This window comes from Lithobates pipiens, unplaced genomic scaffold, assembly GCF_037356315.1.
Source record: "Lithobates pipiens isolate NorthernLeopardFrog02 unplaced genomic scaffold, aLitPip1_a1.2 Scaffold_13, whole genome shotgun sequence".
Classification (NCBI taxonomy): Eukaryota; Metazoa; Chordata; class Amphibia; order Anura; family Ranidae; genus Lithobates; species Lithobates pipiens.
Window position 1 is genome coordinate 477,716,452 of NW_027507718.1, and position 144,179 is coordinate 477,860,630.

At 42.1% G+C, this 144,179-nt stretch overlaps 1 protein-coding gene across 4 annotated transcripts; it reads left to right on the forward strand.

The window, feature by feature from the left end:
* Nucleotides 1-16,401: 16,401 nt before the first annotated feature.
* On the forward strand, nucleotides 16,402-112,478 carry FAM53A (family with sequence similarity 53 member A). Of its 4 annotated transcripts, none has more exons than XM_077477937.1 (5): nucleotides 16,402-16,559; nucleotides 56,672-56,899; nucleotides 68,170-68,224; nucleotides 70,727-71,535; nucleotides 110,970-112,478. In XM_077477937.1, the coding sequence occupies exons 2-5, from the start codon at nucleotides 56,783-56,785 to the stop codon at nucleotides 111,252-111,254; spliced, it is 1,266 nt and encodes a 421-aa protein (XP_077334063.1). In that variant the 5' UTR covers nucleotides 16,402-16,559; nucleotides 56,672-56,782; the 3' UTR covers nucleotides 111,255-112,478. The 4 variants fall into 4 exon arrangements, with proteins under 4 accessions (XP_077334063.1, XP_077334064.1, XP_077334065.1 ...); XM_077477938.1 differs by lacking the exon at nucleotides 16,402-16,559 and adding an exon at nucleotides 23,231-23,328; XM_077477939.1 differs by lacking the exon at nucleotides 16,402-16,559 and adding an exon at nucleotides 23,455-23,641.
* Nucleotides 112,479-144,179: the final 31,701 nt, after the last annotated feature.

Below are 144,179 nucleotides of genomic sequence, written 5' to 3' on the forward strand. Positions count from 1 at the left end.
CACATTGCCATGAATGCAGCCCACACATTGCCATGAATGCAGCCCACACATTGCCATGAGTGCAGACCCCACATTGCCATGAGTGCAGCCCCCACATTTCCATGAATGCAGACTCACCATTGCCATCAGTGCAGCCTGATTCACGTTCTGCAGCCTTGGAGGAGACAGGGAGGGGGGCGGGATGAGCGCAGGCAGACATACAGGAGAAACTCCTGTTTTTTATCGACGGCCTCTTTAATTGAAAGTCCCGCCTCCTGTGATGGACATAACGGTTGTTCAATGGCAGTGCAGGACGGGACTTCCTTTTACACAGGACGCTGTCCTGTATCCACGGCACTCATCCCGCCCCCTCCATGGCAGTCAGCATATCTATCCGGGATTCATTGGGGGCCACAAAAGATATATGTGTGAACATGACCAGACGGGCTGTTCGAAACCGGAACGCGGGCCGCGATTGGCCCGCGGGCCGGACTGTGGACATGCCTGCCCTAGGTCATTGAATTTAATGAGGTTAGTTTGATAGGTCAATTAGGGTCACATGGTAGGGAAGGTAGGGAAGGTTCTGGAAATTCTGGGGGGGTCATTAGGTCAATTAAGGTCACATGACTCCCCAGATTTTTCTAGAACCACAAAGGGTCCCTATAAAAAGAGGCTGCCAGAAAGGGTCTTAGCCAGCCAGAGAGTGACCATCACGAGGAACTCCCTTCCCAAACCCCTCCCCTCGTCCTGTGCATTTTATGTCATGGGTCCCTTTGTTTGATATATCAATGGAGACATGTAAGAAGATGAGTCATTTTAAATGTTTGGTAGGCTTGAGTCCTATGCTGCGTACACGCGATTGTATTTTCTGACAACAAATGTTGGATGTGAGCTTGTGGGTGGAAAGTCTGACCGTGTGTATTCTCCATCGAACAAATTTTTGCTGTCAGACTTTCCGATCGTGTGTACCCAAGTCTGTCGCACAAAATTCCCATGCTCGGAATGAAGTACGGGTCGGAAGCGCTCGGTCTTGTAAAACTAGCGTTTGTAATGGAGATATCACATGACTATTGAACTTCCTTTTTATCGGCTCGCTGTACGTCTTGTACATCACTACATTCATAATTGTTGGCCAACATTTGTGTGACCGTATGTATGCAAGACAAGTTGGAGCCAACAACCTTCGAACTAAATTCCACGGTTTTGTTGTTGGAAAGTCCGATCGTGTGTACGGAGAATTAGTGGCTGGACTCAGTTGATTAATATAATTTAAGTATTTGGTTAAATAAAATGATAATATTTAATGAAGTTAATCTTAAACCAAATAAACCAGGCCGTTGCCTTTTTTTAATCCAATTTGGTGTGTTGGTGTCTTATTTTTTACATGGTTGCTAGAGTTGAATGCTGCCTACAGTTCCATAACTATTGTTTTATGGTGTAAATACTGCTCTTCCACTTCCCCAACATATTATACTATTGTGCCTCTGCTCCAGAATTATCCTGGCTGGGCTCCTTCCCCGTTTTGTGCATCACAATCTCCATTTATTCTTATGAAATAACATCCATCATTGGGAGTGAGATCCAAATGACAAGGCCTTCCTTTTGGAAAAATAAAGTTTCAGCATGCCACGCAACAAAAGCCTTGAAGGCGATGGGGCAAGTAAGTACAAATTTGGATGGTAGTGTAAGGGAAATGGGGATAACTGTTAGAGCACGAAATCTGCAATCCAGGACCTCTAAAAATGTGTCTCTGCCTTGTCTACATCATGTTGACTGACAGCATGGCTTACACAAAGCAACCAACTCAAAACTTACATTGTACCATGGCAGCTGAAGTCATTTTCCCGATTGAGATGCATTGAAGGTGTATCTTCACACATTGACCCCCTGCTCTAGGGAAGCCATTGAGATGAATGCAGGCTGCAACATCAAAGTGGACTGGCGATCCAACCTACATTCAGGTTAGCACGGGCTGCATTTCATTTACTGCAATGCAAAGAATACTTGTTTGTATTGAACCACTCAGGTCAATAAACATTTCACACTCAAGGTGCCAGGGAGAGCTCATCAGGTATGTAGACCTAGCACTCCCTTTGGCTCTCCATGTAAAGAAAAATCACACCCTTTATACTGTACACTCATTCCCATGGAGTGTTTGGTCTTGAGTATGAGCTTGTATTTCAGAGCTTTCCAAAGGATTGCATGTGAATGTGCAGGGATGGCTGGCAAGTTTGTGACATACAAGGTGTGGGGAAACTACAAAATAATTGTAATGGCACCACTTTAACCCCTAAATAGCAGGACTTGCCTCATCAGGAGCCAAATGTATCTAGTCCCTTGCTGATCAGAACCTGCACTAAGAAAACTACACCTAAAGCAGATTTTTTTTTTTTACCCTACGTCCACACCTATGCATTTTTTTTGGTGCTTTTGCAGTTTGCAGAAACTCACTACAGTCCATTTAACATGGTTTCCAATGGTACACGTTCACACCTTTGCGTTTTTCAGCTGATGCATTTTTTGGAAAGGGTCGGGGACTTTTTTCCCCACAGCAGATTGCATTTTGCGCAATTATGGAAGCCCCCTTTAAGAACATGTAAATGAGTAAGGGGTAAAAAAAAAAAAAAGGAAGTGAATAAAGACAGTACAGGAGTTTTTGTCCCCCGATGTAGATCCATCATTTATCACGTCGCAGGGTGGCCCCGCTCCTTTGCTATTTAATAAATGTGATATGGCGGAGTAGGCAGACCACGGGAGCGTTTGTCGTGAGTGGTCCCTTTTTCCGGGTGGTGCGATTGATGATGGGTCTACAGTACATTGGGGGACATTGTTTTTCTGTCTTTATTCACTTTTACACTTTTTATGGTGAATGGGTTAGGCCATAATCATTCACATAGGGGAAATGGCTGGGATCTGGGGGCCCCTTTTTAAAGTCTCCCCCTGCATTCTGAGCGTAAAACGCACTCCTGAACCCTGCATTCTAAGTGAAAAACGCACTCCTGAACCCTGCATTCTGAGCTTAAAACGCACTCCTGAACCCTGCATTCTGATGTCAAAGGACTCCTTAAACCTGCATTCTGATTGCAAAGCACTCCTTAACCCTGCATTCTGAGCGCAACACACTCCTTAACCCTGCATTCTATGCACAACTCACTCCTTAACCCTGCATTCTATGCGCAACTCACTCCTTAACCCTGCATTCTAAGTGCAACACACTCCTTAGCCCTGCATTTTGAGCGCAAAACTCACTCCTTAACCCTGCATTCTAAGTGCAGCGCACTTCTTAATCTTGCATTCTGAGCACAACTCACTCCTTAACCCTGCATTCTGAGCACAGTGCACTCATGATGACTGCATTCTGAGCGTAAGGCACTCTTGTACTATTTATTTTATTTTAGTTCTGAGTAAAATGATTTTATAAAAAAAAAAAAAAGTCAGGCTCACTGTCTTTTTTTGGGGGGGGGGGGGGGGGGGTGCGGTGATCTTTGACTTCATTAGTGTTGTTCAAGTAGATCTCCATCTCTCGAAGGTTGCCTACCCCTTTTCTAACATACTGGTAGGTTAATTGGCTTCTGTCTAAATTGGCCCTACTATGTGTATGTATGAATGTGAGTTAGGGACCTTAGATTGTAAGCTCCTGAGGGCAGGGACTGATGTGAATGTACAATATATATAAATGTAAAGTGCTGAGTAAATTAGCTATAAATTCTGTTAACTATTCACAAAAGCCATTCTTAGAAGAACTCACTTTCGAAATAGGGTCCCTGGTCTGAATGTATCTTCTGCAGGCAGCTTTAAAGAAGGCAGAAGTGCTTCCACACCATCTGGGTAGCAGGCTTGTGGTGGGTCGGTGCTGCCACCGCAAACTTAGTAGTAACTAGAACATGATGGTGTCCATCTTCTGATGAGTGTTGAGTGTAAGAAAGTCAATGGTTGGTATTTCCAGTGAGGCAGACGTGTCAAGTCAGAGGTGGAATTCAGGCCTCAACCCCCTTTGACACTAAACAGAATACACACAGAGTGTGAATGGCACCCAACACCATGTATAGTATAGTGAATGCATGATGCTCTGCAGTGCTCATGTGATGTGTTTTTGATGCACTGGTAACTCGATTATAATAGGTGAGCAACGGGTCACTAAAGTTTTACTCAGCCCTGAATGTTTGTCTTATCGACCACTGTCACTAAAACAGAAATTTTTGGGAAATACAAAAATGTACAGTTGTGGTCAGAGCAGAAGTAGAGGGGAAATTGTATAAAGGAGACACCTGTTCTGGTGACAACAAACAGGGGAATCCCCTTTACTTTGTAGGGATTTTCTCTCACTTCCAGTTTTGTGTCTGGGGCAGGAGGTGAAGGAAAATCTACCAAATTGGACACAGACAGCAAAAAAAGTAAAAAAAAATGTAAAAAAGTAGTAAAAAAAACTAGCACTTATGGCACAATAATGAAAACATCCGCAAGCATTATGCTATAGGGCTTATTCACACCATGTGTATTAATTTGCAATGACCAACACAGTCCGAAGGTCTGATTTTGCAGATCTGAACGAATGTACATGGACACTCATCCCTTTACATCCAGCTGCCCATAGAGATAACCTGGGTCTGTCCTTACTGCATCATTAAATGGAGGAAAATTGGAAACGGGCGCAGATATGTGACGTTTGCATAGCTCTCAAATGTCCTTCATTTTGAGGGACTGTCCCTGATTTGGAGCAATGTCCTTCTGTCCCTCATTCCTCCTTATTTGTCACTCATTTTGGTCTGATCTATATAGATGTATATAAAATGCAAATTTTCTCTATTAAAAAAGTGTTTTCCAGCGCTAAATCTTTCATCGGATTTCTAAATTGCTGCATTTGTAAATTCTAAAAGCCAATATAAATGAATAGTAGTGGTAAAAAAGCACTTGTGGGTTTAACCAATCTTGTTTTTTTGTACAATTCTCCTTTAAGGGGGCGTGGCAAGGGGTGTGTCCTATGCCTGCACACTTTTGCTGATAGGTGTCCCTCATTCCCATCTCAAAAAGGAGGTATGCATTTGTTTCATTTCTAATCCCATCATACACCAATGGAGACAATGGAGGTGCCCATGTGAACGAGGCCTAAGCCCTTGTACACACGATCAGAAATTCCGACCACAAAATCCGTCAGATTTTTTCCGACAGATTTTGTCCAAAACTGGTGTTGCATACACACGGTCGGACAAAGTTGTCGGGAAATCCGATCATTCAGAACGTGATGATCATTAGGACGGGACTACGTTCAGCCTAGTAGCCAATAGCTTTGCTCTCGTACTTTGATCTGAGCATGCGTGGCACTTTGTCCGATCGGAATTCTCTACAAACGATCGGAAAAAGTCTGATCGGATTTTGTTGTCGGAAAATTTGAGATCCTGCTCTCAAATTTTTTCAGTCGCAATTTCCGACGGAAAAAGTCCGATAGAGCCCACACACGATCGGATTTTCCAACAATATAATAAGATCGGACCGTTTCCGTCGGAATTTCCGACCGTGTGTACAAGGGCAAAGACCTGATTTGTACTGTGACAGTTCACGACACTGCGTTGCATAAGTGTGCCCTGTAAGGCTGGCTAAAATCTTTGGCAATCTTTACCATCCCCTCTAAAAAATTGATCTGCAGAGGATCGCTTTTTAGAGGCTGGTAGAGCAGTGGCTACCAGACATTCAGGAGGTGCCACTGCTGTCTTTTCTTTTTTTTTTCTTTTTTTTTACAGCCAAATGGGGATTTCCTATGTAAATAACACAATACAACAACGAACAGAAAATTCCCTTTCGGGAGTCCAAAAAAAGGAGGCATGGCCCCATTGACTTGGGCTGTACCACTGGCGTACTACCACTTAAAGTAGTACAGGAACCTTTTCTAAAGTCAGAGCAACTTCAGTAATGCTAATTAAAAGGGTTGTAAACCTTGTTTTTTTTCACCTTAATGCATCCTATGCATTAAGGTGAAAAAACACCTGGCCCCCCAGCCCCCCCGTTTTACTTACCTGAGCCCTGGAACTTGACCCGGTGGGAACGGTCATACATTTGGTGGCTATGGAGCGCAAGGTAACCCCCTTGGGAGAGCACTTCTCCTAGAGGGTTATCTGATGTGGGAAGGAGCCGTGAGAGCCACCGGAGGACCCCAGAAAAGGATGATCTGGGCCACTCTTTGCAAAATGAGCTGCACAGTGGAGGTAAGTAAGATATGTTTGTTACTTAAAAAAAAAAAAAAATACAAACCCTTACAATGACTTTAAGTCAGCTCTCATTGACTAAAATGGGATATCACATGTCATGCGACTTGGGGTCTCACAATTCGGAACCCAAGTTACAGCAGTGTGAACCGAGCCTAAGACCCAAACCAGTAGCAGATAGTAAAAACAGGTGAATGCTCCGTGTTCTTATCACACAGTGGAAAGTTTAACGTGGACAACGTTTGTATACATTGTCGTGATCGCTTTGCGGTGAAATTTTTTTTATACAGCATGTTGTGGTTGGTAGGTGGTAAATAGAACCCATAGAGGGGGTGAATCTTCCTAATGGGGGCGCAGACAGCAATAAAATCTGAGTGGTGTTCTAATCCCTCTCCACTATATCCACAACTCCCCAAAAAAATCCAATCCAAAAAAAAAAAAGGGGGGGAAAAAAATGTTGTCTTTAGTAATATGTAATATCTTAGGTTCACCACACATGTTAAAATCTGATTTTACAATCACCTTTAGATATACCAACAACTATGTAGTGCGGGTGTCTGGACTGAATAAAGATTGATTGGATAGATTAGGTAGGTCCTCATATTAAATAGTTTTGATAAATCAAAAAATTATTGTACAAAGATTGTATGGTTAGATCTTAACATGTATAGTGATGGTTAGATAGAGATTCACTGTATTTGTATTTGCTGTTATTACCGAAAGCAAATTCTTGGTTGTCACCAGAACATGAATAGAGAGTGAAATTTGCCAGTGTGGTCATTAGTTCTGGTGACAACTCACTTGCTTTGGAGAGATTTCCTCTTACGTCCTATTGTGGTTACAGATATAGGTTATAACCTTCCCTTGCTTTATCCCCCAAAAAAAAAATGTTTTGCCTTTAGTTCTACTTTAGGATGTGATTCGATCAAACGTAGTTGATCAGTCAGGGCAGAAAATGAACGATTGTCTTTCACTGATTGGGCAGATACTTTGATCATGCATCAAATTGTATTTGAATCAATCAGCTTATGAGCTTGCATGCTGCAATTTTGATCATATCTTCCAGTTGACAATTGAGATCCACTTCTCCATGTGTGACATATCGATTGATCAGGTTGTGGAATATAAAGCAATAATTCCTATCGAGAATGAAATTGATCAGAAAACAAATGGATCCTTTATTGAAGTGTGTAAGAACACCATTAGCCTAGGTCCACACTTGTGTGGGTCAGGAATACGTGCATGACCGTGCACGTCCCCTACCCGCAGGCAAAACGCGCTGCTCTTTAGCAGATACGCAGGAGTGCCATTAATTCTTAATGGCACCCCCACGTGTTGGCAAAATGCCTACGTTTTAGCGCTCATCTAACCATATTGTGTTGCCGCACCACGCAGTTCCGTTCGGGTGCAATTTAAAAAAAGAGTCAGTGACTTTTTCCCTCAGTGGTTCTGCAGCTATTTAAATGAGTGGGCTGCTGCACATGTAGAACACAGCCCATAACGACCCACACAAGTGCAGACATCCCAAGTCTCCAGCATTTCGGCCTTGCGGCTCCCTGACACCCGCAAGTGCCACGTGATATCCTGGCTGCAGGGTCGATCGTTGGGCAGGTGCGTGGGGTACACCTAGGGTGAACACATGTCCCAGAGACCCCTATTACAAGTTCCACCACTGCCGTTGGCTCACTGCCCAAACTGGTTGCTAGTTGCAGACCGCCTGGTGTCTAGTAACCAGTGACGTTGTGACGAGGAGGAGGAGAGTGAGGCCCCAGCATTCACAGCGGATTTAACTTCCTCCTCCTCCATGCCTAGTGGTTAGCTCCACTTACCTCCTCCTTGCATCTTCTCTGGCGGCATGGATGCACTGGGGGGTCTCCTGTGCCCGCTGTTCTCCCCCGGGGTGAGGTGTCCTGAGTGGGCTGTCCTCTGGGTCCCCTTTGTGTGGTGCCACCTGCTGCATGTTTGTGTTGAGCTGATTATCTCTATATTAATTCCTGCAGTCCCGCTGGCCGTAGAGACTTTTTTTGGTGTGAGAGAGGCCTTTCCTGTGTGCAGTTGTCTCTTATCTTCACTCTTTTTATTATTTTATATGCTTTAGGCCTCATTCCCACAAGGCGGATCCGCTTCCACGGGGTCTGCCTCTGTCCACCGGCTCAGCGGGAGATCTCCCTGAGCTGGCAGATGACAGGTCCCTCTCTGCTCACTGAGCGGGGAACAGCTTGTTGAGCGCCACTGGTTTCTATGGAGAGATCGGATGAAAACAGACAGCATGTCCGTTTTCATCCGATCTCCCCCGATCCGATCCGCCTGCGACGGATCTGGACGTAGGGCCATCTGTCTGCTTTTGGCAGATTGGACCAGGTCGGATGCTGACATCCATCGCTCCATAGACCAGCATGGAGCGCCCATTCAGGTTCGCGATCGAAACTGACAGGCGGACCTGAACAAAACGACAGTGTGAAAGGGGCCTACGGTAAGTGTATTACACCTCTCCCACCCCCAGCCTGGGAGTTGTGGAAAAATGGGGATTATTCTGGGTGGATGATGGGAGTTGTATTCTCTGTGGGATCTCGAATCTCCATCATCTGGTCACCTGGGGGGGGGGGGGGGAGCGTAGCGTCCCCACCCTGAAATTAGTTTGCTACCTCCTGTATAGTAAGAACCTACTCTTAGGTGCCATCTGCATTTGCACGGTTACCTGTTTGTTCCTGAAACACGCCAAAAACGCCCATAGTGCTTGCAGTGCCATATAGGCCCGATTCACACTATTGCGATGGCAGACATTGCATGTAATTCGCAGCGCACTGCTGTTCACATTACATGCGATGTCTGTGCGGTGTGATGTCAGCCAGACAGATAGTATGGCTAATATCGCACCGCATTCGGTGCAAACGCGCACAGGACCCTTTTTTTCTGTTCGGACCAGAATCGGATCACATATGTGATCACATCCGATTCATGTCCAATCTGTCAGTTTGCAGTGCGATGTGCGAGCTGAAATGGGGGTGTCGTTAACATATAATGACATTCCCCAGCAGTTCTCATATGGCAGTGTGAACTGCTGTGCATGTCGGATGCGATGCGTGAACACACAGTTGATTCGTGGGATTCTCGCATCTCAATAGTGTGAACCGGGCCTAAAGCCTCATGCAGACTTAAAAGGATAGTTCACCTGTACAAAAAAAACTGCTTATGCAGGTAAGGGATGTTTGTAGATTAAAACAAACTGTGCAGCTCTGACTAAAGATGAATAATACCCTTACTATACAGTGGTGTGAAAAAGTGTTTGCCCCCTTCCTCATTTCCTGTTCCTTTGCATGTTTGTCACACTTAAGTGTTTCGGAACATCAAACCAATTTAAACAATAGTCAAGGACAACACAAGTAAACACAAAATGCAATTTGTAAATGAAGGTGTTTATTATTAAAGGTGAAAAAAAATCCAAACCATCATGGCCCTGTGTGAAAAAGTGATTGCCCCCCTTGTTAAAACATACTATAACTGTGGTTGTCCACACCTGAGTTCAATTTCTCTAGCCACACCCAGGTCTGATTATTGCCACACCTGTTCACAATCAAGGCGTCACTTAAATAGGAGCTGCTTGACACAGTAAGGTCCACCAGAAGATCCTTAAAAGCTACACATCATGCCGAGACCCAAAGAAATTCAGGAACAATTGAGAAAGAAAGTAATTGAGATCTATCAGTCTGGAAAGGGTTATAAAGCCATTTCCAAAGCTTTGGGAATCCAGCGAACCACAGTGAGAGCCATTATCCACAAATGGCGAAGACATGGAACAGTGGTGAACCTTTCCAGGAGTGGCCGGCCGCCCAAAATTACCCCAAGAGTGCAGCGACGACTCATCCAAGAGGTCACAAAAGACCCCACAACAACGTCCAAGGAACTGCAGGCCTCACTTGCCTCAGTTAAGGTCAGCGTTCATGCCTCCACCATCAGGAAAAGACTGGGCAAAAATGGCCTGCATGGCAGAGTTCCAAGGAGAAAACCACTGCTGAGCAAAAAGAACATCAAAGCTCGTCTCAATTTCTCCACAACACATCTTGATGATCCCCAAGACTTTTGGGACAACATTCTGTGGACCGATGAGACAAAAGTGGAACTCTTTGGAAGGTGTGTGTCCAAGTTTATCTGGCGTAGAAGGAACACTGCATTTCATAAAAAGAACATTATACCAACAGTAAAATATGGTGGTGGTATTGTGATGGTCTGGGGCTGTTTTGCTGCTTCAGGACCTGGAAGACTTGCGTGATAAAAGGAACTATGAATTCTGCTGTCTACCAAGAGATCCTGAAGGAGAATGTCCGACCATCTGTTCGTGTACTCAAGCTGAAACGAACTTGGGTTCTGCAGCAGGACAATGATCCTAAACACACCAGCAAGTCCACCACCGAATGGCTGAAGAAAAACAAAATGAAGACTTTGGAGTGGCCTAGCCAAAGTCCTGACCTGAATCCTATTGAGATGTTGTGGTATGACCTTAAAAAGGCCGTTCATGCTCGAAAACCCTCTAATGTAACTGAATTAGGACAATTCTGCAAAGATGAGTGGGCCAAAATTCCTCCAGGACGCTGTAAAAGCCTCATTGCACGTTATCGCAAACGCTTGGTTGCAGTTGTTGCTGCTAAGGGTGGCCCAACCTGTTATTAGGTTTAGGGGGCAATCACTTTTTCACACAGGGCCATGATGGTTTGGATTTTTTTTCACCTTTAATAATAAACACCTTCATTTACAAATTGCATTTTGTGTTTACTTGTGTTGTCCTTGACTATTGTTTAAATTGGTTTGATGTTCCGAAACACTTAAGTGTGACAAACATGCAAAGGAACAGGAAATGAGGAAGGGGGCAAACACTTTTTCACACCACTGTAGGTGTAGGCCATTTACATTCCTTATGAAGCCTGAATGTAAAACTCCCAGGACATTGCTACTTGAGGCCTACTTGTCACCGCTCACCTCCACCATCACAGTAGTGAGCTCTTTCTCTGACTCAAACCCCCTCGCGTACTCTTTCTCTCCCCTGGTGCAGTAGCTCTGAGCTCAGTGTTTGAGAGCTCACTCCTGTGATGGTGGAGGATAGGGATGAGCTCAGGCATGTGTTGTGATTAAAATGGTCCATAGTGCAGAGCTCGCCAGGATTGCCTGATCTCTGTAGCCGTCTCACTGCCTGTGATTAGCGCAGCGCTGCGCCGACTTCCTGGCGGGCTCTGCACGTGGACCATGCAAACACGCCTGAGCTCATCCCTAGTGGTGGATGACTAGGCCTCACTTAACAATGTCCTGGGAGTACCTAACAACTAGGGATGAGCTCCGGCATGTTCACACAGCCTACGTGCAGAGCCCGCCAGGAAGTCGGCATTGCGATGCGCTAGTCACAGGCCGTGAGATATTGTCCTGATGCGTGGTTGCAGGCTCTGCACGTGGGCTGTGTGAACACGCCAGAGCTCATCCCTACTAACAATCTCCTGGGAGTATTCCAGTCAGGTTTCATAAGGTATGTAAAATGGCCTACACCTATAGCAAGAGCTTTATTCAACTTTAGTCAGAGCTGCAGTTTGTTGTTATCTATAGATGCCCCTTATCTGCATTGGCAGTTTTGTGGTAAAGGTGAACTATCCCTTTAGGGCCGGTTCACACAGGGGGCGATGCGAGGCGACACCGACTTGCCTCGCCGCGACCTGCCGCGACCTCAGCGGCGACTTGCAAATGACTTCTGTATAGAAGTCAATGCAAGTTGCCCCGAGGTCGCCCAAAAGTAGTACAGGAACCTTTTTTCTGAGTCGGAGCGACTCGAGTCGCTCCTCTCAGAACGGTTCTATTGTACAGAACGGGGGCGACTTGTCAGGTCGCGGCACGGCAAGTCGTGTCGCCTCGTGTCGCCCCCTGTGTGAACCGGCCCTTAAGCTCAAAAACACTGCTTGCAGGCTAAGTTCACACTGGCAGGCAATGCTCCTCAAACGCCTATGCAAAATGGACAGCACATGGACATGTCAAAAAGCCCGATGTCGAGACTGGAGGAGTTTGAAGCCTTTCAACGCCTTCCATTCAAGTCTATAGTAACGCTCCACAAATGTACTGGCATGTATTTGCAGAGTGGTTGCGATGTGTTAAAATTAGTTACATAAAAAAATCATGCAGGAGGAATACAATGGGGGCTATTTAGATTTACAGTGACTGCACTTCCAAGTGCACTTGCAGTGCAAAGTGGATTTGCCTTTTGTAAATAACCCCCAATGTCCCACAATGCCCTGCAATGATAGAGGAGAGCAGAGTTTCCTGCGGTCACTTCCTTCTATGCACTTCCTGTTTGTGCTGCTTGAAGATGGCTGACATCAACTTTTGAGGTTAGGTGTGTAAATGACGATACAAGGCATGAAAATGTCCTTTAGAATATTTCTGAGAGACAATTGGATGTACCCAATAGTGCCTGCATTGCTCTTCTCCTCTTCCTAATTGCTCATACATCAGCATCATCTATAGGCGGCCAAACATGAGATGAGGCCTAGTGAGTAAGGATGAGCTCTGTCTCACTGCCTGTGATTAGCGCAGAGCAGCACTGCGCCGGCTTCCTGGCGGGCTCTGCACGTAGAGTATGCAAATACGCCTGAGCTCATCCCTAATTCCTGGTTGCGAGTGCAGGCATCGCATAAATTACCACATTCGAATGCTTTTTCGGGACGCACGGGGCTACCATTCATTGTGAATGGCACCCCCATGCATCTCAGCCCACAGCGCGATCGCAGGTGTGTGTGGGCATAGCAGCCCATTTAAATGAACGCGGGACGCACAGCCTGCACTAGTGGGAGCTGAGCCTAAAGGAATCCATGCTGCTGCCGCCTTCTCTACTAATGGAGAATGCATAGCAAACGTTTATCTTGACAAGCCACACCTCACATTGTTTATTTCCTATAATGTCACTTCCCTTTAAAAGAAAAGAAAAAGGCGTTTGTGGAGCGGTTTTAAAGTATGTCAAAACCGCGCATAGGGTGTTTTGGGAGCGTTTCAAGTGTCATCACGCTCAAAAAATACCAGTCTAACGCCCACACTAAAGCACATTAATGCTATAGGAGCGTTTGTTAAAGTGGTTGTAAACCATTACAACACACTGGGGGTTATTTACGAAAGGCAAATCCACTTTGCACTACAAGCGCAAACTACAAGTGCAAAGTGCACTTCAAATTGCACTAAAAGTGCACTTGGAAGTGAAGTCGCTGTAAATCTGAGGGGTAGATCTGAAATGAAGGGAAGCTCTGCTGATTTTATTATCCAATCATGTGCAAGCTAAAATGAGTTTTTTTATTTTCCTTGCATGTCCTCCTCGGATCTACAGCGACTTTACTTCCAAGCGCACTTTCAGTGCAATTTTAAGTGCACCTGTAGTGCAAAGTGGAATTGCCTTTAGTAAATAACCCCAAAGTTTTGCTAAGTAGCTGCAGGGTTTAGGAGATATACCCTGTATTTGCATGTGCCAACATCTTTGGCACTGAAGCAACGGCACGTGCCGTTGCTTCAGTGAGTGTGCCGTTACTGGCGGCACCCGTGCGCATGCAGGAGTGTGATATCATCGCGGCTCCAGCCAATTACAGTGCTGGAGCCTGCGATACCCGGAAATTACTCTGGAAGCGATGTCACTGGCCGGAGCGGTGAACGAGGACCGATGCGGGGACTTTAATCTAAGGTAAGTAATAAATAATGAGCTGGTATGCTATGCATACTAGCTCATTACTCCTTTGTCTTGCAGGTTTTTTTCTTGTTTGTTTTGTTCGTGGGTTTACAACCACTTTAAGAGTTAGCAATTTAGACAAGTGTGAACAGGCCCTTACAAGCGTTTGTGCTTTTCATTTTTCTCTACCTTTAAACTCCCCTCCATGGTAATCTTTGTGTCCACACACACTATGCCCTATGCATGTTGCTCGAGAAACATGCAAAAAACAAAAAATCATGCAAAAAAAATGCGTATTTTAAAAAAATTTGGTGTGTGTATAGAGCCTTAGGCTGGGTTCACATTGCAGCGGTGACGAGAACTGGATGTGATTCGCACCGCACTGCAGTGCAAATCACATCCGATCTCTGTGCGATGCGAGTTCAGCCATACAGATAGTATGGCTGAATTTGCATCGCACCCACTTTTTTTGGTCCGCAGCAGAATCGGATCGCATGGGTGTTCACACCCTGCGATCCGATTCCTGTCTGAGTTTGCAGATCGCACTGCGATATGCGAACTGATCTGGGGGTGCCATTAATGTTTCACTGACACTCCCAGCAGTTTGCATAGGGCAGTGTGAACTGCCGCCGGGAGGTATGCGATGCGGGAACCCGCAGCGGATTCGCGGCGTTCCCCCATCGCTGCAATGTGAACCCAGCCTTAAAGTGATTGTAAATGTTTGCTTGTTTTAAAAATAACAAACATGTTTACTTACCTGCTCTGTGCAAGGGTTTTGCACAGAGTGGCCCTGGTCCTCCTTTTCTGGGGTCCCCCGACGGCACTCTTGGCCCCTCCTCTTCACTGTGCGGGCACGTTCACAAGTCCTGCTGCTGCGTCCATTGGCACAGACAGCGGGACTTGGCCCAGCCCCCCGGCTCATTGGATTTGATTGACAACGGGAGCAAATGGCTCCTCCTGCTGCTATCAATCTATCCAATGAGGAGCCGAGACAGCTGCTGGAGCTGCTGGGCTCATCACTGGAACGATCGGGCTCAGGTAAGTAAAAGGGAGGGGGGCTCTGGGGGGCAACTGCAGCACAGAAGGATTTTCACGCTCGTCTCCACCCCCTTTCCTGACCGGCCGGGCTGCGTGCTTGGATAAGGGTCTGCTATGGACTTTGGGGGGACCCCAACACCGTTTTTTCCGTGTAGGGGTTCCCCTTTAAATCCATACCAGGCAACGGGGCTCACGAGGTGTCATTCTCGCCGATGGAGGTGGAAACATTCACTTCCTAGTCCCGTCTATAGAATATTAAAAAATAACATGCTGAGTAACTAATTACTTTTCCAAGTTACTAACCCAATTACTTTTTGGGTGAAGTAATTTGTAACTTAACTAATTACTTTTTTAAAGTAAGATGACCAACACTGATAGTGATAAATAGAAGAGGATGGAGCTGCTTAGAGTGATGAGTAGGAGAGGATGGAGCTGTGTATAGTGATGAGTAGAAGCAGTGGCGGTGCGCCCATTAAGGGTGTACGGGCGCCACCCCCCTATATGCCTAATGGATAGATTCATGCATTGCATGAATCTATCCATGGCTGCCGCCAACCCCTATTCATGTGTCCGGCCACTTTTCGTCCACCCAGGTGTGTTAGAAAAGCGAATGGATATTTGCTTTTATAAAACTGAACTGTCTCTCCACCATTCAGGTAGCGCGGGTCTGATACCCATCATCCGATTGGTTGAAAGGAAAGGTGCTGTGATTGGACGCCTATCAGGTGGAGGGGAGGAGACGCATGGAGGACACAGCTCACCGCTGCAAGGTCCCACAGCTCGCTGCCCGACCCACCACTGAGATAGGGTGAGTGCCGGGCAGACAGCGAGCAGGCGCTGGGGGGGGGGTCACAGTGGTAACTTTTGATGGGCACAGTGGCGGCATTTGATTGGGCACAGTGGCTGCATTTGATTGGGCACATTGGCTGCATTTGATGGGGCACATTGGCTGCATTTGATGGGGCACATTGGCTGCATTTGATGGGGCACAGTGAGGCTGCAATTATTATTATTTATTTTTCTGAATGTCTCAGTTTGTTTGCACCCCCCATAAAAAGTTGAGCACCAGCTGCGACTGAGTAGGAGAGGAGAGGATGGAGCTGTGCCTAGGCTGCAGGCAGTGCACACACTCAGCACACACTCAGCACACATTGCACCATGCTCTGCCCTCCCCAGACAGCTGCATCTTCCCAGTTCCCACGAGGTTCTTTGTTTATAATCTGCAAGTCAGACCAAACCACTCTCCTCCCGACTTTAGGGGGAGCCATGCACTTTAGTATCCCACAACAGTGCATAACGTCTATCTATGTACACTCTAATGAATGTTGCCCTTTTAGAAAATAAAGAATATTACCTTTTTATTGTCTGATCTCCCAGTTTGCCCATTCGGATCACTTTAATGGACACCAGTTGCTCTCTGGCCCCCCTATAACTTGAGCATGCATGGTATCGGCTGAACCTTTAAAAGTCCCTGAGCTACAGCCCTGCAGCTCATAAGTTCAGAGTTTTAGAGCAAGACAGAAGTTGTCAGGAGAGGAAAGAAGGAAAAGTTTTTTTGTGTGCTTGTTCCTCTTTTACTACTTGTTTTTCCTTTCCTCTGGTTGTGAAGTGTGAGACACAAGGTGAAGGACTTTCCCCTCTCTGGACTGGAAGCATTACAGGTAACTGGGTGAGAAGAGGGGCTCGTGGAAGAGCAGGGTGCACCTTGATGAGTGCAGGCACTGGAAAGTGGAACCCCCCCCCCCAAACTGTACCCTGGCCAAACTTCTGCAAACCTTCTCCTAGTAGATCTGATCACCCACCTTGTCATGCACAGTGATCCCTCTACAAACCAGACCCCCCTCCCCCACCTGTAACCCCCATCCATGCCTGCTCTCCTATGAGGGAGCACCACATCCAAAGTGACCACATTGTCTGCAACTTCTCATTTCACCAAGTCATTGTGCTGTGTGCAAACCCAGAGTCTGCAGATCACTGGTGTCCTGTGATCTGTGTGTAGTTGTGCATAGATGTGTGTGTTGGGGGGGAGGCAGCATTTGTGTATTTATAAAAATAAATGTAATGTTACAATCCTGCTAAAAATATTTAGACATGAGATGGGTGGGCATCAGGATTGCAGATTTCATAACAAATTTTTACATAAACAAGATTTTTGAACACAAAACCAGTGGATCAAATATGTGTGTGTATATGTATAAATATATATATATATACACACACACACACAATCTATATATATGTGTGTGTATATACTATATATATGTGTGTAAAAACTGTGTGTATGTATGTGTGTGTGTGTGTGTGTGTGTGTATATATATATATTCTGAATAGTTAACTTTGATGCTTTCTCACATAGCATTATGGGTCTAGTGATCTTGCCAAAAATATAATTAGCAGATGATCTATATATATATATATATATATATATATATATATATATATATATATATATTCCACACACTTAACTGATGTTTTTCTCTAACATATTTGTGATCCTTGATCTTGCAAAGAGTGTGCATATAACTAGTACATCAAATGATCTAATTATGTATGTGTAGTTAAAAAAAAATATGTATATAATTTTATTATTTATTTATTTATTACACACATACTATTATACTATATATATATATATATATATATATATATATATATATATTAGTATTATTATTTATAATCTAAATATGTATGTGTAGTTAAAAAAAAAAAAAAAAAAAATATATATATATATATATATATATATATATATATATATTTTTTTTTTTATTTATTGCACACATACTATTATATATTATTTACACACTATAAAATATATACATACTGTATACACACACTACTTAATATATATCATATGTACATAATACATGCTCTCCAATGCTAAATATACATACACGCTATATAACCTATATACATAATATACTGTACATGACACATAAGGGATCTGCTCGGTTATCTTTGATGTTGGACCCCCCCCTGGCCTTTCTATATAGTAGTGTCGGTGTCACCTCGTCCCCATTCATATCTCAGCTCTTACTCTAAGCGGTGGTTACAGAGGGCTGAGTAAAGTTGCTTCCTGGGAATTCCACATCCCAGGCTTCTATTTCCCTGCCTGTAACCCAACTCCTCAGCAGCTGCTTTCATAAAGTGTTCTCTGCAACCCACAGGAATCATGTTTGGGTCACCACACCTATGATTAACCAGCACGGTGCTGCCTGGTAGTAGGGCTGCACACAGGGGACACCAAAGGGTGGGGGTAGCCTTTCTATTATTTGTAGGCCTCATGCTTAATCCTAAGTAGGGATTCTGTAGGGAAGGATCATCATTGTGTCAGCTGCCAAGCACCAAACTGGCAGAACAATGATCCCGTGCTGCCCCGGAGATGTCATTTCTGGCTGCGGTCTTCTTTTATTAATCATTTTATGTCTCTGGCCCACGCTGACCACCATGCTGTGCCTGATGACTCTTTAGCCTGAAAATATCATAGATGTCAAGGACAGGAAGTGTGCCTTTTACAAGGGTGATACTTTTTTTTTGTGTGCAGTACCTCATAATAACCAATCAGAAGTCATTTTACAGTGTTACTTTAGATAAACTATATTCTGATTAGTGCTTATGGGCTCTAGCACTTCCCAAGTACTAAGGTCTGCCTATTTGTTTAATTAGTGAGAAAAAGCTATCCCTTTGTCCATAGAGCCCATAAAGCACACTTTTATTAGGATCAGTAATCCATTGCAGCCAATCAGAAATCACCTTTGGTAACGCTAAGTAAAGAGTTGACCAGTTGTTGCTATAGATTACCTTGTAGTGCCCGTTCACACCAGCGTGCTCTGTGAGATCGCATGTGACTCGCACCACAGTGCAAATTGTGCGATGCAGATTGTATGGCCGATATTGCATCGCATTCGGACCAAGCTCGCACAGGACCCTTTTTTTTGGCCCACACCAGAATCGGATTCATGTCCGAACTGTCAGTTCACAGTGCGGTATGCAAGCTGACATGGGGGTGTCATTAACAATGTTTTGACCCCCCCCCCTGCAGTTCCCATATGGCAGTGTGAACTGCTGTGCGAGTCGCAGTGGATTCGCAGGGTTCCCGCATCGCACAAGTGTGAACCGGGCCTCATTTTTTTTTTAATGCATTGCAGAAAAATTCACTGGAACAAAAGTAACTGTCAAAGAAATGAAGGTCATAATATGTCCGTTTACTTCTCTCAAAGCAAGAAATCTGGTTGTATTGGGCAAGTTTGTTCCACACAGTGAAGATTAAATATATATCTTACCCCAAGAGAAAAATGTAATATATTGTACCTTACTAGTCCTAATATAATTGTTTTTTTTTCCCTTCTTAATTGCACCTGGTGACCACACCCACTCACTGTACTTGTATCTTTAGAAGCGTTGTCACCCATAGGTAGTAGGGGAAGTGTGTTAGAACTACAGGAAACCTTCCCTTCTCCCCATGCTCATCACACAGAGTGGGGTGCTAGTGGGAAAAATGCCAACTGATAAAAGTGCAGCAACAAGCAGAGAGGACAGGAAGTTCTCTGGATTTCAAGCAGGATCAACCGACATCTGCAGATATAATATTAAAATGGTATTGTTAAACAAAAAGGGAGCCAATAAGAGAAGTTCATTGTTAGGGGTTTTCACTTATTGCCTGTTGCAGTCTATGTTCTGCTGTTTACAGGTGGGACCATTATGATAAAAAAAAATTAATTTTTTACTTGATATTGTTTTTATAGTGTTTTTTTTTTTTTTTTTTTTTACATAAAACTAGTTTAAAATTTACAATTAAAAATAAGCCAGACATATTTTATGTATGGTTTTATTGTTAAACTAGTTGTTTTTTAAATAGAAAAAATAAAAATAAATAAATATATATATCTATAGCTCTAATAAATATATATATATATATCTCCAGTGGTACATTGTGATTTTAAATGTGTGTTTGTGTGTGTGTGTGTGTGTATATATAGATAGATATATATCTATCTATCTATATATATATATATATATATATCCAGATCCAGTGATACTTTGAATTAAAAAAAATAAAATATATATATTCACAGTGTATATATAATTATTATTATTATTTTTTAACCTATTTGTTCGTTTTGTCCCAAGTATGTTTAAATTTGTTTAAATTCGCTTGCTGTTTTTCCTGATTCACTACCTCTGCTGGAAGTTTGTTCCAGGCATCAACTACTCTTTGGGAAAATAATAATTTCTAAGTTTTGTGCGGACCCCCCCCCCCCCCCCCCCATACTGGTTTGAAGTCCTATTTCCTGCATTATCGCCCTTCATTTTTTATCTTGATACTTGATCTTCGCTTTATTCTGAAAATCCTGTCCTGCTGTTTGGTGTATATAAGAGAATTTTTCCTGCTGTACTTTGGCTGCAGGCTCATCATAAGTCTTTTACCAAGTCGCATGTTCTCCTTCTCACCACCGTGTGGCGCTTTAATACTACATCAGTGATATATTTATAGACAGACGTGCTGTTCTCCCTGCCATCTCTAGGGGATAGCTCAAGGGAAAAAAAAAAAAAGGAGCGTGAGAAAGTTTAGTTAAAGTGCGGTCTGTGCGTGCGGTATAATTTGTGCGGTCGGTCTACGGTAGAAAAAAAATTTTCTTTGGTGTGACTGAAGGCACGGCAAAGTTTTAAACGCTTTTAGTAATCTGGTTTTACAATCACACCGTGTCGTGTTGCAGTCTAGTAGTTGCAGATGTATCTAATGTGCTGGATTATAGAGCCATCATTCTCGTTTCCTGCTTTGATCTTGTACTATAGAAAAAATGCCTGCGGCTTACGTGGAATGATAGGGAGTTTTACATCATGGGTGCCCTGGCGGCTTCATAGGCGTAGAGCAGTTGTAGGCAACCTTTTGGCTCTTGTGGGACTACAGAGCCCAGCAGTGCCTTGCCTGCAGGCATTCTGAGACTTTCACCTTCCAGCATACATGTTGCAATCTTTGTACAATCAACTTTAGAGTTACCAAAACTCTGTGGTTTAAACCGGAGTTCCAACCAAAAGTGGTGCCACATTTGGCACCTTTCGGGGGGGGGAACGGGCACCTGTTTTTGACAGGTACCTGTCTCCACTTCTGAGCGACTGTGCTGCGGTAACGTCCCTCAGAAGTTCGGCACCCCTCCTCCTTCCCCTGCCGCCGAGCCAGTTAGAAAGCACAGCGCGCATGCGCAATAGGGAATGGGCTGTGAAGCTGAAAGGCCTCACTACCGGTTTCTCTTACCACCAATGGCAGTGGCACCACCCGACATCTGATCCGAAAATCGGCTAGGTTTCCAACATTGTGGGCAGGTAAGTGTCCGAATATATTAAGTCAGCAGCTACAGTATTTGTAGCTGCTGACTTTAAATTTTTTTCTTTGGGGAGAGAGCAGAGCTCTACTTTAAGGCCCGACCTGAGCGATCCATTTGATTTTATATTTAATCAGGCAGGCCTGGGAACTATATAGTCGTTTGTTGATCTAAAGGAGATTGTACAATCAGATTGTAACGTGCGTGGTGAGCTTTAGCTGCTGACCTAAATCTGACATGCTCACGCTTTTACGACACAGAAAGGGACGCAAAATCGTTTGCATTCCCATGGTGTGCAAAAACGCACCCCTTCTTTTTTTTTTTTTTTTGCAGGTGCACTGCGGCGACAGAAATTTTTAATGGCACCCCAATGCACCTTGTTAAAGTGCATGAGAATTTGCTCGCCGCGCAATTTAAGGAGAAATGGCCACACTTGGGTTGTGGCACATAGGGCAGCCTATTGAAATAGGTGCACCTCCCTAAACATGCAGCACCTGAACGTGCCAAAATGCGGGCACGCTGTCGCATAGCGAGCAGATCCTTCAGAAAAAAAACACCGGTCACCCTGCAAAGGGAATTGTTGCAGAAAATCACCCTTAGGCCTTCGTTTCCACTTATGCGATGCAGGAACGCATAGAAAATTGCATCATTTTGTGTTTCTGCAGTAGGCTAAAAACGTGCATCCTTATAGTAGGTATGCTTCTGTGGCCAATCATTGTTAATGGAACTTCAAGGGCACCTTCCCCACATGCAGCTTAACTGTGCGCCAAACAAAATACCATGCGCTTTGACGCAAGACTATATCGGAAAAAGGTGTGTGGACTTCTGTGCGATCATTGCGCGTTCATGGGACGCTAGGTGTGAAACCTAGTCTAGCCCTCGTTCACCTTGGAGCGTCTTGTCATGCAATTTGACAGATCGCACCCTATTGTTGGCAATGGCACTGCTCAAATCCGTGCAACGCTGACTTTGCAGGGCCGCATCGATTTAAAAAAGTAGTTCTTGCACTACTTTTTGGCGATTTCGGATGCAACTTGCATAGACATCTGTGCATAAAGCCTCACAGATGTCTTCCAAGTCACACTGATGTGCGGCTTTTAAAGTCATGTGATTTCAGATGAAGTCGCACAATTTTAAAGCCGCATTCAATTAAAATAAGTGCTTAGAGCTTTGTTTTGTAACACAAAATAAGCAGTAATAAAACACCTTAAATAAAAAAGCGCTGTCTCCATTATCGGTGGGGAAATTACAAATCACAGCATACAGCCGGCTAGCCGGGTATGCTGGAACTTGTAGTTCTCCCTATTCAAAGGAATTTCTTCCCTCCTGCAGTCCAATGCCTAGGAGGAGCTTCAACTTGATAGTACAATTTTGTTAGTGTAGATCGCAAAGAAAAAAAAAAATGTAAAGACTGAAAAAACAACTTCAGTTACTAAAAATGTCAATTTGAAAAAGAGAGAAAAAAATCAACTGGTGAAAAATAGAGATTAAGATAAGTTAGAATAATTAAATATAAAACCATAAAAAAAGTGTAAATAATTGAAGATTAAAGATTGAAAAAATAAAATGAAAATTGCAAAAAATAATAAAAAATTTCAGTGATTGAAAATAAAGGCTGAGCAAAAAAAAAAAAAAAATTACAAAAAATGACATCTTGGGGGAAAAAAAAAAATGATCGGGTATTAAAACTTAAAGATTGAAAAGAAATTGTTAATGATTGAAAAAAAAAAAAAAGGCTGAAAGAGCGACCTCTTGGCTTGACATATATATATATATATATATATTTATATATATATATATATATATATATATATATATATATATATATATATATAGTCTTATCTGAACATGTGATGAGTAATCTGCATTTCCTACAGTGCAGCTGTGCTCCAGATTGTGTTTATTGTAAGTGCAATAAAGCTGTAAAAGGGAAAGAAAGGAAGAAAAAAAAAATCAGCAGAAGCAGCTTTGTCCAATGAGAGGAGGCTGTGGGCAGGGTTGGGGCGGAAGGAGAGGCGTGTTTTCGGTGGGGAGTACTTATTTGTGTCGTGTGCTGAGCTCGTGTCATCATATAGATGGAAGCGTACGAGAAGGCAGCGTGCTGCTCAGGTACACATGTGTTTCCAGGGACAGGGCTGCCTTGGATGTCCCCCCCCCCCCCCCCCCCTCCTCCTCCATTGCCCTGCTTATGTTGTCTACCCCCAACCTCTAGACCCTTTCCTTCCTTCCTTCCATCCACCCTACATATCTCCTCTGTCCCCTCGGCTTGTCATGACCTGCAGACGGCTCACAGATGATCTCATAGCTGTCATCCCTTAACATCCATTCTTTCTGCTGCTGCTTAAAGCGGTCCGCTGACCTCCACGCCAAATGAAATTGCAACGCTGTCCCCTTTTGTCCCTTGATGATCGGCGAGCCGTAGGTATGGCCGACGTTCTGATCTCTTAATCCCAGCCGGGTTTCTAGTGGTGCATTGTTGACATCTTGTTTAGACGGAGAGGAATTGTGTTTTTTATCCTGCTTTGTGTGAAGTCGCTGTGATGGTGGTAGCCGAAGGGAAGTGCAGCCTTTTCTGCTGGAATCTGTTAACTCGTTTCCTGCTGTAAAACGCTGAAATGGGCTTACAAGCCAGAACGTTGTTGGCTGGATCCAGCAAATATAGATTTATATAGAGCCTTGTCTTCTGTGCCACCAGCCTGACAGTAGGAGTGCTCATAAATTTACATCAATTTACGCAGAATTTCACGTATATTTTGCACATTCACATATTGTGTTATGGCTGATAATGCTCTATTGTCACAGCCTTGCAGCTTGCTGTGTCCCCAAACATACCCTCGGCTTCTTGAAGGACATTACTGCCAAGCCAAAGATATATACATACATACACAGTATATGTGCAAAGCTATGACGCATACATAAATCAAGTGCTGATATCACTTCATAGCTACTACTACATACGTTATAGCTGTTGCTCTGCTGTACCTCTGCCTTGAACCTTGCCATGTCCCAAGCCACCTTCTATCTCCCAAAGGGGAATATATATGGCGGATGCTCTTCTATCTTGTCTGAAAACTTGGTGTCGTTGCAGCCTTGTACCCTACCATGTCCTGAACAACCCTCTTGAAGGGGACTTCTGTCAAGGCAAACCCGAAAAAAATAAAAAAAATCTATCTTTGGGTTTCTCAACCAGGGTTTCATGGACCTCTAGGGTTCGTCCAGAGGTTTCTAGGGGTTCCTTGAGTGATGACCAATTGCTGCCTCTCAGATAAGTTCCCACTGACACCATTGATCTTCTTAAGCCCCATACACACTATCAGTTTTTCTGCTGAGTTTTTCCTGATTGCACACACATTGAAACTCCTAAGATTTGACCTCGTGTTATATGGTTTTGGTAAATCTGAAGGAAAAACTCAGCAGAATAACTGATAGTGTGTATGGGGCTTAAGCTATCTGTAAGAGGGTTATTCTTCCCAATGACCACAAGTATAAGGAGCATTTTGACCACTGACCATCACACTAATGTATCATGAGATGTACACATAGTCATTATTAGTAGGGGTTTCCTGACACTGGAAAGTTATTTCAAGGGTTCCTTTGTGTTGAAAAGGTTGTAAAAAAAAGGCTGCTATGTATCAATCATCTGTATTGGCTGATAGTCTGTCACATCTTAAGACTAGGTGTAGTTGCACCCCTGTACCTCTACATGTCAAAAAACCCCCTCTGCCTTTTTGACTCAGAGGGGTATTCTACCAAGGGGAAGCCATATATTTCGTTTTTATATATTGTATGTGCAAATTTTTATCTATTTGTATGTTATGGGTCAAAACACCCTCTGGCTTTTGAACTGGGTTTCTGCCAAGGCAAAGCCATACATATGGGGTATGTGCTATGGCTCATGATGATCTATGCTACTGTCATTATAGCTTTGCAGCTTGCCATGTCCCCAATCACCATCTGCCCCTTGGAGAATTCTAAGGCAAGGCCCACCTGCACCGTTTATTTTTTTGGAAACTGACAGCTATCTCCCCTGCTAGCCTGGTGATTTAAACAAAGTCCTTTGCCTCAGTCTTAAAGGGACAAGCTGAGGCCCTGGCAGGCTTTGCTGGGCCGGAGCAGGAACCCCCAGCTGCTGGGGATAGAGAGGGCCCTGTGAATGGACCCGTCCAGGCGTGCCGCTAAGCGTCTCGTTTTCTCTCAGCAGCCTGAGCCCTTGTTCTTCCTTCTGCTTTTTTTACGGGTTAAACAAGTCAGTGATTTTGTGGCTTTCGCCGTGCTGGGAATATATTCTGGACTTTCTTCTGTGTGTCGTTGGCACAGTAATTGTATGCTTTGACTTCAGCGAGGAAGGAAAGCCTTTTTTATTTTTTTCTTGGTTCAGCTGGTTCTTTAAATAGTAGATGAACCTCCTGAAGGCAGGTTTTGAAATCTAACACAAACCAGAACCCTGACAGTTGACATTAGGGCACTGGGAACTGTTTATACTGGGAACTCATTAGACTGTTCTCAGTGAAGTACTATAATGTAATCCGCGCTCGGCTCCCAGACCACGTTTTCTGGGATTGTGTCGGGTTGGAACATGTGGTCACATTTAGGCCTCTTGCACATGATACTCCTGTTTGAGCATTTACTTTTTCAGACTTTTTTTTTGTATGTATTTGCGCGCATTATTTTTCTCGTGTTTTTTGTTGTGCGCAAATTGCACGCATAAGATGTAAATTACTGACCAAAAAAGGCAGTTTTTCCTATTTTTTTTTGTTTTACTGAAGAATGCACGGCGCTTGTTTAGGCACCTGTGTGCATAGGTAGATTACAATTGGCTGTATTTTAGCTCAGTAAAAAAAACTGTACTGAGCTTTTTCAAGCTGCTCTGTGCAAGAGGCCTTACGGGGGATGTGAGCCGATTGCCAGACTAAGACTGATATTCACAGGCTAGGCAGACTGGTCAGGTTTATCACTATTGTCGGCCACAAAATGAATGCATGAGGCAATGAAGGCCTGAGGGCCACCTACTGCCCTTTGGTACTTGCTGTATTCATGACTGTATAAATGTTGGTACATGTATGAAGAGAGATGTGTGGATTGTGGCATATCTAAGCAATTTATCAGAATTTTATTTAAACCATTAAAGAGGAGGTCCAGCACCCCCGCAAAACAATTAAGTCAGCAGCTACAAATATTGTAAAGGCACTAAATGTGGCAGCAAATAAGCGGAGCTTCCACTTTAAGGCACTGCTTCCCAACCTGCGGTTCTTTGTTGCTTTTTATGCGGTTCCCTGGACCCCTGCAGAGACGAACGTGTTTCCCTGTTGCCTTGTAGCAATAATGTCTAGCAGTCTTGTGTAATGTGTCTCCAGTCTGTCTCCTGAAGCATGTCTCCAATAACTCCTATAGTATGTTCTCTGACATCTCTTGTACTATGCCCACAGTCTTTGACCATCTCTTGTATCGTGTCGGCAGTCTTTGACCATCTCTTGTATCGTGTCGGCAGTCTTTGACCATCTCTTGTATCGTGTCGGCAGTCTTTGACCATCTCTTGTATCGTGTCGGCAGTCTTTGGCCATCTCTAGTATCGTGTCGGCATGTCTCTGGCCATCTCTAGTATCGTGTCGGCATGTCTCTGGCCATCTCTAGTATCGTGTCGGCATGTCTCTGGCCATCTCTAGTATCGTGTCGGCATGTCTCTGGCCATCTCTAGTATCGCGTCGGCATGTCTCTGGCCATCTCTAGTATCGCGTCGGCATGTCTCTGGCCATCTCTAGTATCGTGTCGGCATGTCTCTGGCCATCTCTAGTATCGTGTCGGCATGTCTCTGGCCATCTCTAGTATCGTGTCGGCATGTCTCTGGCCATCTCTAGTATCGTGTCGGCATGTCTCTGGCCATCTCTAGTATCGTGTCGGCATGTCTCTGGCCATCTCTAGTATCGTGTCGGCATGTCTCTGGCCATCTCTAGTATCGTGTCGGCATGTCTCTGGCCATCTCTAGTATCGTGTCGGCATGTCTCTGGCCATCTCTAGTATCGTGTCGGCATGTCTCTGGCCATCTCTAGTATCGTGTCGGCATGTCTCTGGCCATCTCTAGTATCGTGTCGGCATGTCTCTGGCCATCTCTAGTATCGTGTCGGCATGTCTCTGGCCATCTCTAGTATCGCGTCGGCATGTCTCTGGCCATCTCTAGTATCGCGTCGGCATGTCTCTGGCCATCTCTAGTATCGCGTCGGCATGTCTCTGGCCATCTCTTGTATCGCGTCGGCATGTCTCTGGCCATCTCTTGTATCGCGTCGGCAAGTCTCTGGCCATCTCTTGTATCGCGTCGGCAAGTCTCTGGCCATCTCTTGTATCGCGTCGGCAAGTCTCTGGCCATCTCTTGTATCGCGTCGGCAAGTCTCTGGCCATCTCTTGTATCGCGTCGGCAAGTCTCTGGCCATCTCTTGTATCGCGTCGGCAAGTCTCTGGCCATCTCTTGTATCGTGTCGGCAAGTCTCTGGCCATCTCTTGTATCGTGTCGGCAAGTCTCTCTGGCCATCTCTTGTATCGTGTCGGCAAGTCTCTGGCCATCTCTTGTATCATTCCCATCATTTGACTATATCCTGTTGTGTGTCTGCTGTCTCTGACACTGAATATTTAATAAATTTGGTGAGGTCAAGGACGGCGCATGTTGCCCCACATATCAAGAAAGTTGACCACCACTGCCTTAAGGATATCTTCTGGTGGTTCCCAATTCTGTCCTGGTGGTTCCCGATAAGAAGCCATGACTAAGAGCAGTCGGCATGCTGGGTGGCCGCCATGATCATATGTATGGTGACTGGGCATTAAAGCCCACCCTAATAGGTTTTCCTTATGTAGCTCACTGCCTGTCCAGTAATTGCAAAATGCTATCTATGATTTTTGTGAGAAGTGAGCATGTGTTATGTTCTGTAGGTACGTTGTAAGTGACGTGTTTTTACAACCCCCTCATGCTCACGGGCTTTTTTATTTAGTTGACATTTCATTCAACTCTGCGCACAAAAATGCAATCTGAATTTTTTGGCACAAATCTAAGTAGCAGGTGAAAATAGGACATAAGGCAGATTGCCTTGTCCATGCATCAAGACTGCAAGACTGGTTTGAACAAGCCTTAAAATGTTCCTCCAGCTGACATGGCAGCTAAGCCACCCAGGAAACCTCTGCTGTGTAAAATGTAGGCAGCCGTTGCTGTCGTCCTCCCTGAAAATGCTGATTGCTGGGCAGCCCCACCCAGATCAGGAGATCTGACTTAAGCTGCTTATACTCTGACATCCTTCCATTTACAAATCGCATGGACATAAAGTTTGTGGCTGAACAGCAGTTGCATCCTATAAGATGCAGCTACATTTTGATCTGACAGCTGCAGCAGGAGATTGGGCTGTATACCATGTGGATGGAGGAATCTGCTACATTTTTTTTCTCTCTTCAGCGTATCTAGTAGGTGTGGTTGTGCCATTTTTAATTTTTTTTTGCCCGACAACCACTCTCCTTTAGCTGCAGCTGGGAGCGCACACGTAATGCTTTGCTTGGCAGTCACAGAAGAAATGATTGATGCCCCTTTTGCCTTCGATGGAAGCTACTGGCAGACGATCACAACCCATGCAAGTAACTGCGATCGCTCTGTGAGTACCCTGCAAACGCAGGTAATGCATGTGGTTGTGGTGCACTAGTGCAGGGTCCAGTGGGATATACAGCAGGCAATGAGGAGGTGATAAACGCCGCCTCACTGCTTGTAAATCACCTCTGAAAAGTGATCTGAGCTAGGTTTGATCTGGCCAGGTTTAATATACTGCAGGTCTGAAATTCAAGTACGAAGGCCAAAGGATCAGTGGGACTGCCAGGCGTCCAGCATTGTTGGGTGCCCGAGTACAAACTTTCCTGAATAGCTCAGCTAGCAAATCCGCATACAAATAAGTCAGATCTCCAGATATAGTGCTGTAATAGGTTGTAGTGCTCTCTACATATCTCCTAATGTAAGATTTCCATACTTGTCAAGACTGTCTTCATGGAGAAACATAAGAAGCTCCCTTTTTATCGCACATTTAACTATTGACCTGCGTGCGTCAGTGCTGACTCCTCGTGCCACGAAGCTGCTCCATGGCGGGATTTGCATGTGTTAGAAAGACCCCGCCATTGACTCTGAGGTTCAGACGTTCTCTTTCGAATGCTGTTTCTGTTCAAACAAGGTTTTATGATTGTGGCAGTTCGCCCTAAGTATCACCTTGTTAAAAGTGCGCTAAATGGTCTGGGTATTCGCCGCTACAAAACCCCCTTTCTACTAAGAGGCTCGCTGTACGGCGTAAATCATTCGCCTAATGCCAGCCACGTCCAGCAAAAAAAAAGTTCTCTTTAACACTACACATAGACTTTTCTCTGCCGCACTTTTAATTTAATGTAAATTTTGTTATCACCCCTTTAACAGAGATGCCGTTGGAGGTGAGTAGCTATAAGGTGTGGGGTCAGTCTGCCTGATTCCATCATTTAAAGTAGAACTAAAGGCAATAAACTTTTTTTTTATTTATTTTGGATTTAGTAAGGGAGGAGTTATAACCCCTGTCAGCTTTTTTTTTGCACTGTGTCCGATTGCAGAGATTTCTGTTCACTTCCTGTTCCGTAGCCAAAACAGAAAGTGACAAGAAATTTCTCCAAAATGAGGGAATCCCTGGAAGTCACTAGAACTAGTGTCCCAGTTGGAAAATTTCCCCTGAACTTCCTGTTCTGGTGACAACTCAAAATTTCAGATTTTCTTTGACTTTCGTGGTTCGTAGTCACCAGTAAGGATGAGCTCCGGTGTGATCGCACACTCCACGTGCAGAGCCCGCCAGGAAGTCGGCGCAGTACTGCGCTAATCACAGGCAGTGAGACATTGTCCAATCTCTGCAGCCGCACATCGGGGCGATGTCTCACTGCCTGTGATTAGCGCAGCGCTGCACCGACTTCCTGGCAGGCTCTGCACGTGTTCCATGCGAACACGCCTGAACTCATCCTTAGTCACCAGGACAAAAAGAGTAGATCTCCCCAACAGGGGCACAGACTGTAAAAAAACACCTGACATGGGTTCTACTCTTCTCAAGACTAGAAAAAAATGTTGTATTTAAAAGCATTACCATTAGGCCATGGGGGAAATCCCCAAAGCCTGCCAGGAAAACTCCCATTGAGGTGATCCACTCCACTATGTGTTTATATGTATAGTGGCCACATCACTTTATTTTTTATTTTTTGTTTTAGTTTTGGATAGAGTGGAGAGGGATTCAAGCAACTGTCAGGTTTTTATTGCTGTCTGTGCCCAGTTGGGGAGATTCACCCTCTTTGAGTGACTTATCAGTAAAAATGGAAGGAAATCCCATATTTTGGCAGGGCACTAAAAGGCAGCACTGGCTGGCACCAGTAATGGGCACTGATTTGTTTGACTCATAGGCACTGATTGGTGGCACTGCTGGGGCTTTACTGTAATCTGATCAGTGCCCTGATTACCTGTCCCGTCCTCCCCTGCGAGGAGATGCCGCTGATTGGCTCTCACACTGTCAGTGTGAGGAGAGACAGTTACTGCCACTTCCGCATTGACATGTGATCGCCTGTGATTGGTCACAGCCAATCACATGGGTAAAGAGCCGTGTCAGTGGCTCTTTACAGAGATCGGGGTCCTAGCAACATGGCGTGATCGCCACGCTACGCGTCCGAGTGGCCGTTGTGGTGAGCCATCATATGACATCCAGAACAAGAGCTGCACCGTTGGGCGGGCGACAAATGGTTAAAGTGTATTTAGAGTCCAAACTTTTTTCTTTTTTTAGTTTTGAAAAGAGTGCAAAGGGATTAGAACCCCTGTCGGGTTTTTATTGCTGTCTGTGCCCCCATTTTGGGGTATTCACCCTCCTCCTGTTTACCGTTATCACTGAAAGTGAAGGTAAAAGAAAATCACAACTTTTGGGTTGTCCCCAGAAAAGTCATGGAGAGTTCTGTCTTTTTCCTGATGACCATTGTCTCCAAGACTAATCCAAATGTTTGTCACTATAACAGGAATAGAGAGGACAATTTCCACTGGGGATGCTTGTTCTGGTGACAACTCTCTGAGGGTATTTCCTGTAGGCTGCATGGTTCATATACCCTTTTTTAGGATTGTCATCTGACTGGGATTCACCCGGACAGTCCGGGCTTTGAATCATGTGTCTGGATTTCTGTCCCCCTGAAACCTGGACACATTATTCAGACAGGAATGTAGCTCAGAACAGCACCTGATAGGAGGGTGAGGGGGCGCTATGCGTGCCACATTCTCTTTGGTGTGCCCAAAGGTGTCCCAGGTCTTTTTGTCCTATATTTGTATATTAAAAAAGAAAAAAAATTTATATGCTGCTAAAGTGTTCAGGTTTGGCTTGGAAAAAAAAAAGGCAACCCTACTTTTTTAATGCTCCTCCTAATTTACCTTAACGTGACGCCAACTAATATGCAGCATAACATGTGATTACCTAAAGCCTTTTTTTTGGAGAAGTGTCCCCTTCCTGCTGTGTCTCCAGAACAGGAAGTGATGGTAATTCTCCCCAATGGGGACAGACGGCTTTACATTTCTCCAGTGTGCAGGGATTTCTGAGAATTTGTAGTTCCTCGGCTGCTTTTTGAACATCCCTGTGTTGGGTGGGTCCCGGCGGTTGTTATTTTTTGGCAGAGTCCACTTAGTAGTACAAATTCCGAGGCCTGTATTATATTATACGTTATATAATCCACCAGCTGTATATGGGGCCCGTGGTTTGTTTTCTAATCTTACAGCTCGGTGGTGTTTGGCTTGGATTTCCATATGTTACATGTGTTATGTAATACTCCATGGATTTTTTGAGTATAAATACTCCCTGTCTTGTTAACATGACTTTCTCTGATTATAGTTTCTGGATTGGAATCTTTCATATGATGAATATACAAATGTTCCGCTACATTTTGCTGATCGGTGGCCGCTGTGTTCTGGGTCGCTGTTCCTTTTTTCACAGCGCTGCAGTCGGCTGTTCTCTGGTCACCAGCAGTTACATTACTGATATGTTCGGGCCTTATAGTGTTCGTTCACCATTAAGCTGAGTTCACATACAAAAATCGAAGGGTTACGCTAATGTGAACCAACGCACCCATTGTGGGGGCATTTAACGCACTTATCGGGCATGTTAAAAACGCTCCCCAGACGCCCTCAAAGTGTTTCCCTAAGGAGGGGGGGTGGGGGAGTGTTTTTTTTCCACCTCACTGAGATTTGATAAATGCTTGAACTACAAGTCCCATCATGTCTCTGCCTGAGGGAGTCATGCTTGTAGCTGTCTGCCTTGCAATGCCTCATGGGAGTTGTAGTTTTGCAACAGCTGGAGGGCCACAAGTTTGAGACCCCTGCTATAGGCACATTTATGGTGCATTACCATGGACTTAAAGGGGATTATTTATGAAAGGCAAATCCACTTTGCACTACAAATGCACTTGGAAGTAAAGTCGCTGTAGATCCGAGGGGGACATGCAATGAAAATAAAAAACATCATTTTAGCTTGCACATGATTGGATGATAAAATCAGCAGAGCTTCCACTCATTTCAGATCTACCCCTTAGATTTACAGTGACTGCATGTCCAAGTGCACTTGTAGTGCAAAGCGCATTTGCCTTTTGTAAATAACCCCCAAAGTGTTACTTAACCCAATGTTTCTCAACTCCAGTCCTCAAGGCGCCCCAACAGGTCGTGTTTTCAGGACTTCCCTCAGATGAAACAGCTGTGGTAATTACATAGGGTCCTTTCACATGGGACGGATCGGTGATGATCCGCCCCGTTAACATCCGCTTGGTCAGCGGGGATAGCTCCGTCGATCCCCACTGAACAGGAAGATGACAGGTCCGTCTCGGCACACTGCGCAGGAACAGACCTGTCAGAGCGCCGCTCTCCCCTATGGGAGATCGGATGAGGATGGACCGTACACTCCGTCACCCGATCCGCAGACAATTGGAAAAGTAGGTTTTTCCTCTGTCACACTTTTTCGGAGCGGGGTCGGATGTCAGCAGACATGTCACCGCTGACATCCGACGCTCATTAGAGGTCTATGGAGCATCCAAACAGGTCCGCCTAAAAAACTGACAGGCGGATCTGAACGGATTGTTCGTGTAAAAGAGGCCTAAGGCAGTGAAACTGATCAAATCACCTGCGCAAAATAATGGTAAGCCTGAAAACATGACCTGTTGGGGCACCTTGAGGACTGAAGTCGAGAAACACTGACTTAACCCACAACAGTAAAATGAGTCTGTATATGCAGTAAAGCATGCTTGTTATACTCTCTGTGGAACCTAAGGGATTCATTTTCCGCATTGTGTATAAAGGCTGTGTGATTTCCTCTCCTCTGATCCTCCTCCTCTTTAACTGACTCCAACCCATCGCTCAATAGAACAGAGCATTAGGAGTCAGGCTGCACATGCTCAGTTTGGGATATATTGCTAGACAGTTGTTTGTTTGTTTTTTTCCCTTGGGAGGGTGCACGTGATCAGCACAGGGCCAATCAGCACTGTCCAGACAGAGGGTCAGGGGAGAATGAAAACTCCTACAGTGACACTTTAACCAAACACTTTTACGAAGTCACAAGACTCCGATATACTGCTGATGAGAAAAGGTATTTAGGAGTTTGTTTACTAAAACAATTGCATTTCCATGTTCTGTGTACTGTGGGAGACCAGATATAGTGAATGCAGGGTCCTGGTTTTAGGACCACTTTAAATGCAAAGAGTTGACCAGCTATCAAGTGGTAAAGGCTCAAGGTTGATTCTAGGCATTAACCCCTTGTTGACTGTATACGGTAAATTTACGGCTGGAAGGCTGTTCTACCTAGTATGTGATCCTGCACTTCTGGGCCTGGGCTGCCGACAGACTGCTACCACTGATTAGACACTAAGGAAGCTGATCGGCAGCTACAGCTGACCTGATGCTTCTGTACACAGGCAGAACGGCGGTCCGCCTATATGTAAACAAGGCAGATCACCGTTCTGTCAGAACAGAAAGTATGGATCTTGTGTCTCTGCTAAGCAGGGGCACCAATCCATGCCTTCCCCTAGTACAAGCACCTCCCCCGGAGTAGTAAAGCACAGATCAGGCACATATTAACCCTTTGACCCTGATGTTTACCCCTTCCCAGCCAGTGTCATTAGTACAGTGATAGTGCATATTAGCACTGATCACTGTAGTAGTGTCACTGATCCCCCAAAAAGCATCAAGTGTCAGTTTCCTGACGGTCCGCCGCAATATCGCAGTCCTGCTATAAGTCGCTGATTGCCGCCATTACTAGTAAAAAAAATAAAATAATGAAATATCCCATATTTTGTAGACACTAACTTTTTCGTAAAGCAGTCAATATATTGGGATTTTGTTTTACCAAAAATGTAGCAGAATACATGTTGGCCTAAATTGATGAAGAAATTAGATTTCTTTTCAATATTTTTTACCTTTTTCTAAAAAAAAAAAAAAAAAAAAAAAAATTTTTTTGTTTTCAAATCTGTCCACCAAAAGAAAGCTCTATGGGATAAATGGACATAAACGTTATTTGGGTACAGTGTCACATGACCGCGCAATTGTCAATTAAAATAACATTGTGCCGTATAACAAAAAATGGCCTGGTCATAAGAGGAGGCAAATCTTCCGGAGGTCAAGCGGTTAAAAGAAGAAACCTTCTGGGTGCAGAGTTCAGCTTTAAAGCACTTTCTTCCCAAGTCTTATTAAAGGAGTAAAGCAGACTCGGGTGAATTCTTTATGTAATAGTTACTGGATGATTTTTTTTTTTTCTCCCAGTGTTCTCCTTTAGGATCTAAATTTGGACTTTTTGCTGTTTGTCTCTCTGGACTTTGCCATAACTCCCAGGGGATGGTGGAATTCCCCTTCTATCTGGAGACCAGTCTGTTTTCTCCCTAAACACATTCCTTTGTGTTAGCCATGCTTGGCCATCTCCTGACATTTCATGTATTACTCATTTGTGTGCCATGGAATTATTCCTTCTCGAGAAGCCACTTGATCTATAATGCATTTTTTAAATGTATTTTTTTATTTTATTTTTTAGAGATCCATTTTTAGCACTTGAAGTATTTCTGCCAGCCTGCCAAAATACTTAGCCTGAATTTCCTGACTTGATGGCTGACCATACACTATACAATCTGATTGTACGCACTCCTTCAAGTCCACCATCAACTTATGGTGGTGCAGGAGCCTGCTTTGATATGAATCGAGTGGATTGTAGAGGTTTTCCCTCATATTCCTTCATTTTGGTAAACAGATTGCATACTATGGACCATTTGGGACCCCTATAACACAGGTGTTCCATTCTCATGATGCCTAAATGATACGTTTTTTTGATGTCACTTTCTGACAATATGATTTTAAGGGATCGTTCACATGTGATATTCCATTAAACACTACAGTGGAACTGTAATCTTAACACCCCCCCCCCCCACCTGCTTACCCCCTTTAGCTGGGGGTGTACATGGGAGCAGAGAATGATGCCCTCTTTTGCTTTTGGCAGTCTGCTCTGCAAGTGTCCCGCAACTGCATGCAATGAATGAGGCTGCAGGGCACTAGTGTGTTGATCAAGGGGTTAAAGCGGGCGATGAAGAGAGGCAGTATGACATCTCACCACCTGTCAATTGCTCTCTGAAAAGCAATCTGAAAGTACATCACTCTTCAGAGAGCACTGCTAGTGTGAACAAGCCCTGAATGTCACAGGTCATAAAAGCATATGAGATTATCTTGCTTTTTTAATGGACTTCGCTATGATTGAAGTGCATTCATACAACATTTATCCGTGCCAAAGTATTAGTATTCACATTCGGCCACTTTTGCGACTTGGGTACCTCTGCCTAGCATCATAGCCAGATACTGTGTAATAAAAAACACACCTTCAGCTTGCTTATTGGTCAGTGAAGGTGGCAAAACACACCCAGGTCATCTCTATGATCACTTTGCTCTCTTCTCCTGTCCGCATGTTCCTAGTCAGCATACATGCATTGTGGGGGAGAGCTTAATGATTTTTTTTTTTTTTTTTTCCCTTTGGGCGACAGATGTCTTCATTGATCTAACATCTAAATAGTAGAAGCTCTTTGTATATTAATCCGGCAACTTGCAGTTGATAATTGATTGGTCACACAAATTTGCTCTGCTCCATTTCGTCTTAGATTCTGATTCTCAGGCCTTATTTTGAACATCTTGTTTGTTTCCCTGAGGTCTCATGCTTTGTGTACAGTGCTCTTACAAAGATTTAATGAAGGCCTCTAGCATACTGGAGTGTTTGTTGCTTAATAAAACGTAGGGTCATATTCCAGTTGTCTATGTTCAACGCGCTTTGCAGAGCTTCTGTGGTTCGTATTTGTACAGGACTAAGCACTGTGTATTATATAAAATAAAATATTCCACTTTGTACGCATGACTGCTTATGAATCCTTGAAATGTGTTCCAACAATGTGGGTAGGAGGTTGAGTCTTCCGGGGATGTTATTGAAGAAAAATTTGTTGTCCGCTCAGGAAATGAAGAAAAAAAACATACTTATCACTGGCAGGATTTGCTTCTTTTCCCCTTTTTATACTTCAAGGAAAACGTTTGACCTTTTGAGACCATAACAAGGATGTGATATATGGATAAGTTACAGTCAGTGATATTCTCCGGTCAGTTTGCCCAGTTCTAAGGATCGAAGGACTTTAAGTGAGCCATTAAAGGGAGCCTTTTTCCTTATTTTATTGGCTGGTGTAATTAAATCTTGGCACCTGTGGGTACTTATGGCCTTCATCCTGAGAGTCCTAATGCCCCCCACACATCTGGCCTCCTCCATTTAGGCGTTTTCTAACTTTGACCAATGGAGACCCTTAACTTTTCAGTTCAATAGGAAATCCATCAGGTGGATGGACCAATACAGGTGTAGGGTCCCACAAAATTGGCCTCCTCATTTAGGCATTTTCCAACTCGAACTGAAAAGTTGACTCTCCATTGGTCTATCAGTAAATCCATCAGGTTGATGGACCAATACAGGTATTGCCACACAATGTTGGCCTGCTCATTTAGACCCCTTTCACACTGAGGCCGCTAGTTTTAGCGGTGCTTTTCGGCCACTAGCAGGGCGCTTTTAACCCCCACTAAAAGCCCAATAAAAAGTTAAAAGCTCCTGCTTTGCTGGCACTTCGGCATCGCTTCCCATTCATTTCAATGGGCAGGGTGTTCTGGGAGCGGTGTATTTACTACTCCCAACCGCACCAAAGATGCTTGCAAAACTTTTCAGAACTTCCCACAAGTGCACTGCCCCAGTGTGAAAGCAATCGAGTGGCGTGGGAGGCATTTTCAGGCGCTATTTTTATCGCTAAAACGCCAGAAAAATGCGTTCACTGTGAAAGGGGTCTACCTCAGTAGGTATTTTTCAGTTTCAATGGAAAAACTGAGAATCTCCATTGGTTTATCAGGCCCCACAAAAGTTGACCTCCACATTTAGACATTTTCCAACCTGAACTGAAGAGTTGAGGGTCTCCCTTGGTCTATCAGAGGACATCCATCAGGTTGATGGACCAATGCAGGTATGGAAGAAGGGGAGGACAAATGAATATGGAATTTGAAAAATTGAAAATGAGTCTGCATCATTAAAAATGAAAACTATAGTTTTTAAAGAAAAGTGGCTACCTTGGCTGGCTCTTGGGATTTGTCCAGCCTTGTGCATGGGAGGTTTAAGTTTTTTCCCATCCATGGTCCTTTACAAAGTTTTTCCTTATCGGGTACTAAACAGACCTTGAAACTGAGGCAGTTGAGTGTTGTCCCTTCAACAAATTAGCTTTCCCTTTGGGTTTCTGGGGCATTGCGGAGGAAGAGGCTGGTTTCTGGGGCAATATTACACGTTTTCCGTCTATTTCCTTTATGGCTGTACGAACCAGTCGTGTTCCACCTGTCCTTGTTTTTTTTTTTTTTTTTTTTTTTGTTTTTTTTTCTGTTTGGAACTAAGAAGCTGGTTTCTATGGGTATTAAGAATACTGTTCTGATGAAACACTTTAATGAGCCTCCTTTTTGTAGTAATGCACGTAGCCCCAAGCCCTCTACGCTTCAGTCATAAAGTATGAAATATCTTTTCGATCACAATACCTGCTTATTAATGTACGATGTCATGCATGATAAATTGAGGGAGAACCTTGCTTGGGGGATGACACCGAACAGAATTTTACATAAAAAAACAACAACACATTCTTAACCTGGTTGAAAATACCTGTGGGGGATTGTTTTCAATGCATAAAATTCTAGACGGCTGCCTCAAATTTCTGTCTTCTGGGCTTAGTGTGTTTTAATAGCTCACAGACTTTAAAATATGCACACAGCCTGCTAAGAGAAAAACATTTTGAGTGTAGAATCCATTTTCTGAGCTATGATCGGCAGTGTTAACATCTTCTGCACTTAGAGAAGAAGTCTTACTACACTTATTTTTTATTTTTTTTGCTCCTGTCCATTGCGCAACACTTTGTAAGGTCTTGCTCACTTTTCTCTTTCTTGAGATAGCATGATTGACAGTGGGCCCCCACAACTTCGCAACCAATTATCTGCCAAAGAGACAAATAAATATGCTTGTCTTACTAACCAGGTGCTTCCCAAGATAAGTGTCATCATTAGGTATGCAGGGATGTGCCCATGTCCTGACAACCAAGGTCCATAGGCAGCAGTGGTAGCCTACTTCATAGCAACCAAGAAGGCTATGGGACAGGTGCTACCTGTGTCACAGCAACAAACAAGACATGGCGGGGGGTGGCGTAGAGAAAGGGGAACCCCTTTAGCCAACGTGCCCACCTCACCCAAACCCACATGGGGATATCGGTGAACAGGGTGATGGCAACTGAGTTCTTCCTATACCTACAAATCGGGCTTCTATCAGGGGACTAGCTAATAGACTGTAAAGCAAAGAAGGTATTTTCATCCAGAATTTTATTGGAGACGTTAATACAGGTATTTAGACATGAATGTGTTTTACCTGCATTTCAAATTGTAATGCTTACCGGGGGTTTTCTTTTAATTAAAAAAATAAAAATAAAACCCAACAGAGGTCCTAACCCATCCACATTCTGTCCAGCATTTGAAAAGAAAGGCTAAACTTTTTTCATCCATTGTGTAAGAATTTTTATGTCCTTCGGAGTCTGCCAGCTTTCAAACGCCTGATGACCTCCAAAGTGCAAACTGTAATCTTCCATCTGTTGGATGTGTTTACCCTGTCAGCCAAACATCTGCACAGGTAACAGCGGCTGTCAGAACGTACCGAAAGTCATCTGCCATAGTGTTATTCTGTAATCTTTACTGCAGGGTGTAATAGTTCAGTGTTGTTGCAGTTCAACTTTGAGGAGGTGTAATATAATGTAAGGCAGAGTCATTTTCAGTTCTGTTTTTATTCATGTGAAAATAGCTCAGAGACCTCTTCTTAAGCTGTTGGTCCTTCTGGATTTATACCTTTCTTTTAAAATATTAGATGTGTGTGTTTTTTTTTTTTTTTTAATCCCTAAAATCTATTGGTGGTCAAACTCTTTGATTAATGATCTGTTTCCTTTCCGAGTAAACTCTTCCAATGGAAACAATCAACAGTTCACAAGCCTAAATAATTATAGCTGACAACCCGTTCGATCAATATGCCATATACAAGGAAGTAGATTTGGAGCAGAGGATAACCTATGATCATATCTTATCTATTCTGCCATGAAATCTCATGATTTAGTTGATCGTAATTAATGAACAAAGTATCTTGGTATCTTTTTGTATCCAATAAATCAACTCGGTTTTATTGAATCTGATCCAAATTGAATCTAAATGAATCAGAAGGGAAGTTATGGCCATTTGATAGTTTGTGGAGTTGATCGTTTTAAGCGATCTCACATAGATCAGGTTTAAAAAAAAAAATCTAAGTTTGTGTGTCCACCATCATTTTTTTTATTTGTCTGTTATCCCTTTGGAAATGCTTTCCCTCACTACCTGAGCTTTGAGGATCAAGGAAGGAATTGGAGTTTGGGGGGCACTAAGACAGGAAGGCACTGATGGTTGATCCTTAAAAAAATAAAAAATAAACCTATAACTTCAGCAGTTGGTTTATATGAAAATTTTAAACGGTAAGTTCACCTTTACAGAAAAATCTGTAAAGTGAATGTACACAGGACCTCCTCCTCACCAATGTCCCGTTTTATGCCCTGGTATAGCCGCCTCAGGGGTCCAGGGCTTAGACATCCCTGCAGGTGAATCTCCAAAACCTATCCCGTCAGGAGGGAAGTTTTGGAGTATTCTAATTGGTCAGCACCATCACATGGGCGGCGCCGGCCAATCAGAACCTGTGTAGCCCGTCCTGTCAGGAAGAAAACACGTGAATGCCAAGAGGGTTTCTAAGCCCCAGACCGATGAGGCAGCTATACCGGGGCTCAGAACGGGAGATAGCCGCGGGACTGGGGGGGGGGGGAGGTGGTCCTGGGTACGTTCACCTTAAAGATTTTTCTGTAAAGGTGAGCTTGCACTTTAATGACACCTGCATAGCTGCACATATAATATTAATAATACATTTTTATCTAAGTTAGCTTTAATTTTTAGGCTCAAGGAGGCTCTCAGTCATCAGCTAGCAGTTTTTTTATGGGGGTTAATAGAATGTAATCTGTGTATAGTAAGATATAGCTTCTAGTGGTACCATCATTATCTTCTTTTTATATGCAGGTCTTATTTCCTGAAGCTTATCTTTTATATCAATTCCATTATAACTGTTTTACGTAAACTAGCTTTCAGTTTTTTCTTTTCTTTTTTTTTTTTTGCGGTTGCAGATATGTGTGACAGGTATGCTTCTCTCGTGAAGTTTAAAAACTTCTCTAAATATGAAGAGGAATCACGATGTGCTAAAATTTGGGTAACATGCAACAAAAACATTTTGTTGTGGTTTGGGTGTTCTTTTCTTGAAAGGAAGCCATAGATGAAGATTATAGTAAACGTGTCCTGTGAAAACAAGGGCTTCCATTGCTTATTAGCTGGCTGTTTTTCTGATCCACTAATCTTTTTTTTTTTTAAACAAAAAAAGGGACAGGGTTATTTCCTTCAGACTTGATGTCGGTGGAAGACATAGTGCCCCATCATTGGTGTCAATAGGAGGAATAGTACCCTTATTGTTTTCAGTGGAAGGGATGGTGCCCCATCAAGGGTGTCAGTGGAAGGGATAGTGCCCCATCAAGGGTGTCAGTTGAAGGGATAGTGCCCCATCAAGTGTGTCAGTGGGGTGAATAGTTAACTATCATTGGTGTCAGTGGGAGGGATTATGCCCCATTGTTGGTGTCAGCGGGAGGAATAGTGCCCCAAGGGCTGGATAAAGGCAAGCAAAGGGCCACAGTTCGGAGACCACTGCACTAGACATAACATGACTCTCTTGTCTGTTCCTGCAATCTCCCTTAAAAGCTGTGAAGAATCTTTACATCTGAGACACTTCCAGGAGTGTTGTTTTGCTGGATCCTCACTGTGTACATTGATTACAATTTAAGATTCTTCAGGTCATCATATATAGTGAACCAAGCGTAAATTCCGGAACTGTTGGAGAGTCAGGTGAGCATAAACATTCCTCTTTTTCAGGTGGGACAAATTGCTTAGTATTCACAATCTGTAGCTTGGAACCAATATTCAGATCAAGAATGTTGGAGAAATCAAAGTTCTTATACACGTCTTGTTCTGGGTTAATAACACACAGGTTTTGGGGCAGAGGGTCAACAGGACATCCAGGCACCTGGCATTTTCAGGACAGCTCAGAAGTGACAACCTTCATGTCTATACTTTAAGCTTCTCTGTTAGTGGACCTCATAGTAACCAATCATAACTCAGATCGGTTAACGTGGAACTCCAAACTTTTTGAATAGTCTTGGGAAGAGTTAGAACTTTTCTTAGGTTTTTATAGCAGAATCCTTGTTGGGGAACTTATGTCTTCCTTTGTGGTCACCAGGACAAAAAGCAAGTGAAATTAAATCCCACACAGTAAAAAAAAAAAAATCTGACTGGCTCTAAACTAGACCTTCTCAACCAGGGTTCTGTGGAACCCAAGGTCCTTTTGGTGGGATGCTAGGGGTTCCTTGGGCTGTGGCTGGTTGACCTTCAACTTGATGGTTCCTGTGCCACTTTGCAAAGTCAGCAGCATGACACCAAATCTAATTTTAGCTATCTGTAAGACTGGCATTCTGACCAGAGGCATGAGGGGCCTTTATCCCACTGATCACCATTGTAAGGGGCAATTTTCCCTCTGGCCCCCCTGGTGAAATGGTTTTATCATGTACCCTGAGATCTGAACACTTTTTTTTCAAGGGTTTTTCTTAAAATGTTAGAGGCTGTTTTATACTGTTCTCATTCTATCCAAAAAAAGTAACGTTAATGTCCCTCTCCCCATTGGAAAATTTGGTCCACTTCCTCCACAGTGGCAGGGAGTGAACAGAAATGTCTCCAAAAGGGACGGAGTACAAAGGTGGTAATTAAAACCTGAGCGTTTCTAAAACCTCTTCACTTAATAAATGTTCTTTATTGCTTTGTTCTTGGTGAACATTTGCCTCAACTCCTGTCCCAGCAACACAACAGCAAGAGGAGAGAATTTATCCCCAGTGGGAAAAGCTGCTCACCTTCCCTGATCAAAAGCTTCAAAGAAAAATACATACTCGTAGGAATCCTTATTGGTATGGTTCATAGACTTTGCCGTCAGTACTGCTTTTATATGTGCCTAGGTGTATACAGCCTTTATGGGCAGGCTGTCAACCTGGTTCTGGGTTCATCCTTTTTCTCTGTGGAGTCAGACAAATTTTCCAGATGTAAAGATGTAAAACAACCCAAAGGTAGTTGAAAAGATTTGGATTCTAGTAGCCCAAGAATTAAAAAATATTTTCAGTTGAACAAAATGGGAAAAAAATAGCTATCCAAATATGAGGGGAAGTGTTCTTGTAGTTCAGAAGAAGAGCGTGCAAAAGTGAATGTATTTACTTGTATGCTCTACAACTCAGTAAGGCTCTACGATGCCATTACTTGTTATAATGGCACCCCAATCGCAGTGCGAATTTGCCATGATGCACGACAACGATGGCATAACAAGTAATGCCAATGCGTCTTCTGTTTTCGCACGATTCTGGTATTCGAATCGCCTAGGTGTCAATGGAGCCTTAACCAATGTCATAAAAATTGTGACTTGTGGATACAATATTCTTTGTCAGTGGAGGGGGGGCCCCTTTTAATCTTTCTCCCTTTTTTAGTCCACCAGGCTAGCCCCCCTCATTGGACCGCTCCCTCCTTTTTTTTTTTTTTTTTCTTCTTCTCATGTTGCCTTAATTAGAGACAAGAATTAGAGGCCAGAGTGGTCTTTCCAGAATGGTAGTAAAAGGGTTTTCATAGTATAAATACATGGAATATGGTGTTGCACATCTTGAAATCTTTACAGAAGAAGCCTTCTAAAATAAAAATTAAATTGAAAAATAACAAATTATATTGTATTGCACAATTGATATAATTATCAATATGTAAATTCCCTATGGTTGTAATTTTTATCTATTAAAAAAAATAAAATAAACCTATTGAATTGAGTGAATTTATTGAACATATACTGTATCTGTAGTTTGAACTATATGAAATGCTCTTTAGGGTGCCCTCTCTGTGCTAATGTTTGCTTTTGGTCGGATTAAAATTGTGGTTGAACTAGATGGACTTGTGTCTTTTTTCAGCCTGACTATGTAGCTATGTAAAATGATCCGACAATCTGATTTCAGATTGACATTTTTTTTGCAAAAAAAAATTAACATTCATTGGCATACACAAAACCCGAGGAAAACATCTACCAGTAAAGTTAATCTAGAAAGGGAACACTTTGATTAATGTTTTTCTGTATAGGCATTCTTTTTTTTTTTTTTTGCCCATTTTTAGTTTCTTCTGTTTTCACCAGCCATTTTAAATAAAACCCAACAATAGAAAAAAACATCAATGTCCAATTTTTAAAGAGAGACATTTGACAAAGCTGTTACTGGGTTAGGGGACTTGGCTCTGCCACAGACTGACCTGAACTGACAAGTGTCATCAGCTCAGCTGTTTCTAAACTAAGAAAAGCAGAGAGTAAGATTTCCGTGCCACGATCGTTCTTGTGCAGGCTTCCTTTGCTCATCTGCAAAATGTATTTAGAAATGTGGTCTGTGTGGAACAGACTTCCTTGCATTTCTCTGCTTTCACGGATGAAGATCATCTGGAGATGCCAGAGTTTCCTGGCCTTGGTGCTCTTTTATGGCCTGAGCTGGCCTTGAAAGAATTGGGTAACCATGACAGCTGGAAACATACTGCTTTTGCCGTTGTATGGGCTGGCATTACTTATTGGCCATGTTTTACCACAGCCCTTTTAAAAGGTTGACGGGCCTCAGTTTTGGAGTTTGAGCTCTACTTAGTATTATATAGTAAAATGCTGTTTTTTTTTTTTTTTTTTTTTTTTGTCTGGCCATAGAACTGTATTGCCAATCTTTAGTGCTCCTGCATGAACATACCTGACTGTCTCCTAAATTGATGGAAAAATCTGATAAAAAGTAAAATAGGGTTGCTACTTGGCAAGACAATTCTGATTCATTACCGAGTCCAAATATTGGGTCATGAGTAACTTGTGTGTCAAAGTAGGGTTCCTGCTCATGTTGTATCTTTGGTAATGAAGAATAATAATAATAATAGTAATGGTAATGAATAATAATAATAAATAATAGTAATGGTAATGAAGGCAGACACAACCAGGAATGGCAACCCCCCTTAATTCTCCTATAACAGTTGAGCTGTAATTCTCCTATAACAGTTGAGCTGTAAATGTACGAGCCCATAAAGCAATGTTTTTTTTTCTTTTTTGGTATAGATCTCTGTTGTATATGACTCTGTCTCTGTTCAAAACTGTAAATACGGTCTTTGTTTAAGTATGTTAACATAACCAAAGGAAGGTCGAAATTATAGATTTTGAAATTAGTTTTTTAAAGTGCATAATCCATAGTGATCAGTCTCATACATTGCCTTTTGAGCTTCTCATACCTTCTATTGTTTGTCCTCCTATTCCTGGTTGGTGAGTTTATGGATAGCAGTGATGCAATCTCTGGTAATCTCTGTGGTGTAGTGACTGATATCAGCTAATTAATGCAAACCTTTCTTCCTGTCACGTAAGCCATGCACATAGCAAATGTGTGTGGCGTTTCCAAGTAAGATATGAGTGGGAGAAAAAGAATTAATTGACCAGACTAGGTGTTCCTCCTACAGTATGTTCTTACATTTGATGTCTGGCCCGCTGTATTTTCTAATTTTTTATATGTTACTTGGGTGCAGACAAATGCCTCTGTAGCCCATAGACTATAGGGGTTGCTATATTTTTCCTAGCATTAGAACATCAATACAAAACATTTCATCAGATGATAAAGACGAGAGTCCAGTTTTTAACTTTCTCAACTTTTTTTTATTTTTTTCCGTTACGGATTATCAATTTTGTACTCGTAGATCCTTGTGAAAGGTTTACCATTTATGTGGTTGATTTACTAAAACTGGAGAGTGCAAAATCTGGTGCGGCTGTGCATGGTACCCAATCTGCTTCTAATCTCAGCTTGTTCAATTAAGCTTGGACAGAAAACCCTGGAAGCTGAGGAAAATCCTGAAAACATGACCCTTGAGGACTGAAGTTGAGAAACACTGGCCTAACCCTTTCCCCCACTTGAATATCATGGCAAGCAAGAGAAAATAGAAAACTGGTCGCTGATGGTGAAGTGGACTCGTCTGAGTTTCACCCTTCAGGACTAAGATGACCAGTAATTTATCAAATTAGCTTGCATTTGTGCACACAAATCCCCAGCTGAAAATATGGTTTGTAGTTGTATTTATGATGCATGAGTGGGGAGATGCAAATCTCATGAACTGAAATTTGCAGGATTTTTGCATAATATTAAACCTGCAGACGCTGAGGACCTTTGTGTGTCAATATTGAAGAACCCATTCAGTTTATGATGGTGTTGAAATATTAACAGCTCTAATCGGACAAATTGCAACAGTAAAAGCACAGCTTGAAGGGTATCTGGTATTTTTCTTCTTTGTATTCTGTTTACAGAATGTAGCAGTGTTGCGCTCTGGATGTGGTCAGCCATGTAACTATACAGTAAGGCTGAGTGTATGGGGCTTGTCTGAGGTAGGAGGTGGCTTTTCATATCTCATTAAATGCACTTATCTAGTTGATTTATGAAGGCATATATAGCAGCCATTCAGGTTCCACATTCATTGACTGGGAAAACTCGTATAACATGGAGTTACTGTGGGAAAAAAACACTCTTCTGTCTTCTCTAGTCGCATAGATCAGTGGACTCTGCAGGTGTCAAGATTTACATTGTGGTACCCATTAGTCATTAAACATTGCCAGATGGCCTCCGCATAGCTCTTGCACATAGAGGTGCTTAAATGGAGCTGCCATTTTCCTGAAAAATTCTTAATTTAAAGACAATCAATCTAAGGGTCTTGCAAGGCAATCTGAATATCTTGTTTTAAGATTGTAAATTTGCTGATTTAACAATGGGCAATTTCTATTTGCTACCTCGTTCAGTTTTTCAGTCGAAATTTGTTGAGCGTCAGCAGGGTCACCCATTTCTTGCATTTCAGCTGATTCTCGGGAATTGGGCGAAATTTGTTTAGCTTAACACATCAACTTAATTTTCAGGGTTCATAGGTCACCTAAAGTTTGACATTTGCCCTCTAACCTGGCTGGGAGGTCACTTTTTCCACTGTAGTTTACATATGCAAAAATACTGAATATGGAAATTATAAAATCCACCTCTACTGTATGTATGGAGGGCAGCCATGGTTGTCACCTTTAGGCAGCTCTTCTAATATGGACTACATGTTTGTACCTCTTCAACTCCATTACATGGCATGCAGTGCAATTGGTAGATTACATCTGTGTAATTGCCATCATTGCTTCTAAATGGTCATTAATAAATGGTACCTCCTTTCAAAGGGGTTGTATACCTGCAGGAAAAACAAAAAACCTGAAAGGCATAATGGACTAGTATGCAGTGCATACTAGCTATTATGAAATACTTACCTTAGAAGAGGCGTCAGTATCTAATTCTAGTCCACGCCGAGGGAGCTGACATTTTGCCCTCGGCGTGTCTTGCGCAGGAGTTTTCTGGGGCATCTGCTGGACCTTCAGCCGGCCATTCACAGCACATGCGACGCTGACGTCATCAGCTGCATGCAAAGTGAATATCTCCTAAACCGTATAGGTTTAGGAGATATTAATTTCACCTACAGGTAAGCCTTATTATATATATTAATAATTAGGGAATAGAATTGCTTTAATGGGATTTTTATGGCAATTCATTCAAAACTGATTACTGATAAAGTATTTTTTTCCTCATTTAAAAAAAAATAAAAATTGAGATTTTGTAATATAAAATCAATAAAGAATTTCCACGTAGATCCCATCACATTGCGCATAATGGTATTCATCATATGAAAACATTAGAATATGTTGAAGTGGTATTCCCCAGCTGCTTGCCGTTCATCCATCAATTATACACTTGTAGATGGTTCCCAGTAGGTAGGACTGTCCATTATGCTCAATGTGTTTGAATCATCTTGGAATTGTTAATTTATTTTTATTTATTTTTTTAAATGCAGAAGTAAAAATACTTTTTTGAAATCAGTAATTCATTTTGATTGAATTGTCTTAAAAATCCCGTTAAGGAGGTACTATTAATGACTAGTGATGCACCGAAATTTCGGCCGCCGAAACATATCGGCCGAAAATGCCCTTTTCGGCAATTTGCCGAAAGAGAAAAACGGCCGATAATTGAGCCGAAAATGGGGCGTGGCCTGGGTGGGGGCGGGGCTCCGCCCCCGCCCCTGGTGACGCCCATCATGGGGGGTGCATAGCGCAGGAGAGCCGCCTCCGCCGCCTGTTTGATCACAGCGCCGGGAACATCACAGCTTTCATTTCAATAGCTGTGTGTTCCCGGCCGCGCGCCGTCACACACAGCCCCTCCCCCTTGTCCGGACACTTAGATAGACAGATCATCCGCAGGATTGGACGGATGATCTGTCTATCAAAGTGCCCGGACAAGGGGGAGGGGCTGTGTGTGGCGGCGCGCGACCGGGAACACACAGCTATTGAAATGAAAGCTGTGATGTTCCCGGCGCTGTGATCAAACAGGCAACGGAGGTGGCTCTATTCCCTGCACAGGCTGGCTGCAAAAGGGGGACACCCTTGGCTGCAAAAGGGGGACACCCTTGGCTGCAAAAGGGGGACACCCTTGGCTGCAAAAGGGGGACACCCTTGGCTGCAAAAGGGGGACACCCTTGGCTGCAAAAGGGGGACACCCTTGGCTGCAAAAGGGGGACACCCTTGGCTGCAAAAGGGGGACACCCTGGCTGCAAAATGGCACACTGGCTGCAATGGGACACTGGCACACTGGCTGCAATGGGACACTGGCACACTGGCTGCAATGGGGGACACTGGCCTGCAATGGGGGATGCCTCCTGTACCACGTTCTCTGACCATCTTCTGTACCACGTCCCCAGTCTGACCATCTCCTGTACCACGTCCCCAGTCTCTGACCATCTCCTGTACCACGTCCCCAGTCTCTGACCATCTCCTGTACCGCGTCCCCAGTCTCTGACCATCTCCTGTACCGCGTCCCCAGTCTCTGACCATCTCCTGTACCGCGTCCCCAGTCTCTGACCATCTCCTGTACCGCGTCCCCAGTCTCTGACCATCTCCTGTACCGCGTCCCCAGTCTCTGACCATCTCCTGTACCGCGTCCCCAGTCTCTGACCATCTCCTGTACCGCGTCCCCTGTCTCTGACCATCTCCTGTACCGCGTCCCCTGTCTCTGACCATCTCCTGTACCGTGTCCCCTGTCTCTGACCATCTCCTGTACCGTGTCCCCAGTCTCTGACCATCTCCTGTACCGTGTCCCCAGTCTCTGACCATCTCCTGTACCGTGTCCCCAGTCTCTGACCACCTCCTGAACCATGCATGCAGTCTCTGACCACCTCCTGTACCATGCATGCAGTCTCTGACCACCTCCTGTACCATGCATGCAGTCTCTGACCACCTCCTGTACCATGCATGCAGTCTCTGACCACCTTTTGTACCATGTCCCCAGTCTCTGACCACCTCCTGTACCATGTCCCCAGTCTCTGACCACCTCCTGTACCATGTCCCCAGTCTCTGACCACCTCCTGTACCATGTCCCCAGTCTCTGACCACCTCCTGTACCATGTCCCCAGTCTCTGACCACCTCCTGTACCATGTCCCCAGTCTCTGACCACCTCCTGTACCATGTCCCCAGTCTCTGACCACCTCCTGTACCATGTCCCCAGTCTCTGACCACCTCCTGTACCATGTCCCCAGTCTCTGACCACCTCCTGTACCATGTCCCCAGTCTCTGACCACCTCCTGTATAAAAATATTTTTTAAAAACAGTCATTTTCGGTATCGGTGCTGTTTCGGTATCGGTTTCGGTTTTCGGCCTAGTGTATTTTTCATTTTCGGTATCGGTTTCGGCACCAAAAAACCCATTCGGTGCATCCCTATTAATGACCTTTGATAGATTACAGAAGATGGCTAGGAAGGAAGATATTTTTCTTTGCAGCTCACAGGAAGTGGGGACAATGCATTTCTGTAGTTGCTGAAAATGAGCTTATCTTAAAAACGAAAATTATTGCAGCTGGCACATCTAAAAACTATCGTATATTTGTTCTTGGGTTTAGTTATCACTCGGCTGCTGTTGTTTAGTTTGTGCTTCACAAGAAAATGAAAGTAAGCTTTTAGTCTATATCTACTAGCCGTTTTCATTGTGCTATGGGATGGTTATATAAAATTGCTTAAGTGGGTGAAGGTTGGTAGAGATAACCTCTTTCATGTGATATCTTGGCGGAGTGTAATGTTCATCTGAAATGTATCTTTCCCTCATAAGAAGCCGCAGTATAGTTAACCTTATTATACGTTTTATTGCAGTAAAATTATGTCAGCAGTGTAACAGGCAAACTTTACAATCCCTAGATACTAAATCCGTACATGGAAATGTGTAGATCCTTGTAGAAGAACAGAGTGGCTGCTCAGTGGCTTGCATGACTATCTTTAATTTGTCTATACGGCTTTGTTGATAAAATGTAAACTTGCTTATGGTGGCTTCACATTGCTCTACTGGGCTTTGGATAAAGGGCAGCGAATACATGGCTTTTGTGGAGGATCCCTGTGCTTTCCCATAGACTTCAATTATGTCCCACAGTTTTGGTGCGCTTTCTGAAAGCACACCAAAGCCACAGGACATAATGGAAGTCTATGAGAAAGTGAGGGTAACCCACACAAAAGCTGCAGGTTACCCAAAGCACAGTGGGGGGCAGTGTGAAGCCTTATGCCACGTACACGCGATAGGGCTTTGCGACGGGAAATGTTCGATGTGAGCTTGTTGTGTCCGACCATGCTCCATCGAACATTTGCTGTCGGAATTTGTGCACACAAATGTTTGAGAGCAGGTTCTCAAATTTTCAACAAAACTTGTTGTCGGAAAGTCCGATCGTGTGTACACAAGTCTGTCACACAAAAGATTACGCATCCTCTGAATCAAACAGAAGCCGCACTGGCTATTGAACTTCCTTTTTCTCGGCTCGTCGTGCGTGTTTGAATGTCACTGCGTTCTTGCGTTGGAAATTTGGGCCAACATTTGTGTGACCGTGTGTATGCAAGACAAGTTTGAGCCAACATCCTTTGGAAAAAAAATCCATGCTTTTGTTGTAGGAAAATCCAATCGTGTGTACAGGGCATTAGTGTTAATTTCCAATCTTTGCATAAAAATACATTTTGATGTGTCAAGATATAGGATGGGTTTCCGAGCAGCCAGGGTTTTGAAGCAATGTTAAAGTGGGGATAGTGCCAGAAAATCATGAATGGGGGACCCCGAGGGTTGATGCAATACCTTTTTTTTTATTTATTTGTCCGCAAAATACATACAGGAAGCGCTGGACGGATTGCAGCTGTTGCAGTAGTATGCTGTGCAATAGTGTTGGTGCAAGCTACTTGCACCTAGATGGACTCCACAATGTGCATGGAATTGCCAATTATGAGTAATTTGATTTAAATTTGATTTACATTTTTTAGAATATCATGTTTTGTTTTTTTTAGCCTTCTTGGGCTTATGCTAAAGCCAGGACTGTTGGTAACATTAAAAAGTAGAAGTCTTGCCTAAAAGCAGAACCAAGTAACTAACCACCCACCTCCCCACAAACTGCCGTATCTCTGTCCATTGACCATGACCTTATTGATAACTGGGACTCGCTATGGACAGACAGATGGTTGGTGGGAGGTGTTTCTACCCAAGAGGGACTTTCCTCCCAGATGTGCATGCGGAAGTCGCTGTATTGCTAGAACCATCTGTATATCTTCTGGACGTCTGCATTTAAAAATTTATAGTGGCTAACTGGTTCACTTTAATGGAGACTTTTTAGAAACTTACCATAGCATACTTCTCACGTGGCACCCACGTAAAGTATATTTTTAAGGTCATTTTCTGTAACAACGGAGCTCTCCTTTCTGTAATGGGTGGCTTCATTTATTCTCAAATTGCATCATACTATTCTTACTATGGGTGCCGGTGTGTGTTAGTTCCTGAAGTTTGTATGTATACACATCCTGGGTAATTTAATTTCTTTAAGGTGTGTATATATAGCCAAATTTTGGATAGAGCAGGGAGGAAGGGGGTAAGATCCCTGCCAGTTTATTCTATGTCTGTGTTCCATTGGGGAAATTTGCCTTCACTTTCTGTTCCAGAGAACAGAAAGCAATCAAAGTCAGGGGAATTCCTCTTACGTTCTAGTCCTGGGGCAGCTCATTTTCTTTTTTATGGTCACTTGCACTAGTCACATCCAGTCCTGACCAAGTCCGGTCCACCTAGAAGACTTGCTATTTACAAGGCAGCCCTCCTACTTTTTTCTTTGAAACCTCTAGGTATTCATGCATCTATACAGAACATCAGCAACCGGTATAAAAAAAAAAAATCTACAGCAAGCATACATGTCAGCAAAACCTGCTATAGTTACCAAAGTAGATAAGTCTATTAATGTATAATAACCTTATCTTGCATACATATGGTGTAGTGCTTATATCTATCTCCATATGTATGAATGTTGGTGTACTGAGAAAGGCGGATGTTGACATTCACCCTGGCTGACCTACAATTAATGTCTTTTTGCCATGTGAAACTAATGTAAGAGAGGCACTAACTACCCAGCCGGCTGCCTGGGGTGAATGTTAGAATTGGCATTTGACGATTACTGCTGCTGTTTTCGAAGAATAATATCACTTTTTCCATGGAATCCAGAGAAATTATGTCTGCATAAATCGTTTTTCCTGGCTTGGTGACATGAAAGATTTTCTTTGTCCATTTGAATGTCACTTAAATTTTGGGGAACTGTGGGCATAGGCTGTCAGAGGTCCAGTGTATTTTCTTGGCATGGGATTTAGTCCTGACCTTAAACTTATGGGTTGCTCAGTAAAGCAGTACAAAGAGCAGTGATATTGTGCAGGAACTTGGTGTCCAATCAGATACCATTTTGCTGAAATCAGATCAGAAAATGTTTTTTGCTGACTGATGTCTATTAAACATGGCTCTTTGCCTTAAGTGAGTCGGCCCTTTTTTTTTTTTTCCTACGGAGCAGTGGAGCTGTGGGTGAACTAATGGAGCCAATAGGCTGAAAACACCTCTTCTGGTGCAACAACTTCATCTGTCTCACCATGCATGTGAATTCCCCAATCTGCCAAATGCATGTCCAGCACTGTCTAACTGTCCTATGTGGGTAACCCAAATCTCACCTGACAACCAACCTGAAATTTGTGGCAGTCATGAAGAAAACAATTGTGCTAAATTATATATATATATATATATATATATATATATATATATATATATATATATATATATATATATATATATAAATATATATATATATATATATATATATATATATATATATATATATATATATATAAATTATTATTACTCATGTATTACCCTCAAGCATCAGAAAGTCCTTGTTCTCTATAGTGTAATGCTAAACTGTTCAGGTAATTGTCCTCTTCCTCTATAAGAAGTATAAAATGTGTAAAGTTCTACCTACAAAGGTTCACCTTAAAATAGATCTATGCAGAGTGCACAATTCAGCATTATGGTGGAATGCCCATAAAATTATACATGCTATTAGAAATGAATTGGCAGTGCTGAGCCCATTTTCAGAAAAGTAGGATGCACAAGAGATATTTATATTAATATTTTGCTTATGGAAGTCGTCCTAGCTCTGAAACACCATAGAAATAAAGGCCTCAGATCAGACGTTTCATTGATTCTGCTGGCAGACCCATGTAGTGCTCCAGTGTTCAAATTGTTTACTTGCTGGCTGGGCACAGCATTGTGTACTTATAGCCTTCAGAATGTGAGCCAGTTGCAGTATGGTGTGGCAGGCATTAAAAACAGTCCAAATCAGGCAACAAAGTTAGGCCAGGTTCACACCTATGCAAATTGGATGTGGATTTCCTCACATCCAATTCGCATAGCAGGAGAATGTGACCGGCTTCCTATGCAGCCGGTTCACATATCTCCGTTGCAGCTGCGGAGCGCACTGCACAGAAATGCTGTGCGTCTTTGGCTCCGTTTCAGAGCCGAGTTCAGGCAGAGATTCGGCCCCCGATTCGTACCTGAAACTGGGAACAGGGACGCACAGCACGCCTGTGATCCGCAGCCAGTTCCAGTGTGAACCGAGCCTTATATTGCAGAAACGTTCAACACAACTTATTTAGGCCTGGCGGGTAAGTACACCTGTCCGGAGCCACTTACGAACTGTGACAGTGTTCTGAAGACTAGAAGATGCCTACAATTTCTGCAACGAGGAGTGGAATGCGGCCTGGCTGGTTCACACCTATAGCGTAGGCTTCCTGAAGAGAGGTAGACTAGTTCCTGCATGATCTCCTCTACTCCTCTGGAAACATTTCCCTACCCTTTTAAGCACTGTCCCTGCCAGACAAGGGTGTCAACCCAGGAGGCAGAGTCATAAATAGACTCTGCCTGACCCAAGATAACCATTGGAGTCACATGGAGTGCCAGCGTCCAATTGGACAGCCGTCTCCCTATGACTGTAGGAAGTCAGAGGAGCCAAGTTCCTTACAGCTTCATTCCCCTTCTGCATTACCACTACTGTTGAGGGCCATCTGCAGTGGGAAGTACAGACTACTCCCTTCTACAATAGACAACCCCATACTATACAACTTTTTGAGAAAAGGAGGGGGACACCTTTTAGCCCTAAGTAAATAGGCAAAGAACATGCCACCAATTACACGGAGCATGAAAATTACTGCACAAAAATGATTGGTTTCACCTCCAAATACATTTGTAGAATAACCTGTAGTATAACATTTTTGATTGTTTTTATAGTGGTCTATAAATCAGAGCAGAAGGAGGAACAACTGAGAAGGAAAGCGACAGATTTAGTTCCATAGAAGGAAAGAGGCAGTCCGTCCAAATAAGGGATAGTTAAGAGTTGTTACCCATGGATCTGTTCATTTACAGTTGTACTAAATGTCCATTTCAATCTTGTAGTTGACTTATCCATGTTTATTACTGGACTGCAAGGCTACTATGTAGGGCAACGTAGTAAAATGTATTGCTTCTCTTATGAGACAATCCGTTCCTTTTGCTTTTTTTTTTTTTTTTTTTTGTGATCGTTTTGGACAGGTTAGAATGCTTTGATCATTCATTGATTTGATAGTTTGGGTGGGTTAAAAGACCAATTGTCTAATATCCCGTTTAATAAGCTGGCTCTGGAGAGATCATGCTGCTCCACCATCACTGCTCCCATCTCGGTGGTGTTATACTGCAATCTGGGCAGACTATACGATTCTGAGCCTCACTGGTTCTGTTTTTGCATAAGAAGGGCCAATTGAGATCTAGGCAGCAACTAGATGGGACACCCAAGAAAAAAATTTGGAAATTACAATAATTTTCACAGCTAAAAAAGTGAGAATGTCGCATCAGAATTCGTTCCAGTAGTGATATAACGTAACCCATGCTGCTTTGCCTTAAGCAGTAAACAGTGAGATTTTTCAGGTCAGGATTGTTTTTCATTCAGTGATTTATAGACAAGCCTTATAGATATTTGGCTGTAAAAAAGAGGGAGAGACTTCAGCCATATATTAAACCATGTTTACAGACAGACTCCATGTACGGTTTTGCAATGTGCATGTGTTTAATCTATCCACATCTAGCATTTTATGAAATTGTTGTGCATACCTATTGTGCAAGACTTCATATTTCTTCCATGTGAAGGATCCTTCAGAACTCGCACTGGTTTTTCTAGATGTTGTAATCTGGCGCTTTAAAGTAGAGTTTCAGAAAATGTTTTTTTTTTTTTTTTTGCGGTGGATATAGTGTCGATGAGTTAAAACCTCGGTCTGTATCTCATTAGTGTCAGGGAACTGTAGTTGACAACATTTGGATGTAATATCCAGGTGCACTTAAGTGGAGTCTAAGTTTTTGATTCAGAGCATCTCCACTGAGTGGTTCTTTGCTTGTATGAAGAATTCTTCCCTGGTGGTGGTGGAGTGGCTTAAAAGTGGTTCAGATGTGGCATGCTGCATAGCAAAAATGCAAAACTGTGTTGAGCCATTTTGGGTCAGGGGAGGCCGTTCTCCCGCCACTGATAAAGGATCTTGCAGCGAATCCGCTGCAGAGACCACTTTTATCTTGTAGCCGACAGCTGGCCGAACACAGGGATACTGGGGTTATGGCAGCTAGCTGCTGCCATAACCACGATATCTGTTCCCAAAGTAGGGACGTACATAGGCATTCGCCGGTCGGCAAGTGGTTAATAATTCTATTTTTGTAGGCTAATGTTGATGGAAGCCAATTTATCTAACATGACGTTTTTATTTACGGGGTGTAAAAAGATCTTGGACACTGGGAAAACTCGTCAAAAAAAAAAAGGCAAACTTATAAACTCCATGCTGATCGTGACCTTCGTCAAGCTTAGGGATGAAATCCTAACCACTGAGTCACCATATTTTCTTCAGATGTGGTCTTTAGATCAGAGTAAGATAGCTGGGACAATTCTTCAGATTTAGGCTAGGTTATAAGTGATAGTGGCAACTGCAGACTTGAATGTATGTGGTTTAGAGGTATGGCAGAAATGGACCTGTGTCTTGTATCCCACTGGCCGTGTCTTCTCTTAACATGAGGTTTATTTGGAGACTGAAAAATCCCTTCAATGCATATAGGGTATTATAAGATTTCTGTGTTTTATAGGTCACAAGGCCTTAATGTGCCTGTCTCTATCATTGCTGTTAGCTGTGTAGCATGACGAAAGCTTTTTAGTGAGCATTCTAAATTAGATATGAGTGACGTACCCAGGCAACATAATGTAACCTGGCCTGCTTTGTCATTTTAGATGAGAACCATGAACTACAGCACTGAAATTAACTAGGCTGCTCGCTTCAAGAAAGATGTTCAACTTCAACAAGAACTGAAATGATCAGACAGTATTAAGACCAGAGGATCGATGATTGTGGGGCTGAGGAGCGGAGACGCAAGGACTAACATGGTGACACTAATTACCGAGAAGCTACAGAACCAAAGCCTTGACGATCGCTCATGCAAAACATACAACATTAATCTGGTACGTGGTATTGTAATTGGGCATCTTTCAGGCCTGGATCAGACGAGTTGTGCAACGTGTTAATATACACAAATTATACAGATTGCTAATAATTTTGCTTTTAAGTGCATTCAGGTCAGGCTTAATTGTCTCATTAACTGGTACATTAGAGGCTTTCTAATAAAAATAATTGTGGTTTATCTGCACATTGTGCTTGCGTGAAGGAACACGGTATAACTATCAAATACTTGGTATTTTCAAGTTCTGGGATTCCCACGGTTTGTTCTGTACTGTGAGGAGCCCAGTAATTACATTGACGAAGTAAAACTGGTCTTGTTTGTCAGTGTTTGCTTTTTAGAACTTTGTATCTCAACAGCGAGCAATCAGAAGATCGCCGACATCAGATACAAGTGAACAGGACATGTTTTTTCAAGTTGACGCTCATCTACGTTTCAGAAGTCCTTGCTTTGAGGTTACGTGGACCCTGCTTTGCAAATTCAGCACAGCTCCAATCTCACTGCACAGGACAGAGACAAAAACCAAAGTGACACAGGCACGCTGAAATATTTTCCTTCCTTTATGGCCAGTTGGGGTAGAATATGTTGTGGGTCTGGCATCAGCGAGGGTAAACAATGCCTCGGGCTTGATGGTTGGTTACATAGCACCTATGGTCAGGAGGAAGAGGAATGTTGCCCCGTCATTGGTATTACCTGTAGAAATAGTGCCCCATCATTGGCATTAGTAGGTGGAGTAGTGCCCTATGTTTGGTGTCAGTAATAGGAATAGTGCCCCATCATTGGCATTACTAGGAGGAATAGTGCTGTATGGTTGGTGCCGGTGGGAGGAATAGTGCCCATCAGTGGGAGGAATAGTTCCCATCGTCTTTACTGGGTGGAATAGTGCCCTATGGTTGGTGTCAGTGAGCGGAATAGTGCCCCATCGTTGATAATACCAGTAGGGATAGTGCCCCATCATTGGCATTACTGGAAGGAATAGTGACCTATGGTATGTGTGAGTGGAAGGCGTATTGCCCCGTCATTGGTATTACCATTATAAATAGTGCTCCATCATTGGCATTACTGGAAGCAATAGTGCCCTATGGTATGTGTCCATGGAAGGAGTAGTGCCCCATCATTGGTATTACCGGTATAAATAGTGCCCCATCATTGGTATTGGTGTCAGTGGCAGGAAGTAGGCCTTATTGTTGGCAAAAGTGGGAGGAATGGTGCCCCAAGGACCAGATAAAAGCTTGTCGGGCCACAGTTTGGAAACCAGTGCTTTTTTATATATTTTTATATATATATATCAACTGCTTTGCCTGTGGGTGTCTGACATGTATAACTTATCTCAGAATAGGATAGAACCAAGAGAGAAGAATAAGGATATTTAAGTCTTGTTCATTATTACAATGTAATCATTTTATTGCCAAGAGTAGGGTACAAAGTATTCTGATATCTTTATAGTCCATATCAAAGCAAAGCAATGTCATGCTGGTTTTTATTGTGCTTTTAAGACATAAAAATAGTCATTAAAACACACTATAATAAAATAGATAAAGAGCAAAGAGTGACAGGAATGCAAATAGCTCTTCCTATCAGCTGTTTGCAGCCTTTAGAATTGTAGTCTGTGGTGTAGTGTCAATGAACATATAAGGCTTTACTGAAGAGTGTGTATATGTACGTGTGTGTGTATATGTACGTGTGTGTGTATATGTACGTGTGTGTGTGTGTGTGTGTGTGTGTGCGCATATATATATCTATCTATATATATATATATATATATCTCAATCAATCTTTATCTCAATGTGATCAGCTAAAGTCATAGGTAGATCTAAAAGACATTTATATCTCCATTCATTAAGACCTGGATCACACCTGTGTATTTTGTAGTGCATTTTCAGTTTTGCAGGAACACACTACAGTCTATTTAACATGGTTTCCTATGGGTCATTTTCACATCTGTGCATTTTATAGAAAGGGCCAGGGACCAACAGGTTGTGTTTTTGGTTCCATAGACTTCAATGGATCAGAAATGATCAAAATGCACCTGGAATATGCATCAACTGCAACCTGCATAGGTGTGAACCAGGCCTTGTTGATCATTATGTATTTTTGTGCAAGCAGTGTAAGTACTGAGCTGGTATTTGCTGCTTTCATACCCCGGTACAGCAGAGACTAGAGAAGGGAAGCATCAAATTGGGTTGTTGTGTTAACAAGGGACATGCTGACAGGAGGAGAGAGCGGAGTGGCAGATAATTTCATCAGCCCGCTGCTTCTCTTTTCACTGCTCAGACAGGGGCCGGGGGAAGGATAAGACCTTAAAGTGTTAAAGCTGAACTCTGTATGGAAAAAAATACCTTTTGTAATGGCTCTTTTTCCCTATTGCAAAGGCTAACTGCTCCTTTTGCACAGGGCGTGATGTATTTTGTTTTCCACTTCATTGGGAGTCAGCACTTTCCTCCACTCTCCTCCATTGTCCTTCACTGGACTATGTGGTGGGCCCTCGGTATCTTCATGTACAATGCAGGAATGTAGGACCTGCATTGTATGAGATGACATCAAAGAGCTGCGGCCAAGGGAAGAACGAAGAATAGGAAGTCTGCAGGAATAAGGTATGTCATCTCATTCATCATCCTCTAGGCAGGATGAGCAGTTAACCTTTTGTAGTGAGGAGGGGAATGCACTATTAGCGTTCATCTTTTTCCTGAGTGCTTGCCAGTGAGTCAGTAGGCAATTAGGCCAGCCTTCAGATGAGGGCCCCAGAGCTTGCACCTACACAAAGTAAGCGGTCAGCATTTCATTTGATTTCACAGGAGGTTCCCTTTAAGGTTGCTGTTTTTCATGCCTCAGTAGCGAGATGCCCGAAAACAAGGGATTAGCTTAATGATCACCTATATGGCAAAGCTTGTTCCCACTGGTTCAGTGTTGCATGAGGGATTGCTGTGACTTCACTAGCCTGAGGTAGCAGCTGTATAACTGGGAATAAAACCACCTGTGAGATCTCTATTCAGGCTGATGCAAATGGATTCCTATTAAACATGAATTGCAGTAAAATCACAGGATACGCCTAGGTAGCTTTGTCCGAGGTTGCATAAGTTTTGAGATTTGGTATTGAAAACAGTCCCCTTACTGGCAAGTGTTTGGTTTAAAAGTACAGTAAGATGTGCTGAAATGAGTCACATTTTAATTTAAACTAGGTTAATTGTCTATTGTACCTAGGGCCTTGAGGGTTGGGTGGTGGGTGATGCACAAAAATGAGAGTAAAAGTGATAAGGAGATGATCATGTCTTTCAAATGAACTTGGCACTCAAGTCAACTTTTTTTTAAATTGAGACTGGGGATGAGCTAGAACATCTGTCAAGTTTTTATTGCAGTTTCCTCCTACTTCCTGTCATGATGAGCACACAAGAAGTGAAGGGTAATGCCTCTAATGGGGAGACAGACATAAAACATGACAGAGCTTCTAACCCTTTCCCGGTCTACTATGGGATAGTTCTACTGCTGTCTTTTTTAGGCCGAATTCACACCTGAGCAGAGAAAATTCCAGGCATTTTTGGTTGAGGGCTTTATTGCTTGTGTGTACAAGTGTTTTAGAAGCATGTTGCAAGTGTTTAAATGTGTATTCCCGCTTCAGGCATTGTTTTAGCCAATGGAAATCAGGAGGAGGAGACCAGTTCTAATAAAGATTTAAAAAAAACTGTCTAAATTACACCTGAAAAACACTCAAAAACACTTGATTCCAGCATCTGCTTGTGTTCACATTGAAGTCTATGGGGCCAAAAAGCTCAAACCTGCCCTGAGTAGCTTTTGGAGCATCAGGCTTTGAGCTACAGGAGTTTGAATGCTCATATATGAGTAGCCACCACTGAAATACATCATGGGGATTAGGCCTCATACACACAGGGCCTCTATTTAGCCCCCTGATGCCCAGCCTGCAGCCCTTTGGTGTTTGAAGTGTAGTCCTTGGGCCCCAGCAGTCAGTAGAGGGAGCGATGATTTGTAATGGGTCCCTTGATAGTAGTAATGTTCTAACAGTATAATGCAAACATGTCCCTAGTCTCTGAATTTTTCCTATAGCATGACTTCAGTAGCCAACCACTCCCGTAGAACAATCTGACCATTTCCTCTATTAAGTTTTCAGTTTGTGACAGTTTTTTGTAGCATTACATGTAGTAAATATATCTGGCAATTTGGAGACTTTAGGGGCCACATTTGAGGCTCCCCATTACCTTGCAAGTTGACAATCGCTGGCCTCTGAATGCTTTCTCCTGGCACCTAAAGCTACCTATTGCACATGCAGCAAGCATTTGAGCCTTGGTGGAGTCCATTGATCCCACATCTAAACATATCTAGATGCTCTTCAGCTCCTCTCCTGAACAAGCTTTTGATGTTTTTTTTTCAGCCTGCGAATGCTCTCCTCCTAATAAAGTAGTACACGTAGTAGACAACTATGTGCGTAGACAGGATACGCTAACATAGGGATGCTTTTACAGGCTGAAAAACAGTGTGCATGAGGCTTAAGCTTGAGTGTTTTGAAGCTTTGAGCTACAATGCGCTCAGGTATAAGTGCTCATGCACACGGACGTTTTAAAAAACTGGCTGCAAAGCTAGCTCCGACGCCTGGAAAAATCGTCGTGATTTTTACCGCGTTTTGGCGCGTTTTTTAGCGTTAGCGTTAAGTAGCTTTTTTTAAGAAACACATCTCTTGGCTATAGGACTCAGAAAACAAAGAAAATATGTTGCGCGTTTATGCGCGTTTTTGCGCGTTTTCCCGCGATTCGCGTTTTTACAGCTCTAGCTCCACGCCACGGAACGCACTGGTCCTGGGTTTTTTTTACAGCTTAAAAACGCCTATGCCATTTGCAGCTCAAAAACGCCTAGGTGGGCATGAAGCCATAGACTAACATGGACAGGCCTTTTTAAGCTGCAAAAAAAGCTCAAAAAAGCGGCTGTAAAAACGTCCGTGTGCATGAGGCCTAAATGTGGCCTTACCTGTAGAGATTTCCTTCATCTTTTTGTCAGTTATCATAGCAGTAAAAGAAAATCTCTACTGGGCAGAAGCTGGAAATAAAAATCTGGAAGAGGTTCTGTCTCTTTCCCTGTGTAGCCAAAATAAAGTTTTGCCTGGAGTTCCACTTTGTTGACTTACTGCTAAGCCTTGGTTCACCTGACCATTTTGTTGCTTGAAGCTCAAGGCTCCAAAATGCTTAACAACCAAAGTCCCATCCTTATTATGCCTCCTCCCATATGAGCCACTTTTAACTCAATACCTGGAACTCAAAAAGGTATGAGCTAATTTTAAAGCCGAATTAGAGTTTTTGGCCCCAAAACCTTCAATAAAAGCGCCTGAAAAAATTTGTCTTTTTAACCTAAACTGTCTCGTCCTCTCAGTATCTAGCTTTCCATTGGCCAAAACAATGTTCAAGCCTAAATATGCCTAAAGAAATTCCTAAAAACACACAGAGAAAGTGTTCCAAAATTACCTGTACACTTCATGCTTGGTTGTGAATAGAGTTCCAGTAGAATATCAAGTCTGCTCAAGTATGCTTTTATTGCCTATGGTCCATTTCTGATAAATATTTCTTAGAGGTTTAAGATTTTCCCAAGGTTTCTCCACAGACTTCAACTGGTTGATGCCAGCTATCGACTCTGTTCTCTGGCTTGCTCCCATTTCTGGAAGGCATTATACTCACCATTACTGAAAGACGGCACTCGTTCATGCATGTGGTTCAAATAAATATGCGTGTACCCCTTCACATGCAGTCTATGGGCTTGTTTAGGTTTGGAAGGATGTTGCTGTGGACAACACCACAATGTTTCCCTCGCATCATATTTTGTGAGTGCCTATTTTGTAACAAGCCGGAAGAATTGCCCCGCACAATGAGGTTTATTCTCTGTAATATTGCTGTTTTATGGAGCTTCCAGAGCTCCGAGATTTGAAGGTCCACATTATGCAACCTGAAGACAGACATTTGGGCGATGAAACGGTTAACTGCAGCCATTCATGTGATCTCGTCCTTGAAGGTTTGCTGACCAAGCCTGCAGGATGGTGATATGATGGGTGCGGTGGGGAGATCCTTTCTGAGCACACAGGGAGAAACTGTTGCGTTGTGCTTTCAGTGCTTGTATAATTAAAACCCTTTGCCTCTAGCTATATAGTGCTTTGCATGCTATAAGCTCTGACTTGCTTCAGAACTGGGTCACTGTATGTGGAATCTACTATATACAAACACTGCTCATTTCTCGGAAGGAAAAAGAGAGCATGCAAGCCAAAGTGGACGAGCTGGAGTTTTTCAGATTCTAATTATTTCTATATTGCACACAGACTGGTCTTCTGAAATATTAACCCACCTCAAATTTTATCTTAAAGGGGCTACATTTCTTGATGTTCCTCATGCATATTACATTTTGCAAATGCAAAATATCTCTGAACAATTTGTGCCATAAAAATGCACTGGCCTTTTTCATGTTAAATTGGTCTAATATCAATAATCATTGGTTAGGAGTTATCCTTGATGCACATAGTAATGTAGCACCAGTGTTCAATTGGGTTGAGTACTGCCTTGTGTTGCTTCCACCAGCAAGGTTTTTCTATGGTGGTCTATTGTGGCCTATGAGTTGCATGAATTCAGACCAGGACAGCGTAAGGCCACATTTGCTGTTTGTGGGCATATGTACTATAGCTTGACTGCTGAGGCGCATAGGCTTAAGGACCCAACACTCAGTAATCAACAACATCTTCAACAACACACATAGACCAATTAAGTTGGAAAGGGCAAGGCCACAGCTTTAAAATTTTCAGTACAATTAATTTCCAACATAAACACTTAACCAGTGGCAGTCAGTCATACTGTGAGCACACTTGACATTAACTTGACCACGTCTAAAGGGCCTGTCTTTACCATAAGTGCTGAGCAGACAGTAGACTGACCCAACTTCCAATCAACAGCATAGCCCATTATGGCAACTTTTTTAAAGCTGGCAAGGTCAAAAACTGCTAAGAAAGCTGTGACAAACAGCAACCACAGGGTTGAAGGGTTGTGTATCCGCACCCACTTCCTAGCCATGCCCCCATCAGTTCAAGGCTCCCTTTCACTATGAGGTCAAGGGGCCTTCATTAATACTCCCTGACACCAGTGTGTCACTCATGTCTCTTAGATCAATGAATGTACTTACATCCATTGCAAGTAAAAAAGTACAATCTGCATTGTACGGGAAAGTTCAGCTTTGCACCTGCTGCTGCTTACATCAAAGATTGTATTGGCAATGTCTTCCATAATTTAGTTGCCCCTTTAGCAAGGCTATAAACAGTGTTATGATTTCTCCTATTTGTTATGGTTGATCCAGTGGGGAAGACTGACACCCATATTTGTTTTCTCAGTAACCATACCAGTTGTGCAGATATAGGAATTCTTTTTTGCAGCCCCTGAAAAATAGCAAGTATCTGTCTAACCTATCAACAGACATTCTTAGTCAAAAATACCGTTCTTGAGTAGGAGTTGACTTCTACTTCTACCAGTATGAAAAGTGGCACATGCATATTAAGACATCAGCAGTGCATTGTTAGCTCAAACAGGGCAAGGTGCACTAACTGCTAGGGCCTGGCACTCAAGTAAAGATTTACCACCTTTTACGGAACATCTAATTGTGCCCATGTACCCTGAAAAGACCCTTTGCCTTTCCCCTGAAAAAAGTAGTTTACTTTCTGTGGTGACATTCCCTAACAACTGTAGCCTCAAAGCTGTATCTTTATAGTATGAGATATATGGTACTGTGCTTTTGGCCACTAGTGTCATGGTCTGTGATGCTCAGGGTTTTCTTAGCTGGAGAACAAGCTGAATTGAGGAGCTACATGTCAAGGATCTCCCTGCTCCTATTTTATTCATTCTGTGGATTTGTGCTATCTGTACCTCTCCTGCTGCATCTTGAATATTCCCCCTCCAGTCTTCTGATCACCAGTCATCGGGGGGGCAGCTCTGAAAGCAGTAAAGCAAAGCTCTACTTCACCAAAATGGTCACCTCCACAGAGACACCATACAGGACAAGACACAGTAAATTGGTAATGGGGAAAACCAGGCCTGCATGAATGCTACAGGCCATGCTGGTGACATTTTGTGCGCCTTTATTTGGGCACAGTCCCCATAGTTCAGATCTTCAAACAGCTGAAGCACAATTACTGTATGCTGCTAATAGTTCAATGTATTGGCCCTGCAGCAGTCTGGGTAATCTAGGGTTAATTCGTCTGCATCTCCTTAGTTTTTTCTTGTAGAGTTCAGAGAGACAAGAACATTTAAGGATGTTTACCTTCCATGCAAAGTAAGCCATCATTGTAAAGGAAGTGTCTGAACAATGGTATCTTTTTTGGCCTAGTGAAAAATAAATCACAGTCCACAAGGCATTTGGAGGAGGAAGTTTGTTAATCAGCCATGTTTTATGACTTTATTTTTTTTCCATGAAGTGACGACTATGAACTTGTCCTTTTTTTTAGATATTTCACAATTACTGTCTATGCGGTTTGCTAAATAGCACACAGCTTATTGTTGTGACATAACAGTGCATGTTCGAAGGCAAGCTTCCACAAATAGTTTTGGGGAGAGCAACTTTGGGGCCGAGTCACCGGTAGCCTGTTATGACTTTGATTCTGGCAAGATACCCCATATTAAAGGGAGTGTCTGATGTAATTGTTTGGCTTTATATTGCACATACTGGACGCAAATGAATTTTTGTTAGCATGTGAAAAAAGCCTAGTAGGAGGGGGTTGAAGACAAACTACTGTGCCAATATTAAGCCGGATTGAGAGACCTAAAAGACGCAACCTCCCCCAACATAGATGTCTTGGCACATTACTTAACATGTAAGCTATGTGAAACTGAAATGTCTCATCTGGAGTTGACTTAGTCAGAACTTTCAATTTTGGAATGGGGCAGGATTGAATCCGATGACCATTATTCTTGGGACAGATGTTCTTTTTGTGGTATGTAACCTTACAAAAATGCCCACCTCTATAACTTTGTTGGTTGTCATTGATACTGGGACAGGAAGTGAGGCAAAATCTTCTGCTGTAGAGACCAGGACATGAAAAAACTCATACTGTAGATCCTACCTTTTCCCCCTTCTAAGCAAAACTAAAAAGTTTTGGTTGCCAGCATATTTAAATCTTTATAGAAATACACTTGTTTTGTTGGAGGGCAAGGATATTATTCAGTGATTTTACAGCGTTGCCCTGGAATGGAGTTGTCTGATTCTTCTGGAACCACAACCTTAGATGTACAATCATAAAAAACCTTAAGGACTTTTCTGGAGTTTTGTTTAAAGAGGAACTGCAGTCTGCTCACATAATTTGCCATTCTGAAGCTTCCCTCCAACCACTTTGCATATTTTATATATACCGTGATTCTTTACTTGCCAAATATGCTGCAGAAATCTCCCATCTCCCTCCACTGGCTGCATCCATTTTAACTATGGGCAGCTGAAGCTGCTGCCTATTCACTTCCTGGATTTACAGAGGCACACCTCCAGCTCTGCAGCTCTCATTGGCTCTCTTTTAGCTCACCCCCCCCCCCCCCCCCCTTCCTGGCAAACTCACAAGCGTGAGAGAGCGCTGTGCATTATGTCATAAGCCTAGGCTTTTTACCAGACAAACAGGAAGTGGGCTGTATAAGGTATTTACTGGTAGAAAAAAAATGTTTTACTATCCAAAGTTAAAACAAGGGCAGAAGTTCATAGATGGAAAGATGAAAAAATAACTGAAGTTCTGCTTTTTAAAGTATTTAGTTTGATCTGTGTGCATATGTTAAGAGCCCTGTAAATACTTTTTGAAGCCTTTCATTATATTTAAATATTTTTAGAAATCAATTAAAGTGGACCTTCACCTTCTACATAGGATTGTGCTGTTCTAATCATCCCTTTTATTATAAGTTTTTTGCTGGAATTCCCAGTTCTTTCCTCTGGTGCCAGCCGGCATTGATCATTTGGGCTCAGATACAGAAAAAGTCCTGGTAGAACTACTAAAACCCCTTCAGTAGAAACCATGTGCCTTAATAACAAGTTTTTTTTACATACAGTAAGGCCTATTTTCTTTACATGGCTGTCACCAGAGGCTAGGAGATTGGGATGAGTTATTGGGGTGTGGAATAGATTTATACAAGTGGTAAAGGTCCATTGTGTAATCTTTTTAAGTGTATTCTGTCCACAAGTGTGCAGAGTGTGCAAACTAAATGACATATACTAAACAAGCACCGTAATAAAAGAAGTGTGAAATAATCCTTTATTGCTATGTAGCTGTAGCCATGGTGGAGAAATCAATCCTCAAAATTCAAAACGGAGGCATTGAAATGTCAGCTATTTTCCTTCTCTATTGGACCAGAATCTTGACGGCCTGCCAGCCTTCTATTGTACAGTAGGTGGTTAAGCTGTATGAAATTGACTGAAACCAACTTTAATATCGTGATTATGATCTTTGAGAATTGATAGCTTCAGATAACAAGCAGCTAGAGAGGGCATTGAGGACTTAATTTGAAGTATGTAAATACTTGAATGTCCTGGCATTGGTACACATCAAGGTTGAGAATTGTAAAAGCTACAGAATTTTTAATGAACTTCTTTTTTCCTTATGTTATCAGCATTTTGAGATGCCATAGATATCGGCTCTTCTAACCATGTGATAAGGTTCATTGTGTTGTACTCTTATTATGCTTGGTGCTACATCTTCTGAAATAACCTGGATGAATCATCCAAAACTTGAATTTTTATTGAATCTGTGTTTTATCTGGATCTAAGGTTCCTTTAATCAAAAAAACTATCTAGACCTATATGTGTTTCTTTATTGCCAGCATTTACAATTGTGTCTAAATTCTCTTTCTAATTGAATCTAAAAGCAGAAACAAAATCCATTAGACCCTTTTGTGTTTCAAAGATTTGTGTGTACTATAAAACAATTTTATTTTGTAAGTAACTTTCCAGTAAAGACTTGATCCTGTAATGTTTTATATCAAGGCTGTTTAGCAATACTACTTAACACATTACAGCTGTTACAATTTCTCACGTATTGAAAACGGAACAGATGGCGAAGTTCTGTTTTTCGTTTAAACAATACTGAGATCTGGCCTACCCCTGCAGTGAATTTTTCACCCACAAGTACCTTCTCTGCATTGGCCAGTACCATGTACATCTGATTGTCATATATCATTTTTTTTTTTTTTTTAGTCCTGCTCGCAAAGTGTATGATTTGTGTATTTTTCACACCATGTTCTGTTGTATGGTGTTGAAACTTTTTCCTTTGGTTAATTTCAGCGCTCTTCTGAGAAGCTGAACAATGGTGGCACCTTGTTCCCTTACGAAATCAATGGTAAGTTTTCGTGAAACCTTAGCAGATTTTTTCTTTTATATGAAAAGCAAGGTGTTCAACTAACAGTGAGGAGAAATAAAATAGAACCCTTTTCTGGTGCTAATCATATGCAGAGCTTGAAAATATGGGTTGAGAGCCTGCTGGCTTAAACGGTTTGTGGAACAATGGGTATGAATCAGTGGCTCACAGCGATTGTATGCCTCTAAGGAGCTTTGCATATTAAATGCAGCCTGCTCTGTTGGCCAGCCGCTGGCTGGATGGATAGGGACATATTTCATCCCATCCTTCTGATATTTAAAACATTTAAATGGGCCAGATTATAACAGACACAAAAAGCTGGGCTCCCTCCTTCCCTCAAATAGAGCTGGACTTCATTCAGCATCAGAATCCTTGTTTTAGAACTTTCTCTTAAGTGTTCCATTCACAATTTATTTAATTGTTTGAAAAGGAAGTCCTTTAAGATGTAAGTTTTTTTGTGTTTTGCTCATGCTAACGCAGCTGTAGGTCTGAATCTTGCATAAGTTTGCCGCGTTCATTGCTGGATTTGCTTAAATTAAAATCAAATCGGGTATGGTTTGTGTGCGCCAAAGTTAATCTGAACAGCTGTTTGCAAATCTGATGATAAGAATTTGGCTTTAAGGACCAGGTGATGTCTATCCAACTTTTAAAACATTTAAACAAACCAATTTAAAAAACGTTTATCACAAAAAATACAATTTCAGTACAGTTTCAAATTCCATTTCCATTTTTTGACTGCGCTTACTTGTAACCCATTTTCTTTCCTCAATTTAAACGTGAATCCTTCACCTGGAAAAAGTATGCAGACAAGTCTGCAATGTTATTTATTTAATTTTTTTCTAGGTCAGTGACTTGCTAGGTATTCCGGGATTATGCTGCTAGACCCAAAACTTTGGCCTTTTTACAAGTTATCAATGGTAGCTCCAGTATTTCTGCACTCAAAGGTTATCCTTAAAGTGAACTTGATGGTTAACTTTACCTTCTAAGGCGGCCTCAAACCCTATGGCTTCTTTAGTTTATATTTAAAGATCTAATTTTTTCCTGTGGTTGATTCCATACTCTTCTCCTTCGGCCTCCAATGTTTTCATATTTGGCCTTTTAAAAAGGCAAGGAGTATTTGGTCTGCAAGACATCTGGAACATTTAGTCTTCTATTAATCATTTCCACCCTTATTAGCTTATGTTTTAGTTTTTTGAGGATGATTATTAGGGCTGATAGTCAGTAGCCGCAATATCAACTGCCTAAACCTTTCATGATAACCTACACCATCATCGTACTCCCAAAGTGGTTGGCAGGACAGCCTGGAGGTGTTCTCTTAGGACCTAGATTCATCCCCAAACAGTGTAAATTAGGATTAAAAAAGGGTACATGTTTGTCTACCCATGGGCAACCTTCCACATTTATGAAGATGTAAGACTGAATTTACAGATTCTTGCATAAGGCCAATCATGACTGGTTGTCTTTACCTTGTATCTCTAGGCAGAACCTTTTTTCCTCAAGTTTGGATACATTGGCTAAGGGGTTAGACCTTAAAGTTATTTTTAATGCTATATGTGTCCCCATTGGGGAGACTCACCCCTCCCTTTGTGTGGGTGATTATTGTCATCGAGAAGGAAAGTGAGGGGAAATCAAAAATATTATTATCTCCAGAACCAAAGGTAAGGGGACATGACGTCTGTAGACAACCAAGAGGGGAATTACCTAATTTTAGGAATTTTCCACTAGCATCCTGTTGTGCATCTGGGAAGGGAAGCGAATTGAGGTTTCCCTAATATTACACAGACATAAAAAATAAAATAAAAACACTAAGAAGGGGTTTTAATCCCTTTTGGCTACACATATACTTGATGTTGGTTTGAGTCCAGCACCTGGAAAATGTCCAAGACCCCATGCCTTTATTAAAACTATAATAGCTTTATCCAAATATCTATCTGATAGCACAAACGTCTTCATTGCTTTAGACACACATAAAACAAAACTGTAAAACCAAGGCTAGGATCCCTTTAAAATGTTAATGACTTTAATGCATATAAACTAGCTCTGAATAATACAACGCCTATTTTGTCAGCTACTATGTAGTAGATTAATAAATGCAACCTGGAGGTGGAAAATTAATATTAATCCAGCTATCATAATACCAGAATACATTATCAGTTAAGTAATTGAATTATATTGTAAAAAAGGGTGTTAATAGCACATGCAGCTGAGGGTAGAGTGTTATATACTTTCTTCTGAGAATTCACTTGTGTAAAAAGTCTGTGCTATTTGAGTTGAAGCGAGTTGTTATCCGTCTACACTGCAGTTTCTCAGCCCTAAAAATAAACCTATCCTCTTCTGATATAACTCTGCCATCACCTAGGTGTTTGGTATTATGTGCTTTATGCATGTTTATAGAAAAATGTGTATTTTAGAATGTTGTTGCTGTTCTAATATTCATCTTTGTTTTTTCTTTTTCTTTTTTTTCTTTTCTTCTTTCTCTTGTAGAGGACAGTCCCTGGAAAATGATTGACAGGGCTTGTCCAATAAGGGCGGAACTGAACAAGAACTCCATTTTTCCTTTTTCTATGTGTCCCTACAGCACCGGCACTCCAGCCAACTTTACTCTGCCATGGCAGAACGAGTCCTCCAATCAGTCCTTATTATCAGGGTGGATAAGGGAACTTAATCTCAATGACAGCTTTGGACAGCCGCTGGCACCCCCGACGAAAAGACACTGCAGGTCACTGTCTGAGCCAGACGAACTGTCTCGCTGTCGGTCACCCTGGAAACCAGGAAATTCCAAGGTTTGGACTCCCGTTTCAAAGAGGCGATGCAACAGCGGTGGCAGTGCCACTTTACAGCGCTGTAACAGTCACGGCAGCGCCACCTTGCAGAGAAGCACAAGTGTCTGCCTGCCGCAGAACGCCCAGTCTCTTAACAACAACAATGTGTTCACAGTGCCTGCCTGCAACACGTCTCCTGTCCCAAGGCCCTCTTCTGCCAGCAGCGGCTTTGTGGATGGTAGCGAAGGAAGCACAACCTCCAGCATACGTTGGAACTCTGGTGGCCCTTGCGACTTCAGTCCAAGGAGGCGCCTTTCTCTGTCTCAGGAGCACATCACAGAACCAGGAGATATTTTGCCTTCAGCCAACAGCACACCAACATCTACCCCAGAGTTGAGACGGCGCCAGGGCTTACTGCGGTGCCGTTCCCAGCCTTGTGTGTTAAATGAGAGGAAAGTCAGGCTAAAACGCAGACGTGACGAGGATGTCCGGTGGAGCAGGCCATCTATAGATTTCTTTAAAATGACCCGGGTAAGTCTTTCTGCATGTCAGACCTGTGTATCTATCATTGTACACTTATTGGTGTATTGGTAGGTTCTCCCATTCATTCATTTTTTTTTTTTTTTTTTTGTTTTTTTTTTTTTTGAAGATTGTCAAAAATAGAACTGAAGGCAAAGCCTTACTTTGATACAAGCATCAGTAATTTTACTATAAAATGTTATGAAATTCTATAGGGATAGCCATTTATGATTTCCAAGAAGCCTCAGTGCTAAGTTTCCACAGAATTACATTTAGGCAGGCAACTCCCCACATTGATAATAATTACTGACTACAGGTATTTTGTGCACCTTCTGGAACTGATAATTGGCTTTTAGCATGGGTTCCTTTGGTGCTCATATTATTTTCATAGTTGGTAAGGTTGAATAAAGACAATAGTCCATCCAGTTCAACCTGTGTAGGCGTATGTGTGTCAATGTCGGTAATCATTTCCCATATCCCTTTATGTGGTGGTCACTAATAGTTTCATAGTAAGTAATAGTTTCATAATAAATAATAATTTTAAAACATAATATGGAAAATATTGGGTCAGGAATTCTCATTTAAAGTATCAAGATTTGCACTCACTTCCAGATTTGTTGACAATATTTTCATCAAATAGGAAGTGATGCAACAGAGACACAGAAGTAAAAATTCCGCCAGGGATTCTAAGTGTTCCCTTACTAAAGAAAAGCATTTTTATTAGTTGTCTACTTCCTATCTGGTAAAATGTTAGCAGCAGGACGGGAAGTTGAAGGTAAATCAGCAGTAAAAACCTGATGGGGGTAGTAATCCTTCTCTATTTAAAATGAAGAAAAGAATGTCTGGTCATACCCTGAAATTCGTTACATGCATGACGCATTTTCACCAAAAAAGATGTCAGAATTATGTTTGGTTAGTAAGCTAATTATTATTGATGTGTACATCAAAATATTTTCCGTGTTATCATATCAAGCAGTATGTGCGTCCTGCCTGGAAATGACGTGCAGTGGAAGATATGAGTGCATTGTGCTTTGCTTTTGAGTGTTTTCTCTTTCCTTTCTTCCAATTTAATCTCAAGTTAAGGAGTGGTGGGAAGATGGGAAATTTTGCCATTCATAACACTTAGGAGTCAGAACTCAGGAAACGATAGCGAGGTATGTACAGACACAGAAGACGGCTTTGTCCAGAAATATCCAGGAGCGGCTAAAAAAAAGAACTATTGTTTAAGTACATGAGGTGCATTAAAGTATCTTAGCAAAGGCTGACCTTTTTGTGGAAGCCAACCAAAATCAGATTAGGCTTTAGAACAAGACAGAAGAGAGTCTGAAATGGAAGTTGGGCTTTGGTCTACTCCTTTTTTTTCTCCTACCATTTTTGATCTGGGTGAGAAAAACAAAGTTTTATTGAGTTACTTGATCTCCTTGTAGACCTCTTTGTTTTCTGTAGTACTGGGCATATATATAGGGTCTAGAGTTCATCTAATATCCATTAATTTTCAGAGTCTTGCAACACATCAATGCTTTCATCCCATCAACATGGTTTGCACGTGCATTGATTTTAACATTAATAGTCTTGTTGGGATGGATAAGTAGAGTAACAAAAGGGCTTACTTACCTTTCCTGGAGAAAATGCAGTTCTTGACCCCCATCCAGTGTTGTCAAAAGTGTTGTCAAAAGTAAGGCATTTGGCCCTTTGTTTGTTAAATGGAAGGATCCCCATTCAGATTGGCCAGTTTTCCTTCTTCAGCTGAGATCATATGATCAAGCATCTTCAGGAATGTACTGCACTGGAAGGATGTAGAAAAGCATAATTTTCTCCAGGTAAGGTACGTCATTACTACTGGGCAACACAGTGGCCAAGTGGTTAGCACTTCCGCCTAGATGTTGGTTCAAATACCAGCCATGACACTGCCTGGCTGGAGTTTGCATGTTCTCCCTGTGCCTGTGTGGGTTTCCTCAGGGTACTCCGGTTTCCTCCCACACTTTAAAAAAAAGATGCTAGGTTAATCCTAATTGGCCCCAGCATGTGTACGTATGAATGTGAGTTAGAGACCTTAGATTGTAAGCTTCTTGAGGGCAGGAATGGATGTGAATGTACAGTAAATATGTTAAGGGCTGCATACACTGACTACCTGTAATAAATAACATAAAAAATACCACTAATCTGTATCGAAGAATTCTGGTATTTGAATATATGAGAATTTGGGAGGTCATCTAAAAATTTCCATTCCAATCAAAGTGTATGCCATTCTAAGTACTGCCCTGGTATATTTGTCCAACACATTCATTCTGATTGTCATGTCAGCTTGTCAGAATTGCTGGACTCTAATGTTGGCAGTCATTTGGGCACCTTTATGTTTTTATGTTTTTTTGTTTTCAGAGAAGGGCTAAAATGTTTTTTTTTTTTTTTTAAGAAGTATTGATTCACAACTTTTTTTCATGTTGTTATATTGCCTATAATCATGAATTCATACCCCTGTCTGGAACAGGCCCCGGGTATAACAATATACAGTACTGCTTAATGGCCCTACAAAAAGTTCACAAGATTGAAGATAAGTGCAGCCCCCTCCTGCCAGCTGCATGTACAGTGAGACGCAAGCTTAAAATAGAGAAGTGTAGGAAAGTCCCTTTCTCACGCTGTGTGCCTCACCCGACCTCTCATAACCCACCCAAATCACACAAGATCCTTTATTTTGTCCCATCTGCTGGAGGGAGAAGCTCATGCACTACACTCGTGTCTGCATATTGAAAGAGCTTCGACTTGTCAGCACTTGACGGCTTCTAAATTTCATTTTTTTTTTATGTAACTTGGCGTTGTTGACTTTGTTTAATGCTGTCTATTCTGATGTGTTTTGACAACCTGTCTTAAACCTTTAGGGTATTTGTTACTGTGTATGATCCAGCTTTTTCATTGCCCATTCTTTGGTTACTTAAAGCTGCCTTGCTGTTTGTAGCCAGCAAAGTAAATGCTCCAAATATCATCAAAGCATGTGTAGATGGTCTTGTGATACTCGTGGTATGTTATACCACATGCATTAGTAGGCCTACAAAGTTCCAGTCTTTAAAATGTTCAGGTGTCAATATATCAGTAGAGTTATCCCTGAGGACGAAAAGGGAGATACCTTCCTGTCCTGAGGTGGGTTGTCAGCACCACCCCAATTCTTTTCTAGTGATCACTCAGTGTAGAAAAATTGAGCCTGCCTACCTACTGGAGGGTTCAACGGGTATGCAAATCTGTGTGATAACAAACACCCCTATATGCTAGAACAGGGGTCTCCAAACTTCCAAAACAAAGGGCCAGTATTCTGTGTTTCAGACTTTAGGAGGGCTTTACTGTGGCTAGGGGGAGTATAAATGCCCCAGCATTGATTGGGGGGGGGGGGGGGGGAGTCCATAATGTCTGACTGGTGGTCAGTGGGATTTAAAAAATGTAGGAGGAGGCATAATGTCCCATTATTGGTAGTGGAAGTGGCAGGAACAGTGCAATATTGTTTGTGTCAATGGGGGGAATAGTGCCCTGTTTGCATCAGTGAAAGCAATGGTGCCTCATCATTGGTGTTAGTAGGAGGAATAGTGGCCTGAAGGGCCAGATAAAGGCAGGCAAAGGACCACAGTTTGGAGACCACTGTCCTAGAAGGTGTGTAGTGTTCTTCCTTATGGATATTATAGCTGGTGTATCCCAAGAGGTGCCCACATTTTTGATTTTGGATCTTTAATGGGCACCTTCTACAGAAGTCCAAACAATGGGCAATTGTGCTGAGAGGAAATCCCTGTGAATAAAAGGAATTGCTAGTTTCCCCATTGGAATTTTTCCTCTCTATTGCAAACTTTGGGTTTCCCCAGAAAAGTATTTTTTTTTTTTTTTTACTTTTACTTTCAATGATAATGGTAAACAGAAAAAATAGAGAGGGTGAATCTTCCTAACGGGGGCACAGACAAATAAAAACCTAATCAGTGTTCTAATCTCTCTCCACTCTAACCAAAACTATAAAAAAAAGTTTTGCCTTTAGTTATAATTTAAGGAACTAAGCCGTCTGGACCTCCTCTGGCTTGTAATCCTCGTGGCTCAGGGTGTGCTGTCCTTGCTACTTATTTTACATTGCGTCTTGAATAGCACAAGATTCCTCCTGTCAGTGATGGAGCAGTGAATGATACGCTTTCCTGTTCAGGAAGCTGTCTGCTCTCATTACTCTTCTGCATTCTCGTGGTCCTTCCAGTTCACGCGCAAAAAAGGTTGACAAATAAATCAAACTTTCTGCTTACCGAGGATTTTTTTTTTAGAACAAGCCAGACATTTGAACATTGACCTGTGGAAAATGAGTTTGTGAATGCAGAAGGCAGTGGTGCCTTCATTTGAAGAGAATGTAATTGTACCATTCACCTTTTTTTCTTTTTTTACCTGTAACCCAGGTGCTGTGTTCTCCAGGCTGCCAGATCTATTTAATGACATTTGTTTTCTTCATGCACCAAGGGCGCCCCTATGTTTATGGTCCCTCTGAGTTCTTAATACCTGGCAGCCTAACAAATAGTTGCCAGCTGTCCCTGATTTGGAAGGCTTATCCCTTGAAATGTTCCTTGTATTTGGATTTTGGAGTAAAAAAAAAAACCTCCAGCCTAAACAAAGCTCTGGTATTTTTAGTTTGATGCTGGAAGGACTGCTAACCTGCTGATCTTCCAATCCAGAAAGTTGCTTGGCTGCACATTGGGAGTTAGCAGGGGGTGTTTGTGTCCATGTCCATCTCCACCACCAACATGCTGAGCAGGAAATGTCACTCCCCTTGGGTAATCATGTATGGAGGTTGGCAATGCAACCAAGCAGAAATCTGACTTTTAACTTTGAAATATGGTTATCGTTGGTAACTACCTTTTTTTTGCTTCTCATTTTTTGCATGGGCCTTTTTGCAATGCATTTTCTCATCTTGCAGACCAGAAATGTCTAATTTCTCCTTTCAGACACTTAAAATAAAATTGGTATCAAATTGTCAGTGTGCCAACAGGATGGTCTTTTTAGTCCGTCCCCCTCCCATAGGAGTGTTGACAGTATCGCTTCAACACTATAAAGACATCTGACTTAGACATATAATGATTTATTTTTGTTTAGGGAAGTGAAACCGTACATCACTACCTCAAATTATTATTTGTTCCTCTTTGGTTTTCAGAGAGGCCCTCTTGTCCCTGTTGAATATTCACTACTTTCCTTTGAACTTTTCAGGAATTTTTTAGGTGTAAACTCTGGGATGTGCAATTATTTAAATACAAGAGGCATGTGTATATTTACTTTGTGTATTTCTTCCAGATCTGTGCAGTAATTCAGTGTGAAATGTTGCCTCTATGCAGGAGCTTCCTGTGTTAAGACCAGTCACTGGTGTTCTCTCTCCTTGTGCAGGATGATTGGTCCTGTCTCAGCCCCCCCCCCCCCCTGTAGTTTTCTGCAGGCGGCCTGTATTGGGTGGGCCTGCTGGTCCCCTTCCACTGCTCTGCTCTTTGCACTGGCTATGTACAGAACAGCGAGGATGTAATCCCTACTTTTACAAGGTATAGCTGGATGTGCAAAGTTATTGGGTGCACACAAAGTGGTAGATATATATTCCCTAATAGCCACAAAGAATATATTTACTCAACTTAGCTTTAAAACCCAACTCCTGCCACAATTACCTTCATAAGTTTCTAGCAGGAAAACACTCTTGTTCGTTGGGATGACATCGCTGCCATGCAGGCCTACTTCTGTCTTCTGCAAATTGGCTTACATGCCGAAGAAAGTACAGTAGGAGCTATACTCTTGGCCACTCTGGCTATAGGTGTTGCAGGTCTACTCCAAGCCATTCACAAAGCATGTGGCTCAGTTTTGTGGATAAAGCTGACGGTGGGGTGACAGACAATACTGTAACCCTGAAGTCTGAGACCTGCAGCACTTGCATCCAGAATGGCCAGGAAGTTCTGTGAATGGTCTGGGAGCGGGAAGTGGAGACGTGGATGTAGCACTGGGGTCTGAGACCTACTTTCATATCCAGAGCAGCCAGAAGTATAGTATAGTTCCCACTGTTCTTCCTTACTTGCTCCGGCATGTAAATTGAATTAACTGGTTTGCAGGAGATAGAAGTATGCCTACATGACAGCGAGGTCAACCCAAGGAACAAGAATGTTTGCCTGTTGGAAACCTGTGAAGGTAATTGTGCCAGGAGATGGTCTTTACGTATGGAAATGTCATGTTTTTTTTTTTTTCCTTCAGAAGTTAAAAAAAAAAACAGCAAAAACTACTGTTTTTTGGATAGCTTGTGGAAGGATTGAAAACTTTTTTTTTTTTTTTTTTATTGCTGGGTGCTTTCCCACTCGCTTCTTATTTCAGTAACAGGTGTTCTGGGGTTTAGGAGGTGAGAGGAAAGCTATCCAATGTGGACAGAGAACCATTCCTTGAAGTAGAGTGGTGAAAGGTTAAGCACATGCAAGTGTGCTTATATTTGCAAGAGGGTGTTAGGGAGTTCTAACTGATCAGGAATGGCTTACAGACACTTGGATGTCCCAAATCTTTTTAATTTTTTGGGTGTGGCTAAGGGCCAATTTAAAAGAAAATGTAAGTTTCCATACAAATGCCACCCGAACGCTGGCAGTCTCTAGACAGGGTTGCCTTGTATTGTACCCAAGCTCGATTGTCTACACTCCTCTGCTGGCCTGTGCTCATATTGTGCCTGGCCTGAGCATCCTTAAGTCTGTTATAGACAAGGAGTGATCCCATGCCCGTATCCAACTGAACTGTCCCGGAGGCCACCTCCTTCAACCAGGCCAAGGCATGGTACAAATCTATCTCACTAGTCAAGCAAACTGGAGTTTGGGGGTCAAACATGCATGTACATGGTACAGTTCACATAGTATGAGGGACAATTGTGGTTTCATTCAGAACAAATTACAGTAATTATCAATAAAATCTATATTAATATTGTACTGATTTTTTTTTTTTTTTTAAAGTGGAAGTAAACCCATGGATTTAAACAGTTAAAAAAAAAAAAGGCATGCCGGGAATACTAACTGCACATTGGCTGTGCTCTCAGCCAAACTATCAAACCATCCAATGGCTGGTGTGATAACGAATCGCATGTGCAGCACCATAGCAGTTGAAGATTAAACAGAGGCAAAGATGGCAGCTTCCTTGGCTGAAAACGATAGGGGAGTTTACTTCCACTTTAAGTATATCTCTTTGGTAGTTGGACTTAACCACTTATGAGCAAGGTGCAGAATCTGAGTTAGGCAATGAAGGTATATTGTAGAAACGCTCAACACAACTTATTCAGGTCCAGCGGGTAGGCACACCTGTCCGGGGACACTTACAAACTGTACAAAGGTATGAAGTCTTGAGTATTCCAACTGAAATGAGGAGCAGAATGCACCCTGGCCAGTCCACACCCGAAAGGGATGCTTCCTCACTAGAGATATAGTGCCTGTACTGTCCCTACTCCTCTGGAACTTTTCCCTATCTCTAAAGCACTGTCCCTGCCAGATGGGGGAACCTGCCACTCGCAAACAGCCCAGGAGCCAGAGTCTTAACTAGACTCTGCCTGATCCAAGATGGCTGCTGGAGTCGAATGGGGCTACAGCATCCAATCGTACAGCTGTCTCTTTATGACTTCAGGAAATCAGAGGAACAAAATTTCTTCTAACTTCCCCTTCTGCATTGCCGCATCAGTAGAGCTCCACCTGCAGCGGGGAATAGAGGCTGCACCTGTCTACACACTGTTTTGACACAGGCCACCTTGTTCCTGATGAGCTTTGTGAAAATTTGTTTTCTTATCTGTCCTGCACAATCTGAATCGGTTATTAGTGTTTCACTAAATAGGCCATTAGAGTAATTTCTTATTTTATATCGTACATCCTATTTTGGCATTGCCATTGCTTAGTTTGACTTTCATATACAGTATTTCTGGCTGGATTTTGTAAGCCTTAAATTAGAGCTACACCTTTTGGTTTAATTCAGCACAATGGGACGCTTAGTATTGGAAAAGAAATACAACCTTTGGTGCCCAAAGCTACAACCGTCTGCCAGGAACTCCTCTTTTTCAAAGAACGTTTACTTGTTTTGCTGATCCTAGCCTTGCTTAATATATTATGACAATGTGGAAATAAGCTTCTAGGAACTGACTGTACCTCTGGTTATCATGGGAAAAAAAGTGTGAGATAACTATACAGGGAAAAGCCACCTCTTTGTTTCTGTTGCCTATAGGCACAAGCCTACTGTGTCTAAATCTAGGCCCTGTGCCCATGGGTTGGCATATTGGCAAGCTAGCTTGTATTTTCAGGTCAGATGCAGCAAACTTGTTTGCATTCTGAATATAGCTAATGAGATTCAATGTTGCCACAGAGATACCTGGCAATGCCAACTGATACGACTTCCCATGCTTTGCATAGCCCCCAATTCTGCTGTAAAGTGTATACAATTTTGTGGCCTGTGGTCCTATTAAAAAGTTTAAATAAAACATAAGCACACTAGTGTTTTTTTCTTTTTCTTGGGGTGGTAAAGGTAGCTTGGTTCACCTATTTGCCTACTGCAGTAAAACTCTGCTTTGCTTAGGAAAATTTGAGGTTTTTTTTCACAGTTGTTACGCACCACCTGTATCTTAAATCGAAATGTCAGCCAAGGTGTGGATCGAGTTTCAGCCCTAGCAGACAAACATGGCCCTGTGAATGGGAGACCTTCATACTTTCCAGCTAATAGTTAAGCCAAAGGCTCCAGCTAATTTTTTAGACAGCTGTTTGACCTTGCTGGAAAATGTGGCGTCCCACTGGGATGGCTCCCATTATCTAACAGTTTTGGCAAGATCTCAGAGCTCTCAGAATGTGTACCCGGTAATAAGGCAATTATTGCAAAGGGCAGAAAGGCTCGGCCTGATGTTTTATGTTAGGATCTGGCTTCTTTCAGTCTGGAAAGGGATCACGTTACCTTGTCTGAAAATATTCTCGACGACTCTGCAGAGTGTGGGAACTTGTATCGGGACGTGATTCAGCTATACCTGCAGATACTGTACTCAGTACTTGTAAAGAAAACTTGTCCTGAGCAAATTAAGGACCTACCATTGACCACGCACTTGTGACGATGTTGGTAGCCTGGCTATTTTTTGAGAGTCACTGACCCATAACAAGCATTCAGCAATTGTATGGCAGGTCAGTGGTGCCAAATTATGCACTTCTCTCAGTGTTGGGCTATAGTGGCGTTTATGGACAGGGCAATGCCCTTTACCCAGTGTTACTGATATGTGATACTAGCTTTAGTCTGCCATAAATATAACCTGTCGATACCTTAATACAAACAATTCCTGTATCTGCTTAGTGTGCAATTGTGTGGGTGTTGCGGAATGCAGATACTCGCCTACCTTTTGATTTTTTTTGAATTGTGTTAGTTAACAAGATGCTTACAACTCACTGTAAATCAACACGATCCTCTAGTCCCATGCCTGTATTTAATTGTGAGATATAGGGGAGGCTAGCATTAATGACAATTTAAAGGAAAGTAAGCACTTATACAAAATGTATGGGTTTGGGGGTTTCTGAGCTAAGTTGAAGGTCCATTTTGCAAAGTGCAACCATTTTAACCTCTCCATGAATACTGTTTTTTACAGGTGGCTGCCAAGTGGCAAGCCTCTTCTGATCCTGGTCTTACTTTATACTTAAGGCCTCTACTTCACTGTCTTCAGAGACGAGCACCATCCTGAAACTATGCCCCAGCCCACCTAACAAGCTACTGTCCTTCCCATCCTAAATCTATGCCTGAACCCACCTGCCATGCGTCGGTCTTGTGTGAGCCACCTTGGCCACTAAGGCACTCTTTAGACAACTTGTTGGTTTGGTGGATGATGCTTAAAAGAGAAGGGCCTGTTTTGGACTGTAGTCCTTGCTTCTCTTCTGAGGCTGTTGTGAGGTGTGTGTTATGTTTGAAAGATTTCCCCTTGTTTAAACTAGATTAACTTGTCTTTTCTCAACCAGACTATGTAAGTAACGCTGAAGTTAGTATGATTCCATTAGCCATTCTGTTGTATACATACGGCCTGTTTTGTGTACAGATCCAGTGTGATCCACTTTGACCACTAATGCTCCTCTCAAGGAACCCCTAGCAACCTCTGAGGGGTATCCTAGGGTTCCACAGAACCCTGATCGTGAATTGCTACATTAGACTGCAGACCCTGCTTCTCCTCTGAGAATGATGTGAAAGAACAATAAACTGGATATTTTTCAAGTATAAGTAGCGTTTTTTTGGACAGGAGTTGCTCTTTAATATTTAAAAGGGATTTGGTTGAGCATGGCCTTTTCTTCTATATATCAGTAAGAGAAACCTCTATGTACTACTTGTGTGAATATTAGTGCACATCATTATGTCTTCCAGTTGTGTCTTAGGATCATTTAAAGTCCACCTTGTTAACTGTTTCATGTTACACCTCTTTAGGGCATAATGCGACACCTACCTGGTCAGTCTTTTTATAGCTCCCATCACCAAACTCCCCTCTTTATGTGGGGCTCACACTACTGTGTGTTGAGAACGAGCACACACTTTTCCATCATGCACAGAAATGAGTTGTCTGCAGTTGGTGCACCAATGCCATTACTTTTTAAAGTGGTTGTAAACCCTTACAAACCACTTTGACCTACAGGTAAGCCTAGATTAAGTCTTACCTGTAGGTCCAAGAAATATCTCCTAAACCTATACGGTTTAGGAGATATTTACAAAAAGACAGCCACCGATGTCTACGGGCGCATGCGCCATAGACAGCGGGGCGCGGGCGCACTGGGCAGGCCACAGATCGCAGCGATATGCCACGAGTGTCGGCTCCCGTGCGCATGCACGTCATCGCTGCTCCGGCAAATCACAGCGCCAGAGCAGCGAGACCCGGAAGTCACTCCGGGATCTATAGCAGTGGCAAACATGAAGACGGAGGACCGCTTCGGAGGCTTCGTTAGCAGGCAAGTTATTCATAATGAGCTAGTATGCTATGCATACTAGCTCATTATGCCTTTGCCTTGCAGGTTGCTTTTTTTTTCCAGATGGGTTTACAACCACTTTAATGGCACCCCCAACGCATCTGCTAATTCGTACACCATACTGCAGCGTTTTTGTTAAAGGGTTAGGGACTTTTCGACATTTCTCATGCGTAGGGCAGCTCCAACTAGGCTGCCCTACACACAATGCACAGGAACACGCTGAAAACGCATGCATCTAAAACCAAACTTATAATATTTCCTCCCCCACGTGCCTCTTCCCCTGACTTCTCTGTCAAGAGTCATGGCACAACCATCCACCCATCCCCACATGTCAGGGTGCTAGGTGTTATCCTGGACTCCGAACTCTCCTTTCAGCCCCACATCCAATCCCTTTCCAAAGCTTGCCGCCTCAACCTCCGCAACATCTCTAAACTACGTCCCTTTCTAACCAATGAAACCACAAAGCTCCTGATTCACTCCCTGGTTATCTCTCGCCTTGATTACTGTAACTCCCTCCTCATTGGCTCACCTTTAAATAGACTATCCCCCCTTCAGTCCATCATGAATGCTGCTGCCAGACTCATCCACCTTACAAACCACTCAGTGTCTGCTACCCCTCTCTGCCAATCCTTCCATTAGCTGCCACTTGCCCACAAATTAAATTCAAAATACTAACACTTGCAAAGCCATCCACAAATCTGCCCCCAGCTACATCACTAGCCTAGTCTCGAAAATACCAACCTAATCGCCCTCTTCGTTCCTCCCAAGACCCCCTGCTCTCTAGCTCCCTCATCACCTCCTCACATATCCGCCTCCAGGACTTCTCCCGAGCCTCGCCCATCCTCTGAAATTCACTATCCTAATCTGTCAGAATGTCTCCAAATTTATCCACTTTTAGGCGATCCCTGAAAACATTCCTCTTCAGAGAAGCCTGTCCTGCCTTCATCTAACAACTGCACTATTTTCTCCATTAGCTCATCCCCCACAGCTATTACCCTTTTGTATAACTTGACCCTCCCTCCTAGATTGTAAGCTCTAACGAGCAGGGCCCTCTGACTCCCCCTGTCTTGTATTGTAATGTCTGCCCTAATGTTGTAAAGCACTGCGTAAACTGTCGGCGCTATATAAATCCTGTATAATAATCTATAGGTGAGAATCTAGACTGACTGAATCTGGGGGTCCTGCACTCTGTCAGCTCCTTTCAGTTTATGAATTCACCATGGCTGTGTGTGGCTCTGACTGAATAGCCAACAATATGTATTCAGAGTTCTTTGACTAGAGGAACTACAAGTACATGTTCCACCATGGCAGAAGGACTCACTTTTAGTGGAAGACAAGTGCCATCACTGCGCTTGTACATTGATGGTTCTTCAAACATTATTACCGAAGGCTTATACCTCAGGGACAGACCTGGGGCTTTAAGAATAGTCTACTGGAGCCTGTGCATTGCACCTGTGATTTTCCTGTTTCGTGGTTGCAGTGATTTGCAGGCTCCAATGCAATACATTTATAAATTAATGTGAGTGTAATTATTGTTTTGCAAAAAGGTGAAATATGTAACAACTAGAACACTTTTTTTCTAGGGGACACAGTAACAATACAGTATGGAGATTTATCAATACTCCCTCTAGTGGCTGTGTGAATATCACACCCTGTTCATCATCACTGCTGAACAGCTTCTTGGATAAACATTGAGAGTTGGCCAGGTAGAAAAGTGTCTTGTTTTCAGTCCACCTCACTAGACTTGTCCATAGAAAGTGGAGCAGTAATGCACAATCACTACTGTGCTGCTAAAGCTTGCTTTACACTAGCAGAATTTTGTTTGAACATTTTATTTTTTTAAGAATGTGTTCGTTTTCAGCCACAAGGACGTGAAAATTTAGGAGCCGGATAGAAAAATTTTTCAAGTCCATTCACTCCAAAATGTTATGTTAAAAGCTAACTTTTTTTGAAGTACTTTCGAACAACATTCATCAAGTATTTGAATATACTAACGAAAATTTCCATACAAATATGCATATGAATATCCATTTGAATATCTGCATGTGTATGGTCGGCTTAAGCAGGAAGCCCCCCACACGATTATGTAATGAGTAAATATGGCTGCCTCCATGGCCATATTGAATTAAACAATATACATAATAACAAGTTTTATTGATCAGCACAAGCTAATAATACTATATAGATATAATCAGCCTAGTAGTCATTTTTAATAAAAATAAAAAAAACTGTCGTTTTTCATTTCAAAATCTTTCTCCTGCCTGGATGGGGCTGATAACGGAAACTACAAGCCGGTTCCTCTGCAATAGAAACCTATAGAGCAGGGAGCTGAGCTGTAGGTCTTCTGCTTTCAGCGGTGGGTGACTCATTTCCTCAGCGGCCAAAGTTAACTTTCAAGATGACAAAACCGTTGTGGTATCATCATACATATATGTAATCGCTGCATTCTTTGTGCAATACAAAGTGTGACTTTCCTATCAGCTGGGTACAGTTTTGAGTAACAGATGTCCGTTGTTGTTAAAGGGAATGTTAAGTCTATCAAGAGATCGGCCTGATTTTATCAATGTGTGCGAATATCTTAAAATAAGTTAAAAAAATAAATAAAAAATCTGTTTATCACTTATTATAGATTTATGGGGGTATCCATAATTCACTCAATACATACAGTGTTTGCTTCCTGTTTGGCTGTGCTACACAATGGTTGTGTTTTACTGCTCCTCCACTCAATGAAAGTCTGAGTCAACTGACTCATCTGTTAACGGAGCTCCACTTTCAATAAAGTTGAAAGAAAAAAAAGGAAAAATGTAAACAGTGCATTATAATATAAAAACGTAAGGCACCAGCCCCCACCCCTGGGCAGCAATGGACACTACCCCAGATCTTTTTACTCTGTGGCTAATGTACAACACAATAGTAAATGTATAGAATAGCAAGAAAATAGAGGTGACAGACATTAAAAATTACTTGAGGGCAACAGTTACTAGAGTTGGCGTATTAATATAAACATCCAGTAGAAGATGTTTAATGCTTTTCTTCTGGTGGGCAGTAGGCCAAATTGAAGAACTATGGGCACACTTGGTATCCGATCAGGTGTGCCAGAAATAATTGCCTATTCGATCACATTTTGTGTAATTTAATCCAAATTCTCATAAAACACCTCCTTTTTTTTATTTATTTATTTATTTTTTATGTGGTCACCCGACAGTTACTCTCCATGCTCACCCTTAGTGAGCAGGGGGCAGAGCTCTCCGAACAATACCTAAAGTAAAAATCAGGCAGAGGGCATCACACACTCCCAGTTAGGTTTGGAAGAAGCATAGCAAGTGTGAAACGCGTTCTCTCTCTGCTCCTCCACCGTCCATGTTTACTAATGTACAGTTTTGCTGCTTTTATGGACTTCTTTTAACTAAATAAAGAGTTGTTCTGAAGAATAAGGGAGTGCAGCCATCCAGATCCTTTATTTGTGAAGAAGAGAGTATGTATGTTCTGTATTCTTGTAGGAGCAAGATACATTGACCACTCGGGGCAAGACTTCCTAGAGATGGTGTGTTGCAGCATCTGAGTTCTGACAACATTAAAGGAGGATTAGTAGATAATTAGTGAGCGTTGTCAGGCCTGCACCAAAAATCGGGAACAGCAGGACCACCAGGTAATATTTTTAATTTCTAACTTATTGCCGTGTGGAGTTCTGAGAAGGTACAAATATTTAGGATGCCTTGCAAAGGAATATTTTGCAATCTTCTCTGAAATCTATAGTGTGTAGGCAGAGAAATCCATGTCTAAAGCTCCTTTTACTATGTTGAGTTCCTCAACAGCAGGCATTTTAGTGAATTCAATAAACTGCTCATGTTCGTTGTACTGAATACATTAAAGTTCTGCAGTAAACAATTTAAGATTCCTGCTTTCTCAGTGTTGCTTCTCCAAACTTCTGGTCTTCATGAAAAATCCCTATCAGTGGACAGTGCAGTCCCCAGCCATTCTGTTAGATTGGGGAAAGGAAGGAGGAGCGTGGAAGTGCCTTGGCATCATAAACTACTGCTCTGTGTATTTCTGTGGATGTACATACAATGTGTAGAAAGACAAAACTTTAGCCCCTGTATCCAAGGGTGGCTCCATAGAATGCTGCAGGAGAAAGGAGCCATCCTAAAAGGGTGAACGTGAGGCAAAGATCATGGCACAAACTTTTAACAGGAACATAAACAAGGATTAAAACCAGCTGCATACATAGTAAGTGATTAAGTCGGCTGCCGAAGGTGCTTAAAAAAAAAAAAACTGAGGGTTTAATATCACTTTAAGCACAGCGAAGCAACCAACAATTTTAGAAGGAGAGGGTAACTATACCTCTGTACTTCCCCAGTACAGGTTTCCTGAGAGCAGTTATCTGCTTTTTAATCTGATAGAATTTACAGCTTCAATGTAAAAAACAAAGTTGTTTGCAAGCTGTGATGCAAATCTTGCACCGTGGTGATTGGTAACAGTGAAGTTTCCATTCAGGGTGTTTTCACACTGAACCTGCACCAGCTGTGTTTCTAAAGTGTAAAACCTTTTGAGTTCTTCAAAAATGAATCTTCTTCTGAAACATTCTTAAAATATTTTCACATGTATGCTTCTTGGCTATTTGAAGCTCACATCACCTGTTGAGTGGGTGGCCATACTGTTATATGGCTCAGTAGGAAGTATTGATGTCACTCATGTTTTACCTCATTGGTTATTGGCATTAATTTCAAGCTTGAGAAACTATCTCCTTTTTGTCAGTCTATAGCTATCGCTTTATATGTAAATGTTCAGTCTGCCTTCAAACGCAATGAGTTTGCCAGTTTTCTGCAAGCTGTGTTTGTTGAGCACTCTCTATCTTCTTGGTTATATTAGCTTAGCCTGGTTCATGTTGCCCCACCTAAGTTTTATGGATTTGGCAGCCATTAATGTACACAAAGGTGTCCTCTGGGTACAAAATAAAATGATAATTCGAATCAGGCTAGCATGCCAGTTAGTCTTGGTTCACCAGAAAATCTGTACAGAACAGTAAACCCTTAGGCAAGGCCATGTATGGTTCAAATCTCCTGTTCAGCAGGAACCCGCCGAAATTTAAACCATGTATGGGCAGGCTGAACGTACCAAGTTGTACAACCAGCCTGCAGGCTTTTACCTGCAATTATTGCTAGCGGCTGCTACAGGCCGTGGATGATTTCCCCTGCCACCCATGGTTGCAGGAAGCAAATTGGCTTTCCATGTATAGCTGGCTCTACTGTTCCCCCAAGATCCTCAAAAATGCACACAACTTTCACACCCAAGTTTTTTTTAAGCCCTTTAGCCTTTCCATTGACCATTGGAGGCTCGCATCACATTTTATAGCCAATAGGAAGGCAAAGAGTGAGACAAGATGGGACAGATTAACTGGAATTTGGGAATCTTGGGGTGCACTAAAGAACACCTGAGCAACTGTGGAGCACCAGGAGATGCCTGATCTATAGACTTCTGACTTGAGATCTGTAATAATGAAATAGGATTAGGCGTAACAGAACAGAATAACTGGAATTTGGAAATTCTGGGGTACAACTGTGAAACTTGACTTAAAATGAGTGTTAACAGTTTTGACCTGTAGAGTTGTGAGGCCTGAAAGTGAAAAAAGGTGTGAAACCTGTTTAGTAAACCTGGAGCAATTCTTCAGAGATGCTTTTAAGTGCATCACTACATTCTGCTTTCATCTATAGTTGAACATTCACTCGGCTGCACAGACTGTATACCTGGCAGGTAGTTCTTACTAGGTTGTAGGTCGCTATTTTTCTCATGTTCACACAATGTAGAAATATACCGTAGAGACATCCTGACAGGATGAGGCTTCTTGCAGATTTCGGCAGAGGCTTGGTTAAGTAGTTTGCTAGAAATTTCATACAAGCTGTGAAATTCTTAGTGCACTGTCGAACCTTTTCCACCCTTCAACTTCAGTTTGATCATGAAGCAAGGGCAAGCAAGATAACTTTATAACTTGAATCTACTACGTGTTTTGACTTGTGGTCAGTTGGAAATGTTGACTTTGTTGGGATGACGTTATTCTGAGGGATTTTATTTCCAGATCTAGGTGGGCAGGGCTCTCTCTACGATGATTGTATTGGTGGATTCTAGTGGACAAATGAAACTAACATTCCTAGTGTCACTATTGACAATTATATCTTCAATGTCTAGTCACATTGATAAAAAGGGAAGATGGCACCTTTTGTTAGACCCAACGCCATCTGAGCAGATATAAGACTTCAATTCTATCTTCTGAATTTATTCAAATCTGATACATCTATACCTTTGAGCTGTACAACCACTGCCTGTGTAAAATAAGTCCACTTTTGTTCACAGACTTGGCCAATATATCTTCTGTTATGGAAGGTTGGTCACAGGTGCCAGATCCTGCTGCAGTGTATCCAATACCAGTAATTACTTTTGCAGGATGGTTGGCCTGGGTTCTCTAGTTTTGAGCCACAATTTAATTTTTATGGTTCCTTTAACCACTTCAGTTCCGGACCAATAAACACCTTAAGGACCAGAGGTCTTTTTGCAATTTCGCACTGCGCTGCTTTAACTGGTAATTGCGCGGTCATGCAATATTGCACCCAAACGAAATTTGCGTCCTTTTCTTCCCACAAATAGAGCTTTCTTTTGATGGTATTTGATTGCCTCTGCGATTTTTTTTTTTTTGCGATATAAATGGAAAAAGAGCGAAAATTTTGAAAAAAAAAGATATTTTCTTCTTTTTGTTATAAGAAAAATCGAATAAACTAAATTTTAGTCATACATTGAGGGCAAAATTTATTCAGCCACATGTCTTTAGTAAAAAAAATGTCAATAAGCGTATATTTTTTGGTTTGCGCAAAAGTTATAGCGTCTACAAACTAGAGTACATTTTCTGGAATTTACACAGCTTTTAATTTATGACTGCCGATCTCATTTCTTGAGGTGCTAAAATGGCAGGGCAGTACAAATCCCCCCTAAATGACCCCATTTTGGAAAGTAGACACCCCAAGGAAATTGCTGATGGGTATGTTGAGCCCATTGAATATTTATTTTTTTTGTCCTAAGGGATTGAATAATGACAAAAAAAAAAAAAAAAAATTTTTTTTACAAAAAGTTGTCACTAAATGATATATTGCTCACACATGCCATGGTTATATGTGAAATGACACCCCAAAATACATTCTGCTGCTTCTCCCGAGTACGGGGATACCACATGTGTGGGACTTTTTGGGAGTCTAGTCGCGCACGGCACCCCAAAAACCAATCACCACCTTCAGGATTTCTAAGGGTGCAAATTTTTGATTTAACTCCTCACTACCTATCACAGTTTCGAAGGCCATAAAATGCCAAAATAGCACAAAACCCCCCCAAATGACCCCATTTTGGAAAGTAGACACCCCAAGCTATTTACTGAGAGGCATGTTGAGTCCATGGAATATTTTATATTTTGCCAAAAGTTGCGGGAATATTACAAACTTTTTTTTTTTTGCACAAAGTTGTCACTAAATGATATATTGCTCACACATGCTATGGGCAGAAGTCAAATTACACCCCAAAATAAATTCTGCTGCTTCTCCCGAGTACGGGGATACCACATGTGGGGGACTTTTTGGGAGCCTAGTTAACTAGCTACCTAGCGACACTAGCGACACTGATGCAGCGTTCAGAAAAATTATCGCTTAGTGACACTGGCAAAAGGGGGTGAAAGGGTTAACTAGCGGCAATCAGGGGGTTAAAAACATTATTGGGTAGTATATCGGGGTACCTAGCGATATAAAAACCTGGCGGTGAACCTAAAAAAATAACTAGCTACCTAGCGACTGTAGCGACACTAATGCAGCGATCAGAAAAACGATCGCTTAGTGACACTGGCAAAAGGGGGTGAAAGGGTTAACTAGCGGCAATCAGGGGGTTAAAAACATTATTGGGTAGTATATCGGGGTACCTAGCGATATAAAAACCTGGCGGTGAACCTAAAAAAATAACTAGCTACCTAGCGACACATGCAGCGATCAGAAAAATGATCGCTTAGTGACACTGGCAAAAGGGGGTGAACGGGTTAACTAGCGGCAATCAGGGGGTTAAAAACATTATTGGGTAGTATATCGGGGTACCTAGCGCTATAAAAACCTGGCGGTGAACCTAAAAAAATAACTAGCTACCTAGCGACTGTAGCGACACTAATGCAGCGATCAGAAAAACGATCGCTTAGTGACACTGGCAAAAGGGGGTGAAAGGGTTAACTAGCGGCAATCAGGGGGTTAAAAACATAATTGGGTAGTATATCGGGGTACCTAGCGATATAAAAACCTGGCGGTGAACCTAAAAAAATAACTAGCTACCTAGCGACACTAGCGACACATGCAGCGATCAGAAAAATGATCGCTTAGTGACACTGGCAAAAGGGGGTGAAAGGGTTAACTCTAGGGGCAATCAGGGGGTTAAATCTTTATTGGGGGGTGATAGGGGGCTACCCTGGACCTAACACTAACTGTCCTGACAGTTTTTACTGTCACAACTGACACTGAATGCATTGATCAGTAAAGAAATGATCAATGCAATCAGTGACACTGTGACTGGGGGGGGAGGGGGGGATCGGGGGGGGGTTTGTGTGCCTGTGTGTACCTACATGTCAGTGTAGTGTTCGTGCAGACTTACTTTTACTCTTCTCCTCGTAGTCCGGTCAAAAAGACCGCCCCGAGGAGAATGACATCACTTCCTCCTTCCTGTGTAAACAATACACAGGGGAGGAAGCTTCTCATTGGCCAGGAGCGATCCAGAGGGGGTGGCCGAAAACGAACGGCCATCCCCTCATCACGGAGCGCTCCTGGACCGAATCGGACCGCCGTAACCAGCGGGAGGGGGTCCGATGGGACCCCCCACCCGCTGGAAGGCAATCACGTAGATGTACGTGATTATGCCTGCCTGTGCCATTGTGCTGACGTACAATGGCAATACGGCGGTCCTCAAGTGGTTAAACCTTTTTTTCATTCAAGAACTTCCCCAAAAGGCAGAGTTGCAAAACATTCATAATGAAGTCATACACGTTTACAGGATCTTCTTGCACAACCGTCCCTATAGCAATTGTTAATTGACAGCTGTTCACGTTTATATTAAACAACGTGTAAGTTATTCAGAAATAGTGACTTCAGGATCTTTTTTGCAACATATAGCGAAAATTGATCTATACGTTAATAACCAGTCAGAAAAACATATTGTGCAAAGATTCAAAGATGCCTCTTTCATGAGTAACGCCACACTATGTTCCTGCGTTTATAAAGTTGAGTACTGTCTGCACTGCCTAACCACATCATTATTCACAAACATACGTATGCTTATTAATATTCAAAGAAAACTCCCCCATCCATATGTGTCCATGCTTTGTTTTGCTGAGAAATCAGTTTGAAAAACACATTTCTGGCCGTGGCCATGTTGAGTAAGGGCAGATGATTCATGTAGCATTTATTTCCAGGAGTCCATCTGTCATTAACTCAGGCAGGTGGGTGTGCTTAGCTGAGAAAACTCCTCCCTCCTTAAAGACTCCTGGGATGTATGACATAATTTGCCTAGGCCTGAAAACTAGGAAGTAACTGAAGATCTGTAAAAAAATAAAAATAAAAGAAGTAAATATAATATACTTTCCCATTTATTTACTAATGCTAGCAGCATAAGGATTAAAAATAGTTGATGTTGATTGAGAGAGTGAAGTTTTGCTTTAGTCAACCTGTCAGAAGAACAAAAAAAGTGTTTTATCCTTCCTAGCCTAAAACCCTCGGTATGTCTCTGTGAAACTAGTTTCACTGAGATCAGTCTAAACCTACCAATTGCCATACCCTATGTCCATTTGAATTGCATCTGTGATGACCAACAAGAGTATGCTTCACTGAACATGGGAAGCACCGTTGATGGAAAATGCGAAGTGAACCTAGTTGGAGAGGCAAAAAGAGGTTTTTTTTTAGTGGGGTCATTCTGCTGCTTTTTGGGGCAGGCTGGTTATTGTAGTTCAACAGGATCTAGTGGACTATAGAGCATTTAGTTCTGTTCAGTCATTCCTTTTTGTGCTTTTCTTCTTTGGCTTACAACTGACTACGACTTAAAGAATTCTAACCACTAAACCCAACTTCCTCCTTTTTCTGATTTGCAAAACACTAGTACGGAACAAACAGTCTTCACAAGAGGTTTCTATGGTAGCAGCTTTGATATCTATTATCTCACTTGATCTGAGATATTGCCTGTCTTCCCATCAGAAACTGACAAAATTTGTTAACAGATTATATTTAAAGAAAACTTTTCGTTTTTGTTTATAGTGAAAGAATGGCTTTCTTTACTAACACTTAATCAGAGCTGCCAGTTCTTGGAAAAAGTTCTGAAATGTTGGCAGTTAGGCATTTCCCAGAGTTGGCCATCCCAGAATCCTAAAAATAAGCCTAGATTTGCAAGGCTGGCTAAGTAAAACCATCACAGAGGTGATATTGTCCTTCTATGAATGTATGCCATCTATCCGGTCAATGTGTGTTTGTAATGCCAATATAAGTGTTTGTGCCTTCACACTCAGAGTAGTATCATAATGCATACAGAGTATTTTCTGGCTCATGCTTGGGCCTCTGTGCCACTGACCTGCAGATTCCCTTTCATACCAGGAACTTTCTATACACAAACCTCATCTTTCCTCATAATTTCAGAGCTTCTCTCAAGTACACAGTGTAGTCTGACTTTGCTCTACACGCCTATAAACTTACACTACACTGATGGAGCAGAAAAGCTAGTCCTGGTTGTGTCGTGTCGTGTCATGGCAGAGCCTGGCACATTGTATCAGTGCCTAGGTTTCACAAGAAACCTATCTCTGTTTTGGAAACCGCATACAATATCTCAAATCTGAGTCATGTGCATGAAGCCAGTTTACTCTGTGCTTCTTGTATAACGTCCCATTTATTGATGTGTCCTTCCTCTGAGTGTGCTCTTTCTTTGCTCCTTATCTACAGGACAATAACGGGCGAGCAGCTGTAGAATGAGCTTTGACTCTTTCTTTTCCTTTTTGAGAAGTGTTAACAGTGTGCTTTCCCATTCCTAAAAGTATACTACAGGCAACCAAAGTAAATTTACCACTTCAAAATTTTTCTGCTTTTCCTTTGCAACTTTGAAACTACAGCTTGTGAGATGATGATAGAGATGGGAACTCTATAAAAATGGAGCAGCCAATCACAGGCTGGCATTGAGTGTTGCAAAGCCACGTAGGGACTGGAGTGATTTGACATGGGGAGCATCGGTGACATAAGGCATAGCCAGGCGTAGCCTTGGTATATGGATTGCTGTAGGCAGCAATGGCTTGCAGAAAAGGGGTAAGAGGCTGATATCTAGCAGGCAATTTATCAGCAAAGTTCTGAAGCCATAAACTACTTCTAAAGGGTAAAAACAACTTTATTCCACACATGCACAGATAACTCCACCCAGGATCCTCCCTCACTCTGCTTGTGTTGGACAATAAAGTTGATTTTACTCTTCAGAAGGGGCGTTCAGCTCTAGCACGTTGCTAAAAAAATTTGCGCAAAGAATGGACCCCAGAAGAATGACCATTTGCAAGCTGGAGCTGAAGATGTCTGAGATGCGAAGAGCGGCTTCATCTTATGTGATGCAATCTATCAAATACAAAGCCTGAAGCAAGAAGATTTTGGACAATATATGTTTGGGTATGAAAATCCAGCAAACATTTCCATCTCCCTTACCCACACAAACTATCCAGATGGCTGATTTCAACACATGAATGATGTCTGTCGTATCGGTTATGTATTGTCTTGGAATTGCTGCAAGCTGTAGCTCCTAAACAAGTCAGATTTATAGTGTCATCAAGGTAATGGGTTATCATGGTTAGTAGTTCAAGCTTTGCCCCAGTTTTCATGAGTCTGCCCTAGAATTTTCCAAAAGGGCTGATGAACTTTCTCTTCCCATGGTCCATATTTGTTTCAAGTGAAGTGTCTCAACACTTTTCCTTTGATATAAACAAGTATGACTTGGGCAAGCAATTTTTTTCATAGTTCTATATGTTTAATGGGCTCCAGCCTGTCAAGCAGCAACAATGGATCTATTTTCAAAGTCCACAGATTTGGAGGTGCCACCCGTTGGCAATTTAAAATGCTGGTTTTGACCACCGCAAATGGGAAGCTGATGGCTTTCCTTGTATAGTATTATTTTCAATGTGGAATTCATACTGCCAGGGTCTGCTAAACAAACTCTATCTGAATTTGTTCTGTTCTTTAGTCATCATCATTGAGCACCACCAAACTACTTGCCAATGAGAAAGAATGTAATATCACAGACATAGATATGGGTGTCCAGACAGTTTCACTGCCTCATCTGTGTAAGGGTGTCAAATCCAAGCCAATTAATAGCACTGAGGCCATCTTGGGGTAGCTGATCTTATACTTGTTCTGGGCATGTTGACTTGCATGCATGTGACTCCTCTGCTAGTGTCATCCCCATGGCATGAGTCCAAGTACGCATTGTGTACTCTACAGGTGAATGAGAACCCTACTTACAAATGCCGTACTAAAGTAAGCTATTTGCACTTCATTTATTTACACTACGTTTTGACAGTTGGGCATTTCCAAGAAAGGTATATGACATATTACCTGCATACAATTATTCATCAGCTTCTTTTTGAATGTCCAGCCTGAGTGTTGCTGGAGGCCAAGGCCAGACTCACACCCTCACTACACAAAGGTTAGATATCGCTGGAGATTTTTTTTTTTTGCCAAATATATTAATCACATGGTACAGATTCAGTCTAGACATCTCTCAGTAAAATGTATGCAGCACGAGTGCCAAGTAGCCCACATATAATCGCCTGCACTGTTTGAATCAGCCTGATAAGTCTCTTGGAATGTAGAGAATAGCACCTGAACAGCAATGACACGGCATTCTCCAAATACTTTGCACACTTTGAAGCCTCTAGTTATGTTACTCCTTGATTTAAAGGAGAGTAACATGCCTTTTATTGTAAATTTTCCCTCTTTTCATGAATAAGGGCACTTTTTCCTTCTTGCCCACATCCCTACTTGCCTTCTTCACCCAATCCTGCTGCCTCTGCTTTCATATCCTTACCAGAAGGCTGCGAATGACGCATCCCAGCTGCCTGTGTCTCACATCCCTGGAGGCTTTCATTCCCTCTACAACATATTGTGCATGCTTGTGATGCCACATCATCAAAGAGTAAGCTGCAACAACATGGAGGAGGTAGTTGGCTCTCTAAAATGCTTTAATGAAAGGAAGATGGCGGCACAGGACCTGTGTGCAGTAGGTTACAACAGACAATCCTGGATTCACTGGGCATGCGAGTATGTTTATGAGGATATCCCAGCACACAAGGTGAGAGGAGACTGGCAGAAAAAATTGTGGGGTGGAGTTCCTCTTTGGGGAAGAGCTCTGGTTTGTTCGGACCAAACACAGAAGGTATCTATCATTCCTGCTCACTGCTGAACAATTAACTGCAGCAAGAGCGTTCTCCACCCCACAGCTGCACGTACACAAGGTGGCTAGAATGCTTATTCCATAATTGACCTAAAATGCCCATATTGGATCCATGTCACTGACCTAATGTGACCATGATGTCGCAAGCATCCTCACTCCTTTGTGTTAAAGCTCCTGTGATAAAGAACCTGCTTTGTACGCTAAAATGGACGGGGACACATACCAAATGTAGAGATCTTAGGGCAGTGATGGCGAACCTTGGCACCCCAGATGTTTTGGAACTACATTTCCCATGATGCCCATGCACTTTGCATTGTAGTTGAGCATCATGGGAAATGTAGTTACAAAACATCTGGGGTGCCAAGGTTTGCCATCACTGTCCTAGGGTGTTCACTTGAAGTTGCAAGATCAGGAGGCAGGGCAGGGACACCGCTTGCAGAACGTCTGACTTTGACATATGGGGGTTGATTTACTAATACTGGAGATTATAAAATCTGGTGCAGCTGTGCATGGTTGCCAATCAGCTTCTCAGTTCAGCTTAGTTAAGCTTTGACGAAAAAGAAAAACCTGGAAGCTGATTGGTATCTATACAGAGCTGCCCCTAATTTTGCCCTTTCCAGTTTTAGTAAATCAATCCCATGATTTCACCTTTCTAATGCAGTGTGACCATATAGCATGGTAGTATTGGGAGGAATTACAAGAATTTTTGTATTTTGAAAACCTGGTGGAGTTGTCCTTTAATGTTTAAAGGGCAGGCATCATCTGGCAAGTAAGGGTTGATGTTTTTAGACGTGACCATGCTTTCCCTGATATGAGGATCAGTTGTACCTCTGCAGGATTAATACCGCTGACAGTCGGTTGAGCTGCCTCACCCCTGGTTTCCTGATCTCTGACACACTGTCTGCTCTCTGCAGCTGAACTGAATCTGAGATGGAAAATAGCCTTCCAGATTTTATCTTTCCACTCTTGTTGTTTTACATACAGCCTATGTTTAGTGCTAGTCTAAGGCCAACGTCTGAACAGAGACAATGGGAGGCATGCTAGATGGATATGTTTTTGCAAGAGCAAAACAAATAACCCTTTCTGGGCTCACCAAAGAAAATGCTGTCACCAGAGCCACAATGCAATCCGATGGCTTTTTGTGGGCACCCTATGCTATGACATTTTGGTAAAATATATTTTTTACATTTTTCATCCTGTTTCATCTCAGTGCCTTTGATTTCTCGCAGCAGCTTTGCTGCCACGTCTATATGTACTCCAGCCATTGCATTTCTAAGGACGAGTTTCTTATAAGAGCAGGCCGGGACCAGGGGTGGGCACGAGGGGAAGTTGCCCTGGGCACAGTGAAGCAAAGGGGCCAAAAACGGACGCAGCATGGCACACCCATTCTATGGCATGTATTAATAGTGGGGCGCTATTCTGCATCCTTACCCTGGGTGCTGGATGACCCTGTCTGGGGCTGCCTACAAATGGTCAGTCATAGTCCAAAATGAGATGCCCATCTGACAGGCAACACAGGAGAACTGCAAGATGGAGAAGGGAGTGTCTAAACAAGGCCCCTTTTGGCAGGACCACCAGATAATTAAGAGATGTGCAAATTTGAAAATATTGAAATTGCTTTTAAAATGACATTAACATGATATAGACTTATTCCACCTTTGGGACCATGTTTCCTGTTATACCCATATTTAGGATGTGAATGAAGAAGACCATAAGCCCATCAGCCACGACAGCAGAGGAACTAATAGATTTCTATGGAGCACAAATGCAATGACATAACTGTACTTGTTTGCTTCTGCCAGCTCCATAACTGAAGGTCTATACCTCTGTGCAGTTCTGAAGCTAAAGAAAAGAATGCAGGAGCCCGTGCATTGCAAAGTGATCCACTAATCATGGTTGCAAGGCTCTGCAGACTCCAGTACAAAAAATGTAATAAGTTCCCATATTTATGTTAATGTGGATGCATGTATTATATTTTTTGTATTTGCTTTTAAAGCTTCTATGGCTTTTTTATAATTTGGTATACATATATATTAAATACATATACTGAACTCTCCAGGCAGCATTCAATTATAGAAAGTCATTTAAAAACATTCTGGGTTCATGGTCCCAAGGCCTCTAAACAGTCATGCAAATGTGGAAGAATGCAAAATGTGAGAACACTTATGAGGTCATAGTAAATACTTGTGCATGGTTGAACAAGAAAAAGAAAATTGCTGCCATTTTTGAGTAGAAGTTTGCTCTTTTGAGGCTATGCATTCAGCATGATGCATTTTGCGGTGAGAGCAGACACAGTGGGGGTTGATTTACTAAAGGCAAGTAGGCTGTTCACTTTGCAAGGGAAATTGCATTTTACAGGGGAATTTGCCCCAGAGCTTAGTGAATGAGGTAAGGCTCTGCTGAATTCCATTATTCAATCATGCAATCACAAATGTGTTTTTTTTTTTTTTTTTTTTCCTTGCACATGATTAGGTAGTAACTTTGCAAAGTTAAACTTCACCACACTTACTAAGTTCTGGAGCATATTTCCTTGTAAATGTGAACAGCCTATTTGCCTTTAGTAAATTAACGCCTTTATCTTTGAAGGTCTCCGGTCCTGGACTGCTTTTTATTTTTACAATACAAGGAAAGTTGAGACCAGTATTAACTGGTTACCCTATTGTTTTGAAGAGCTCCTGTTTTTATGATCATATCTTGCATTAATCACTAGACGGGAGATGTGGGCCATCTGTACAGCTCATGCTGGGAAATGTGTGAAAGCTGATGATACGTATTACTCCTGCCTGGAGCATAGTTTTGCTATATGAATATAGGGCATGGCTTCTGCCAGAAATGTCACAAATGCCCTGTTTAATCACCGTATATATGTTCAGTCTTTCCTATAGCCTGTCCTGGGTGACCTCTCAACTGCCAGAGGTCATAGCACCATGCAGTGCTAATTTCAGGAGAGCTAGCAGCTGTTTTCAATATATCTGCAGAGCAAGAATCTAGCATGCACATATGCAAGTGTGTCCTTGCAAAAAAAAAAAAAAAAGTTCCTGTATAGCTGATTTCCACTGTGTGGCATGGTACCATTTCTGGTCTGCCCATCGTATGTGACAATGGTTCTTCAAAGACGCACTACAAAAACCAACCCGACATTCCGCATATCTGTTTATGAAGGACTGGTGCTATGAAGTTTCTCCACCTAATTGATCCCCACACTGCTCCTAGGACCTTAAGCTGGACATGCACTAGATTTTTGAACATTCATATGAACACTCATCAGTACCTTCAACGACTTAATGAATGTTGCTTAAAAGTACTTGCAAAATATTTAAGTATAAAATCGTTTGCTTTGAACATTTAAATGAATTGACTTTTCCAAACAAAAAACACAAAAAAAACAAGAAAAAAACTTCCATCCTGCCTTTCAGATTTTCTCATCACTGGTCCAAAATGAACATCGATTTGACCCAACTAACGATTAACGAAAACTCGAACAAGAATTCTTGAAACAAACTTAACAACATTCTATTAGTGTATGGCCAGACTAAGGCTATGTCCCCATGGGCACTGGATACAGGACATCTAGCACCCAGCTAAATTGGTCCACACCCTGCCTGCACTCAGAGGGGTCTACTAGCATGGAAACCTGTTAGGAATTTGAATGGGGTGGCATGGTACCTGTGTTGCATATAGCCTGTAAATTTATCATAACATTTAATACTGGAATCATTGGGAGTGGCGTGGCCTTTATTCGAGTTTTGAGTTGAATGCTCGCCCATCTTTAAAAAATTGTTTGCCAAATGTTCTATCTAAAGCTAACCATGCAGCTCGAGGTTCAGCCAGTCCTGCTGAATCAGCTGAAATTTGAGCCTTAGATGGCCTGTCGGCATCATCCAGTTTGACAAGTTGATTGCAAAATAGAGAAGCCAGGTGGAAAAGTGTCGGCCAATTGGATGCCGTCACTGTTCTTATATTCAGACAGCCGTGGGTGCTGTCCCTGTGTGAGCACATTAGCCAACAGGGCAGATTTGTTTAGAAGAATGACGACACATAATTGGAGTTTTTGGGACCATTAGCTCGTAGTGTGCCACCCCTTTGCTCTCCAAGTCTGAACCCTGCTGTGCAGAGGATTTACAGGAGGTTGAAATAAAAACTGATAGTGTTAGTTTAAAAACATATTTACACTTATTACACATTACATCTGATTGGTGTGTCCCTGGCTGAGCCGTATTGCACATGGAGGATGAGAATGTGTCAGTGTCTTTGCAAATGGCTGCCGCCCAGCTCTCCTCTAGGACTTTGGCTGCTCTGGTTTCACAGCCTTGACAGCTCACTTTTAATTTATCATGACTAAACAGAAACGCTATAGTAATAACAAGCATTAACGAGCAGATGAAGCAAGATGTCAGTCACAGGAGACCTTGGAAGGGAAGCCCGTTGCCATAATAACTGTGACCATAACAGAAGTCCTGACAGGAATATCTCCGAGCCTGGTGTTATATTGACAGGGCGGCCTGTGTTTTTTTTTATGACCGGAGCTTGGTTTAAAGGGATGCGTAGGTGGCAAAATGTGAAGTCTTTTTAATACGTTCTGAGGGGAAATCGCATTTCAGCAGAATATTTCCAGAATGTCATTGAGGGAAAGGTGTGCTCCTCAGGAAAGGCTAATAAAATCCAGAATCTGTGACACATGCTATCTGTATAATGTTTTATGAGGCCTGTGCAAGCTAAAGGGTCGGAAATTACCTTATTTACCGCATAAATGTGTTTTCAGGCCTGTGCACACATCACAAATGCTGAAACCGAAAATGTTTGTGAAACAAAATCGCTACCTATTTTCACAATGGAGAACTAGGTCACACTTACTGCATTTATGAAACCTACATCCCACATGGCCAGGGACCTCTTGCTTCATACATCAGGCCCAATAATTTATTGTTAGACTGGGGAAGAGCTACAATTTCAGTTAGGTTTTTATGGGTCTGTGTCCCCATTGGAGGGATTTTTTCCTGTTCATATGATGTTTGTACTACAGATAAGGGCAGCAGTTGTCACCAGAAAAGAGAATTTTTTTTTGAAAAGTTCTAACCCTTCCTGACTGTATTAGGGGCTCCTTTACATGTGTAGTGATGCCTGCTTTTCAGAGGCATTTGACAGATGGCTTGGTGGTATGTCACCTCCTGGACACTGGTCTTAACCAGTGATAGCCCACCGAAGCCCACGCCACAGTTCCCTGCACTCGGATGAGTCATGTTTGGCAGTGGTACTGCCTGCCAGACTCAACAGGTCTTATTAAATTTCACTCTGGCGATATACACTAACATGGCCGCTGCCCATGTTAACTTGCAGTTTAGCAGTCACGGCCAGTACAACCACCTGGTTTTGCCGCAACTCACCCACACAGTGTATGAGGCCTTAAGCTTTTGTCAGATTCCTTTCACTATGGCACTCCGGGTGCCAGTTTCAGAATCCCATACATGCTCTGTGAATAAATCTCCATGAAAAGAAAGCCACACACCATTGACATCACCAGTTTCAGTACATACAGCCATACATTCCCTGTCCCCACCTAATGCCACCCCAACTGGCGTGTTTCACGTTCAGGGGCTTGGTCATAGTTTCAACCTGTGAGTGGTTTGTGTTAGAGGGGTGGCCTGAGTTGTATGGCTGATAAAACCTACTGAAATAGGTGACATCATCAGAGGGCGACTTTCTTTTCCTGCCGAGGCCTTAAGCTGTTTGCTTTTTATCTCTATTACCATTGGAGACATTGCCTATAATATGCCCTTACAGGAAGTATGGCGATTTCTTCCCAGTGGACAAAGATGGCAATTTATTAATTAAAGGTACTTGTATAGCACCAGCAATTTTACTTAACGCTATATACGGTAGAAATTTGTGTATATGACAGATAATATATATTGTATGTATGTGTGCAAATTTATAGCAGTCCCCGTCCCTAAGGAGCTTCCAATCCTAATGTCCCGAACTCCTTAAGACCCAATTTTAGACCGCAACCAGTTTACCTACCAGCATGTCTTTGGAATGTTGGAGGAAACCGGAGCACCCAGAGCAAACCCACACAGACACAAGGAAAATATGCAAACCGCATGCAGGTAGTGCCATGGTTTGGATTCAAACTAAAGACCCTAGTGCTGCCAGGTGGATGTACTAACCACTTAGCCACTGTGCTGCAATAAAACCGTGAGTTCTTACTGTTACCCCTCCTATCCAAAAGAAATTATGATTTTGGCTAAATACTGATATCTGTGAACCCATGACTCTGAGATAGTTTATAGTGTAATAGAGCCTTCACCTTGTGGAATTCCGTAATGTTAGTTCACAGATAAAGTATTAAATATGTAAGTCAATTTGATGGAGATCATCCCACGATTTAGAGAAGTAACCTTGAGACCTAGTTGGACCTAGTATTGGCACAGGATAGTAGCCTCCTATTTTTACAATTGACAAGTACATTTTAAAGTAAACTTGTACCAAAAAAAATATGTAGGCCACCATTGCTGACTGCTTTCTAAAAATGCCAGCTGCCTGGCTGTCTTATTGAATGCTTGTTCCGGGACAGTAACCCAAAAACTATTGACGTCGGCACAGCCAGGCAACTAGCCTTTTCAGAAGAGGTCAGCAATGGCAGCCTCAGTAGAGGCTTCCTTTAAGAACTGAACTTCACTTTGTCGCCTCGGCGTAGAATTAGTATGCATGTCCTTAAAGCAGCAGTGAAAAGACTTGCAGCCTGTTCATTCATGGCCCCTCTAATGCTGAGGAGGCCACCAGTGTTGGGTCTCCCGCTAAGGCCAAATAGAAATGTGAGTTTGAAGAGTTAATTTGGTGCTATTGGCAGAGGGGACCCCATCCCTAGACGGCAGCTGTCCTTTCATCTCGGCTCTTGTGCTTGATCTCCCAGCTGCTAGCACTTGTCACATCTCCCTATAGAGGCCTGGTGTGGCCTGACAGAATGTGCTTGTTACAAAATATCTATGGGTTTAATGAGGGGGAAACGTGGCGCGTTCCGCTGGGGGGGGAGGGTGGGGGGGGCTGATGTTAATTTGTAGAAGCAGTTAATTTTTTATCTCAAACATTTTGCATATTCTCTTCCTTTCCATTGAGGCTTCAATTTATAAGGGTTGAAAGGAGTCCTAATCCAGCACAGTTGTTCTATACTCCACTTTAATTGCCAATTTTACTTTGGGTAGACTGTGATGGCAAAATTAAATCTATGCTAAAGTTACACATTAGGATTTTACCTTGAGAGACACAACCTACCTGCTTTATGGTTCACAGCACATACCTTTTTATTTTTTCATTGTTTTTTGTTTTAGCCAAAAGAAAGCAACTTACTATAAAAATGAGACAGATGTTAGATTTAAAGTCTTATTTAGGCCAAAAGCGTGCGATCGTGCCCCAAAGGAACACCTGTATTTTCTGGAAGGTGGTTTTAGCACTGAGCAACAGAACATCTCTCAGATGTGAACAGGCTCAATAGAATAACATGGAATTCTGGTGCGGGACCATGAAGCACTTCTGGAAACGCACTTTAAGTTGCTCAGGTGTAAACGGGGAAATTCCATTAGTCTTCAGCATCATTTTATTTTTCCTAAGCTCTCTGCAGGCTTGCTCACACATTAAACCACAAGAGGACTTGCGAAAAGAGGATGCGGTTAAACCAGGGGCCCTGCAAGATATTTGTCTGTAGTAGGTTATATAAAAATCATGCTAAGTCAATTTGGGTGAACGTTCCTGTCTACATACTCAGTGGACCAAAGCTGTATAATTTGTGTGCAAATTATCCACTCCACTGGAAGCCTGTAGGAGTGTGACAATGCAGTTACTGGCAGGATCACCAGGTAAGAGTACAAAAGCCCCTCGGGGAAAAAAAACTCGGCCACTCCAGCCAAAACATATAAAATGTTCACCTTTACAGAGCAAAGCTATACATACAGCAATGCCGAGCTGTCTGTACGCACTCAGCCGGTCAAGGGTTTTGAAATCCCCGCTCTTCTCTGTGCAGCGTGTCTGGTCAAAGCCTGCAGAGTGAATCGCTCTGGTTCATCCTGAAAGCGCTACACAGAGAAGAGCGGGGATTTCAGCTCTCTGGACCGGTGGCGTAGGTACTGACAGATGAGCAACCCTGGCGGTAAGTACATCGGAGACCAGTGGGTGGGGAGTGTGTATGGTGTTCACTATTTCTGTAAAGATGAACTGGATTGGAGTAGATTACATTTGCATTACATTTTTTGGTTTTAGGATTAGATATATTTTCACGTTCAATAGCAACTTTGAGAAAAGAAAATCCAGGTAATGCAAGCAGTATAATGTATCAAAGAAATGATGCCAAGTAGCATGCCCATAAAATACAATGCCGTATAGTAACACTGTGACACTAAGACACTCATAGCCTTTCATAGCCAAATGTGAAATGGCATTTTAGCAAGGAATAAACAAATCAAAGTAGTAATATAATTCAAGTACTGTCTTGGAGGCATGTGGCTGATTGCACCAACCAGCTGTCCCACACCTTATTGTATTTAGCTGGGCAGCCTCTGTGTACATAGATCATTTTTTTTGTATGGGAGGGTGAGGTTCACCTCCCGTACCCACGCCTCAAATGGGGGAGGGGGGGTGTCTGCATCCAGTTATGTGCAATCACTTTGTGAGCAGTAAATAGTTTCATGCAAAAATATATTTTGATATTTGTCTATATCGGGCTCTGGAAGGAGACCCAGCAAACAGGGCTTGGGATCTAGGGACAAAGGAGAGCCCATGTGGTCATGTAAAAATGTAAAAATTGGACTATCTGGGTCCAAAAGGTCTGAACTACAGGACATGACCATATGAGGTGAAAAAATGTACCTACATGTTGTGAACAAAGCGGACACGAGGGGCTATAGGGTTAGATATACTTTAAAGATGTTTTCCTTGGGAGAATAAGCAGTTGTGGGTTGTGAAATAGGTTGGTGTGTGTGTAAAAATATAAAGTCACCCCACCGGTTTGAGCACTGGTAGCCAAAAGAAAGTACTCGTACTTCTGGGTATGGTGGAGAATGTGTTTTGTGACAGGGCTGGCCAGTCAAGGCGGTCACAGGGAAGTCCATAGACCTGTGTGAGATTCTTTGAATTGTAGCTTACACCATACTTTACTCTCCCCCTGGCAGTTGAATAAAGCTGAAGGGGAGCAGTACCGTGGGAGAATCTGCTGCTTTGTACTTTATGGGATGAGCAGATTCACTTTAAGTGTAGCACCACATTTTAGGCCTCTTGTCAAATTATTTCTGTATCATATCAAATTGTGCTACTTGCACAAATTGTTGGATATGTAAACACAGTGGAATGTTGTGCCTGTGTGTATTTCATTACTGATAGGCCAACTGGATGCCCGCATAATTTCTGTTTCCTGTCGGGTGTAATTTAATATTTTAACTGGCAGAAGATAAATAGCTATGTCCACCCCAAATTGGGTATTGATTGCTGAGCTTTGAGATGGAACCAATTGTTAAACCTAGTAGTTGTGTTTGAAAACAGATTCTGGGCTACATACTACTTTTTTTTAGTATTGGGGCTGCACTGTTCCATAACTATTATGCAGCCTGAGAGTTGGAGGATGACATCTGGCATTCTGAACCATTTCCTGCCCAGGTGTTTTCACCTGAGACTGGTACATACGGTATGAAATGGGGGTTCTTCTAATTTTGACCAAGCACCCAAAATGGCTGGTTTTAGAATATGGTCTCCAGGAAGTTGACTTGTGTTAGAGCAAAGCACTTCATTATGCCAAACATGTTTCTAAATTACTCCTATGTTCTTTATTTCTCTCTTGAGTTGGGATGACAGCCCCCTTTTTAAAAGTTTCCATTGGAGTATCATTTTATGGGGCTGCAAGTCCAATAAATTAACACCATAGATATCACTGCATAATTAGCCCTGCTAAACAGGACAGCTGTGCTGGAAGGAATAATGGCGGGTTTAGGCCCCTGCAGACAATGGCCTCCTAAGCCTGAAACACAGATGGCATGTGCCAATAATGATCTGGGACGTGGGTCTAAACGTCCATGTTTATTTTTTATTCTCTTTGCAGAGAGTGCAGCCATAAATCCCACCGGTGTTGAAAGCCCTGAGCCATGGTGCCATTTAGCGGTTTAGCGAGCTTAGCCTTGCCCCCCATTCACAGGATCAACATTTGCTCTCTGTACAGGCCTCCTCAGGAATTCATGTCCCTTTCTGAAAGGGGTGAGCAGACCCCATCTGAACTGAATAAGGAGCTCTAGGCAGTTAGGGCTCGTTGGAATGGAGAGGGGAGCCGTGCCTGACTAGATCCTGCTAAGTCACAGCAAGGACGGGTCCTGGGCTCTTTTCTTTTCAGCAACGCCTGAACAATCAAAGGCCTCCTATTTATCTATTGTTGCCTAGGAGGATACCCATTTAATGTTCGAATTCCAGCAGGCTTGGGAAGGAGGAAAGGCGATCGCAGTAGACAGGCCTCAGAGATGATAATCAAGTATCAAAAGTGATCTGTAGACAAGCTAGCACTTTGTGCTGTGACAGGCACAAACACACTGGGGGTACTTAGTTCTGAATGAAAACTTGAGGCCTTCTTTCTTTCAGGAGCTTGAATGAGGGATTCTGCTGGAGGTGGCATCCACATCGAGCATCTGGTGCTCTGCAGCTTTCATAAAGAGCAGAGAGAGGGGGCAAGCACAATGTGAAATTAGGCCCAAAATGGCATTTAATGAAGTGAGGCTCTGTGCTCAGGGCTTTCTATGTATGCTGTGTAAATGAAAAGGCTTTGGGGCTTCCACAAGAAAAGACATCTCATTAGATGCCTCTGCTTTTCTTCTCAATCCCCAAAGAAGTTTTGTGCTGGGAAGGTTGCACTTCACCCATCTGGAGTTTTTTTTTTTTTTTGTGTGGGCTGCAGATTTTCACGACAATGCCTTTCGTCTTCAGGAAACGTAAATTTCCATTCCATTATATAACTTCCATTAAGCAGTTTATTTAGGGGGTTTTAATCTAAGTCTTATATATGTAAACGTTTTAGACTATCATTACCATCCTTGATGGTGGTATAGTGGACAGCCATTTTTTTTTGGGCACACAGCTTACTTCCTGTCCAGTCGTCCAGTAGAAGAAGGCTACCAGCTGTCATTTTGTTGCCTGGTTCTTGTCTAATGTGGCTGTTGACGAGTAATAGAAAAGTTACTTGAATGGCATAAATTTCCATTACGAGACACGTGCAACAAATTGTACTTAAAGGTGCGTGGCTTATTTGTCACACTATCAATATTGTAACTTTTTTGTTACTTTGTGGTCCTGTGCAGGGTGAATTTGATTTAATACTCGTCGATTTAACTCATGATTTTAAATCCCTAGTAAAAAGGCTTAATTTAAATCATAATTTTTAAAGAGCAACAGTTGCATTCACGCTAATGGGATGGCTGATGCAGCAGTGACACAACAAGGCGAGGGATGTGGCGGCAGCAGGTGAGTGGATGCCCGCTTACAGTCGCTGCCATGATGGATCTGAAAATATTAAAGATTCTATCTAAAATAATAAGCTGTCAGTTTACCAAAATGGCAATATCAGAACTGATCCAATCATACAGTTTGTAGTGTACATAGATTTGCAAAACAGTGGGATAAAGGAACATTCCTGAACTTTGCTTTATCTCATGGTTACTGTGCCAATGTGTGAATGCATCAATGCAGTGCATGAATCCAAGCACTGCAAGCTGAGAACATTTTATGTGTACCAAAAATGTAAATCTTGCTGAATATGCAGCCTCATGATACATACATGAGCTCCATTTCATGCTGAATAAACTAAATGATTAATGTATTTTAAATTAAAAACAATTCTTTAGATAGATTTTTACTCTAAAAGAATTTTATTAAAATAAACTTGATAAAAATCGATTTAAAGAAAAAAAAAATTAGATTTAATGAATCAAAAACTTTTTTTTTAATCATTAATTAATATCCACTCTGGTCCTGGCCCATTAATATTCCAGAAAGCAACTGCATAACCAACTATGCCACAAATGCAGATTCAGCCGTTGTGCGCAGATCATTAGTTGATTCAGCCAGCTACTATGTGTGCATTTCCGCAGACATCTGTCAATATGCAGGTCCTTGGTGATTTGCTGTTATAAAAGAACATCTGTATGCAAATCATTTTATGAATACCCTTGATTTATTGATCAAGATATTTCAAGTTATCCAACTGCTACTCAGGTGAATACTATTTAACGACTTTGCTTAAAGCGGATCTTAATCATTTTTTCAACTTTCCGTCTATTAAATCTTCTGCCCTTGTTGTTCTCACTTTGGACGGTAAAACATATATATATATTTTTTTCTGCCAGTAAATACCTTATACAGCCCACTTCCTGTTTCTTGTCTGGTCATTAGCCTAGGCTTTTGACATCATGCACAGATGGCTCTCTCTCACTCTTGTGAGTTTGCCTGGAAGGGAGGGAGTATGGGTCATAAGAGGGCCAATGAGAGCTGCAGAAGCTGCCTCTTCGTGTCTGTGTAAATCCAGGAAGTTAACAGGCAGCAGCTTCAGCTGCCCACAGTTAAAATGGCTGCAGCCAGACTCAGCGGAGGGAGATTTCTGCAGCATATTTGGCAGTTACAGAATCACAGTATATATAAAATATGCAAAGTGTTTGGCGGGAAGTATCAGCATGGCAAAGGTGTTTTTATTGCAAATTATGTTAGCAGACTGCAGTTTCTCTTTAATTTTGGTGAAGTTTGGGCAGTTGGGTAATCCAATTTACTTCTAAATTCTAAAGAACTTAACATAAAAACGCCACCCAAATAGCATTAATCATGACAAGTGTTGCATGTCCTTATATGCTGAGCTAAGTTACTTTCTTGCAAGCATGGTTCTTTCTTTGATTTGGGGAGAAGATAGAGAGGAGAATAAATTGCTTTGAAAAATGTTGGCAAATGACAAAAGCCATAAAACTCTTCAAAAACATAGGCTTCTTTTTAACACCAGATTTTGGAGAGTTTTTAAGAAAAACATCCCTTTTTTCTTTTATTTTTTTACCTTCTCTTGGAAATAGAATCTGATATTTTTTTTTTAACATGAGACCGAGTCCTTTACTCTTGAACAACCTCGGCAGCCTCTTTCTACCACTATAACAAATCAAATTGCTGTTCTGTGTCTTGATCTTTAACCTAGACATTCCACAGTAAGCCATCAGCGGCTGGACTTGTAATTTGCTGTCACAATGAAGAATGTGGTCCAGGTCTATTGATACGGAGCTATTTACCCAGAGTAATGGCACAGTTGCATGCCTGCAGGTCGTCATGTGGCCTACAATCAGAGACCCCCTTGTTGAGTAGACGGCACAGTGCCTTTTTGCTGAGTGGGGACCTGGTGCCTGGACGTGATTGTTGGGCATGCTGAGTAGTATGTTTATTTTGCCTGTAGTCTGCTCGCCTTATGCACAGAAAAAAGTTAATTTTGGTTGACTGTAAAGAATAGCTTTCTCATAGCGCAGGAAGTCTCTTGTGACAAAGGCCTGGCTTTAGTCTGACGGGGCCTGCAGATTAACACAAACAGTGCTGGGAGGCTGCTGCCGCTCCTAGACAAGATGTTGATTAAAGAAAAAAAAGCTACATTTATTTACGAGCTCTATGAATCCAATCATAATGGCATGAAACTTCTGTTTTGGTGTTTTTGTAAAGCACAGGGGCCTTCTATGTGAGTATATTCAGAGGGAATCTAAAGAGTCTGCAGCTCCTTTAAAGATCTTTAGATTTTAAGCAGAGTTTGATCGGAGGCAGGTATGCTGGGCAAGCTGGACATGCTCAGTTTGGCGTGTATTACTAGAGTCTTTTATTTTTCTCGGGAGTGCATGTGATCAGCACAGGGTCCATCAGCACTATCCAGATAGGTCAGGGGTCCTGCAGCCTCATCGGACAGTCAGAGGTGAATATAAACTCCTACAAGCTTTAACCAGACACCAGATGGAATTCACAAGACTGCTAAAATCGTGCTGATAATATATTTCCTAAAATTGCATTTCCATGTTGTGTACTGTAGGGGACTAGATCTAGTGGTCCTGGGTTTAGTAACACTTTAACATTCAAACTGGGAGGAGTAGTATGAATGGGATCCATCAAGGTGTGCTCCATGCAAATGTGATAATGAGGCCCTTGAAGTGTATCACTGCTGTTGCTCTATCTCTGTCCAATCCGCAGGCTGGGGATGCATCATGGGATGAGGTGACAGTGTTGACCAAGGAGGAATAAACGGTGGGGAGTGGAGAGTAGAGTATAAAGTGATTGGGATTTTACACACAGATGTAATTTGCCCTGAATGGCCATGGTTACAGGGTCTCTAATATTCTCTATTCTGTTTATTAAGACATGACTCCTACTCACGCCAAAGTCTGTGTAAATACTTAGTTTATTGTGGAATGGGAGCCAGCAAGTGATTTTTATTTTTTTTCCCTTCATAATTTACATTTACATTTTACATCTCTGGCAGTACATGTAATGGTCAAAAGGCATAATTTGGGCATTATGCCTGTCTTTGCCTTTATAATAAAATTTACAGTTCCATCTAGGGTGCCCAGTAGTTTCCAAACCATGCATTGTAGGTAAATGAACCTTTGTTTAAAAGACATACCTGGGAGCCAAGCATGGTCTTTGTAAATCCTGGCCAAAAAAGTCGACTTCTGCGTGATCCTTTCCATCCTGCCTATAAGCCAAGACAGATTACCCCTTGAGCAAGGCCCTTGCTCAGAGGAACCAGCGTGGAATAAGTGCTCTCCCTCGTCCATACACACATGCAGTGCTCTTGGACAGAATGGATACGTGCCCTCAGCGGGGACGTTGTTGGTCAACTTGACATAGTATAGAGTATATAATACTTCCACTATCTGAAATTAAAAAAATAACCACTTGATTTGCCAAATAGTATTCTTTCCTTCTTTTAAAATGCTGTTAATCCATGGCTCAGATTCCTCTTGTACTAAAACTATTTTGTTTTTGTTTTTTCCCCAGACGTCTAAAAGCCTTTGCTCTTTGGACTATGAAGATGACGAAGATCCCCACCTTAAAACCATTGTCTCCTCTCCCTGCGATTCCAATGACCTCATGAATATCATCACTCCTGGGTCCAGTCCTGTGAAGGAGACCACAGACGAAGGGATCCATTCAAGGGATTTTAAGAGGGAAGCCACTGTGAGTGAAAGCGAGGAAGACTTAAGCGACTGTGAATGCATCGAGGGCCCCATGGTTCAGATGAAATGTGATGATCTGGATCTGGAGCAAATAGAGAATAACTAAACCTTGATTTGCCTCCGGTCGCGGCACTCCCATTGCCTCTGGTCGCGGCACACCCATTGCCGCCATTGCTTTCCTTTGAGTCCCGCAGAACGCGTTGGAGAGTAGTCACCTGTTTAGTTTAACAAAACAAATGATAAAAAGACTGAACTTGAAAACATGGTTTCCGACCTGGCAGCAGTATTCGGCCTAGTATGTGTGGCTCAACGTATAAAGTCAAATAGATATATATGTACTCATTAGGTTTCCTATGGGAAAGTAACTTATCTACAAGTGCTTACTGAGAGTGCCTAAATATTTGTTACTCAGAGTACAGGGAAAAGGGGATGGGGGGGGGGGTGGGTTCGGGAAGGACTACTATTTTTTTAAGCTAATTTCATAATTACGTAACCTCACTTTTGGCGGGGTGTGCTTGACAAAAAAGCGAGTACAATTTGTTTACTTTTTGCGAACGTCTCACATACTGGGCTGCCAAGCTCCGCAACCGCGAAAGGAAATCGTCAGGAGTTTTAAGGAAACCTAAAATACTAAAAAAAAAATAATAAATGTAAAAAGCAGAAAAAAAACTTAACAGATATTTTTGCATTTCTATGGCTTTTACAGTTCTGGAAAAAAAAGAAAGCATCTCTATTTTGAAATGAATTTTCAGAAGGGCATTTTATAAACCTAAATCTTTGTCTGCCATGATTCTGGTGCAGGTATAAGTTCTATTTTTTGTTTTGGAAGAGCTTAAAAGTTCTAAACGATGACGCTTTTGTCTAAATGGATATGGAGAATGTTATTGATAAAGACCAGTCCAAAAAAACCAAAATAACCGCTCTAGGATGTTTTTTTTTATATTGAGTGGTTACAAAACTACATGTACAAGCATGTTTTTTGGTTAGATTTCTTGATCAAAATGTATTAGTGACCTGAAAGGTTAAGGAGACGGGAAGGCCTATACATTTGCTACTTGAATTGTATTTGTTTTCTATCTTGAACAAAAGTGACCGTAATTTTACGTTCTGTGCATTTCCAAAAAAGTGCAAGTAGTTACATGCCTTGTAGGTCATTATTACGTTCAATCTTTTTTTTTTTTTCTAACGTTCAAAAGAATGTATCAAAGCACTTGAACTTTAGACTTGGACTTTTGTAATGATCAATTCCACAGGAAGAGAAAATACACTCAGCAATAGAAGGCGATTTTGTCCTTAAATAAAAAAAAAAAATCAATTTGGTTTGCAAAAATGTGTCCTGTTTTTTTCTTTTCTTTAAAGGGTTTTCCAGTTGCCTGTAGAGTAAACCATTGTTCACTCAATCATTACAGATGAACTCCGGGCAGACATTAACACTTTCCCGTCTGGTCTATAGCAGATTGGTGGCCGGGGTGGTACTGTGCAGAGCCACGATTTGTCACCAGCTGTGTCCACTGGACCCCACGGATGACTGATCAATGTACGGGCTCAGTGCTAGTACCATGTGACCAATTACAGCTGATCATAACAGTTGTAAGCAATGGATGGCTTCCTTTCATGCCATCCATTGTGTACAATTGTGTTGCGGTCAGTGTGATCACATGGTAGAGACAGGGCCAGTTACCTGTACCATGTGATTAGCTCTGGCCAATCACAGCTAATCACAACAAAACAAACTTACGGAGTCAGTTTCATTCAGCACAATGCTTATTGCAATGAAATTTACTGCTACAAGCAATCATATTGTGTAAAAAAAAATTAATTTTCCAAAGAATTATGACAAATTACAACTTCAAAAAACACGCCAAGCCTGAGTAAATACCTTGGACTGTCTACTTTCCAAAAAGGGGTCATTTGGGGGATATTTGTACTGTCCTGATCTAGTACATTAGGATTGATCAATTTTCAGATATACAGTATACTATAGTTGTGGACTCTCTAACTTTCCTACAGACTAAATCATATACACTGATTTGGGTTATTTTCACCATAGAAATGTAGCAAAATACATTTTGGCCTAAATTCATGAAGAAAAATTATTCGCAAAAATTTATAACCACTTTTATATTTTTTTCAATTTTCAGTCTTTTTTTTGTTTAGCAAAAAATTTAAAACCCAGGGGTAATTAAATACCACCAAATTAAAGCTCTAGTTGTATGAACAAAATGAAAAAAACATAGTTTAGGTACAGTGTTGCATGACCGTGCAATTGTCATTTAAAGTGCAACAGCGCTGAAAATTGGCCTGGGCAGCAAGTGGGTAAAAGTGTCCGAGATTTAAGTGGTTATCCACCAGAGTACTGATCTGTAATACCCCTTCATTACCGGGCCATTTTTCAGTATTGATTACTTGACTGACAATTATTTAGTCATAAAACATTGTACCAAAATTCATTTTATATACCGTACAATATTTTTTTCCTTTGATGCCATTTAATAACCACTTTTTTTTTTTTTTTGCTTTCTCTAATTGTTATTACGTAAGAGAGACCAAAACGTTTGAAAAAAAAAAAATCTTATTTTATTTTCTATTACAAAACATACAGTTTGAAAGTCACCAAAATGACACCTTTTTGCAACATAGAAAACCCAGGGTCATCTTGATACAGTGCATCCCCTCTTTATGTGCAGGTCATACAGAGGGGAAGGAGGAGGTGAAAGGGCTAATGTAAAGGTAACATACAGCAGGAGGTTGAAGATAGGAGTGCAGTGTTAGGCTGTATTCACACTTCAGCGCTTGGAATCGCGGGCAGAGTCGCTGCAAATCTTCCAGCGATTTGAAACCGCTGATGTACGAATGGCAAATCGCGAGACTTGCATTTGAAATGCCATTCATATGATTGACGCCTCAAAGCGTGCCACGATCGCAGCAGCATGCATCGTGGGAAGCATGTCACCCAAAAGTAGCTCCTGAACTTTTTTGAATGTTATTTTAAATTTTTTGTGTTGCCGTGAATTTGCCCGTGATTCAAAACGCTGAAGTGTGAATATGCAGCCTTAGGTAGGTGAGCGGTTAAGCTGCAGATCACATAGAAACAGGCTGTAGATGAGACGTACGATGAGAAATGTTGAGTGGAGAAGGGTGAAAAGGTTCAAAAATGACCCCTTTTATTCGTTCAAACCAAAAAGAGCAATTGATTGCTCATGGGACTTGAAAGAGTTGTGCCAAATTAAATAAATGACCGTAAATAAGAAAATATACCATTTATTCCATATAAAGTTTAAAACCAAACAAAATCTACACTAGTGTGTCATAAAAGCAATCATAATAGACACGTCTGAAACTGACGTGACCTATATAATAATCGCATGCTAATGGAATAAATGCAATTGAACGCGTTTCATGGGGCAAAGGCCACTTCAGCAGGAGACAGCCAATACTTTTGTATCTTTGAAAAAAACATGACATAAACAAGAGATGTGAATACATATAATAGTTATATAATTGGTATGTCATGAACCTGCATAATAAATATACTTACATAGGAATTGGAGTGCAAATGAAACCTGTGCATACTATATATCAGATCACTACACAATGGGAATAAATCCAACGGGGTAAGCTCCATCAAGGAAGCTGATGGGGGGGGGGGGGCAGGACACAGCAAAGGGCTCAAAAAGAGGGTGACAGCCTATAATAGAATAAGTGAGGCAAGTATGAGCATGAATAATAGAAACGTGCAGTACAAGGGTAAAAAAAAAGTGCAGCATATTAATGTTGCACAGACCAAAAAGAGATCATATGTGGAGAATAATATGGAATGGGCTCAAAAAGAGAGTGAAAACCTACAAGAAAAGTAAGTGAGGCAAAAATAAACATGAGTAATAGGAAAGTGCAGCACAAGTGAAAAAAAAAAAAAACCACACACATCATGCAATAACTATATACATACTTATTTGCACCCTGTTCATTGATTAAATACTACTTCCTCCCCTTTCTCCAATACGATTGGTTATCACAGCGATTACAAGGTACAGAGACTCCCCGACTGATGGCAGCTCAGATCACAACCATTCATGGGTTCACTGGCCCATCCGTGTTCATTTTTTGAAATGCCTTTCATGAACCGTGTTTCAGAAATACCTGTCCACCACTATGCCTTTCTTAAACTTACAGTGACAGTGTTGGGGGAAAAAAAAATTGAAAAGGTGAACTAACTCCAAATACCCTGGTCACCTATCCAGGGCCTGCTGCAAATGCAGGTCCTAATGCCTTGTGCTGCTACTGTAACTGTCCGTACATTGCAATACACAGCCCTGGAGTGAGTACCTATCATAATGCTTGCAATGGCAAGTACACATTGGTCAGCTCAATCATGTGGCTGCATTGACCTATGAGAAATCCTTCTTTCTTTGGGACATCTTACTACAAGAAGGGGCATTAGATGAGCTTTTCATTGGTCAGCATGGGCACGGGGCTGTACTGACCATTGCAATTAGGATGGATACTTGCTTCAGGGCTGTACCGTCCAGTATGCAGTGTACAGGCTGCAACACCGACAGCAACTCATATGAGTATTATTGGAAGCCAATATCCAGGACAGATTCAGGTACTTCTGCCAGCTCTGTGTAGTTTGTGATGCTTCAATGAATATGTAGCCTGACTGAACAATGGTATTTTATATCTACCTGGAGTTGATCTTAACAGGTTGCCTTTAGTAGTGAACATAGAACAGATTTTCCCTTTACAAACGCACCCTTAATAGTAATTAGGCAGATTTTTCTCTTTCAGCCTAGGTTCACATTGATGGGATTTGACATGCCAAATCGGTGGCTATTGCCGGCAATGACACCATCTGAATTGCTGCAACACCCGAAGTAGTTCCTGTACTACTTTCGGCAACTTCGGGTGCGATTTCAATAGACATCTGTGCAGGAACTCGCACAGATGTCCCTGAAATCGCCCCCAAAGTCGGACTGACATGCGGGGATGAAAGTGTGTGAGTTCAGTTGAACATGCACGATTACAATCCCGCTGTCAGTATGAACCTAGGCTCAAGGACATTTTGGCCATACATAGCCTTGCTTCAGGGCCCATGAATCAGATTAGTACGTTTAGAGAGGTAATGAGCATATGGTATGGAGATACAGAATGCTGAGCTGACAGATTACTAATGGAAGGAAATGGGGACGTGTTTACCTAGTTGTGGGAAAGAGCTTATGTGGAAATGGAATCTACTGAAAGAGTAATATTGAAGCCGAAAACCCAGGAACTATAAACTCCATTGGCTGCAGATCTAAATCCAGAGGAGAAATTCCATTTCAACAGACTATACACTTATTATTCATCATTCTGAATGGTATTTTGTGACTAGCTTTGAGAAGGAGCTGAGCATTCGCAATCAAAGGTAACGAAATAGGGGAGCTGCCATCACTGACCTTTTCTGAAAATGCAAGTTGCTTGGCTGGCAATCTGGTCCCCTGGCTTCAATACTGTAAATCCCTGACCCAGAATAGAGGGACAGATGGGTTTTAGAAAGTGAAGATCAGAGAAGCATACACAGTGGCTCAGTGCCCACAAAATATTTAAAGTGCATCTAAATCCAAGAGCTAATATTTATTAAACTGCAGCAAATACAAAGTTCCTTGCGCACTAAAAGCTGTCAGCCATATGCATGGATATACTGATCCTGGAAAACATAAAATGCGCTAGAACCCAGTGCAGCCGCCAACCACTGGAAGAATGGATAAAAGAACACAAAACAAAGAAGTAGCGCTCTATGGGTGAAGCATGAGGACTATCAGACTATTGGCAAAATAAAAAGTTTATTTCTTGCACTTCTAAAAAATAACAATTGTCAGTAATAAAAACTCGCAGAGGCAATCCTAGAAGCAATGCAGACCAACATCCTGTCCTTCACTTCCGGCACGGCGCTTACGTTCTCTTGTGCACCTGGCTCCAGCCAGCTCTTCCGGCTTCCCCAGGCTCCATCTCCCAGCGGTGAACTTTACACCATGCTGTTTGTAGTGTGGCGGGGCTGCACCCGCGATCAGCCACAGAGCAGACAGTCATTTATATGGGCCCCCTGCCATAGCTGCTCAATTTGGACTCCAACGGAGTTTGATTACTGGCCACAAGCTGCACAGAAGGATGTAGTCAATGCCGATATTAAAGTAAAATTTAATGATTAGGGTATCACTGTGACATACAGGTGGAGAGAGGGGTTAACAATAGCCCATCAACTTCAGCTTGTGGCCAGTAATCAAACTCAGTCGGTGTCCAAGTTGAGCTGCTATGGTGGGGGACCCATATAAATGACTGTCCGCTCTGTGGCTGATCGCGGGTGCAGTCCCGCCACACTGCAAACAGCATGGTGTAAAGTTCACCGCTGGGAGATAGAGCCAGGGAAAACTGGAAGAGCTGGCTGGTGCCAGGTGCAAAAGATGACGTAAGCGCCGTTCTGGAAGTGAAGGAGGACAGAATGTCAGTCTGTATTGACTACATGCTTCTAGGATTGCCTCTATAAGTTTTTATTACTGACAATTGTTATTTTTTAGAAGTGCAAGAAATAAACTTTTTACTTTGGTAATGGTCTGCAAGTCCTCATGCTTCACCCATAGAGCGCTTCTTTGTTTTATTATACTGCAGCACACCAATCCTTAGATGTGGTGGTACCATTGCTAGTTTTTCCCTTTTATTTTCACTTGGTGGTTTTTCCAGTAAGAGGACTACAGAGCATTCCACTCCACCCCCAAACTCTGTAACATAAAGGGGTTGATTTACTAAAACTGGAGCGTGCAAAATCTGGTGTAGCTGTACATGGTAGCCAATCACTTTCTAACTTCAAAAAAACTATAATTGTACCGGCGCTCAAACCTCCTCCTTTTTTCCTTAGACCCCTTTCACACCACACCGCTGATAGCGGCGGCGGTAAAACGCCGCTATTTTTAGCGGCGTTTTACCGCCGGATTTGCGGCGCATTTCGGCCGCTAGCGGGGCGCTTTTACCCCCGCTAGCGTCCTCGAAAGGGTTAAAACCGCCGGCAATATGCCGCAATAGCAGCGTTTTGCCGGCGGAATTACAGCGCTGCCCCATTGATTTCAATGGGCAGCAGCGGTGGAGGAGCGGTAAACACACCGCTCCTTCACCGCTCCAAAGAAGCTGCTGGCAGAACTTTTTTCTGACGTCCTGCCAGCGCACCGCTGTAGTGTGAAACCCCTCGGGGCTTTCACACTACACACAATGGTGCAGCTTCTTTAGGGCGTTTTGCAGGCGCTATTTCTAACGCTATAGTGCCTGCAAAACGCCCTGGTGTGAAAGGGGTCTTATAGGTGCACTGCAAACCCTAGCTGATTTCCCAGCCTATGTGGGGTAAAAATAAGTGCAAAATATCCTTGGGGGTTGCGCCTCCTTCTAATACTACCCCAAGATCATAAAAAGTGCTTTAACTACGTGTATACCAAACTCACTTCTAATCATTCGCTCTATTATATCAATATATATATATATATATATATATATAGTGATCACCCAAAGAGACCCCCTAAAATATACAACAAGATCACTACTATTATAAAAAATAAATTTCATATAAGTGTATATCTCATTAGATCATAGTCCTTATGCAATGGTTTTTTTCAACCGGATCAAGCTGTTTCAACTCAGTTCCGGTTCATCCTCTGATAAATAATCCACACGTCTCACCAAAGGAAACCAAATCGTGCCACCACTCACCAGACTTCACCATACAATAAGCCTTCGGTTCATTCAATGGCTAACCAATCCTCAATCTACTCTCCCATTAGCAGTTCCTCAATATCCGTATGCTCATACAAAGGTAAATAAAACCAACATAGTGTAAAACCGTTTCACCTTTAATTAAGAAAATCCTTTAAAACATATTGCACTCACATTTCAGTGTGTCTATTAGCCAACACCAAGCTTATCCAGCCATAAGAAAACAGCATGGAATTGGGCAAGCCAATGATGTTCTGCAGGTGGTACTCTCCTCCCTCCACTCAGCCAAGCTGTTCTTGGCTATTCCTTGAAGAAAGTATATCTCCCACAGCTTCTACGCGTTTCACAGTTTTGCATCAGGAAGCTAACTTCAAAATTTCTCACTTCAGCTTGTTCAATTAGAGCAGTGATGGCGAACCTTGGCACCCCAGATGTTTTGGAACTACATTTCCCATAATGCTTAACTAGTTCCAAAACATCTGGGGTGCCAAGTGTCGCCATCACTGAATTCGACTTAGCCACAAAAAAAAAAAAAAAAAACCTGGACGCTGATTGGTTTCTGTGGAGAGCTGCACCAGATTTTGATTATTGGACAGGTGTTCCTTAGGCTGGCCACAACAAAAAAGGCCACTCTAAAATGTGCAGTTTTACCACACAGCACAATGCCACGGATGTTGCAAGGTGCGTGCAATTGGCATGCTGACTGCAGGAATGTCCACCAGAGATGTTGCCCTTGAATTGAATGTTAATTTCTCTACCATATACCGTCTCCAAAAGGTGTTTCAGAGAATTTGGCAGTACATCCAACCGGCCTCGCAACCGCAGAAAACGTGTAACCACACCAGCCCAGGACCTCCACATCCAGCATCTTCACCTCCAAGATCGTCTGAGACCAGCCACCCGGACAGCTACTGCAACAATCGGTTTGCATAACCAAAGAATTTCTGCACAAACTGTGAGAAACCGCCTCAGGAAAGCTCATCTGCATGTTTGTCATCCTCATTAGCGTCTGAATCTGACTGCAGTTTGTCATCATAACCAACTTGAGTTGGCAAATGCTCACATTTGATGGCATCTGGCACTTTGGAGAGGTGTTCTCTTCATGGATGAATCCCTGGTTTTCACTGTACAGGGCAGATAGCAGACAACAGGTATGGCATCATGTGGGTGAGCGGTTTTCTGATGTGAAATTTGTGAATCGAGTGTCCCATGGTGGCGGTGGGGTTATGGTATGGGCAGGCATATGCTATGGACAACAAACACAGGTGAGATACTGTGACGAGATCCTGAGGCCCATTGTGCCATTCATCCACGACCATCACCTCATGTTGCACCATGATTATGCACGGCCCCATGTTGCAAGGATCTGTACAAAATTCCTGGAAACTGAAAACATCACAGTTCTTGCATGGCCAGCATACTCACCGGACATGTCGCCCATTGAGGATGTTTGGGATGCTCTGGATCATCGTATATGACAGCACGTTCCAGTTCCTGACAATATTCAGAAACTTCACACAGCCATTGATGAGGAATAGACCAACATTCCACAGGCCACAATCAACAACCTGATCAACTCTATGTGAAGATGTGTTGTACATGATGTAGATCTTTGGGTTCAGCTCATGATAAATGGGGCAAACACAAAAGTGTTGCGTTTATAATTTTGCTCGGTCTGTATCTACAAAACAGGTAGATTTGTTTAACAGGTCGGCACGGTGCCTTCACTGCAGGCCTTGTTGTGTCTGTTAGACATCAGCCATGGAGCTTTTACCGAAGCAACTCCAAAAGCCCTTTGGTCCTCTAGGAACACCTTTAGGCTTGAACACATAATGCAGTCCTACATGTGTCACAGAGTATATGGTGCTTTGATGTCTAGTTTTCCTTTTCCATGAATGCGAGGGGCAGCACAGTTGTAATTGCTTCTCTTATACCCAGTAATGTCCTCAAATATATTTATTGCAAGGTTTTGTAATATAAATCATTTGTACTGTCTTCTATTGACAGTCCATGCAGGGTAGCAGTGGAAAGTCTGAATATAGACTGCAAAATCCCCCAAGAGTAAGGTGTAGCCATGCACAAATAGATTTCTCTCATTCACCCCATTAAACCATGTGAATGGAGGAATATCCTCTGTGGGCTATTGTATCCAAAAAGCCGCAGCACCCACCACTGTGTGAATACCTGCTCAGCCAACAGTTTTTTTTTTTACCCAGCTCCTTTACATTTTCAGCTAAAGCTTTTGGAGCCAAGTAGTGCCAAATGGGGCTATCTGCAGCTTGCATTTTGGCCAGTTCAACAGGAATCTGACAAAATTTGAGTTGTGTATGGCCAGCTTTAGAACCACAAACCACCATTTCTGGGTACATTTACAGACCGAGTAGTGGGCTTAGTATGTTTTCAAGAATCCCTTTACCAAATCAGTGCCTGTATTGACACTTTGCTGCCAGATAGTTGGCCCATTCTTGAGCAGACATTGACGCCAGTAAAAAGTGAATAAAAATGGCATTAGGTAACATTTAGGAAAAAATAGCCCATCTCTTTTACATGACCACCGTTGTTTTCACCTTTCCATTGTTTGTGTTAAACAAGAGTGCAAAACACGTATTTTGCATGTATACATGCAAAGCAGATGTATCAACACACTATTAGTTTGTTGAAGGGTTTATGCCAATGAAAAAGAGTGTGCCCAAACACATCCAATACTTGCTTATCAATGAGAAAAACATTAGCAATCAACTGAAATGATCCAACATGGTGGATTGCTATTATACCTATGGTTTTAAGACTGACTGGCACCGACCTGATGAATTTATTACCAACTTAAAGTGGAGGGCCACCCTGAAAACCAAAAAATTTTAAAAATGACAAAAAAATCTAAAAAAAATAAAATGAGAAAAAATTTTTTTTTTACTTACCAGAAATGCCTGTTGCTAGGCACTTTATCCTAATCTTCCTCTTCCTCCTCCGCGGAGATCTTCTGTCTTCTGTCTTCGTCGCGGCGTCTTCTGGGTAATGGGTCGCGCTGTGTTCTGGGAACTGTGTGTTCCAGAACACAGCGCGTCCCATTCAGAAAGCGCTACGGGACTCGCGCATGCGCAGTAGTTCCGGGACTCGCGCATGCGCAGTAGGAAACGGGCAGTGAAGCCGTAAGGCTCCGCTGCCTGTTTCCCTTACAGGGAATGGCGGCGCCGGGACCCGAGAGCCGAGGGACGGCTCGGCCTCGGGCGGCCGACATCGCGGGCGCCCTGGACAGGTAAGTGATTTTATTAAGTCAGCAGCTGCAGTGTTTGCAGCTGCTGACTTTTTTTTTTTTTTTTTTTTTTAAACTGGCCCTCCTCTTTAAATTGTCTAATGACTATTTCTTGCTGAGGGGAATAAATCAATAAACTCCAACCTCTGGTGCCTAGGGTTTCAACCACACTCAAGATGAACATAAATTTGGTAATTTTTTTGGCCTCCTTTTTAAAAAAAAATTTATTTTACCATTTGTACAGGTATTTTTGAGGCTTGAATAATGTTTTTTAATTGTTTAACCAATTGAAAGGTAGTTACTAGGCAAGAAAACCACACGTTATTTAGGCAATCGCATTGAAGTTGGACCAAAGCATCTGCCCCAAAAGAAGCTTATGTGCTTTTTCGAGTGACAAGCTTCAATCAACACCACGCTCCGGGCACCATTTAATAAAATAGACATCTTATTGTTGAGTGTTAACAGTTCAAATTGTGTTTCCAGCTCTTCGGGTATTAACAGGGCCTAAGGAAAATGAGAGACAATAAATTATTGTACCTGTTTTGAAAGGTTCTATATTAATTCCGTTTTACATCAGCACAAGGTGAAGCTCCTTCAATACAAACTGATATTCAAATATTACTTTAGTGTGTAGGGTACAAATTGTACCAACAATATACTTATAGACATCAACGATGGAAGAGGGGCTATCAACAGATTACCTGTTGCAAGTACACTAGTGTCCATTTACCTATCTGTCTTTCATGCTTTACAAATGACATGGAACCATTTTCATCAGTTCTTCTCAACAAAGTAGCTTACAATGTATTGTCCCAGCACCTTCATACAAACTCACAGTTTAGCCACATATGGAATGAGGTGAGGTTAAAGAGGAAGTAAAAGCAAAACCTAACTAACTCTAAACCAACTCCCACCCCCCATTCCTGCAAAGAAAAGATTGCTATACTTATCTATTCTGAATTTGCTACGGCCTGGTCTCAGACTAAGCTATCAGCAGTGGCTTCAGTGTATAGGAGAGGCAACCGACAACAAAAGCCCCATAGTAAGTCTATGGGTGACGTCACTCCCCAGGCTTTTCTCCTGCACATAAAAGGCGCCGAACCAGAATGGCTTCAGAATAGGAAATTATAGCAATATTTTCTTTACAGGGCTACATAGATTAGGCCTAGAATGGGAGTTGGATTGTTTGTTTGTTTTTTGTTAAAATTAGGAAGGGTTAGAATGTCTGAAGGAAGTGAAAGTCTATTCAAAGCACAAAGGGGACAGAGACAATAATGACAACTTGAAGGTGTTTTTATACTTTCTACTCTCTATCTCCATATTGGGTGAGATTTCCTCTCTTCCTGTCACGGGAAATTATGGGAAATTACTCCAACAGGGAACCAGTTTGGACAGTGAGGAAAGGTTTTCTTTTCTGGATAACAGATTGCAATTGTAGATAAAAAGAAAAACCCAAAGGGAGTATACTGTGGACTTTTCAAGTGCACAATGACACCAATAAAATATTCCCAAACTTTTATTTAACATTAGATTAAAATATAAAAAAACAAACATCAATATTAAATATAAGAATGAAAACCAAATTCCATCTAGCGGACTCTTCCATAATCTGTTAGTATTACACCCAATTCATAGTATGCTGGTGGGAATTTTCCTCCTTGTTAGCGCCTCAATGCGTTTCATGGGAAAAACCCGCTTCCTCAGAAGGGCTTTGATGAGAAAATTATCTAGCATGATAATCATAAACACGAACAAGTATTCTTCATGTAAATCATACAACATGCAAATACTGTTACAATAGCCTTTTTTTTTTGCAGAGTAAGCATATTAGGTTTGCCTTGCCTTACTGGAGTCACGGGTCCCCTACACCAACACCTCCAACAAGGTATGAACCGCCGGGGGGCACAAAGGCCCTCAACTGAGCCAGCTGAGGAATAAAAGATTGCAACTGTGGAAATATCATGAATAATGCTGATGTATAAATTCAGAACTGTATTGCTGAATGGAGCTTCTGTTGTCCCTTGGAGCACCTAAATGTAAACTTTAGAGGCATGCCACTAACCAAGTGACTAATTAGGTTGTATGTCCAAGAATGAATAATATGGAGGGTTCTGCTGGGCATTAAAAGGGAATGAATCTTCTTGGAGCACAGATAAGTAACATTCAGTGGCAATAATGCTTGGTTGACTCATTACAAACCAGTATATGAGTCCACAATTTCTGGTAAGCGTTCCCATTTTACTCCTTGGTGGTGGATTCCACAAACCAGTCACCAGTGTTTTTTCTATTGTGCCTTCACATGGGTATCTTCATCTTCACTTGAGGATTTCAATTTCTCGGTGGACTATTCATTTTTCATTTTTAATGAACTTTAATTTTGAGTCATTGAACTTTAAACATTCAATATTATTTTTGCTTTAGCGATCACAGCATGTTATTCACATTTCAATTTTGCATTTTATGTTTTACTATTTTTGTGCATCGTAATAGTTTTCCATATCACATTCATTGTATTAATACTTGTTCATTGCACAGTATTATTTTTTACACCATAAGCTACAGAGTGCTGCACTGTTATTTTTATTTATTTGATTACACTATTTGTCTAGTGAGCATTAGCTGCTTTCTATTATCTCAGAGCGCAGTCTTCTATTTTCTATAATCCCTCTTATGGCCAGTCCTACACAGCTCTGCCACTGCAAATGCTACGGTGGACACCATGCCAACCTGGGGCATAAAGGTGGTGGAGAGTTACTAGGCTCTGGTCTGGTCACTGACCCACATTACAACAGAGTAAAAATATACCTGTGCTCATATTCCAATAGCTTGTACAAACTATCAGGTGCTAAAGGGGTATGACCACATATTAACACTACAAATTCTGGATAGACCCTCTGCACACTGCTATATACCCTTTCCATGCATTGAAAGCTAGGGATGTTGAAAAGGGTATATAGTAGTGTGCAGACAGTCCATCCAGAATTTGTAGTGTTAATATGTGGTCATACTGCTTTAGCACCTGATAGTTTAACTGCTTCAGCCCCAGAAGATTTTACCCTCTTCCTGACCAGAGCCCTTTTTGCGATTCAGCACTGCGTAAATTTAACTGACAATTGCGCGGTCGTGCGATGTTACACCCAAACAAAATTGACAACCTTTTTTCCCACAAATAGAGCTTTCTTTTTGTGGTATTTGATTACCTCTGCGGTTTTTATGTTTTGCGCTATAAACAAAAAAAGAGTAACATTTTTGAAAAAAAAAACTACATTTTTTACTTTTTGCTATAATAAATAGCCCCAAAAAATAAAAAATAAATAATTTCTTCATTAGTTTAGGCCAATATGTATTCTTCTACATATTTTTGTTAAATTTTTTTGCAGTAAGCATATATTGATTGGTTTGCGCAAAAGTTATAGCTACAAAATAGGGGATAGATTTATGGCATTTTTATTTATGTATTTATTTTTTACCAGTAATGGTAGCAATCTGCGATTTTTAGCGGGACTGCGACATTGCAGAGGACAGATCAGACACTTTTGACACCTTTTTGGAACCATTGACATTTATACAGCGATCAGAGCTAAAAATCCACTGATTACTGTATAAATGTCACTGGCAGGGAAGGGGTTGACACTGGGGGCGATCAATCTGAGACCTCTCAGCAACTTTTGTATTGTTCACTATCTTTGATTACTGTATATTTTGTGTCTTTCTCCTGTAGAATACTTAATAATGTCTTGAAGAAGCACTCAGACTGCGAAACATGTAGAGCTTTTTGTGTAGTAATGATTATAAGTACAGGATTCTGTGCCTGTAGTGTACTCATTAAATAGAGAGATTTAGTTATTAATTCTTTGTGCTGTATTTGCATAATGTTTTTAACATGTATTGTTGTATTATGTGTGTAATAAATACATTTATATATATATTTTTTAGAATTGGTGCCTACAAAGTCCATTTTTGGTGTTCTTCTTCCTTAACTATTATCTAGGACGTGGCACTGCTTTATTATAAGTTCATCATGTGTTGGAATTTGGCAGACTTTTTGTTTTTTACCAGTAATGGTGGCAATCTGCGATTTTTATTGGGACCGCGACATTGCTTCGGGCAGATCAGACACTTTTGACACCTTTTTGGTACCATTGACATTTATACAGCGATCAGAGCTAAAAATAGCCACTGATTACTGTATAAATGTCACTGATAGGGAAGGGGTTAACACTAGGGGGTGATCAGGAGGTTAAGTGTTCCCTTGGGAGGTGTTTCTAACTGTGGGGGAGTGTACTGCTAGGAAGTAGAGAGAGATTGCGGTTCCTGATCACTAGGAACAGCAGATCTCTCTCTATTCCCCTGACAGAACGGGAATCTGTGTGTTTAAACAGATCCCCATTCTGGTTCTCTGTGGAGCAATTGTTGGTCGCCGGCGGACATCGTAGCCGCCAGCCACATGCATGGGCTCCGGCATCATGCCACGGGTGCCCACGCGTCCCTTATCGCTCTTAAAGTGGCTGACGTACACCTACTCCAATTTGCGCAGCCGTGCTAACCTGCTGCAGTATAATGATGGTGGCTGGTCGGCAAGCTGTTAATATAATTTTTTTAAATCCAGAGGTTAGCGTCACTTTAAAACAGAACTTACTTTGTAAGTGAATGTTCCACTTATCCTCTTCCTCCCTCCTCTACTATTTTTGGACTATTTTTTTTCTGGGAGTGGGTACTCATTTCTGAAAGAAAGCTTGGCCTCCCGACCATCTCCAACCTGCATGAACACGTCACATGTCCCAGGGGGTTGCGGGACCAGTCTGAATGCACGTCACATGTCCTGGCTATGAAACGTCGGGGAGTTACAGCCAGCTTCCCATAGTGAAGAGGGGATCCAAAGACCGTCGAAGAACCGGGACAGACGAAGACAGCGCTGGATCCTTAGCTAGTAACTGTTTATTATAACTCAGCAGTTACATCATTTGTAGCTGCTGACTTTTAGGGATTTTTTTGTTTTGTTTTTTATAGTTGATTAAAGTTCCTTTTTTAGTATTTATATCCTTGCTAGCAATATGGTCAGACAGTGTTGGAAGACTGACGAGCTGTCTGACCACAGTGCTTAGCAACTGAAGGAAAGAATGTAATGGGACATGCACTTGTTCCCTTGCAGGATTTAATGAACAATTAAAAAAAAATTAAAAAGTGATACTTCTACTTTCAGTACTTTGAGTTACTAGCCCAAAAAAAAAGCATGCAGCATATAAAATAAAAAAAAGTTAGGCCGCCTGATGTAAATATCTGTTGTAGGTCTGCAGCTCAGAAAGTATTGAAGTCATTGGATCAGCTTAACAGCCAGGCAACAATCTTTTTAGAGGGAAACATCAGCAACAGAAGCTTCCATATTTAAAGCTGAATTCCTGGTGTGGATTGGATTTTATTGCATAGTTACACTGATCTAATGTAGGTGTACATATTCCATACCTGTGTGATCCCTGTGTAAGTTGTAAATCAATGTAGTAGTCACCGCTACTACAATGATTTCTGTTGTCCTCTGGGTCCCATGCCTAGCAGCTTCCCTTCTGCATAGTAACCACAGGAGTTTGCATACTTTTAGAATGCCTTGATTTGTTCTCAGTGGAACAAGGTCCTTGATTGAACATGGTGGAGATATTGCTGTGATCGCTGTAGTATTGGCAACTATTACAGTGATTTCCAGCTCCCACAGGTATGGACAATTATTATTATTATACACAATTTATATAGCGCCAACAGTTTACGCAGCGCTTTACAATGTATGAGGGGGATAACACAATTACAGTACAATACAAAAGGTACAGGAGGGCCCTGCTCGTAGAGCTTACATTCTAAAGGGATGGGGGTAGTACAAAAGGTAATAGCTGCAGAGAATGATTTGATAGGGGTGGCTCCGGGACAGTTGTTAGGTGGGTGTGGGATAGGCTTCCCTGAATGTATACTTACATTGGTCCAAGGTGGATGAATCTACAGTTGTGCTCATAAGTTGACATGCCCTGGCAGAATTTATGATGTCTTGGCCATTTTTCAGAGAATATGAATGGTAACAAAAAAAAATTATTTCACTCATGGTTAGTGTTTGGCTGAAGCCATTTATCATCAATCAACTGTGTTTACTCAACTGTGCATCTTGAAACAGCCACACCACATGTTTTCAGAGAGTCCTGTATTTCACCTGAAGTTATTTGTGGGTTTTTCTTTGCATCCCGAACAATTTTCCTGGCAGTTGTGGCTGAAATTTTAGTTGGTCTACCTGACCATGGTTTGGTTTAAACAGAACCCTTTATTTTCCACTTCTTGGGGATTGGGGTTTGAACACTGCTGATTGGCATTCTCAATTCCTTGGATATCTTTTTATATCCTTTTCTTGTTTTATACAGTTCAACTACCTTTTCCCGCAGATCCTTTGACAATTCTTTTGCTTTCCCCCTGACTCAAAAACCAGAAACATCAGTGCAGCACTGGATGAAAGATGCAAGGGTCTGTCAGGAGTCCAGAAACTCATTGACCTTTTATACACACACACACACACACACACACTAATTACAAGCAAACAGATCACGGGTGAGGATGGTTAACCAATGGTGGCTGTGCTCAAAGTTTTTTGGGGGGGGGGGGCGCAAACAAACTGAAAACATTTTGAAAAAAAAAACATCAATTGCAGCCTCACTTTACCATCAAACGCAGCCACTGTGCCCATCAAAAGCAGGCACTTTCCCACCAAACACTGCCACTGTGCCCATCAAACGCTGCCACTGTGCCATCAAATGCAGCTACTGTGCCAAAGCTGCCACTGCGCCCATCAAAAGCTGCCAGTGTGCCCATCATTTGCTGCCAGTGTGCCCATCAAATGCTGCTAGTGTACCTAACTGCCCATCATATGCTGCCAGTGTGTCCATCAAACGCTGCCAATGTGCTCATCAAATGTTGCCAGTATGCCCATTAAATGCTGCCAGTTTGCCCCCGCCCGCTCGCCGTCTGCCTGGCACTTACCCTGTGTCTGTGGGGCAGCAGGTGATGGCGATGAGCGGGGTCCTTCATGCATCTCCTGCCTCCTAATAGGTGTCCAATAGCTGTCGTTTCAGCCAATCAGGTGACAGGTAACAGACCCGAGCACCTGATTGGCCTGAGAGGCGGTTCAGTGTTAGGAAAGCGAATAGTCATTTGCTTTCCTAACCCAGCTGAGTGGACTGTGAGTGCCAATGAAATTCACCTATTTTGCAGCCTTACCAGCTCCACTCAGGCCATGCGTTCCACAGAGCTTCTGATGTCACTTCCGGTTTCCCTCTGGCTCAGGGAACCCAGAAGTAACATCTTAACTCGAAGAACAAAGCATCCACCTGTAGTGATACTATGGGCGGAAGTTGTTCGGCATGATGGAATGCACCACAAAGCAGGTAAAAATTCTGCAAATGAAGCGCCTCATCTGCAATCTTGTGATTGCATTGATGTGGTGCTTCCCATAGTGCACTGTGTCTGGCACCCGAACACAGTGCCCTTGAATTAAATTTTTTTATATATTTTTTTAAAGGGCATTTTTTTTTTATTTATTTACTGGGTGAGGGGCAGATCCTGTGTGCCCCCTATGGACGGGCCGCCACTGTGGTTACCTTTAATAGCCATTCAAACTCCTTTGTGTCAACTTGTGTGCATGTTATCAGGCCAAAATCACCAGGGTATCTAAACTGTTGGTCAGAGTCATTTGGGTAGTTTCTTTTGTGATTATAATTTTAAAAGAGCAAACACAGTTGATTGATAATAAATGGCTTCAGCCAAACACTAGCCATGAGTGTATGGGCGTCCGTAGGAGGGGGCAAGGGGGGGTCAAGTGCCCCCCCTGGAATCAGCAAGGTGTCCACACATTAGGGAGGAAAGTGCAGGAAAGTAAAGACAAACATGATAAGAGAACGTTCACCAGAGCTCAGCCTTATTTATTGTTGGGCTGACACCTGGATCTCCTTCCCCATTGTCACATGCTGCCTGATCGCTTTTATCTTACACCAGGCATGTCCAAAGTCTGGCCCTTGGGCCAATCGCGGCCCACGTTCTGGTTTAATACGGCCCCCCCAGGTGATTTGGATATATATATATCTTTTGTGGCCCCATATCGGGGACAGGGAGGGGGCGGGACGAGTGCTGTCAGATTACATACAGGAGAATCTCGTGCCTGTAATAGGAAGTTCCATCTCCGGGGCTGCCACTGGATGACTGTTCTATCTATCATAGGAGGTGGGACTTTGTATTAAAGAGCCCGCCGAGTAAACAGGAGATTCTCCTGTGTGTAATCTGATGGCACTCATCCCGCCCAGTCCCTATTCTCTCTGAGGCTGCACTGATAGCAATGGTAAGGCTGCATTCATGGCAATGGTAAGGCTGTATTCATCATGACAATGGTAAGGCTGCATTCATGGCAATGGTAAGGCTGCATTCATGATAATGGTGAGAACGCATTCATGGAAATGGTAAGGCTGCATTTGTGGCAATGGTGAGGCTGCATTTGTGGCAATGGTGAGGCTGCATTTGTGGCAATGGTGAGGCTGCATTCATGGCAATGGTAAGGCTGCATTCATGGCAATAGTGAGGTTTCATTCATGGCAATGGTGAGGCTGCATGCATGGCACTTCTGAGGCTGCATTCATGGCAATGGTGAGGCTTTATTCATGGCAATGGTAAGGCTGCATTCATGGCAATGGTAAGGCTGCATTCATGGCAATTGTAAGGCTGCATTAATTGCAATGGTGAGGCTGCATTCACGGCAATGGTGAGGTTGCAGATGGGCACTGATTAGGCCCTTTAACAAGGGGACCCCCAGATCCCACCCCCCCCCCCTGTTTGAAATGGTAACGGATACATTGTACCCATACCATTTCACAACAAAAGTGTCAAAATGTTAAAAAAAAAACACAAGGCACAGCTTGGGGACAAGTCCTTTATTAAAAAATAAAAATGTCCCACGAAGTCCACAGACTAAGGAAAAAAACAAAACCCTGCCACTGATCTGCCTACATGGGAGGCTCCCGCCATCTGACTCATCCTCGCAGGTGACAGTTCTTATATAACTGAGGGCAGGGCCACACAGTGATGTACCTGGGTGACCCTGCCCCCCTGACGCACAGGGACTTCCCAATGGCTTCCTCGTGGCGTCAGAGGGGACGGGGCCATCTATTTACATAACCGGGAGACCCTGCCCCCTCTGACTCCCCGGGAAAAAATATTGATGAGGATTATAATGAAAATTATCAACAGGATTTTTTTTTAGGACAGTGAGGAAATGGAGGAAGGGGAATGAGAACACTGAGAAGGAACACCCACCCAGTGAACAACAGAGGAGGAAAAAATGGTCCACCACAGTACCAAAACCGGGATCTAATACCTTTTCAAAAAGAAGGAGGGGATGTAGGACAGGGAGAAACAAAAGAATGAGGTTGAACTCAACCAAAAAGAGTTGAGTATATATATTTAAAGTGTGCTCCACTATGAACTTTGAACACATTTGAGATATACATTGATACACATAAGTTCATACGAACCTTGAATATGAAAAAATATTTTTTGGGTCACCTTGCCAGCTCTAGCAATAGAGTCATCAGTGTTTCAGATAAAGTAGAACGTGGTTTAAAAAATAAATCAATATTTAATCCCCACAACTCAAATAATCATTTTATTGAGGTTTTTAAATGTATGATTTTGAAGGATATTGAAGCATTGACCCCGAAGAAGAGAGTAAACCCTGATTACATTAAAGAAGATATTAAATCTTTAGAGGATGGAAAAAACATTATTATTTGTCCAGTGGATAAAGGAGGTGGTATAGTGGTGATGGATAAATCCTTTCACCACAATCAAATGATGAAATTATTGGGGGAGAAATGCACATATAAGAGGTTAACCTCTGATCCAACAGAGTCCTACAAAGCACAATTGGATTTATTGGTTGAATGGGGCTATAGATTTAAAGCGGGAGTCCGCCGGGAGTTCCTCCGTTTTTTTTTAAAAGCCAGCAGCTACAAATACTGCAGCTGCTGACTGCTGACCCAGCGCGCCCGCGATGTCGGCACCCGAAGCCGATCTCTCGATCGTCTCTCGGGTGCTGCCGCCGCCATCTTGGGTATGGGAATCAGGAAGTGGAGCCTTTCGGCTTCATTTCCCGGTTCCCTACTGCGCATGCGCGAGTCGCGCTGCGCAATAAGGATGGTCCCGCTGTCTCTGGGATCCGTGTGTTTCCCAGCAGGCAGCGGGGGACTTTCTGCAGAATCTACGCCCCTTTTCGCAGATAGCTATGCCAGAAGTGGGTGCAGATACCTGTACTGTACAGGTACCTGCACCCCCCTCCCCTCTGAAAGGTGCCAATTGTGGCGCCGGAGGGGGGGAGGATTCCAATGAGCGGAAGGTCCACATTAGGGTGGACCTCCGCTTTAATGCTCTGAATTCAAAAGAAAAAAGATTCCTGGTCCCTAGTGCATGTAGAATCCCTGTGATTTACATGTTACCAAAAATCCACAAGTATACACAATCTCCACCAGCACGATGAATCGTTAATGGAATCGGGTCAAGTACAGCAAGATTGGGAGAATATCTAGATAAGTTCCTTCAGCCGAGTGTCAAGATTACAAAGGCCTATTTAAAAGACACTTCAGATTTATTACAGCTACTTGCAGAGGTAAAATTAAATTCTTCCTCTGCGGCCTATCTGGTGACTGCGGATGTGTCCTCGCTGTATACTATAATACAGCACGAGGACAGGTACTGGATTTCTGCATGTCGCATAATTATTTCTGGTACAACGACCAATTCTTTTCACAACAGGTTGGCGTGGCTAGGGGAGCAAAGTTTGCTCCAAGCATAGCCAACCTGTTTATGGCTGAATGGGAAGATAGGAATGTATTCAGGAGACAGAGACCCCGATTGAGGTTCTACCAGAGATTCATAGATGGGAGGGGTTGGAGCAATCTGTGGTTGAATTTCTGGGAGATCTGAATAACAACACGAATAATATTGTGTTGGATTATCAAATTAGTGACAAGACTGTACATTTTTTGGATGTAACTATTGAGAGGAATCTGAATGAGTACCAAAGTATTCTTCAAACTGATGGATAGGAACAGCTTTTTATAGAAGTGGGCATCATCCTGCTTGGATAAAAAATATCCCAAAGGGGCAGATACTTAGAGTAAAAAAACAAACAAAGATATTTGGGGGGATACTTAGAGTAAGACGCAATTGTAGTAAACAAGAGGATTATAACATACAAGCACATATACTCAAAGAAAAATTCATTCAAAAAAGGTTATGAAGAAAACTCGGATGAAATAATTCATAAAGTGGCAAATGCTACAGTGCTTAAAGAAAAAAGAGGTCCAAGTAGTGAATGACCAACATCAATGGGAATTTATTCTGAATTTCCACTATCAGTATAAAGAAGTTGAAACCATTTTCAGGAAACACTGGCATATTTTATGTAGAGACAGGCATTTGGGGGGAGCTTTACCAGAACAACTAAAATGTATATATATAAGAGCACCAAATTTTGGGGACTAGGTGGTTAGAAAGATTTTGGACCTACCTGGCCAACAAACATTAAAAATCAACTTGAAAGGGTTCTATTCATGTAGAAAATGTATATGCTTTAGAATGGTGAGAGTAAATAACAGGGTCATGACCAGTATTACGAACATGGATGATGAAACATTTGAGATAAATGAGTTCATCACTTGCAATTCCTCACACGTGTGTGGGGAGAACAAAAAGATTATTGAAAATCTGCATTGCTGAGCATTTAGCTAATATAAAAAAGGGCTTTAAATATGATAGTGTCTCCCTACACTTTAAAGAAAAACACCACGAAGACCCCACTGTATTACAGTTTTGTGAGATAGATTGTGTGTTCCCATCTTGGAGGGGTTCGAATCGGGTACGTGATTTGTCTCAAAGGGAAAGTCGATGGATATTCCTGTTAAAATGTCTTTTTCCAAGAGGTTTAAACATTGTGGTAGACCTCAATTGATATTATTAATAACTTTTAAGAATTAAATATTATCGGCTTTTAATATTTATGTCCAATTTGCTTTGATAAATATATTAATAACTTTTAAGAATTAAATATTATCGGCTTTTAATATTTATGTCCAATTTGCTTTGATAAATATAGTTTTAGAATTTTATATGCATATTGTATACAGTATATACTTCATAGATATGCTGTGATAAGAAGTTATGTGCAATGTATTTAGTGGAATAATATTCACGAAATAGAGGTAGAATAGATCGAATGGATTGTGGTACTATGACTACCTACCAGTGGATGTTTATTAGTATAAGACTATTACATTTAATATATATATAAGAGCCGGGCTGCGTGGCCGTCATTTGACAGCTGGCGGTCGGCAAGCAGTTAAAAGTGTTATAGCTAAACACGAGAGTGTGAGGCAATTTGCTGAAGGGTGAGCGGAATCAGCTGCACATGGTGTGGTGGATGATTAAGAAGAGACTACACTGAACCTTTATTGGATTATTTTATGGACTCTTTGTTCTAAAATCATACATATATTTTCACTTGTCACAGGGTGATAATATTATTTTATATATATATATATATATATATATATATATATATATATATATATATATATATATATATATGATTATACATGCCTCTATACTTTATATAAGTTTTATAAATTTATATATATATATATATATCATATATTTTTTATTTGGTATTGCCTATAATTATCCTGTGGACCAGGAATTGGTTATTAAGAATTATATTTACCAATATTTAGGGTTAATTCCAGTCATTTGGCCGACTAGTCATAATTTAAATTATTTTGATTAGAGTTTTAGTGTTTATTTAAATACTTGCACTTATTAGTTATGATGCTTGGTTTAATCACCTTTTGTTGTGCGGCTAAATATGAATAACCTGTGCACTTGTGGCAAATTCTTGCATAATATCCTTTATATTGCTGAGTAGTGACCCATAAGTTGGGGCATTGCGAGCGTGGGGACACGAGATGTGCGCATGTGCAATGGGACTGCTTCCGCCCATAATTGGTGTGAGAGGTATAAGAGGAGGGGTTGCTGTGTCGGGTAGCCAATCCCATGATTAAGCCTGTGAGACGAAACATGTTGGTGCGTGGCTATACGGCAACCATCATTAACATCTGACTCTGTACGCTACACTAGGAAGTGGGGACCTGAATCCGAAGAGCGGGTGAGGGTAAGATAGAGTCTGTACAACTCGGGTCCGCCGTGAACGCTATATACCACTCTGGGCACTCAATGGAAAACTTGCTGTAATATTTTTTGCTTACTTTGAAGATATTGATGCGAGTGCAATGGTTGAAGATTCTGTATTGTTTTATTAAACTGGTTTATGGTATTACACTATTGGAGCACTTCTTATTGTTTACATGTGGAGAGATCCTGTTTTTTTCACGACTGGATATTGGAATTCACTTTAACCCTTTCTGTGTGGTTTAACCGCCTCAATACAGTGCACTTACACCCCCTTCCTGACCAGACAAATTTTCAGCTTTCAGCACTCTCACAGTTTGAATGAGAATTACTCAGTCATGCAACACTGTACCCATATGAAACTTGCGTCCTTTTTTCCACACAAATAGAGCTTTCTTTTAGTGGTATTTAATCACTAGTGGGTTTTTTGTGCTATAAATAATATACGTAAATTTTGTGAAAAAAATGCATTTTTCTTTGTTTCTGTGATAAAATGTTGCTAATTAGTCATTTTTCTTCATACATTTTGGCCAAAATTTATACTGCTACATATCTTTGGTAAAAATAACCCAAATTAGTGTATATTATTTGGTCTTTGTGAAAGTTATAGAGTCTACAAACTATGGTGCCAATCAAATGAAAATTGATTACATCTGATCAGGCCTTCAGTACATCATGTGTATCTCATTTCTTGAGACACTAACAAGTTAGGAAAGTACAAATACCCCCCAAATGACCCCTTTTTAGAAAGTAGAAATTCCAAGGTATTAAGTAAGTAGCATGGTGAGTTTTTTTAAGTTTTCATTTTTTCCCACAATTCTTTGCAAAATGAAGATTTTTTTTTTTTTTTACAAAATTGTCATATTATCAGGTTATTTCTCACACACAGCATATGCATACAACAAATTACACCTCAAAATACATTCTGCTACTCTTCCCGAGTATGGCAATACCACATGTGTAAAACTTTTACACAGCCTGGCCACATACAGAGCACCAACATTGAAGCGGCACCTTCAGGCGTTCTACGAGCAAAAATGACAAATCTCATTTCACAACCACCTATTATACTTTTGAAGGATCTGGAGTACCAGGACAATGGAATTGCCTCCAAAATGACCCCTATTTGGAAAGCTAACACCCCAATGTATAATCTATGAGGCATAATGAGTCTTTTGAACAGTTCATTTTTTTCCAGAAGTTTTTGGAAAATGTGGAAAAAAATGAAAATGCTTTTTTTTTTACACAAAGTTGTCAATTTATAAGATATTTCTAACACATAGCATGTATATAGCAAAAATTACACCCAAAAACACATTCTGCTACTCCTCCCGAGTATGGCGATACCACATGTGTAGGACTTTTACATAGCCTGGTCACATTGAGAGGCCGAACATTCAAGTAGTACCTTCAGGCGTTCTAGGAGCATAAATGACACATCTCATTTCATTCCTACCCATCACAATTTTGAAGGTCCTGGAGCACCAGGACAGTGCAATTACCCACAAAATGACCCCATTTTGGAAAGCAAACACCCCAATGTATATTCTATGAGGCATGGGCGGAAAATAGGTACTCGGATACTCTGATGGGCTGCAGATAGGTACTCGGGTACTCTGATGGGCTGGTGACAGGTACTTGAGTACTCTTATGGCCTGGTGACAGGTACTCGGGTACTCTGATGGCCTGGTGACTGGTTTTGGGGTACTCTGATGGCCTGGTGACTGGTATTCGGGTACTCTGAAGGACGGTGATAGGTACTCAGGTACTCATATGGATTGTGACAGGTACTCAGGTACTCAGATGGACTGCCAAGTACTCAGGTACTCAGATGAACTGTGACAGGTATTCAGGTACTCATATGGACTTTGACAGGTACGCAGATGAACTGTGACAGGTACTCGGGTACTCAGATGGACTGGGACAGGTACTCGGGTACTCCGCTGGACTGTGACAGGTACTCGGGTACTCAGATTGACTGTTACAGGCACTCGGGTACTCTGATGGGCTGTAAAAGATACTCGGGTAATCTAATGGACTGCGACAGGTACTCGGGTACTCTGATGGGCTGTGACAGGTACTCGGGTACTCTGATGGACTGTGACAGGTACTCTGATGGACTGTGAGTGACAGGTACAATGATGAGTGGCGACAGGTCCTCTTTATTGGGGGAGGGCAATCAGTGTAATTTGTCTGTACACTGTAAGCGGTAACGAGATGTTACCACAATCTCCTCCTCACACACGATCGGTGTGTGAGGAGGAGAACCCGGTAACATCTCGTTACCGCGGTTTGCTTACATTTAGTGATTGGCTGTGAAACGATCACAGCCGATCACATGGGTAAACAGCTGGCCAATGGCTGTTTACCAGCGTCGGTGATGAGCAGTGTTCCCGGGAACACGCCGCCACCACTGTGCAAGCGCAGCGCGCTCGTGATCGCGCGCACGCGCCGTGCACGTCCTGTGCACAGTGGGGGTGTACCCATTTGTGATCGGCCGTGACTTCATCATCGCCGATCACGTGGTAAACAGCCATACCCAATGGCTGTTCACCCCCCTCGGTGGCGAGCGGTGTCTCGGTGACACGCCACCACCGAAGGAACAGGGATGCGTGCACACGATTGCTAGCATTCCCTGTTTAAATGGGAGGCCGTCATATGACGCCCTCCCGCCACAAGAGCCGGGCTGCGTGGCCGTCATTTGACAGCTGGCGGTCGGCAAGCAGTTAAAAGCGTTATAGCTAAACACGAGAGTGTGAGGCAATTTGCTGAAGGGTGAGCGGAATCAGCTGCACATGGTGTGGTGGATGATTAAGAAGAGACTACACTGAACCTTTATTGGATTATTTTATGGACTCTTTGTTCTAAAATCATACATATATTTTCACTTGTCACAGGGTGATAATATTATTTTATATATATATATATATATATATATATATATATATATATATATATATATATATATATAGTGTGTGTGCACATTAATGTTTGTTTATCACATTGGTTTATATATATTTTTCACCATAATTGTGAGCTTAGCGCCACTGTTTTTTCATACTGTCCATTTGAGATAGAGGCTAAAACACTATTTACATTTATATATTCAAAGTGGCAGCATTATGAGGAATCATTCATTTATTCTAGAGGCGCAGTGGTGGGACTTCAAGTTTGGGCGTGATATACTTATTTACCATCAGTTCTAGTAAATTAGAACACTTGCAGAATTGAGCGCTAGTGATTTGTGGGGAAATTCATCATCAAACACTGAAAGTAATGACAGTGACAATTCTGCAACTAAGCAAATTTCAGTGTTTTTGATTTGATTACATTATTGAATACATTTTATTTTATTATATTATTATTTGTTATAATTATTTATAGTTATTTATTACAATATAATTTATGATTTCGTGTCTCAAACTTTATCATACCCGGGATATCTACTAGACTCTTGTTTGGACAGATTTAATTCCTAAGAATTACAGGCCTAAAATATAAAATGGCAAAATTCCATGAAAAACATTGCACCGCTTTCAGCAACAAATATCTGACATATTCATACCGCCAGGGAGGTTAAAGCAGAACTTCAGTAATTTTTTCATCTTTCCATCTATTAAATGTTCTGCCCATAACTCCCAAGTGTCCCTGATTTGGAACAATGTCCCTCTGTCCCTCATTTCTCCTCATTTGTCCCTCTTTTTGGTCTGATCTATATAGTTGTATATAAAATGCACCTTTTATCTTTCAAAAAAGGTTTCCCAGCGCTGAACCTTTCACACAATTTCTAAATTGCTGCATTTGTACATTTTAAAAGCCAATATAAAGGGATAGTAGTGTTAAAAAAAAGTCCTTGTGAATTTAATTAACCTTTTTTTTTTTTTTTGGTTAATTCTCCTTTAAAGAGGAAGTAAAGCCTCTTAAAAAAAATACAGCCTGCAAGGCAAAGGCATAATGGGCTAGTATGCATAGTAGGTGTCCCTCATTCTCATCTCAAAATGTTGGCAGGTATGTTCTGCCCTTGTTGTTTTAACTTTGGATAGTAAAACATTTTTTCTGCCAGCAAATACCTTATACAGCCCACTTCCTGTTTCTTGTCTGGTAAAAAGCCTAGGCTTATGACATCATGCCCATCTCTCTCTTTCTCACTCTCGTGAGAGTTTGCCAGGAAGGGAGGGGGGATGAGTCATAAGAGGATCAATAGGGGCTGCAGAGCTGGAGGTGTGCCTCTGTGTGTCTGCGTAAATCCAGGAAGTGAACAGGCAGCAGCTTCAGCTGCCACAATTAAAATGGTTGCAGCCAGACTCAGTGGAGGGAGATTTCTGAGATATATTTGGCAAGTACAGAATCACAGTATATATAAAATAATATGCAAAGTGGTTGGAGGGAAGCACTGAATGGCAAAGGTGTTTTTATTACAATTTATGTGCGCATAATGCAGTTCCTCTTTAAGAATATGTAACAATACATAAATAAATAATAATTAACTCCTAACCTTAAAAAAAAAAATATTAAATGAATTATTATTATTGTTATTATTACTATTAATAATAATAATAATAATAATAATAATAATAAATAAACACCTAAACCTGAAAAATAATAATCATCATTTATGTATTTATTTTGAGTTTTGGTTAGGGTGTTCAGTTATTTATTATTATTATTATTTTTTTTTTTTAAGGTTGGGGTTAATTATTTATTTATTATACTATTCATTTATTTATTTATATTATTGTATTTATTTATTTTTATTTATTTGTTATTGTTTATTTGTTATATTTATTTTATTTACTTTAAATTTATTAATTTATTATTATTGTTATTATTTTTATTATTAGTAGTAGTATCCTGTCCCAGCGGCTCATTGAGACTGCCATCAGGCAAGGCAGCTGGTGGATCCAGACTTGGGAAGTCAGGATGATGCGCTGCCTTGACTGATGGCAGTGATGTCAGCAGAGGGCGGACATCAGACCTCTCTGCGCTGAAAACGGGTCACAGGAGTGCAAAACGAATTGCACTCCTGTGACCCAGAGGAGAAGCCCAGCCTAAAAAGCTCAGGCTGGACTTCTCCTTTAACCTCCCTGGCGGTGATCCAGAGTCTGGCTCGGGCTGGGATTTCAGTACCATAAGCGGTAACCCCGAGCCAGACTCGGGATCGCATCGCTGGATACAGGGAGACTTACTTGCCTTGTCCACTGGATCCAGCGATGTCCTCCGCGCTGTGTGATCGAGCTGTCCTCCGCTCGATTCACACAGTGGCTGAGTGCCGCCGAGCTCCGTTCCCTGCGACGTTAGGCGCAAAAAAGTAAAAACACACACAGTACTGTAATCTTACAGATTACAGTACTGTATAAAAAAAAATTACACACCCCCTTTGTCCCTAGTGGTCTGTGCAGTGCCCTGCATGCACTTTTATATTATAAATATTGTTTTTTCTGCCTGGAATTTGGAGATTGCCCATAGCAACCAAAAAGTGTCCCTTTTTGTCAAAAGTGATTTTAGACCAACTAGAAAACAGCGATAATAATTATAATCACTTGCAGAATTGAGCGATATCGATTTTTGGGGAAATTCGTCATCAACCACTAAATCTAATGACTGCAAATGAGCAAATTTCAGTGTTTTTGGATTTGATTACATTATTGAATAATTTTTATTATTATTTATTATCACTATTTATTATACTATACATTTTATCATACCCAGGATGTCTGTTTGAACAGATTTAAGAGAGTTATTCCTAAGAATTGCAGGCCTACAATATAAAACGCCAAATTTCCATGCAAAATAATTGTACCGCTTTCAGCACCTAAAACCAGAACTAATCATACCGCCAGGGAGGTTAATCTTACCCTAACAAAAAAAAAAAAATTAACGAATAATAAATACAAAAACAAGAAATACAAGCTGATGGAAAACCTAGCAACCAATGATACAACATGATAGTTTTCTCTATTGACTAATAAAAAAAAACAGCAAAGCTCACAAACGCCATATAAAAACGTGTTTAGGTGTAAATGCAGCCTTACTTCTTACTCCTTACTGCTTACAGCTTTCCTTTGAAGCTGCAGTATCATTTTTGGGTGGCTTGATCTACGCGCCCATCTGTCAAACCTTCCAGTTTTAATAAAGCAAAGGCATATCTCTTTAGCAGGAAGTCATCTGTTATAGAAGGGCTGATTAAACTGTAATGTACAGAGGGTGTTCCTATTAGTAAAGATATAACTGAGATATCGGGTTAATCACAGGGTGAATTTGCTGCTGTAATAGTGTGCATTTAGCTCCCAGCTGTTCTCACATAGTATAAAAACCAAACACACACTACATTTAATATTGTGAAAGAGGTCACCAGTCCTTGGCCACTTAACCTGATATGCACCATACTTATAGAAAGAGCAGTCCAGAATATGTACACATATGTATGTATGTTTATATAGATATAAATGTGTCAGAAACCATGAATCAGACTGATACAGAAGTACAGATAAATCACACTTGTTTAATAATAATAATAATAATAATAAAAAGGTAAAAAGAGCAAACGTAGTCAAAACATAGCCAGAGTTCAGGAACCGGAATGGATAGCCAGACAAGCCAAAACGTCAGGGAGCCAGAAGAAATGTCAGTCAAGCAAGTCTTTTACAGGAACAGGAGATAGTCTCTAGAGATGTGACTAAGGCGAAGGAAGAGATCATCTGGGCCGGACGGCTTAAGTAGGCAGGACTGACGAGCAGGATATCATCAACAGGTGAGTCACTGTGGAGAGCTAGGAGCTGGCAATTCGCCGACTGCTGAGCGGCCAGCTCAAAGAAGGAAGGGCTGAGCCCAGGCATGACAAAATGGACCTCTCCCATCATTTTCATAAACACAAAAATAAAAGCTTTCAGAAAATTATTTAAAGCCCATTTAGACATACAGTATATATGTGCGTAATTTTTTTCTGAGCCTTGGTCAGGTTCATTGTCATGCATCAACATGTGTTTTCTTTGTGCATTGATGTCAGGAGCATCTAGCGCTACTGCTCCTCATTCCAACATCCCTGGTTTGGCTGTGGCATTCTCCTTGTCTATCTGTCCATCTGCAAGGTGATTAATGTGGTCAGTCTGTGGGTGGAGACCAAACCTGATTTAAGCCAGCCAAGCCTGCACTCTCATGCTTGTGACAGAGTGCGTAATACCTGATCAAGCTACCTTTTTGTCTGCCCTGCTCTGCTAGATTGGATTATCTCGTTACAACCTCGGATCAACTATTCCCTGAACTCCGCCTGCCTTTTGACTTCAGACATTGACCAAGAGCATTCTGAACCTTGCCTGTCTGCCAACCTCAAGTACCCATTTGCTTCGCTCAGTTCCTGCTTGCCCTGGCGTGGTAGTCAGGCAATGGCTGTCCGCTGGCACCCGCTGATCTGCGAGGCGAGAGACAGAACAGAGTTCTGCCTATGTTAACAAGGTAGATCTTGTCCCATCAGTGGGGATGTGCTGGATTTTGTTTCCTTGCAAAACAGGGAATAAAGTCCAGCACATCCCTTAGTAAAAGCAGCACATTAAACACAAAAACTCGGGTTAGGCACACATTTAACCCTTTGATCGCTCTAGATGTTTAACTCCTTCTCAGCCAGTGTCATTTGTACAGTGACAGTTTATAATTTTAGCACTGATCACTATATTAGTGTCACTGGTTTCCACAAAGTGCCAAAAGTGTCAATTATGCCACGTACACACGATCAGACTTTCCTCCTGTGTGTGGGCTCCGGCGGACTTTTTTTTCCCAAAAGTCCGGCGGACTTAGAAAGTAGTTTTGACTCAAAAATTGTCAGTCGGACCTCAAGTCCAGTGGACAATCCGGCCACCTGTGTGCTAGTCCGTCGGACTTTTGAAATGAACGGACTTGCCTGCACACAGAGGAAAGTCCATTCATTTTGAATGCGGCTCCAGATAGACGGACTAGCGAAGGAATTCAATGTCACAAAACATTGACACCTCGCTAGCCCCATCACCTGGTATGGACTTAAAGGGGAAGCCCGACAACCAACGGCCAGGGTTGTCGGGAAGAGGCCCTTGTCCTCATCAACATGGGGACAAGGTGCTTTGGGGTGGGGGGGGCCGCACAGCCCCCCTTACCCAAAGCACCCCCTCTTGTTGAGGGCAGGTAGCCAGGTACGGCTCAGGAGGGGGGGCGCTCACTCGTCCCCACCCCCCTTTCCTGGCCGGCCGGACTGCGTGCTCGGATAAGGGTCTGATATGGACTTTGGGGGGGGACCCCCACGCCATTTTTCAGCATAGGGCTTCCCCTTTAAGTCGATACCAGGTAACGGGGCTAGCGAGGTGTCAATCTCACCGCTGAAGGCGGTGACATTGACGTCCTTCGCTAGTCCCGTCTACCTGGAGCCACGTTCAAAATGAACGGACTAGTCTGCCGGAAAAGTCCGGGACGTGTGTGGGCAGGTCCGCTCGTTCGGAAAGTCCGGCGGACCTCCGCTTCAAAGTCCGGCGGTTTGTCCGCCGGGCTAAGTCCTAATAGTCCTATCGTGTGTACGCGGCATTAGTGTCAGATTGTCTCATATCATTACCGCAGTCCCGCTATAAGTCGCTGATCCCCACCTTTACTAGTATAAAAATAAAATAAAAATTCTAGTATATATCCCATAGTTTGTAGACACTATAACTTTTGCACAAATGAATCTATATACGCTTATTGTGGTTTTTCTTTACCAAAATATGTCGCAGAATACATATTCGCTTAAATTGATGAAGAAAGTCGATTGTTTTCCTCTATTGGATATGTTTTATA

What these genes read in the sequence shown, in the direction of transcription:
- FAM53A (XM_077477937.1), top strand. Translation starts at nt 56,783, where the DNA reads ATGATTGTGGGGCTGAGGAGCGGAGACGCAAGGACTAACATGGTGACA. An exon ending in GTTCCCTTACGAAATCAATG is followed by an intron (nt 68,225 to 70,726) that starts GTAAGTTTTCGT and finishes TTTCTCTTGTAG; the next exon opens with AGGACAGTCCCTGGAAAATG. An exon ending in ATTTCTTTAAAATGACCCGG is followed by an intron (nt 71,536 to 110,969) that starts GTAAGTCTTTCT and finishes TTTTTTCCCCAG; the next exon opens with ACGTCTAAAAGCCTTTGCTC.